The 130809-nt window shown below is 39.5% G+C and overlaps 2 protein-coding genes and 1 long non-coding RNA gene across 3 annotated transcripts; 2 read left to right on the forward strand and 1 right to left on the reverse strand.

Annotated features, from left to right (window-relative positions):
• Positions 1-52166: 52166 nt before the first annotated feature.
• MED4 (mediator complex subunit 4) lies at positions 52167-73090 on the forward strand. The gene is made up of 7 exons (XM_058548171.1): positions 52167-52311; positions 59933-59999; positions 64763-64933; positions 67443-67500; positions 68789-68875; positions 70347-70478; positions 72378-73090. The coding sequence occupies exons 1-7, from the start codon at positions 52187-52189 to the stop codon at positions 72548-72550; spliced, it is 813 nt and encodes a 270-aa protein (XP_058404154.1). The 5' UTR covers positions 52167-52186; the 3' UTR covers positions 72551-73090.
• A 4164-nt stretch (positions 73091-77254) lies between these two features.
• On the reverse strand, positions 77255-90842 carry NUDT15 (nudix hydrolase 15). The gene is made up of 3 exons (XM_058548173.1): positions 90621-90842; positions 86941-87137; positions 77255-81270 (listed from the first exon to the last, which is right to left on the reverse strand). The coding sequence occupies exons 1-3, from the start codon at positions 90776-90778 to the stop codon at positions 81131-81133; spliced, it is 495 nt and encodes a 164-aa protein (XP_058404156.1). The 5' UTR covers positions 90779-90842; the 3' UTR covers positions 77255-81130.
• Positions 90737-98557, forward strand: LOC131410203 (uncharacterized). The gene is made up of 2 exons (XR_009221191.1): positions 90737-96851; positions 97959-98557. It is a non-coding gene; the product is annotated as an uncharacterized LOC131410203 (long non-coding RNA).
• Positions 98558-130809: the final 32252 nt, after the last annotated feature.

The raw sequence follows: 130809 nt of genomic DNA on the forward strand, positions 1-130809 counted from the left end.
TGCTGTGACCAGGGTCTGCTCCCACATCCAGCTGCAGAGCAGTTGCACACCCCTTGGCTCTGGAGACCACCTCATTAGGCCAGTACCCCCCATCATGGGATCGCTGTGTTCAATGTAAACTGGAATCTCTTTCCCATTGGCACTGGGGGAGGGAGGACCTGGGACAGTAGCAATCAGATCATTCTGGGTTAACCTTGATCTGCTCCCAATCTCTATGGCTGCACAAAGGATTCTAAGCCATAAGCTCCCATGAGGAGCACCTGCTGCCTTCGTGTGTTTTCCACTGAATCAGAAGCGCTACAGGTGGGGTCCCGAATTCTGTGTTCTTTAAAACTTCTGGTTTAATTCTGTGTATAGTCAGGTTTGGGAACTACTGGTTTAGACCATAGTTTTTAGTCTAACGAATATATTGCAAGGATTAAAATTTAAACCTTGCTAAAATCAAGATGTGCTAGTAGCATCTATTGCTTTTTTGGAAATGTCAGTTATACAAACATATATAAATTTCTCTCTGATAGAAGGAAATCAGATTAAAAGGATGCTCTATTTAAGAAAATCCAATGGATTGAAACTAGATTTTCAAATATATAGATTTTCAAAAATAATAGTAATAATTAGGGGGTAACAATTCACATTACAAAAAGAATTCACTGTATTTTTTCCTTTAAACAACAAATCCCCCTAGGTCTCTTTAAGTATCAATTTACAAAAATTCAGTTTATGTTTTGCTTTCAGGACCTGAATCCTGAAGGAGTTTGTAGAATTTGATTGGTCTGTAGAGTCTGTTGCCCAAGTCTTCTTCCCCTGGTGTCCCAGCTGCCAGCCTCGCACAGGTGTGCTTTCTCGGCCACAACCTTGTTTCTGTGGTGGAGCCCATGTGGCCCCACCTTTAGGCTCAGCACTACACTCAGCCCTGGGATGAGTTCTGAGGTCACAGGAGTTTCAGGATCCCCAGCTCAGCACTGAGAACAAGCATCAGACAGCCCTGCGGTCCTCACTTCTGATAATCGAGCTCTCAGCTTTCTCCCCGATGTCCTAGCCTACAGCTTGAGCTTCGCGTGGGGTTTCTGTCTTCCTTGGAGCTTTCTTACTGCTCCCTTCAAAGGCAGGCTCTGAGGATGTTTAACTTGAAACCTTAGCCACATGCACACCGTGCTCTTGTCCCTGATGAGACAGGCTCAGACCCATTAACCAGTGGTGCAGAAGTGGCCTTGTTCCTTGATCCTGTGATGGTCCGGCCACCCTTATCCCCTTTACTGTAGGCTGTCCAGAGTGCCCGCGACACCACCGCGCCTAGCGGTGTGCCAGAGATTTCTTCATTTGGGCTCCAGTCCCCCAGATCTGCTTGCAGCCGTGTGTTGGGCCCCCACCTGCTTGTCTGGAGCCTTAACTCTCTGCTTGTTTCTGCGTTTCGTCTCCCTCAAGGATCAGACCCTGCTCCCTATATTCCCAGCTGCTCATTGAGATCCTCCTTCAAATCAAACAGACCCTCTGGATCCATCTTAATGTGAGCAGAGCCTCACCCCAAGATGGGAGCCCCTTAGATCTCAACACTGGCCTAGTGTGAGCCTCAGCCTAGTGTGCCCTCTGGGTGCAGTGGTCTTCTCTGTCATCCATCCCTCGTGAGACCTGCCCTGAGACAGGTCTGGCCCTGTGGTGTTGTGTGGTTATTTGAGTCCCAATTCCGCCACGTAATAGATGTGAGACCCTGGATGGTTTGCTTAACTTGTTTGATCCTTGATAGGTTCGATAGGTTTCTTCACATCTAAATGATCTAATCTACTTCATAAGATAGTTGTGAAATAATGTGTGTAAAATGCCTCGTGCTTGGTGTATGGTAGGGTCATATTACTATCTTTTTTTTCTTACTTGCTCCCCAGTGACTACTGGTCTGAGTGGTTAAGAGTCCCACACGTCTCATGGCCAAACAGGTCCAGAAATCCTTATCTGGATAACTGACCTCATCTCTACTTCATCAGAAGTCAAGAAAGGGCTGAGCCACTTGCGATTTTTGAGGCTCTTAGTATATGAAATAAATGTTAAAAGAACGAAAAAACACAGACACAGACCAAGAGAAAATATTTGCAAAACTCTATCTGATAAAGGACTTGTGTCCAAAATATACAAAAAAATCCTAAAACTCAAAATAAGAAAACAAACAACTCAAAAAGTGGGCAAAAGATTTGAACAGACACTTCATCAAAGAAGATATACATGGCAAACACTCATATGAAAAGATGCTTAACATCATATGTCATTAGGAAATCCCAAATTAAAACAAGATATACTACTACGCACCTATTAGAATGGCTAAAATCCAAAACACTGGCAACACCAAATGCTGGTGAGGATGTGGAGCAACAGGAACTTTCATTCATTGCTGGTGGGGATGCAAAATGGTACAGCCACTGTGGAAGACAGTTTGGTGGTTTCTTACAAAACTAAACATGCTCTTAGCATATGATCCAGCATTTACACTCCTTGATTTTACCTACATGAATTGAAAACTTGTGTTCACACAAAAACCTGCACATGGATGTTTGCAGCAGCTTTGTTTATAACTGCCAAAACTGAGAAGCAACCAAGGTATCCTTCCTTTAGATGAATGGTGAAATAAACTGTGGTACATCCAGACAAGGGAATACTATTCAGTGATAAAAAGAAATGAGCCATCAAGCTACAAAAAGACATGGAGGAACCTTAAATGTGTATTACTAAGTGAAAGAAGCCAATTTGGAAAGGCTACACACTGTGTGATTCCATCTGTATGATATTCTGGGAAACGCAAAACTATGGAGACAGTAAAAAGATCAGTGGTTGTCAAGGGTTCAGGGAGAGGGGTGAGGGGTGAATAGGTAAAACACAGGGGATTTTTAGAGCAACAAAACTAGTCTGTATGATGCTGTAATGGTGGCTGTGTGACCTACGCATTTGTCAAAACCCATAGATCTGTACAACATGGACTTTGTTAATATAATCTAAATTATGAACTTTAGTTAATAATCATGTATCAATATTGATTCATCATTTGTAACAAAATTGCGCAAATACACCACACTAACACAAAATAGGAGAAACTGTGTGTGGGCGTGGGGGAGAGGAAGATATAGGAACTCCACTATCTCTTAAATTTTCCTGTAAATCTAGAACTGTTCTAAAAAGTAAAGTCTATTACTTAAAAAAAAAAATACTAAAACAGGGTTCATTTTAAATGTGTATATTTTAAATATCTCCATTTAAAAACTTGGTGTTTTAAAAACAAACAAAAATATAATGCAATGTAATTGTGCTGCTGGTAAGGTAATTGTGGGATTACAAATATCTTAATTCATAATGCATGACAGATGAATGATGTGGTGGTGGGAGGCTTGTTCCAAGCTGTCTGATGAGAACTGTCTTCCTTCAATCCCCTTAGTGCATCTCTGTAATGTATATGAAACTTCACTTGACAATAACCAGCTCGGAGCCCCTTCATGAACGTCAAGCCTCTGTTAAATGGAGCGCTATGATGGGCCTTACCGGGGCTTAGCTTTGATCTTCCAAGCCCACCTCCGACCTTCACCAGTTTAGCTCTGGAACTTGAGTTGGGTAGCTGCCTGCAGGTAGACATTTCTAATGCTCACTGCCTTTCTACCTAGACTTCGAAGATTCACCTCCTTGCGATGTCCCATTCCTAGCCTCTGCCCACCTAGTGAGCACCCAGGAATCTGCCTAGGCCAGCCACAATCCTGAACAACTACAATGACTGTAGCCATTGTGCTTTGCCTGCTAGACCGGACTTCCTCCTTTATCTGGAGCACAGTGGGTTAGTAGCTCCCAACAGAGAGCGGACTAGAGATTAAAAAAGAAGAAATGGTTTCATCATGAACGAGGCCTTCCTGCAGAGTCACTTCTGTGTCTAGCTGCTCTTGTTGTATTTCCTCTATTCCCAGGGGTGGGCCTAGTTCCAAGACAGATGGACATGAACGCACTTGCTGACTTCACTTTTCTTTCACTTTTTTCAAGTGTTTTCTAATTATGATAGTAGTAAATACTCCTAGAAAATTTGCGAGTCGCAGAAATGCATGAACAAGCACACACACAAAAAATCATCCCACATCCTATATTACCCAGAGGCAACCACTAATGTCATTTTACTTGTGTCATTTTCAGCTCTGTATTTGCTCCTGAATCTCACACAATGGGATTTTGCCTCCATCATTTTTCCTGGGAACTGCTCTCCCATAGGCCAATGTCTGTCAGAGGCAACCCTCCTGGTGTGCTCGGGGTTCTATCTCGTCTTCCTTCTCAAGGACATGACTTCCGCAGTGATTCACCTTTTCCCAAATCATCAGCTTCTCCCTGTTACTGGATCGCTCCCATCAGTCTGCAAACTTGCCTTAATATTGCTCATCTTAAACTCTTCCTTAACCCCATTACCTTCTCTCTGCTTCTCTTCATAGTAAAACATCTCGCAAGAGATATCTATATCTGCCTTCTCCTTTTTCACCTCCGGCGCTCTTCCATTTGCCCCAGTATGGCTTGTCTGCATCACTCTAGTGAAATGACTCCTATCAAGGTCATTAATGACTTTAATTTTGCTAAATCTAATGATCAATTCTCTGTCCTCACCTTCACTTCCCAGTAGGATTTGACATAGTTCACTCCTCCTTCCTTCCAGAAGTAATTTCTACACTTGGCCTCTGTTCACTTCACACTCTCCTGATTTTCTGATTTCACTCTTCCTTTTCAGTCTTCTTTGCTGGTCCCACCTTCTATGTTTGACTTCTAAATGTTGATTGATTCCAGGGCTTCATCTCAGGCCTTCTCCTCTCTACAGTCTCTACTTGGTAATCTCATTGATCCCATTGTTTTAAATACCATCTATATGATATTGACTCTCAAATCTATATCTCCATTTTTAGTCAATAAGATTAGTTTAGGCTGTGTATATCAGAAAACCCCCAAATAATAGTCACTTAAACAAAAGTTTATTTTTATTCAATATATGAGAAATTTGAAGAAAAGCAAACCAGGACTTGAATGGTGGCTTGATAGTCATCAGAGACCCAGGGAACTTCTCTTTATCTGTTTTATTATTCTAGTTCTTGGCTTCTATCCTCAAGGGCACCTCACTTTTTCAAGATGGCTGCTGGAGCTCCAGCCATGTCATCCACATTCCAGACTGCAGATATAAGAAAAGAGGGAGGACAAAAGGGTTCACTTCCCAGCTGAGTCAATTTCCTTTAAGAAACCTTTCTGGTTTCTTCACAAAACTTCCACTTACATCTCATTGTCCAGAACTTAGTCATAAGGCCACACCTAGCTGCAAGGAAGGCTGGGAAATGTAGTCTTTATTTCAGATATCATATACCTAGCTAAGTATCAGGGTTCTGCTACTAAGGAAGAAGAGGAGAGTGGATATCAGGTAGGGATCTACAGTCTCTGCCACACTAGCCGTGAACTTTCCCCTGAGCTGTGGACTTACATATCTCAATGCTCATAATATCTCCATTTGGATGTATAATGGCCATTTCAAATTAAACTTGGACAAACCTCTTGATTCTCCCCACCCTCAAACCTGCTCCTCCCCAACCTTCTCTATTTCAGTAAGTGGCTTCCTCTCATTACTCAGACTAAAAACCTAAAGTCATTTAAAAAAACTTTTGTTATGAAAACTCAAACATACTGAAAAGTAGAGCAAAAAGTCTAATGAACACCGTTAGATCCATCATCTACCATGCTTTTTTCACCTATTTTTTATGCTGAAGTATTTTAAAGTAAAAGTACAGTCATCATGACGTTTAACTCAAATTCTTCGGTTTGTATCTCTAAAACATAAAGGCATTTTGTATCTATTTATGATACTGTTATCACACTTATCAAAATGAACAATTCTTGGCTCCTCTCTTTTCGTCATCCTCCACAGCTAATCAATCAGCAAGTGACGAGGGCTCTCCAACTACTCACGCCAGTGCTACCCCATCCCAGCCACTATCATCCCCATCATTACCTAGACTTCTGCTCTAGATTCTCTCCTCTGTCTATTTTGCACACAGTATCAACCTGGTCCTTTAAAAACTTAAACCATGTTATATCACCTCCTCGATTAAAACCCTCCAGTGATTTTTTTTTTGTGATTAGAATAGAACCCAGACTTCTTTAAGACCTACTTGATCTGACTCTTGCCTAGTTTTCTAAGGTCTTCTCCTTCTCTCTCTCGCTCCTGCCTTATTTTGTTTCTTTGAACAGCAGAGTCATTCCTGCCTGGCTCTTGCACTCGCTGGGCCGTCTACCTGGAGTGCTTCCCCCAGATCTTTGTATGGCTGGTTCCTTCTCATCATCACTCAAGTCTTACCTCAAATATCACCTCCTCAGGGAGGCTTCCTCTGCCCATCCTATCTAGAATGATGACTCCATCCATCTTCAATCAATTCATAGTCTAGTATCTTGTTCTATTTCATGTGCCCTTTATTGTTATTTTAAATTATATTGTTTGTTTGTTTGCCTATTTATGGTACCTCTTCCTCTCGTGAATGTAAGCTCCTTGAGAGTGCCTAGGACAATGCATGGTGCAAAATATACGATCGATAAATAATGTTGGAGAATATATCAATAAACTGATCTCTGGATATTGACAGACTTTGCTTTGAATTTCAGCTTCACTACTTACCAGATATAATGGGTGAGTTACTTAATTTATCTGGATCTCACTTTCTTCAAGATGGCCTTAGAATACCTGTCACAGGACTATTGGAAAAATTAAGGGGGATAATTATGTAAAGCACTTAGTATAGCATTTGATGCATAGTAAGCACTCAAAATACGATAGCTGCTATTAATTATTACATCTTTCTGCTGCGTTTGATCATTGTGAACATTGTCTCCTTAAGTCTCTCTCATCTTCTGGCCTCCTTGATGGCCTATACTTCTAGTTGTGTTAGCCCTGGAATGCCTCAGAGCACCTGCCATGGCACAACCCCTATCTGACAATTCCCTAATCGTTCTTTCCATGCCTGGTACCATATATTTCTTGGCCACAACTGCCTGGACAAGGGATGGGCACCTGATCCAAAGGCAGTATCTATGGGCTGGCCTAGGAGCTACCTGGGTTCAAGGGCTCCAACCAGAAGTTCTCTATGATGGGTGATAACTACCCAAATAAACTAGATTGTTTCTCCTGAGGAGTGTGGACAGAGAGTGAGAGGGAGAGAGGGAGCATGAGAGAGAGATGCTACAGCAGGAGCAGTAGAAGCAGGGGTGGAGGGTGGCTCGATGACTACAAGGACGTCTGTGCTGGGCAGATGAACACGTAGCCTGGTCACAAGAACTGCACTGTATCCTGATGACCTTTCGGGCTCCATGAGTCCTGCTGCTATTTAAGAATATCTTCTGGCTTCCTGTGCAGCTTCTCAGAAACCTCAATATCCGAGGTTGCTTATCTGTTCCTTGCATGGCATGAGAACCTAACCAACCCAACACGTCCCTGAGCAGTTTCACCAGGTTGACTCAACACCCCTTTATCTGCATTTACTATTGGTCATCCCCTCATTCACTCCCATAACCTGAGCTCTCCTCTCTCTGCCGGTAATTCACCAATTGCATTTCCATCCCAACCTGTTTCCTGAGGTACCAGCTCTAACTTCTGGGGCCCCACTGGCACCTCAAAAGAACTACCTTCCAAACAAACTCATGACTTCTCCCCTTGCTCTCCTCTCATGCCCTCTCTGGCACGAATCTGTCCCTTCTTTTGTGTTCTCTGTCTCTGCTAATGACACCGCCTACTCTCAGTCACTTGGGCTAGAGATTAGAGATCTTGGAGTGATCTTTGCCACGTCTGTCTTTATCAGCTTCCACAGCTAATCAGCGTCTGCTGACACATTTGTCCCCTTTGTTCCTTATAATGGCCTTCAAGACTATATGCGACCTGGCCCTCCCCCGTTTCTTCCACTCCCTCACTGCTTTCCCCTCACTCTGCTCCCAGCCACACTGACCTCCTTGCCATTCCTGGAGCAGACTAGACACCATCCTGCCCCAGGGCTTTTGCATCTGCTGTTCCCTTTGCCTGAAATGCTTTTCTCAAGCTCTGTTCCTCATCTTCTTCACATCTTTGCTCAAATATCCTTGTGCATCTTTCCTAATCACCTTATTTAAACTCTAAGAACCTGGCAACTGGCTCTCCTTAACTTCTTCCACTGTTTTATTTTCTCCAGAGCTGTCTAACATGCTCTATAATTTACTTATTCTTTTTATTTATTGTATGCCCCTATCCCCACCTTGCAACCTCATGCTATAGAATGTGTACACCACAGGGGCAGGAATTTTTTCCCTAAAAGCTCACAATGGCCCCTGGACATAGTAAACACTCAATAAGTATGTGTGTAATTAATTAATTAACCACTCCAACTCTCCCTGCCACCATTGTTGTTGCTGGTTTTTTTTTCTTTTTAAACTATTTCAAGATACTTTATTTTTAAAACAGGTCACAACACTAAGCTTTTGGCCCATTCTGCCATTGTATAAGCTACAAATGCTTGCTCAGCGGCTGAGGGACACTGTTTAGTAGCATGTTTGAAAAGTACATAACATTCATGTAAAATAAATATTCAAATAGTTTCCATAGCCTGCCCTTCTTGTAGTCTTGCTGCAATGCTACATCACGGGCTGTTGTTTCCGAGCCATGTGGAAAAATTACAAGTCTGGCCCTTTGGAACTGCCATCTTGCAGGAGCTTTTTCTAATAAGCTGTGTTTTGGCCTTTCTTGGCTGCTAAGAGCTTAGACTTGTCAGATCGGTGGTATTCTCAGCTACCCGAACCGTGTTTTGTCCTTGCCACACAAAACAATATCCTGTACCTTCTGGAAAGGCAGAGTCCTATCTGGTTCCTCCAGGGATATGGTGGAGCCTGAATCTTTCAAGCCTCCATCGTCTTTCTCTTTTAGTTTTCTACTCACACAGAAGCCCTTGTCCCTCCTTCTTTTCTGAGTAAATATCACTTTAGGATGATTAATTTCTGTCTACAAGCCATGTTATATTCTACTTTTATTTTTTAAAGCATTTTTCCATTATAAAAATAACATATGCACACTTTGTTAAAAAATTTTAAATATAGGGAAAAAAATCACCCAAAGATAATCACTTTTCATATTTTGCCATGTTTCTTTCTATGTATATTTTTCACATGAATATATAGTTCTTGCTTTTTTCCAATTGAGATTATAATATAATAATATGTCATGCTAGTACAAAACTCTTCATATATATAATTCTGAATAAATAAGTATTTAAATTAGGTAACTTCATTTTTTTTCTTTTTTTATCATTCTCCTGTATTTGGCAACATATTTCCAATTTCTTGCATTAAACTAAAATTGAGATTAACTTCTTTGTGTGTATAGCTTTCCCGACTTTTGGGATTATTGTCTTAGACTGGGGTTCCAGAGAGAAATTACTGAATCAAAATGTATGAATGATTATAAAGCTTTTAATATCTACAACTTAACTTCTTGTCAGAGGTGTTTTCCTTAAACTCCTTTGGATGCAAGGGATCACTCAGGTTATCTCAGTCATTGGGAAGTTTGTAGGAATGGAAAGTGCAGAAATATTTAGGGTAGGAATCCAGGCCATGAAGCCAGGCCTCATGTAATGTCACAGAATGAACAAAAACTGGCTGAGCCACACAGGCTGCAACTGAAAGTCATTCAGGCTGCAGGAGAGCTCTGTGGACCAGCCTGCCACCTTGTCATCCACTAGCAGTCATAGCCCAGGAAGCTGTGCCCTAGAGACCCATCGTTAACAGCTGGTCTGTTTCCTCTTCTGCTTCTATTACCTCCTCAACTTCTTTTCATATTTTCAGTTCATTATCCCCACAGAAGCAATCTGATTGGCTCAGCTTATTGTTATCATGCCTATTTAGACTGAATTTTTACTTCAGGCTACATCACTGATCACTTGGACAGATTATATTTGGCTGCTCTTGGTTAAGTGCCCATCTCTGTCTCAGTCCTTTGTGGGTTTACAGGGAGCAGAACATGGCCCCCATGTGTTGAACTTATGGAAATCTGCTCATAATTATTCAAAATGTTTAACCACCAATGGCAGAGGCACTAACTAGTCAGTCCCAGCCAATGTGCCATGGTGGAGTGTCCCTGCCAGATACCATCTCTGGATGAGGGCCCAGCAGGCTTGGTGGTCAGCCTGTTCATGCCCAGTTTACATGCCAAGCAGTTTACATGCCCATCAAAAAGATAGGAGATCATAGCAGCACTATTCACAATAGCCAAAACCTGAAAACAACCCAAAGAAAACAACAGATGAATGAATTAATCAAAATATGGCATATCCTTATAGTGGAATAGTATTCTTCCATTAAAAGGAATGGAGTATTGATACAAGAGGGATGAACCTTGAAATTGATACTACTGGTTTCAATTGAAGTATTGATACAATGTAGGTGAACCTTGAAAATATTATGCTAAGTGAAAGAAGCCAGATGCCAAAGAGCATACATTGTGTGATTTCATTTATATGAAACATCTAGAACAGGCAGCAGAGACAGACAGCAGACTGTTGGCTGTTAGAGGTTGGGGGAGGAGAGAATGTGGAGTAACTGCTTAATGGGTATGGCCTTTCTTTTTGGAGCGATGAAAATGTTTTGCAAATAAATAGAGATGGTGGTTGCATGACATTGTGAACATACTAAATGCCACTGAATTGTTCACTTTAAAATGGTTAATTTGATAGTATGTGAATTTCACCTGAAAAAAAAAAAAGATATCTAGTAATCCCACTTCTGGGTATATAGCCAAAAGAATTGAAATCAGGGTGTCAAAAAGATATTTGCACACCCATGTTCATAGCAGTATTATTCACAATAGCCAAGAGGTGGAAGTAACCCAAATATTCATTGATGGAGGAATGGATAAACAAAATGTGGTATATACATACAGAGGAATATTATTCAGTCTTAAAAAGGAAGAAAATCCTGTTACATGCTACAACATGGATGAATCTTGAGGACATTATACTAAGTGAAATAAATCAGCCACAAAAAGACAAATACTATATGATTCCACCTATATGAGGTATCTAAAGTAGTCAAATTCACAGAAACAGAAAATAGAATGGTGGTTGCTAGAGGCTGGGGGGAGGGAGAAATGAGGAGCTGTTTAATGCGTGTAGATTTCCAGTGTTGTAAGATGAAAAATTTCAAGATATGTTGCACAATTATGTGAATATACTTAACACTACTAAACTATATACTTAAAAATGGTTACTTAAGATGGTAAATTTTATGTTATGTGTTTTTTACCACTATTTTTTTTTTAAAGGTAGAAGGGTGCTGCACACCTGCTAATGACAGGTGGACCCTGGCCTTCCTTTTTAATTTTTTACAATTTTAAAAGCTAAATTGGTATCTAGTTGTTCTAAGATCTATATCTTTTATTATTAGCAATGTTCATTCATTTGTTCACCAGATTTTTAAGTGTCATCCCAGTGTCAGTGCTAGGTGCTGGGGATATGGAGGTACACAGGACAGCCCCTGTCCTGATGGAGTCCCTGGGAGAGGCAGTCCCTATCCACTCCCACTTTTCACACAGCGAATTAGAATGATACCTATGATAAGTGCCACGAAGGAGCTGCATGGGTGCTTCATGAATTTGTAATGGGGGTCCTGGCCTCATCTGGGAGGTCTCCCTGAGAAAGTGAGCTTTCAGGTGAGATCTGAAGGGTGAGTAGTAGTTGGCTAGGTCACAGGAGTGGAGGGATGGGTGAGGATGGTCTAAGGGTGGTGGGCGGACAGGACACAGGTGTTTAAAGGCCCTGAAATGGGAAGGAGACTTAAAGGATTTTGATCTTCATCTTATAAGCAATGGAATGTCAGTGAAGGGTCTTAAGGGTGTGTGTATTTGAGATATAATTAGATTAGTCTTCTAAAAGTGATCTCTCTGTGTAGAGAATGCCATGAGGTAGAGCAAGAGTAGGGTAGGGAGGCCACTTAGCCAGTATTGTGCAAGTCTTAACGAGACAAAAAGGTAGCTTGGATTAGGATGATGACAGTGACGATGGCAAAGATACTGAGGAGGCAAAATTGACACCACCTTGCAATATATTGGATTTGGGTTAGGGCAGAGGGTGAAGCTAATGATGACTTCCAAGTTTAATATTTTTATGTGTTTTTTTTCTTTTTTGGCTACCTTATTCATATCCATCGTTATTATTTATTGAGTAGTTTTAAGAGTTTCCCTTTGTTCTGTAAGAATGGGATATTAAAGATAATAAATCCCATTTGTTTGCCTTTATTTCTTTTGAAGAGCAGAAATTTTAAAATTTTCATATAATTAAGTATTTTCATTGGTGTTACACAATTTTTCTTGTACCCTTACATTAAATTCACTCAGGTTATTTTCAAAGTTCTTTTGATTGATTTAATTTTTTTGTGTGTGTGAGGAAGATCAGCCCTGTGCTAACATCTGCCAATCCTCCTCTCTTTTTTTGCTGAGGAAGACTGGCCCTGGGCTAACATCCGTGCCCATCTTCCTCCACTTTATATGGGATGTCACCACAGCATGGCTTGCCAAGCAGTGCGTCGGTGCGGCCTGGGATACAAACTGGCAAACCCTGGGCCGCCGCAGTGGAGCGCGTGCATTTAACCGCTTGCGCCACCAGGCCAGCCCCTGATTGATTTAATTTTAAATTTAACTTTTGAATAGTGAATGTATATCTCTTATATAAAGGTGTACAGTGAACAATCTCATTGCTGCCTGTGTCTGTCCCACTCAATGCTCCCTCCCTGCGATCACTTTTATCCATTTTCAGAACCCATTTATGCAAACATAAATATTAATATATGTTCCTATCCTTCCTGCTTATTTTTAAAATAAAAAATAGTATACTGTACATATTGTTCTTCATCATGATTTATTCACTGAACAATATATTTTGTAGCCCTTTCTGTATTAGAATATAGAGTGTGTCCTCATTTTTTAGAGCTGTATAGTATTCCATTGTGTGACTGTACCCATAATCTGTTCAACCTACTGAGTTCAATCTTTTTCTATTACAATTTGGGACTGAGTAACCTTGTACACACATCATTTCACATATGTGCAAGGACAACTCTAAGGTAAATTCCCATATTTGAGATTTTCTGGGACATTGGGCAATTACAAAGACTGATTCAGGTTGTGTGGGGCCTGAATACTGCAATTTTGTGGGCTTTCATTAAGAAAAATAATACAAAATTATCCAATTCAAAGTAGGTACAAAAATGAATATTTATATGAATATGAAAGGAAGTTACAATAGATTTTGTAATATCATTTTAAAAAGAGAAAGCAGAATGATAATTCAGGCTCCTGTTTAGCATGGTTGATTGAAATTCTTTTTTTTTTTTTGATGGTTGGAATGCATAAAGCATTCACTCTCACACAAACATGCTTGCTATTTGTAGTGCTGCTGTAAGTTTGTGCCCTATAATCCAGAAATTCTGATAAATTCCATTTTACAATTCCCATTTAAAAAAATATTATAAATACATGGTGCGTCTATAATTGCTACATTATCAAGTATATTCTGACAGACGAGAATATCCATTTTGACCAGATATCTGTTAAAAACTAAACATTCTGCTTATAATTTTACATATCTAATTATTAAAATAATTTTCCATGGATTGGGTTCTGGCTCCACATATTTCAGGCCTTGTTTCTTTCCCACTACCTACACAATTCTGGTATCAGGCACCATAAGACATGTTCATATTTCAATATGACTTCTGGCCCTGCAACTTCTAATCAGAAGGGCAGGTGGTTGGCAAGGTGGGTGGTAGGAGTATTTGTGGAAACCATCCTTGCACCAGGACACCCAGCAATAACCTGCCTACAATGGAAGCGACTGCACACCACATAAATATATCCTACTAAATCCACACTAAATGTATCTCCAAGTCAACTTCCTTTGAGCCTGATCCCAAAAGCTCCTGATGCCATTCCAATGCTATACTTCACAAGGGAATGTGTGATGGAGAGGAAGTCTAAGTGGAAAGAGAACAGTGGTCTTAATCAATCGTGATTAAAATACCTTATTTTGCAAAATTTTCAAAAACAACATAATGTGTTGAAAAATTGTTGGGACTCTTCCAAGGGCCTCAAAAGGGGCCTGTGCAAGTGAGGGGCCCTGAAGCTTATGCTTCATTAGCTCTGGGTAAATCTGCCTTGGGCCATGTGCATTTGTAATTTTGATAAGTATTGCCAAATGGCTCTCCACAGAGTTTGCACCAATTTACTCTTCTACCTCTAATGCAAAGGCTTTCCTTCCCAAGGTCTTGACTGCAGAATGTGCCATCAAATTTGTAGATTTTTCCCAATCTGATACGTAGGGCAAAACGACTTGGAATAGTTGTATCTTGCGTTTCTTGAATTATGAATTAAGTTGAGCATCTTTTCTTAGGTTTAAGAGCCATATGTGTTTCTTTTTCTGTGAATTTTCAGTTCATTTTCTTTGCTCTTTTTTCTACAGGATTGTTGGTCCTTTTCTTATTGATTGCTAGGACCTTTTATATACATTGGTAGATTAGCTTTTTATCTCTTTATGAATTGCAAACCTTTTTTATCTGTTTTTTGTTAATCTTTTATTTATTTATTTATTAGTCTCGTAGGCTCTTTATTGTTTTTTATTAAGGTACAATTCACATATAGTATTATATTAGTTTCAAGTGTACAACATAATGATTCACTATTTGTATACATTGTGAAATGATCACCACAATAAGTCTAGTTAACATCTGTCACCATATATAGTTACAAAAATTTTTTTTTCTTGTGATGAGGACTTTTAAGATCTACTCTCCCAGAGACTTTCAAATATGCAATACAGTATTGTTAACTATAGTCACCATGCTGTACATTACATCCCCATGACATTTATTTTATAAATGGAAGTTTGTACCTTTTGACCCTCTTCACCCATTTTTTCTTATTATGTGTGTATGTTTTTGTTGTTCTTGTTACCAGACTGAAATTTTAAATTATTATATTGTTAACTTTATCATGATTTTATTTTTTATATTTGAATCTTTGATCCACGTGGTATGGAAAGTTTTAAAAAAAATGATGGCTCATATGAAGATTCTAGGATCTGTGGAAAATGGAATTCTACACATTCATCAAGGAAAGGGTGCTGATCCTAAGCCTTACTTTGAAAAACTATTCTAATTAAAGCTTAATTGTTAATATGCTTTCTTCATTGAGCTAATACTTACTGAAAACCTACTATGTGTTGAATCATTACATTTCCCTCTGTTGAAAACTGCAACACTGGATATGAAAGAGTTCAAAATAATGACTAGTCTACTCTCAGAAACAGAAATAATGACTAAATATAATGCTCAGTGGCCAGAAATAAAAATTCTTCATGCTTTCCAGATGTCTTAATATTTATAGCATTACAGATGATTCTGTCCTTTCTTTATGGTTGGTGTGATACGCTTCCTGCGGAGGGACTCGTCCTTCTGTGGGGATGAGCAACCTTCCTTTGTAGTGCAGGTACTTATTTTCCAAGAAAAGATCAAATGCTCCTCTCAGCTGGAAACACCCACTCACCACGTTGTTTCAAAGGGTTTCTTACTCCTGCATTCCAGACATGTCCAAACTAAACCCTGGTCAGAAAAAGACCTGGTCCTGATTTCCAGTGCAACTTGTCTTTCACTTTGGAATTTGATCAGGAAAATATGCTCACTCTTCATCCACAATTATAATTTAATAATTATATAATAATTTTACATTAATTAATACTTATTAATATTCATTATTAGCAAAAGCAGTCTTTATTCTTCTCTGGTGTTCAAAGGTGAATCACAAACTGGGTTCATTTAACACTCAGTTCTATGGTTCTTCCTTTGGTACTTAACAGAGCTCTTTGAGGAAATTTAGGGAACTGGAATGTACTTGTTGAAGAAAAGTGCCATCTCTGAAGCATAATCAGAAACAAAAGGACTAAAGTAATGTTAGAACTGAAAGGTGACTCTGAGATCTCTTGGTTCAACTCCCTCATTTTAAAAATAAGGAAGCAGAGATCCAGAGAATTCTGAGCTTAATGACAAGTTACCTATATAAATCTCAAGTCATCAAGCCCATAAATGAGTGACTTAGCCCTCTTTATTTCCATATGATTAATTCATGTAGTTACTATGTTCGTTTTGTTTCTTTTAAAAAATCTGTAAGTATAGAAATGTTGGAGAAAAAAATCATCCCAAATCTCTCTATCTAGGGACAATCACTGTTAAAAGACAGCATGACCATCTCTAAGGGAACGAGCTTTGGAGCTAGAAAGTGCCAGACAGAACCCCATCAGTTAGCCTTCCTGAGCCTTAAAAGAGAGATGATAGTATTCACCACATAGTGAAGGTTAAAGTATATTGACATAGGTCAAGCACTCAGGTCAGTGACTGGCATGGTTGTATTCAACACGTTAGCAATTATTAGTATCACAGCTGAGATAATGCTCTAGAATTTTTGTGTCATGCTTTTTTCACTTATTACAGCATACACATTTTCCAAGGTCATCAAAGAATCTTTGTCAGTAGACATCTTTTATGTCATGGCCATCTTTGTAGGGAAAAAAATGGAGTTATTTTCCATTCCAAAGCCATGGTTGCATATAACTTCTCCCCAGCAGAAGAAAAGCTGAATCAACAGCTACCAGCAAAGGAGAAAGGAAACAAGGGTTAATTAAGAGGAACTATTTTGGAATAAACAGCTGGATTTACAAGGGTGTGCATGAGAACACTTTGATGCATGCATTTTGAGAGTAAAGGATATAGAATAATTGGTAGCTATATTGGCAGATCAAAGTGTCTCAAGGGCATTGCAGGCTGTGGAGTTAAACCCTTTGCAGGTTTCCTGCATTGACTGTGTGTATTTTGTGAGCATGATAATAATTTGTACTCACACAGGACCTTTCATCTGGGGAGGAGCTCAAAGCGCTTTGAAGATGTTAATAAGAAAAAGACCTGCTAATTAAGATTGCTTAAAAATAAACACTCTCCTTTCAGCACCTTTACATGATTGCCGGGAAGGTTCTGACTTAAAGAGGTTTGTTATCACAAGCGAGTTATTTTGTATGTTCTCTTTTTAAAACACACTGTGGGATTTAGTGTACTGACAAAATGTCTTTCTCTGGATGGTCACACCAGATGCAACAAGAATAATTCAACAGTTATGACCTGCTTGATTTGGAGATCACGCCTTTATCCAGAAAATTTTTGGATAGAGCAAAAAGCAGTACCATGTTGAATATTTGTAGTGTGTTTTCCAGTTATCAAAGTTGTAGACCAAACCCAGCAAAACAAGCTTAGAAGAAGGATAAAGCATTCCCAGACCTTGCTGAAATTATATTCGTTAAAGGAGATTCAGAGAGCAAAAATCATAGGGCCCCTTATCCCAGTGCATGGTGAACTGGATGACTTTTAAGAGTACAAGCTTCCACCTCACCTTCCCTACATCAAATGTACTGAAGCAAATCTCTACACAGATGAACTCAATTCATGAAACCTTCCCTAATCTCTGCTGTCAGAATTGGATAGCTCCTTTCTCTCTGCTCCCTGCCCAGGGAATATGTTAGTTGTTTGAATATGTTATTTGTCCAACTACTTAGTATTTAAATCATTTTTTCTTATGTCAGTTAAATGTTTATAGTTCTCCCCCACTAGAAACTAAACTCCAAGAAGGCAAAAAATATATTTTATTCATCTTAATATCCTGTAGAGGGCTTAGCACAGTGCCTGATCCTTGACACGGCATACTCATTAATAACTATTTCTTGGTTTTTTTTTTTTGCAGGGAAAGTTTCACTCTGAGCTAACATCTGTTGCTAATCTTCCTCTTTTTTTTTTTTCCCTCCCCAAAGCCCCAGTGCATAGTTGTATATCCTAGTTGTAAGTCCTTCTAGTTCTTCTATGTGAGCCACTGCCACAGCATGGCAACTGACGGGTGGTGTGGTTCCACAGCTGGGAAATGAACCCGGGCCACCAAAGTGGTGAGAGGGCTGAACTTTAATCACTAGGCCATCAGGGCTGGCTCAATAACTATTTATTTTAATTAAGAATTTTATTATAGCATTTTTGTAATAGAAAAAGAAATTAGAATCAACATGAATGTCCATCAACAGAGCATGGGCTAACTAAAGTCATGGGACATCTGTACAATGGAACACTGTGTCACTGTTAAAAAGAACAAGGAAGACTTGGAAAAATTCAATGATACAGCGAATGAACAGGGCAAATAGAAGAATTTATATTTTAGGATCTCATTTTTTGCAAAAACAAAACCAAACTAAATGGGTGGTTGAGAGATGCATAGGATGAGTAAATGGAGAGCTAGAAAGATAGACTGGTCAATTTTTTAATAATTCATGGAAATTGGAAGCCCTGAAAAATATGAGCAAATTATCAACAGTAAGTATTTCTAGCGAGTGGCGCTGAGAGGAGTGGGCTGGCTGTGAGAGGAAAGTCCTTCACTTTTTGCTTTAACCTCTGTGTTGTTTGAAGTTCTAGCAATGAACAAGTATAATTTTTGGTCATTTTAAAAAAAAAGGGAAACTATTTATTGACTTTAAGTTCGAATTTGTTGAACTTGCCTTCAGTCGGGCAGATGACCTAACATCCCATATTTCCCAACTTCACAGCCTTTCTCCCTGACAGAGCTCCTGGCACTGAGCGAGCCAGAGGGGACAAAGTCTTCCTTTTTCAAGAGTAAGCAGTTGGCCGGATTCAAACTGACTCCCTTGGGCATCTCCCTGGGGCACCCTTCCAGGGCCGTGCTTTCTAAACTTGATATCCGAATGGGCTGGGAGAGATTCCCTGGCTGACTTTGGAAGTTGTCCAAAATCCTTCTGGTAACTTTCCTAGGCTTTCTGGTCTCCAATGAGACATGGACCTTTTTCAGTTGTAAATCAGTTTAGATCAAAATTCAAGCAGGAGGCATTGTTGCCCCTGAAATCCCTTCTGCTCTCTCTTTCTAGCCTCTGCGTTCTCGCTTCCTTAAAACTCCTGCTCCACCGGGGATAATCGAAAATAGCCAACTGGGCTAATTTCCTAAGTGACCATTCTCGTTTTGACTGGCAGGAGAGGCGTAATTTGTTTTCTACAGTTTGTGTAGGTTGGCTTGCGGCCAGCATGAGTCTCTCCACTGAAGGAAACTGAATATTCTCTAAAATGGGAGGGCAAGAGGGAATTTGTGTGAGTATTATAAATTAATCCACTTTGCTGTGATCTGGCCTGGCCCATTTTTAGTTGGGGCTGGTTTGGGTTAGTTTGTGGTTACATAAACTTGCCAGCAATCTGGAAGAGAAAAGAATACCCTCTGGTGGTAAGATCAGATCCCTGCACCATGTACCCTAAATTTCAGCTCCTGGCCGAGTTGCCTTACCTGCACTTGTACCAGGGGACGCACGAGCATTTTTAGTCACAGAAATCTTTACTTAAAGAAATCAACTCCATCTTAATGTTGAGTGATAGCAGGCAGTAATATTCTCGCTTCCCAATTATGCTTTTATTGTCTGAGTTACTGTGTCATACCTTATGCAGATTAAAATTCTTAACTTTGTTATCATTTTATTATGGAAAAAAATCCCCATCATTATACAAACTATAGAGCTCAAATTGATTTTAGTGTGTGCCATTATTAATGATTGTATTGTCATGCTTATTTCAGGCCCATTTTGATTTTCAAATTGTGTCTATTCTGTAGTAACAGGAGATTTTTGGTGCTCAGAATGTATGGCTACATTCTTCCACGTGCTACAACAGTCAGATGTGTTCAGAGTCATAGATTCCAGTTCTCTTGTTAATCTGTCCACTCAGATTGTCACATTTGGGTTGATTACATGGAAACAATATCAAAACAGATGCTCTGGCAATGCGCTGAGCAGGCCTGGCGCGGAATGTTCAGTGTAGGCTGGAGTTCCCGTGGACCCTGGATGTGTGCCTTCCTCTGGCTCTGCCTTTGACTTTCCCTTTGGGAATAATGCCATCGAGGTCACTGTTTCCTGTTCTGAATATTCCTTTTAGTTTCTGTTTTGTGAGAACTCTGTTTAAAGCTTTTTCCCTTGACTGTTTGTCCTCCCAGGCCTGAGATTGCTTCTGCAGTGGAGAGTCAAATAAACCCAGGGTTTCTTCTTGGGAACTGGGCATTAGTACCTGCTCCTCCGCTTGTTGTTGGAAAGTGGAGTGTCCTTGGAGAGGCTTGTGGCACCAAGATTTGAGGTGAGAGAGGAGAAAGAGGATTCAGTCCACTATTTAAAAATTGCATTTGCTTTTTCTTGAAAATGCTCACTGGCCACCTGGTAGGCAACTGCTCATTCCGGTTGGCCTGGGACTAAGGATTGCCCAGGACACAGGACTTTCAGTGTTAAAAACCAGCGAAGTCCCAGGTAAACGGGACCAGGTGGCCACACCAGTATGGGTTTAGGACCGTGTGAATCCATTCTTTACTCCTCTAAGTCTCTTCACTTAATTGTTCTTCCTTTCACCCCAGATCTGCCCAGTGCTGTTCCTTATGCCTCCTAATAAAATCCGTGATGTCTGAAAACAATTACTCAGTAAGGATTTACTGCATTTCAAAAACGTTAACCGTTGAAAATTTTTCATTTGGGTTTAAAAATTACACAAACATGAACTTGAGGCAGGCATGCCTAAGCAACTCTACTGTAATGATACATCATCGTTTACAAGTAGGGAGTGAAGGCTGACTGTTACGTGCAAAGTCCGGTGGGGGAGGTGGGGAGCTGAATGGATAAACAGATAAACGCCAGAGAAATTACCAAGTGCTGGGCGAGTGGTGTAGGAGGCCAAAGAACAAAGTGATTACTGTGGGCTGGGACAACTGGGAGAGGCTTAACACAGGAAGTGGGTTGTGGAGAGGGCTGGAGAGGAATCCAAGAAGGAAAGGTAGACTTTAGATGAGAAGAGACTGTTCCAAGCGGCTAACAGCTGCCTGTGGACCCACGAAGGCCTGGGTGGAAGCGGCACAGGCTAGTTGTCCTGAAGCTGAGTCTCCAATGCGGGATCAGTTTGAAGAGGGTGTAGGACAGTCCCGCATTTCTGTATTGCTGCTTTTACATGTGTTATAGGTGCAGTGAGCACACCTTTACCAAACAGAAGGAGCACTTTCTTCTCCTGTCCCTCTGCCAGCTTTTGTAGATTAGGCTTAGCCTCTCTGAAGAATTACCTGACTGTCTCAGTAAATATTTGGGGTGCAAAGAACTGGAACATTGTCAAGACTCTCTGTGCCTACTCCACCCTTCCTTCTATTGAGTCCAGTGCAGGGTGGGGTAGCCCGCAGAATGTAGGCGAGGAAGCTATCCTTTACTTCTATGGAAACAAGCTTTGGCACAGAGACTTGGAGCACCAGCCCCTACGCCCCAGCTCTCAGCAAATGCAATAAACGTTTCTATGTGAAATGGGACTATTAAATGACTACCAGTCTCCCTTAGGATTTCCTGCTCCATAGTGAGCCTTCAATGACCTTATCATAGATTGGACATAGCAAAATATCACAGCATGATCTTACCTAAACGACCCTTTCCTCACACAAATTCCATTATTCTTTAGTGAAAGGAATCTTTTTCAGTCTGGGCAAAGACAATGTGAAGATGTGTTTGTAAAATAGATAACCACCGTTGTAAATGGGACCAAGGAAGACAGAGGCAAATGCAGAAAGTGCCTTCAGTGAGATTTTGGAGAAGGGACAACAGGAAGGTTCTCATACCTCTTCCGCCAGCCTTCAACCTGAAAATTCCTTCCCATGTAAAGATGAAACTTTAATCTGCAAAGGTTAAATTTTCAGATTAAAATCTTCCCAGTATTTTAAGATTTGGAAAGATTATGCCTTCCCTACTTTCATGCCAGGGAGTCTACATCAGCATTTTCCCTTTGGTGAGGAACAGATAGGGCCTTGAATGCTTAAAGAGAAGAATCTGCAGATATGAGAAAATGCTGCCAAAAAGGAGGCTTAGCATCTTAAAACCAAATCTCTCACATCTAAATTCTCCTGAAATTTGTCATAGCTTTTATTTGAAATTGCTTGAATCACAACAGTGCTCTGAAAAACTGTCTCTCATTTTCCTTGTTTTGGATTTATAGTTCCTTCCTACCGTATGGTCGTGACCATCTACCGCCTGCCTTATGTCATTCGATTTCCTTCCCTCGCTCACAAACTCTTTTTGTAAACTATTTTAATCTGCCCTATTTCTGATTCCAAATTTCCACCTTGGCTCCTACTGGTTGTGTTTATTTATTAGCTCACAATGATTGCTTCCTTTCTCAGATCTGGAGAGGCATGACCACCCCAAAACATGACTCTGTCCCTTAGAAGACCTGAATACAAGGTTAAATCATTGAGTTGATAAATGCGTCTATTAAAAATATTGTGATCACCCTTCTGCTTTCATTTGTTTTATTTGAAGACATAGGTTGGTAACTAATATTTCTATGCTTTAAAAAATGGGAGGAAAATTCCATTAGGCAGTGTGGATTAATCAAACACATTAAAAAAAAAACAAACTTGGCTTCATAGTTCTTTTTGTGTACGTTGGTCCTTAATCATAGCTATAGCCAAGGCTCCTTCTCTCCCCATTCTCTTTGTCTTGGGCGTCTTCTTACCCACATCTCTTTGTAAATCATTATTTTTTTAAAAACTTTGCAATTGATTCTGCCCTTGGTGGTGTCAATTAGATCACTATCATTTGAATTGAATGCTAAGGTATGGTGTTTGCTGTCAGATTAAAAGTTTCCTTGGAGTGGGTCCTGTTCTGTTTATCTTTTTTGATAAGCAATAGCTTTCAAAGTCCTGGCTTGAAGATTCTTATTTAGAATTAGGAATTCTTATCTCTACCTAATTTGAACAATCCCAGACTATATGGGCATCTCCCAGATCTACCAGACAGTCGTACTCCATTAGAGCTACACAGTTTAAGAGTCTAGAGAAGAAATCAGGCAGCCATAGTGGCTGAACCATGAACATTAAAGAAGCTACCAGGAAAATATTCTACCACTCTGTCAATTTAAATACCACTGCCAAGTCATACTGTTCTCTAAAAGTTCAGTTAGTCCTCCAAGCACTTTGCATGTATCAGCCCATTAGCCCTCTGAGTTCTTCTGAATCAGGGAGCTGACAAGTGGCAATAACCCAGTTTCCAAATGTAGACTCAGAGGCACAGAGAGCTTAAATTACTGCAACAGGATCGCTAGTTCAGGCTGCAAAGCAGTACACACATAGACCCAGAAGGTATCAAAATGTTCCACAGGACTGAATGTAATAACCTCTCCAGCACTGATGGCACTTTAAGTAGCAGACACACAATGCTGCAGCAAGATGAGATATCTCTGCATGGGACTCCTTCTAATGCCGAGCACTCAGGAGTACACAGGCTGACTTTAGGCAACATCATCCATGCAGGGAAGTTTTGTGGGCCATCTTCTTTCTGAGCCAATTTTCTTTCAGCTATGGCCAAAAGTATGGACTCTAGGGTCAGAAATGCCAGAATTCAAACCTCGGCCCCACTACTATGACCCTGGACAAGTTACCTAACCTCTCTGTGACTCAGTTTCCGCATCTGTAAAATGGGGATTAGTAATAGTGCCTACCTCAGACAAGATGCTGTGGGGATTGAATGAGTTAATTCATGTAAAGCACTTAGAATAGAACCTGGCACATAGGTACTCAATAAACGTTAGTTGTTTCTGTTGTTATCATTTAATATGCTTCCTTTCCTTCCTTGGGAAGATTTTTCATGCCAGACTCTCCCATTCTCTTACTTCCTCTTCCTATCAAAACAGCAAAGGATACAGTACCAGCCATTAACATTTTAGTGAGAAAGTGTTTCACATTACTTCTGCCAGCTGGTTTGCTTATCAAGCTTTGTCTCTAATTGTGGAATAAAAACTTTACCCCCCGTTTAAGGAATTTTGGGCACTGTAAATGTTTTGAGGGAGTGGGAGAGGGTGGGAGATGAGAACATGAAAAATTTCAATTGCCCTTGAAAACATCCAAAGGAACCTGCTTAAGTGTTTTCAAGGTTCCTCTTCTTCTGAAGAACAGGTCTACCTACCCAACCAGAACCCCCCTCCTTCTTTTTTAAGCCCTTCTGTATCCCCATCCTGTTACTTCCTGTCTCAACACAAACAATTTTCCCATTATTCACCCCTAGTTATTTTTATCTTCTTTCACTCTAAACCAAGACCTCTAAATGCCAGGAAAGCAGGGCCTATTTTCATGTGTCCTCTGCTCTGTCAGCTACTTCTGGCCTAGGTTCTCCTTACCCCAACCCTGCTTTGCCATGATGATGCTGTTGTGTGGACCAAAAGTGAGACAATCTAAGCTGTAAAAGTATAATTTGCATATTTGAAAGTGACACAGGCTACATATATGAGTGCTTATCAATTATGCCTAATTGTCAACCAGCATAATAATATAGAGTCTGTATTATTAAGTATATAATATATTAACTTTATTAGTTTTTATTTGGAAATAGCAAAACTCTGTGCTTGTATGCCGGGCTTTCTTAAATAGTTGCTGTCATGGCATTATCACTTGATTATAGCCTTGTCCGTCATGTTTTTGCTTCCAGGCAAAACACGTAATTCGTGTAATTATTTCATGTAATTAAATACATGAAACTCAGTTCCCAACCCTTTGCTACATGGAGGAGACAAAGGGTAAGGAATGGAGAAGTGAAGGGACCAAAGGGGAGGGTAGATGTGAGAAGAAGAACTCCCAAAGGCCCGAGATTACTTTTCCCCAGGGCCTTTCCCTTAACTTCACCACCCAGAGGGCATATTTTAAAAACACAGGGCTTAAAAATCAGTGATTCTCTTGGGCCGGCCCCATGGCTTAGTGGTCAAGTGCACGCGCTCCGCTACTGGCGGCCTGGGGTTCGGATCCCGGGCGCACACGGACGTACCGCTTCTCCGGTCATGCTGAGGTGGCGTCCCACATACAGCAACTAGAAGGATGTGCAACTATGACGTACAACTATCTGCTGGGGCTTTGGGGAAAAAAAGGAGGAGGATTGGCAATAGATGTTAGCTCAGAGCCGGTCTTCCTCAGCAAAAAGAGGAGGATTAGCATGGATGTTAGCTCAGGGCTGATCTTCCTCACCAAAAAAAAAAAAAAAAAAAATCAATGATTCTCAGATTTAAGCTCTAGACATCATTGAATGACAATCTACCTTTCAAAGGCTTTTTTTTTTTTTGACAAAAATAGAGATTACAGTTCATGTTGTTTTAAATGATGTAAGTAACTTGACTCGATAGAAACACTTGCCAGTTTTTCTTACAGCTCTGTGCAAATGTGACGTGGTTGTTAATCTCTTAGTCTTTGTTTTCTAACCTGCTCATTACTTTATCTTTTTGTGTCCTTTGTTAAAATCTGGTTATTTGTATTTTTTATGTGAAATTCACAGGCACTTAAATTTTTTACTCAGTATCTCACCAACGTTCTATTGTATATGTTTTAAAAGCTTTTGTGTCTATTCATAGTAATGCCGAATAACAGATTTTTGTTTCCTCTAACCTAGTGTCTCCTGTTAACTGTTTTCCTTGACAGTGTCAATCATATACCCTTCAAACAGGATCAGGATCATATCTGTTGGCATAGGCACCAAATGTTAGAAGGAATGTCCTCAATGGCACCAACTTTAAAAGTTACCTATGGTTATTCTAGCATGAGTGGGCCAGATGTAAAGTACCTGGCCTCACTATAACCGGTTTAGGACATATAACTTTTATTTTTAGTCCAATAATGCAATGGTTTCTGAACTATGTTCATAAAAACTTCAGAGGTTCAACAGGGATTTTTGAGGAGCTTAGGAAAAAAAGAATGTATCATAATGAATGGAATTTGTGTCCCAGTTCACCCTCTCTAATCCCCACTCCATAACAAACCACTATCTATGGGCAATTAAGTACGAATCTTGCCTATGTTTGGCCAAACGTGATATGACCCAAATTTTATAATTCAATTCATATTTGATATGTGTGCTAATATTTATTGAGTACTTATTATGTGTCAGCATTTACTGGGATTATTTACATTAGTCTTCTTAACAACTCTGTGACCTAGGCTCTTATTAGCCCCTTGTACAGACAAAGAAGCAGAGACTTAAGAGGTGAAAAGACTTGCTCAAGGTAGCAGAGTTGAAAGAAACTAAGCCTGGATTGAAACCCTAGCATCTAGCTCCTAAGTCCACGCTCTTAAATACCATGCTCTGCTACCTCCTTAAGAGGGGCAACTGTGGTGGAATAATCTTCTACAAAATCCAGCTTTCCTTTTGTACAGTGTGTTTGGCCCCTCCCCTCCAACATACCCACCTTGGCGAATGTATGAATTATAAGCTTGGAATTTCAGGCATCCATGTAAATCATGTACCAGGGGTACCCTTATGCAAGTGAACCCCAGGGCTGTTTTCTATGCGGTTAGTTGAGAGCCTATCTATAGTCCCAAATTACACATTCCAGTAGAACGGCAAAGATGTTCTCTGATGACCATTCTTGTGGCACAACCTCCTCTCAAAGGCCCTTGGGTCAGCATTGCTCAGGGAAGGGAACTGCAGTCTCCTCCATCCCCCCAGCTCTTTCAGTTCCTGGCTGCTCTGCAGGCCAGTGAGCTGCCCCTGGAGGCTGCTCTCTCCTGGCTGCTTACAGTTCTGCCGGGGCTTTCACTAGGGGCCATTTCTCCATTTCTTGGAGGAGTTGATGCATTGCTGTTCTCTTATTACTCCATCTTGTCAGGCTGAGTCTGAGATGCCCTGGGGGCGAAGGATTTATGCTGTGGGTGCCCTACAGCTGCTGACCTGACAAAATCTCTTGCTATCAAATACAGTCCCCCAGAGCTCACCACTCCCACTCTGACGTCTGCAAACAAGTCCATACTGACTCCACTTCCAAAACTCCTCTGCCTTTCACTCCCCCATAGCCCATCCATGATGGGAAGTGACCATTTTGAGGCTGTCACCATGATGACTGTTGAGTGGCCCAAGAAACCCATAACCCAGTCTACTTCAGGCAGATGGAGCCCTTGCCTCTCAGGGTTACTACTCCATGCACAGGAATGAGGTAGACAGACCTTCTGTCCTTCTCAGAAAGTTCTGGAGCTCTTACTTGATCTTGGGCCCCACAAGGTAGCCTTGTTTATCCAATAGCAGCTTTCTCTGCTGGAGGTACAGAGCGGACTCCTAGGAGGAAGGATTAGGAGAAATTATGTTAAAAACCGATGCAAGTTTTCTTCCTCCCAATGGCTCTAAAATTAGATCTCTCCTTAGTGACTTTTTTGGGTCCAAGTCAATTAGTTTATTTTGTCCTCCCTTCACTTGAACACCATTTTCTGTATTGTTATGGCATTTTTTCTTTAAGGCCAGGAACCCAGGATCCATCCGTCCATCTATCCATCCATCCATCCATCCCTCTATTCATTGATCCACTCACTATAAAGCATTTACTGAGCCTCTCCTGTAAGGGGCTTTTCAAGCAGTTGGGATTACATGATTAATAATACACAGTCTCTGCCCTTGAGGAGATTATAGTCTACTGGAAAAGACTGAAAAATAGATAGGCGATTATAGTTATCACACACTCTAACAAGTAGTGTCATTGCCTTTCTGAGCACTGAGGGCCATGTGTAAACGGCCTTGATCGTCCCCTTGTTCTTTGGGTCTCAGGCATATCCCATTCCACTGTGACTTCTGACCAATCTCATTAGACTCTTCAGGGTCTGGGCTAAAGTTCAGCTTAAAAAAGGGAAGTGAAAAATGCCACACCCTTTGATAATGAACCAACTCACTTCAGAAGCTAAAGTAATACTGAGAGAAAACATGTTTTCCAGCTTGAGTCAGCTTTTCTTCCTTTTCTTTTTAATTACTTGGAGCACTGGAAATGTCTTGGAGCTAATGTCTGAATTATCAGGACCCTTATCCAGACAATACAAAATATTTCTTCTGAATTGCAAATTTACTCTCCAGGGTTCAGTGGGTGCATTGCAGTGTTTACAGTTAAAGACGGCTCAGAAGAATAATTATTTTGTCATGCACCTTAACTCTGAACATGTTGATGAAGTTGATGAAGCAAACTACCTTGTAGTTCTTTCTTCATGTTCTAGACCCAGTAGGACATTCATATTTCCAATGGGTCTGAACTTGGAACACCCCTGCTGCTTCCTTGCATCCTCTGCACACCTCCCAGAACAGCCTGGCCTGAGACCTGCTTCCCCTTCCCAAGGGCAACATTTTGCCCTTGATCCTATTGCTTCAAAAATGTATCATTAAATTAAAGGTCTTTTCATTCTTGGATCCCTGATTCGTTCAATTCCTTCCCTGTGCAAGACACCCTGATATTTGTAATAAACTCTCTGAGTGTCTTGGCCCATTGTTGGCCTGTTCCAATAATGGCTCAAATGCCCATCTTGTTCCAGGAAAAAAAATCATCTTGAATAGAAAAACAAATACGATTAGCACCTGATAGATTCTAGACACTATGCTAAGTACTTTCATTTACATTATTTCATTTAATTCTCAAGATAACTCTACAAGGTAGGTAGAACAGTGCCCGACACACAGTAGATGCACATAAAACACTTGTTGAATAAACGAAGAAATTGCAGTTCCCATTCTACAGACTGGAAAACCGCAGATGAAAGAGGTCATGTTGTTTGCTTGAGACCCCTCAGAGGCCAGGCAGGTCCGCCTTTCTCTTCCACGCCCTCTGTATGCCGTGCCTTCAGAGCAGTACATGTGAAATACGCTCTCCGAGAAAGCTTGCGCTGCATCACCATTTGACGCCGTGAGGATTTTCTAAATCACTGTAATCAACACTTACTAAGCCCCCTCAAGTAATCCAAGTCCTTTAATCCTCAAATGTGAAAGCAAAAAGCAAGGCTTTATCTTTGTGTCTGTGTTGGATAAAAATCTCTCCTGAATCTCATTGGTCTTGGATATCAATTATCCAAAGAAGTGTAGAAAAACTCTCAGGAAAATTCACAAGGCAAATTTAATTTTAATGACTTTAATTTACATAAGAGCCCATGAAGTGACTGTAGCTTACTGACACCATCCTTGCCACATGGTCCTTTGTCTCTCCTGTTGAGCACTAACTCCTCTTCAGGCTGCAGCCCGGTCTCCCTCCCTCCTCCTCCCCACACGCCCCTCTGGGTCCTAGGAGCTTATTCCTGTCTGTGGGCCATTGTTTGTGATCCCTCTCAGCACCTAAAAGACATCCGTGTCTTCCCATGACATTAAAAGCAAGGCTGCTCTCCTGGGTTCACCACAGTCCTGTCCCTTTTCCTGATTTACTGTTGCAGTAGTGGACATTTGTGGAACTTATTGTCCCCAGTCTTGTCTTCCCAGCTGGACTGGATGTTTATCGCCCCATCTTAAGCATTCTCCTAAACGTGTCTTAATTGTTCCCAGGTGAACCCTGGGTGTAAGAGGTGGGAGGTGAAAAGTGCTATTAGATACTTTTGATAAGGCACTCCCATTCCCTACTAGGCACCAGATAGAAGAGGAACCCTGACACTCTCTCACCTTTCATGGCCTTAGTTCTGAATTTCTTCTACAAAAAAGGAGTCTTGCTAGTAATGACATTTACACAGTTTTATTTCTCTCTGTAAATTGGACTACAGACTGTGTTCCTCAAACCCAATTAGCCCAAAGTTGAACTCCCCATTTCCCCCAAGACCTGTCACTTCTAGTGTATTCTTCACCTTAGCTAATGACACTGCCTCCACCAAGTCACCATCTAATCTAATCATTTAACTCTTCTCTACCACCCCTCATCTCTATTTCTCTCTCTCCCCTCCTAAATTCAATCAGTGAGCCACTTCTTGTTATCTCATCTACTAAATATTTCTTAAATTGTCTACTGCTTTCATTCCCCACTACTGCTGTTTTGGTTCAGACCCACATCATTGTTTTCTTGGACTGGAGCAGTATCTCCTTAACTCGTTTCCTCCCTCCTGTCTCTCTCGACTCCCCTCCAACCCATTTGCTGCATGGTTGTGTCACTCTTTTACTAAAAAATCTTTCAGTGACTTCTTATAAAACCAAGCCCAATGTTATTGCTGTTTTATAGCTTGAGTCTAATCAGAAACTATATCCTATAAAATCTCTCTTTAGGATATTTTGTTAAGATTTCTTTGTAGCTAAACACGTGATCAACATTAGTTGATGCTCAATCAAAATAGGAAAGAATGTATGTTTTCTCTTTCTAGTTTACGAAGAGAAAAGTCTATATTCACTGTTTATGGTGTCCATATCCTAACATGTTTCTACTAAATTGAGTTTGTTGACTATATTGTTTGTTATTTTTTTAATTTGATATTTGGAATTCAAAAAGCTACTTATCAAGAGTTACATTATAACGTGTTTTGTCAAAGTTTCCTTATACTTATAATTTTTTTTTAGTTGGAAGATACGATGTTTGATGCACAAATTTTTGCAACTAGGGTATACTCTTCATTGAGTAAGACTTTCACCATTATTTATTTAAAAAAATCCAAGATTTTTATTTTGGAAACAAAAATGCCTTTCATGGTATGGCGTCCCTTTAATTCTCCAGCCTTTTCTTTGGCCCATTCCCTACCTCTCACTTTACAGACTAGTAATACAGCCTGCTTCTGGTACTTCAGTGCCTTGCAAATACTCAGCCTTTATATCGCAGCTTAACTGTTATATCTCGAAGCCCCAGACTGATGTAAATGCTCTCTGTAAACTCATAGCACCTGTGCTTACCTGTCTTCTCACCACATTATGTCATCCGTGTATATGTTTGTGTTTCTCACTGGACTGTAAATCCTTAAGAACAGGGACCAGATCTTTGTCTTTTCTCCCCCCAAGCAAAGCCTGAAACATGGTGGTTGCTTAATTTTCTTGTACTATACCTAATCAAACTGAACTTCCAACTGCCACCTCTCTTTGAGCCTTATCCCATTCTACCCTATCCTCCTGATGTCCAACATGGTTGATCACCCTGCATTTCTATCAACCCTTCACTCCCCCCTTGCTGTTTGACCTGACTTCTCCAGAATGCACTGGAGTGCTTCTTAACCAAGAGTCACCTTCTCTCCCTGGTTCTTTCGCCTCTTGTTTCTGTGACTAACTGCCTCTGGGTTTGTGTTCTCTTGCTGCAGAAGTGGTTTTCTGTGATTCAGCACCACCCCCTGGAGAAGGAGTTGGAGAGAAACGGATCCATCAAACATTATGGCCATTCAGTACTTTTTATTCTGAATCTGTGCTCTCCAAGCCACTTTTTGTTCGTGGTGGGGCTTACCATATTGAAAACTAGTTGATTCAAGGACATGGACATCTATGATCACTCAGAAGTTGTATTTCTCATTATAATTGCATAAATTTGCATTCTGTTTTATTTAATTAGTTTCTTGAAGAATTAGTTTGTATAACATAATTACTATTTTATCCAGATTCTTTAAGTTGCAAGAAATGAAACTCAGTCAAGCTGGCTAGTGTACGGAGAGGGAGGGGCTCCTTTATGTGGAGCAATAAGGGAGACAGAGATCATGGGAATCCATGCATAGAACACATGATAAAGCTGAACCTTATGGGAACCGAACCTAGAAAGTTGCCAGGAACTGGGCCTGCCTTAGGGACTGTCAGTGGCTCCCCTCCGTCTTCCATGGACCACATGATCTCTTTCTTCCTAATACCCTTTTCTTTCCCTACACTTTGCATATCTTTCCTCTTCCTCATAGTGTCTATGTATTCTTGGGATTTATGCCTTTATAAATTTGGCTTACACAGCCTACCATGGCCTCTTTAGATTTTCTCTGCATTTTTTGGCTTAATTTCCTTAGAGAGAAAGCTGGCTTCATGTTATCTTTTTAGGCTGTGGAAAGATGTGTCTATAATCAGTCAACTGATTTGCTCCATCTCCATGGCTACTATTTTGGTGAAATTGCTATCATCTCTCACCTGAATTAGCACAATGACTTTTCCTACCACCTTTTTCCCCTATTCCCAATCCATTTTCCATACCCTTCAAAGATTTCCCATTGCCTTCATGATAAAGTACAGATACTTTAACATCCTTATAAGACTCTTCATGATCTAGTCTCATGACCTGGTTCCTAGGTACATCTGTAGCCTCATTTTTCACTTCTCAATCTTGTACTCTGCCTTCCATCATACTGAAATTAAGTTGCTTAAAATAGATCATGTTTTCTCACACCTCTGGTTATATGCTTTTCCTTCCATCTGAAAAACTCTTCCTCTTCTACAATTGGCCTTCTCCTACTTAATCTTCAGCTCTCGGCTTAAACATCACTTCCTCCAGGAAGTCTTCCCTGACCAGGTTACTTGACTATGCTGTTCTATGCTCCCATAGCTCCGCATTCTCCCTATCATAGCAAAACAATGTATGTTTTGCCTATTTAATTGTCAGGTAGAGCGTAAGCTTCATGATAGCAAGGAATGTGTCTGTCTTGCCCACCACTGTATCCCTAGTCCATAACGGTCACTTAATAAGTATTTGATAAAAGAGTAAAGGCCCTACCATAGGTCATTGATGCTATTAGATACTGGGGGTAGGGGCAGTTCATGGCATACGGATGCACCTTAATTCTAATTGATGTATCTTAAGCAGGTCTGTGAGAAGAGAAGTTTTCCTTAGTACGGGCTGTTGTCCTGATAGGCAATATGATTGAAATGTTTAGCACAGTTACCCAAAATCTGATCTCCTTTTGTGACCCTGAATATTAAATAACTATCACCACTATTGGGTGAAGCTCAACCCAAAGCAACCTACTGACTGTCCTCTCTACTCCTATTGTAACAACACTAAAATACCATCTTCTTGCCATGACCTGCAAGATATCACACGATGGGGCCTCTGTCGGACACTCTCAACTCATCTCGTCCACTGTGTCTCACTCATTGTGCTCCAGCCTCCTCAGGTCCTCAAACACCCCAGGTGTTTCCTATCTCAGGGCATTTGCACTTGCTGTTTATTCTGCTTGGAACTCTCTTCCCTAGATCATCGCACACCGAGGTTCTCCTTTTCATCCTTTAGTTCTTAGCTAAAACATCAGCCTCCTCAGAGAGCCCTTCCCTGACCACCCTACGTAAATGGCTCCCACTCCTTCACAACGTTCATCTAAACTAAAATTATCTGATATGTTTATCTGTTAACTCTCTGCCTTCCCATCAGAAGGTAAGCTCTAGGAGGGCAGGGAACTTTTTTGGCTCATCCTCTGCTATATCATCAGAATCTAGAACAGTACTTAGGATCGTAGTTGCTCAATTTATTGATTGAATGAAGACAGTCTAGCCAAATGTACTCCAACTGTCCCTCACAGGGGCCTCTGCTCTCCCCTGCAGGCTCCTCCGGGATCCCTCATCCCTCCTCCATGCTTCCAGCCGACCTTGACCCTTTATCCTGACAGCCCAGGGCTGTCTGGACCTCAGCAGCCTTTCTTTTTCCCTGTTGCCTGGGGCCACCCTTAGCCTACCCAGGTCCCTGGGGTGCACTCCAAACAGAAACCGCATGTATACAAGGAAGAGAGCTAATTAGAGCTTTATAATCCCTGGACTTCTCCCCACCTCGCTGTCCTTGATGCACAGATCTGGGCCAGTCTCTTCACTCGTGTTGGGGACGTAAAGTTGACTGACCAATATCTTTGGATGCAAACAAGCCAAAAAGGCACAGTTTTGCAAAGAGATTTAAATATGCATCTGCCAGAATGGTCACTTGCCAAATGATGTTTGTGTTCCTTAATTCCACTACTTCACGTCTAAATCCAGCATTAAATGCACTGTGCACTTGGTGTCTAAAGACTCAGAGAACCACTGACGCTGCCAAGATCAAATGATTTAAACTCCCTTTGAGGCCTTTGTTGAGGAACGTCACAGTAGTCCTGCCAGAACCTGAGAAATACCTTTGGGGCACTTTGCACAGCACACTGGCCAGGCAGGAGCATTGTGTACACGTCAATCTTGGAAATGGACTGCCTGGTCATCCAACAAATGAGGCATTATGCATTTGTCTGGTTGAGAAGAGATAAAAAACATGGATCAGATGGACTGAAATGTGGCCAACATTTGGCAAGGGCTTCCCAATAAAAATAAAAGGTCTTAACAAAGAGTGGCTTGCAGTTTCAGATCTCCTAGGAGAGAGAATTTGGTGTCTGTAATGAGAAATTTTATATCAGGTGTTAGATTCACAAAATGAGCAGGCAACTTTCTGGAAGCCTGACTGCTGAGGACAGGGAGTCACTGTGCTTATGGCTGGCTTGGGGCTGCCCCAAGGGAATAACTTGTGGGGAGGTTTGAGGACCCGACCTGGCGGACACCCAGCATGTCAAAGAGCAACGAGTTATCCAAGAAGAGGCAAGGGCCAAGCCCCAGAGAATCTGGAAAGACAAAGAAGCCACTGTTCCGCCCAGACCAGTGCCAAGAAACCTCCTTTAACCTCATTGCTTTTACTCAAACATGTAGCAATGAACTCATCCTTATGCCTTTAATGGTAAAAATCTTCTGTTCAGGATCAGAATCAGATAACATGAGTTTGGATGTATTTAAAAGTAAATGGAAAAAATGGGAAATAATGATGATGTAGCTATATCAAGAAGGCTAAGTGGGCTGGGAATTTGGTGGTTTTGAGGTGGATTCAATTCTTCATTTCCTGGCACTTTGATGTTTATCTCTGTGCCTTTGGGGGGATACAGTGACTCATTTGCACACAGGGTCATGCAGTACTTTCTGGATTGTGATAAACATTCAGAGACAAGGTTAAGGCAATTCGAGGCCAATTTTGCCAATTGAACTATATTTTTTAGCTCATAAAGTGTTTTTCTAAATTAAATCACATCAGTAAACATTTATCAAGCATCTGACTGTCATGTGAAAGGCTAACACACAAAAATGAACAGAATTTGAAATCCAAGGAAAGGAAAAACAAACCTGCAGCATGGAGATTATAGTTAATCTTTTCTGAATTGTCTCTGCAGACTTAGAGACAGGAAGTGAACTAACTAACAGCCAAAAAGGAAACTTTTTCTGGGAAATCTCCCTCCATATAGCCAAAACAAATATTTTGATATTTTGAACTTTTTAACAAAAGTTAAAATAAATGTAAAACCGACCTTCACATTAAGATGTTAGGTAAGCCAAACAGCTTCAATAAAGATGCTGAACATTTACTATGTGGTCGGTACTGGTTATACTAAATTAAAAAGGTGTGGCTGACTTGCATGAGAACAAATTTAAACATATATTATTCCGTGCAAAATGAACATTATACTGTGCAAAAAAATGTTCCTTTGTCCTCAAAACTTTTGTTATTGTTGTTTAGGGGTGTTAGATGGAGAAGAATAAAAAATGTATTGTATCTGAAGTTTATTAATTTGGCAAAGTCTAACATGGATTCCTTGTGCATCAAATGAAAGAGTGTGGACTGGGTGATGGTATAGTTAGGTGGATTTGTATTTGGTTAATTGGCCATACCCCAGCAGCACTGATTTATTGATTGATGCCTGCTGCATCCCAGAAAGTTCTCGAAGGTATCAAGGCTATTGAGGCTAACTGAAATATCACATATCTTTGCTTTGGATTAGAATTATATCAACTTCATTCAGCAAACACTAGCTAAGAAAAGCAGGAAAGGACATTCAGAGTGAATGTAATTCATTTACTTTTACAGTTACCTTAAATTCTCTCCTTAAATCAGGTCAGACCACCAGAAGTCCAGGTATATGGTCTTCTGGTGGCTCCTGGACTGCATCAAATTAGTCTCTCACAAAATGGCCTTCATTGGCCCCAGAGGGCTCCGGAAAGCAAGGCTTCCAGAAAAAAGGGGTACAAAAAACTACCTGATATGATGGAACTTCTGGAAAAATAAAAGGAGAATTATCATAAATGTTTGCAAGAAGAAAAAGAAATAGAAACTATCGGCAAAACTAAAAACTGTGTAGGGGAATTATAATCATAATATCTACTTGGTTCTGCCCTGAGCAACAATTACCTAAGTTACAACATTGTAAACGTTGTTGAGCACTTAAACATGGTTTAAGAGTAGTTCATCTGAAAAACATCAAGAATTTTTAAAATAAACTTTTATTTTAGAATAGTTTTAGGTTTACAGAAAAAATTGTTAAGATAGTCGAAAGAATTCTGATATGCTCCACATCAGTTTCCTCTATTATTATCTTACATCAGTATGGCACATTTGTCACAATTAATGTACCAATTTTGATACATTATTATTAACTAAAGCCCATACTTTCTTCAGATTTCCTTAGTTTTTACCTAATGTTCTTTTTCTGTTCCAAGATCCATCCAGGATACCACCTTATATTTAATTGTCATGTCTCCTCAGGCTCCTCTTAACTGTGACATTTTCTCATACTTTCCATGATTTTGATGATCTTGACATTTTTGAGGATTCGGCTGTTTTGTAGAATGTCCCTCAGTTGGGATTTGTCTGATGAGGTTTTGGGTTTGTAGGAAGATCACAGAGGGAAAGTGCCATTCTCATCACATTCTATCAAGGGTACTTGCTATCAACGTGACTCATCACTATTGATGATGACCTTGATGACCTGTAGGTTATGCCCCCCACCCCTTTCCATACTGTACTCTTTGAAAACAAATTTCCATGAGCAGTGGAGTGGGGAGTTATGCACCACATCCTTGAGAGTGGGGTACCTATAAATTACTTGGAATTCTGCGTGAGAGATTTGTCTATTCGCCCCAATTTGTTCATTGATCCAATCATTTATTTATACCAGTAAGGAGTCATGGATATTTATTTTATATTTTAGGTTATAACCCCATACTATGTTACTTATTTTGTTACTCGGATTATTCCAGCTCTCACCACTGGGACTCTTTCAGTTGGCTCCCATGACTCTGACATACCACCCCCCCCCCCCCCGGTGTGGGTTTTTTATTTTATTTTCTTTTTAGCACTTCCTTGCTTTCTGGCACTATGAGAGGCTCTAGGCTCATCTTGTATATATATTTCCTGTCCCAGTGCTAGACTCAGCCGTTTGTCCAAGGAGCCCTAGTTTCTTTTAATGAAGAATGGTATTAAAAACCAAAAAGCAAGATCTAGACCCTAGTGTGCTTGTGGCTACCAGGGGGCAGGAGTTATCTCTTTTAGGCCCTCTGAGCTGACAGACCAAGGAAATATATGTGTGTAGACTAACTAGTGTATACACACACACACACATATTTCTATTTTAACCATCTGTATCTCTATTAAGTAAACATGGGTTCATATTGATGTATCCAACTCTAATCTGTTACCACATAAATCATTGTAGCCTTTTCCCCTTGCTTGTCTGTAACCTCCTAGTCCAACAGTGAGAAACCCGGCTCCCACATCTGCCATCTATTTACTTAATTGTTCAATTCCAGTATATGTGTAGAGTGGCTTCAGAATTGCTAACCTGTACTCCCTTGAGAAACAACGTGATCAGTGTTTACACACCATTATTTTTTGCCTTACCGATGAAAGTTACTTAGATCAGCACCTTTTACACTCACTCCCTTCAGTGAGGTTGTTTTATGATATAGTTAGGTTCTTTTGCCACATTCTGCATTTCATCCTGGCATCTCCCAACCTCCTAAATTATTTTTTAAGTTTGCATACATTAAGGTTCACTGTTTGTAATGTAAATTTCTACAGGTTTTTACAAATGCATAGTGTCATGTATCCACCATTACAATATCATACAGAATAGTTTCACCACCCTAAAAAATCCTCTGTGCTTCATCTTTTTAACCCTTCCGTCTTCCTGAGCCCTTGGCAACCACTGATCTGTTTACAATCTCAATAGTTTTGCCTTTTTCAGAATGTAATATGAATGAAATCATAGTATTTAGCCTTTTCAGACTAGCTTTTTTCACTTAGCAGTATGCATTTAAAATTCTTCCTTGTCACTGCATGGCTTGAGAGCAGTAGGGCAGTTATAATGTTAGTTGCTGTACAACATGGTGTAGTGGTGAAGAACATAGGCTCCGAATTCAGGCTACCTGGGTGCTGCCGCCTCCCAAGATGTGTGAGCTGGGCTAGATTACCTAAACTTCCTGGGTCTCAGTGTCCTTGTTTGTAAACAGGAATAGTAAATGTACCTAGAGCATTAAGCAGTACCTGGCTTGATAGACATTAGCTATTATTATAATTTATTACAATATTTTCACATATAATATAGAAAGCACTTTATAGACATTCTTTTATACCTTCCAACAAACTTTCAAAGGAGTATGATTATCCCCATTTTGTAGATGGAGACCCTGAAATGCAGAGACCATAAATCAATGGAATCAGGACTTGAACCTAGGTCTATCATAGTACAGAGGCTCTGATCTTTTAACTTTACTATAGTGATTCTCGAGAGCATAAGAAAAGTTCCCTTGTATTCAGCCCTAGACAAACTGTATCTGGAACATCATCTTCACTTTGAATTGCCATATTTTATGAAAGACCAACTAGAATGTGTGAAATAGATGATGATCAGGGTGGTGAAAGATCTGGAAAACCTTTTAAATGAGGGGCTACAAAAGAACTAGGGGCTACCTATGGTTGGTATGAAAAACAAAAAATTGGGAAGGAGGGGCTGGCCCTGTGGCCTAGTGGTTAAGTTTGGCGAGCTCCGCTCCGGCAGCCCAGGTTCAGTTCCCAGGTGCAGACCTACAGCACTTGTCAGTGGCCATGCTGTGGCGATGACTCACATACAAAATAGAGGAAGATTGGCACAGATAATAGCTCAGGGCGAATCTTCCTCACCAAAAAAAGTTGTGAAGGAAATACAGCAAAATGTTAACAATGTGTGTCTCTTAATGGTGGGATGACAGACGATTTTCTTTTCTTCTTTATTTTCTGGATTTTTCAAGATGAACATATATTTCCTTTTTGTTGTTTTTGGTTTTGGTTACAAGGTATAATTGACATATAACATTATATTAATTTCAGGTGTGCAACATAGTGATTCAATGTTTGTATATATTGCAAGATGATCACCACTATAAGTCTAGTTAGCATCTGTCACCATACATAGTTACAAAAAAAATTTTGTTTTCTTTGATGAGGACTTTTAAGATCTACTCTCTTAGCAACTTTCAAATATGCAACACAGTAATATTAACTATAGTCACCATGCTGTACTTTATAGCCTAAACTTAATTATTTTATTGCTGGAAGTTTGTACCTTTTGACCACCTTCACCCATTTCTCCCACCCCCTGGCTCTGGCAAACACTAATCTGTTCTCTGTATCTATGAGCTTGACTTGTTGTTGTTGTTTTTTAATTCCACATATAAGTGAGATCATATGGTATTGGTCTTTCTCTGTTTGACCTATTTCATTTAGCACAATGCCCCCAAAGTCCATTCATGTTGTCGCAGATGGCAAGATTTCGTTCTTTTTAATGGCTGAATAATATTCTATTGTGTGTATATACATATACATACATACATATATATATATATATATATATATACACCACATCTTCTTTATCCATTCTTCTGTTGATGGACACTTAAGGTGTTTCTATATCTTGGCTATTGAAAATAATGCTGCAATGAACATGGGGAGGCATATATCTTTTCAAATTGGTGTCTTCATTTTCTTTGGATAAATACCCAGAAGTGGAATTGCTGGATGATATGGTAGCCCTATTTTTATTTTTTTTATAAACTTTTATTTTTTTGCTGAGGAAGATTAGCTCTGAGCTAACATCTGTGCCCATCTTCCTCTATTTTGTATGTGGCATGCCACCACAGCATGGCTTGATGAGCAATGTGTCAGTCTGCACCCGGGATTCGAACCTGTGAACCCTGGGCCACCAAAATGGAGTGCACGATCTTAACAGCTATGCCACCAGGCTGGCCCCAGGTAGTTCTATTTTTAATTTTTTGAGGACTCCATACTGTTTTCCACAGTGGCTGCACCAATTTACATTCCCATCAGTAGTACACAAGGGTTCCCTTTTCTCCACATCTTCGCCAGTACTTGTTATCTCGTCTTTTTGATAACAGCCATTCTAACAGGTGTGAGGTGAGATCTCATTGTAGTTTGACTTGCATTTCCCTGATGATTCATGATGTTGAGAGTCTTTTCATGTACCTGTTGGCCATCTGTATATCTTCTCTGGAAAAAATGTCTATTCAGATCCTCTGCCATTTTTTAATTGGATTGTTTGGTTTTTTTGCTATTGAGTTGTATGAGTTTTTTTTTACATATTTTGAATATTGACCCCTTCTCAGATGGTGTATGATTTGCAAATATTTTCTCCCATTCAGTAGGTTGCCTTTTCATTTTGTTGATGATTTCTTCTGCTGTGTAGAAGTTTTTTAGTTTGATATAGTCCCACTTGCCTATTTTTACTTTTGTCACCTTTGCTTTTGGAGCCAGATCCAAAAACTAATTGCCAAGACCAATGTCAGGAAGCTTACCATCTATGTTTTCTTCTAGGAGTTTTATGGTTTCAGGTCTTACATTCAAGCCTTTAATCTATCTTGAGTGAATTTTTGTGTGTGGTGTAAGATAGTGGTTGAGTTTCATTCTTACACGTGGTTGTCCAGTTTTCCCAACACCATTTATTGAAAAGACTGTCCTTTCCTCACTGTATATTTTTGGCTCCTTTGTCATAAATTAATTGACCATATAGGTGTGGGTTTGTTTCTGGGCTCTCTATTCTGTTCCATTGATCTATTTGTCTGTTTTTATGCCAGCACCATACTGTTTTGATTACTATAGCTTTGTAATATAGTTTGAAATCAGGGAATGTGATGCCTCCAGCTTTGTTATTTTTTCTCAAGATTGCTTTGGCTATTTGGGGTCTTTTGTGATTTACTTTTCTTCTTTAGATTTTTTAGATTTTTAAAGATGAATATACATTTCTTTTGCATGTGTGTGTGTTTTTATAATTACTTTTATAATAAGAAAGAACACTTTAATAAATCATAGTTAAAAGTAAAATTTGAGTTATGGATATTAACTAAACTTGTTATGGTAATCATTTCATAAGATATACATGTATCAAATCAGTATACACCTTAGACTTATACAATGCTATATGTCAATTATATCACAATAAAACTGGAAAAAATAATAGCTATATATAAACATCCAGCACAATACTTAGCCTCTTTTTAAAAAAATAATTATTCAGGTTTTATTTTGAAATCTAAGACTGAGAATTTGATATGTATGTTTGAAAATATAACTGTTTTTTTCCTTGTGAATTCTATAAATACAATTTACATTGAGCACAAAAAAAAGAAAGAAAAACTTGATAGTCTGTCTGTGAAAAACAGATTTAATGTTTTGCTTATGACCTCAGAAGACAGAGTTTAGGCCCAATGTGTGAAAATTATCTACAGGCACATTTGAGCTCAATATAAATGGAACTGGCTGACATGTGAGGAGGCCAACTTCCCTCTACCAGAAAGAGTTTAATCACAGGCTGGGGTCAGGCTAGGCCAGATGACCTCTGAAATCTCTTCCAATTTTTATTCTACAACCTGGCTTCTACTTATGAGCACAAAGTGTTTGCAATTGCTTTAGCTTATGATGTACAAATTGATGCTAATATAAATGCATTTTGTTTATTAATCTATTTAGGCACCTAAGAAACACTTAGTAATTTATGTACTGAGATGAAATGAACCTGTTATTTCCTTAGAATTAAATTTAGAATTGTTACTCATGCAAACTAGACTTCTTCCATCTTGTATTAGTTTCCTAGGGCTGCTGTAATAAATTAGCATAAACTGAGTGGCTAAAAGCCACTAATTCTCTCACAATTCTGGAGGCCAGAAGCCCAAAATCAAGATGTCAGCAGAGCTGTGCTGCCTTGAAGGCCCTAGGGAAGAATTCTTCTTTGGCTGTCCCAGCTTCTGGCGACTGTAGGCATTCTTGGTTTGTGGCTATATAACTCCAATCTATGTCTCTGTCTTCACACGGCTGTCTCCTCTTCTCTGTGTGTCTCTCTTCTATGTGTCTCATATAAGGATACTTGTCATTGGATTTAGGGCCCACCTGGATAATCCAGGATCATCTCATCTCGAGATCCTTAATTAATTCTCCAAAGGCCCTTTCTCCAAATAAGGTCACATTCACAGGTTCTAGGATGTGGACGTATCTTTTTTGAGGTCCACCAATAGTTGGTGAGATATTTTAATTATTCTTTTTCAGACATTGATTCCTTATTCTAGTTCTTCCTTTCTCTATCCCTGTCAATCTCCCTGCCCCATCTCCAACACTTAGCCCAGCCAACTGCTACCTTCTTAGGAGTGTCTCTTTTCGCCTCCTCTAGGAGGTCTTCCCTGATTACCGTTGCCTTGTTCACCCCATAGGCCCAGCATTTAGTGTGGTCTCTGGTACATAAAAAGAGCTTAATAAATATTTGTTGAAAAAATATTAGCAAATCAAATACAGCAATACATTAAAAGGATCATATACCATGATCAACATCATCCTTAACAGTGAAAATCTGAAAGTCATCCCTCTGAGTGCAGGAACAAGACAAGAGTGCCTACTCTCGCCACTCTTATTCAATATATTACTGGAGGTTTTGGCCAGAGAAATTAGGCAAGAAAAAGAAATAAAAGGCATCCAAATTGGAAAGAAAGAAGTAAAACTCACACTGTTTGCGAATGACACAATTCCATATATAGAAAACCCTAAAGAATCCACCAGAAAACTATTAGAAATAATCAAAAACTACAGCAAAGTTGCAGGGTATAAAATCAACTTACAAAAATCTGTTGCATTTCTATACACTAATAATGAACTAGCAGAAAGAGAACTCAAGAATACAATCCCATTTACAATTACAACAAAAAGAATAAAATATCTAGGAATAAATTTAATCAAAGAGTTGAAAGACCTATACACTGAAAACTACAAGACGTTATTGAAAGAAATTGAAGAAGACAGAAAGAAATGGAAAGATATTCCATGCTCATGGATTGGAAGAATAAGCATAGTTAAATTCTCCTTATTACCTAAAGCCATCTGCAGAGTCAATGCAATCCCAATCAGAATCCCAATGACATTCTTCACAGAAATAGAACAAAGAATCCTAAAACTTACATGGAACAACAAAAGACCCCAAATAGCCAAAGCAATCCTGAGAAAAAAGAACAAAGCTGGAGGCATCAAAATCTCTGACTTCAAAATATACTACAAAGCTATTTTAATCAAAACAGCATAGTACTGGTATAAAAACAGACACACAGATCAATGGAACAGAATTGAAAGCTCAGAAATAAAACCACACATCTATGTACAGCTTATCTTCAACAAAGGAGCCAAGAACAAACAACAGAGCAAGGAAAATCTCTTCAATAAATGGTGTTGGGAAAACTGGAGAGTCATGTGCAAAAGAATGAAAGTAGACCATTATCTTTCACCATACACAAAAATTAACTCAAAATGGATTAAAGACTTGAATGTAAGACCTGAAACCATAAAACTCTTAGAAGAAAATATAGGCAGTACACTCATTGACATTGGTCTTAGCAGCATCTTTTTGAATACCATGTCTACTCAGGCAAGGGAAACAAAAGGAAAAATAAACAAATGGAACTACATCAAATAAAAAGCTTCTGCAAGGCAAAGGAAACCATCAATAAAACAAAAAGACAATCCAGCAACTGGGAGAAAATATTTGGAAATCATATATCTGATAAGGGGTTAATTTCCAAAATGTATAAAGAACTCATACAACTCAACAACAACAAAACCAAAGCTGATCAAAAAATGGGCAAAAGATACAGACATTCTTCCAAAGGAGATATACAGATGGCCAACAGGCACATGAAAAGATGTTCAACATCACTATTAGGGAAATGCAAACGAAAACTACAATGAGATATCACCTTACACCCGTCAGAATGGCTACAATTAACAAGACAAGAAATAACAAATGTTGGAGAGGATGTGGAGAAAAGGGAACCCTCATACACTGCTGTTGGGAATGCAAACTGGTGCAGCCACTATGGAAAACAGTATAGAGATTTCTCCAAAAATTAAAAATAGAAATACCATATGATCCAGCTATCCCTATACAGGGTATTGATATGAAGAACATGAAATCAACAATACAAAGAGATCTATGCACCTCTATGTTCACTGCAGCATTATTCACAATAGCTGAGACATGGAAGCAACCCAAGTGCCCATTAATGGATGAATGGATAAAGAAGATGTGGTATATATACACAATGGAATACTACTCAGCTATAAAAAAGAAAAAATAACCCCATTTGCAACAACATGGATGGACCTTGAGGGTATTATGTTAAGTGAAATAAGTTAGACAGAAAAAGACAAACACTATATGATTTCACTCATATGTGGAAGATAAATACACGGATAAGGAGAATAGATTAGTGCTTACCAGAGGGGAAGAGAATGGGGGCGAGTGCAGTGAAAGGGGTAAAGGGGCACATATGTATGGTGACAGATAAAAACTCGACTATTGGGGGTAAGCAAGATGCACTCTGTACAGAAACTGATATATAATAATGAATACCTGAAATTACACAATGTTATAAACCAACATGATCTCAAGAAAGCAATTAAAAAAAAATTAAAAATTTAAAAATTAAAAAAATCCTGTTGAGTAGATTAAACCAAAAAAAAAAAAAAAATGAAAGAGTAAATGAATGTATCAAAGGAAGCCAATGATAATGCCCACCTTTCTTTTGAGTTACTGAGAAGTGGTAAGTTTTTAATGATGCCTGGAGAATTTCAGGGAGAACATGAGACTTTATTTTCAGAAAGTCTGTTAATTCTAGAAAACCTTTCCATTGAAACCACAGCACAAAATTTAAAGAGAATGAGATATTTAATCTGCACTGTTTTTTATTCTCAAGGCACAAGAATGTAGGGAGTTAAAGACAAATGCCACACTTTCCACTTTAATTAACATTGAGTGATTTTGGACAGTGGGAGTTTCTTGCGTGTTGTGTTTTTTGAACAAGGAGAATAGGGCTCTTCTGATGGAGGCATCACAGTGTAACTAGGACAGGATGGTGAAGGAGATAAGCGGCCTTGTTCAGATGGTGAAACTTCTCTTGCTGTAGAACAGCGCCAGCTGTATTTACCAGAGATAACTTGGCTTATCAAAAGCAGTTAAAATGGCACATTTTGAGGTTTCGTAATTGATTTAAAAATTGAAGTTGCCGCCTTAAAGGCCAGCAACTTGCTGGGAACCCACCTCTTCCCCCAAGTAGCTTTTTGAGAGGTGATTCATGGTTTCAGAAACCATAAATGGTGATTGTTGACATCAGAGCTCGATCCTGAATTGAGTGTTATTTTTACCTGGGATTAGGATCTCTGAGGCCCATGCTTTGAGGTATAGTCTCAAGGTTTTTTGCTTCTTGGAGAAGAGAGTTAATGAATGTAGTAGGCCTGTTTGCCTTCTCTCACTGCCTAATTTCTGGGAGAGAAATGCCTGGGTCTGACTTTCCGCTCTACCCTTGGTGGGTTTGACTTTGAACATGAGCCTTCAAACTTACTTTGGGAACTGGCTGGGAAAAGGAGCTTCAGAATAGAAGAGTCTTGGATGAACTAGTGTTTCTTGAGTTGCAAAGTACTCAGGACAGTAAACACCACCATGCTGCAGAATATTCTGTTTTTAGTTGAGGATGTTATAAATATTTGGAGTTGCTTTTGAGAATCCTCAAGGAGAATATGGACAGAAAATATTGAAAATACGGTTTTACCATTTAGAGGCAAAACTACACATAACTACAGTTTGTCTTCAGTGTGTTTGGTGATTTCAGCACTTCAGTCAACAATAAATCCAATAAGGGTTACTGGTGCCCACCCCGTGTCAGACAGTGTTCTGGCAATGAGGCCATATCAGTGAGCAAAAGAGGCAAGAAATTCTGCCTTCATGGAGCTTACATTCTAGTAGAAGAGATAATCAGCAAAACACACATCAACTAAATTATATAGAATGTTAGAAAATGATAAGTGCTATGGAAAAAAAGTGGCGCAGGGTAAAGGTGATGGAATATGGTGGTCAGATTGCAGTAATAAATAGGGTGACCAGGGCAGGCCTCCTTGAGAAAGGGAGATTGTGCAGGAAGAGAGAGGTTAGCCATGTGACTGTCAGGGGCCAGTGGATGAAGACAGGGGGAATGGGCAGTGTGAGGGCCCTAGGACAGAACTGTTCTGGTGAGCCTGAGGACCAGAATGGTGGGGACAGAGGGAAGTAAAGAACCAAAGGTCAGAGAAGTCATGCCAGGTCAGACTACGTCCTGCCTCACAGCTCATGTTTGGATTTTACTCCGACTGGAAAGGGGACTCTCTGCAGAGCTTTGAGCAGAGGAATAACAATATCTAACTTGAGTTTTAAAGAGGATCACTCTGACTGCTGTGTTGGCAATACTCTGCAGATGTCAGGGAGGAGGCAGAGAGAACAGTTAGAGGGCAGTGAGAGATGATGAGAGACGATGGAGATGTGAACCTGCGATTAGATATGGAAAAGTGAGAAGTGGACAAGTTCTGAGCCTGTTTGAAGGCAGAACTATCTTGATTTCCTGATGGATTGGATGTGGTGTACGAGAAACAAGGAGAGGAGTCAAGGATAACCCCACATGTTTTGTTTGAACAATGGAAATGAAGAAGTTGCCATCAACTGAGTTGAGGGAGGCTGCAGGTAGTGTGGTGTGGGTGAGCGGGGGGTGTAGATCAGGAATTTGGTTTTGCTTATATCTTTTAGATGCTCAAGTGGAAGTATTTAGTAGGAGTTGGATTTACAAGTCTGAATTCAGATGACAGGTCTGGGTAGGACATATAAATTTGGGAGTCAGTTTACAGATAGTATTTAAAGCCCCTAAACTTGATGAGATCACCAAAAGTGATTATAGATAGAGGACTAAGAAGTGGCCCTAAAACACTCTCCTGTTCAGAGGTCAGGGTTGAGAGGAGAAATCAGCCAGAGAGATTGAGAGGAGAGACCAGTGAGGAAAGAGAAAAAGGAAGAGAGTCTGGTATCCTAGAAACCAAGTGAAGAAAGTGTCATCCAGGAGAGGAGGTGATTGACGTGTCCAGGGCTGCCGAGAGATCAAACACAGTGAGCGCTAACCACTGCGTTTAGCAGCATGGAGGTCTTTGATGACCTTTCCAAGCTGCATTTTAGTGGGGAAGTGAGGGTGAAAAACCAAATGAAATCGGTATAAGGAAGGAATGGAATTGGAAACAAAATATTTAGATGACTCTTTGGAAGTGTTTTGCTGCATAGGGGAGCAAAGAAGTGGAGCAGTTGCTAGTGAGGAAAGCGGGGTTGAGAGAAGGTTTTAAAATAGGAAAAATAGCAGCAGGTGTGATAATGAGCATGCTGAGCAGAGGATGAAAGACTGACAAGGTGGGAGCTGGGTGAACTGTTGCTTCAGTGCCCTTGAAAGGAATAGCGCTCATGGGAGAATGTATTCTGTCCAGGAGCAGAGGCAGTTCACGTGCAGTAGCTGGTGGGACTGTGGGTACAACGCTGATGGGTGGGCAAACATGGTACCAGCAGTGCCTGGAAGTCCTCTCTTCCGATTTTTCCTCTTCTCAGTGAATTAGAAAGCAACGTCTTAAGTAGAGAGTGGGAAAGGGGAGAAGGAAGTGTTAGAGGTTTGGAGAGAGACAAAACGGTGTGAAATTATGTTGAGGACAGTAGAGAGAGTCTGAACAGGGATGCACAGTCTGATTGCCCAGTAGCATCAAGGGCCCACTGGAGTTTAGGGTTTGGCACCAAGAATTTCAAGTACAACCAGTTGACTAGCTTGTGTGTTTTTCTCCAGCCATTTCAGCTGCATCAGTACAGGCATGCAGTAGGCACGGCTGCATTTAGCCCAGTGTGCGGTCTTGCCAAGGGAGTAAGACAAGTCAAGACACGGGCAAGGAAGTCAAAGGTATATGTAGGTCAATGTTCAGAAATCTCCAGATGCCCACTGGCTTGCAACCTCTCTGTATTAATTTGGTAGGGCTGCCATAACAGAATACCACAGAGTGGATGGCTTAAACAACAGACATTTATTTTCTCACAGTTCTGGAGTTCAAGATCAAAGTGTTAGTTTGGTTTCCCCTGAGGCTTGTCTCCTTGGCTTACAGATGGCCACCTTCTTGCTGTGTCCTCACATGGTCTCTTCTCTGTGCACATGCATCCCTCATCTCTCAGTGTGTTCAAATTTCCTCTTCTTATAAGAATATCAGTCAGATTGGATTAGGGCCCACCCTAATGGCTTCGTTTTAACTTACTCATCTCTTTTAAGGCCCTACCTCCAAGTAGAGTCACACTCTGAGGTATTGGGGGTTAGGTCCTCAACATATGAATTTTGAGGGTGTACAATTTAGCCTATAACACCCTCTATCTGTGCAACGCATCCCAGATAATTATCGCAACACACCACTTTATTTGCACACGTTTGCTTTAATTTTCTGCCCCCTGAATGCAAAAGGTATACAGACTCTCCCTTCAGGGCACTTCAGGTAGAACATGTTTTTCTACTCCTTACTTTCCAACGCTTGCAAACTTTTTCGATCCACAGTAAAAAACATATTTAATCTTTGACCCAGTACACACATACATAAATATGTAACTGAAAAATGTTTCCACAAAGCAGTGCAATGTAATTTGATGCTTTAGAAATTTTCTGCTCTATTCCAATTTTTAAAAATCTCTACAGAGATATCTGTAAGGCATCTCAAACAAATAATAATTACATAGTTACGTGTAAATAATAGTGTAGTAATGTAAGCACTGATGATAGATTTAAAAAAAATTGGATTCTAGCTACATGTAAGAGAGAGAAAATTCTCCATTATAATAGGAAAGCAATAAATTTCTCAAAGGGTTTAATAGAGACATAGAATATATGCATATTATTTAAAAATATGGAAGCAACGCATAGAAGAAACAGTTAAAAATGTTGAGAGTGGTTGCCGCTAGGGAGAGAGGAATGTGACAGGATGTGGGGGTTGGGGAGGTAGTGACTGAGAACTTTTTTTGTTTTTGTTAGCTTTTGAGCACTATTTGACTTTTAAACATTGCTTGATAAAAATAAAAAATAATAATAAAAAAACCACACATAGTGTATACGGCCACCTATTCTGCTGACTCTTAGGGACCGGCCTGGCTGGGTTTCTCGCTGCATGCTCACACCGCCACACGAAAGGTTTGCAGCTGCTTTTTACTCAGAGTTTCAAACTGTGCGTTCGACAGAGCTTGTATTTTAGACTAGCCCTAAGTAACCCTTTTTCAGTACATGAAGGCACCTCTTTCTTTAAAAAGGGAGGCAAGACAACCAGCAGCTAAGAGCACAGACCTTGGAGTCAGACTCTGGGTTCAGATCTCAGCTTTGCCTCTCACCAGCTGTATGACCTTGGGCAAGTCTCTGAATTTCTCTGCCTCCTAACTTCATTATCTGTAACATAGCGATAATAACGGTATATGCCTCTGGGACTCTTATGAGAATTAAAGGAGTTTTCATTTTTTTAAAGAACAGTACCTGGCAGGTTAAATACATAAAATTTCATAGGAAAGTAGCACTTACCCTTTTTGAGTCTGTAGATTGAGAAAATACTTTACACGCAAAGTTACCATGAATTCAATTATTATAATAACTATAAGATATATAAAATATTCATATTCAATTTTAATATATATATTATAAAATAACTCATATTTTGTTTATCACACCTGGATCTGCACAATTTGTGAAAGAGTATATCTGTGGGTAATGCTATTACTTATCAGTCTATAGACAATGTTCAACATGCATAAGAATTTGCAATAAATCTGAGGAGGTCTGGAGTTCACAGCACACATACACTGTCCATCCATTGACTCTCAATGTCTGTAAAGTAGGACTGATAATTGGTCATTTTAAATTGATTAGAATCCTCCCAGAATATTTACGTGGAAGCTACACTAATATAGTTAGTGTTACTGAACTTCTCCCTTCCCCCCCGAGAATTATGGCCCAAGATGAACCTGTGAGAGTTGAGTAAACAAAACCCACAGAGAGTGTAAGAGTTTAGTCCCTTGGAAACTTAACATAAGAGATTACAGACTAGAGCTACTGGGATGCATGCTTAGAATGCAACTGTAATTGAGAAAACATACATCTAATTTATTCCACTGCCTGAGAATTGACTGTATTAATAGAAGGGGTTGGCCAGGAGCAGAAGTGGGGGGTGGTTGGAAAATAAAAGGTGTCTGGTGCCTTTGCACTGTCTAGAGGAGAAGGCACCCTGACCTATGAACACAAATATTCCAATCTCTTTAACACAAATGTCCCTACACTATGGAGATGCAAATCCTGATGATTGTATTAATTGATTTTTTGTCTATCTTCATTTGTTCTGATCCAAGTTTACCAAATGACATTCTGGTGACAATTTGGCTTCTTGTGTAGGTTTGTCTATGAGTAAAATTGTGCTTCGCACTACTACTTTTCATTGTAAGTGAATAAATCAGCATTCTGGATTATATACAGCAGTTGCTATGAATGAATTTATTTAGCATGAGTCCCCGAGGGAATCTTCAACTCTACGTGCCCAGCAGAAGGACAGACCAGAGGACAGGATGCTGGAATAAGGGGATCACAAGTACGCCTGCCTCCTTCCCAGCTGTTGTCTGTAGGCGACAACTCTTCAACTCATTTTTTACAGCCCAACTTGGACCAACATAGAACTCGCCATTTCCAATACTGTTGTAACTTTGGGTTTTCCTGTAGACTGCAAGTCCCCTACTACATTGTTCTCCTCAGGAAAAGTGGGCTAAGGTACATTTTTGGCTTTGACATCCAGTTCTGATTTGGAATATGTGCTACAACAATTTAATTAACTACCACTTACATAGTAAATTGATTCCTTCAATTCAACAGTCGTGTGGAGCATTGAGCAACACATTTTGTTGGGAGTTATGGGATTATAAAGATGGATTATGAAAATGAGGAAGCAACCCAAGTGCCCATCAACAGATGAATGGATAAGCAAAATGTGGTCTACACAAACAAAGGAATATTATTCAGCCTTAAAAAGGAAAGAAATTCTGACACATGGTAAAACATGGGTGAGCCTTGAAGGCATTATGCTAAGTGAAATAAGCCAGTCACAAAAAGACAAGTGCTGTATGATTCCATTTTTATGAGGTACCTAGAGCAGTCAAAACCATACAGACAGAAAGCAGAATGGTGGTTACCAGGGGCTGGGGGAGGCAGGAATGGGGAGTTGTTTAATGGTACAGTTTCAATTTTGCAAGATGAAAAGAGTTACGGAGATAGTGATGGTAGCACAACAATATGAATGTACTTAATGTCACTGAACTATACACTTAAGCATGGTTAACAAGGTACGTTTTTATGTTATGTGTACTTTACCACAATAAAGAAAAACTGAAGATAAAAAAAGATGGATGGGGTGGCCCCACGGCTTAGCGGTTAAGCGCACGCGCTCCACTACTGGCGGCCCGGGGTTCAGATCCCGGGCGCGCACTGACGCACCTCTTCTCCGGCCATACTGAGGCCGCATCCCACATGCAGCAACTAGAAGGATGTGCAACTATGACGTACAACTATCTACTGGGGCTTTGGGGGAAAAAAAAAAGGAGGAGGATTGGCAATAGATGTTAGCTCAGAGCCGGTCTTCCTCAGCAAAAAGAGGAGGATTAGCATGGATGTTAGCTCAGGGCTGATCTTCCTCCCAAAAAAAAAAAAAAAATTTGGATCATGGTTCTGGTCCTAAGGTGCTTACTGCGTTCAAGAGATGCCAAACAGGAGGGTGGGAATAGCGTTAACGGGAATGCAGACTAAAGAGAGGTTAATACTGAGAAGACCCCGGCCCATTTCACGAAGAACTGACACAAGAGGTGGGCCATTATGTAATTCCCTCGAATGTTTAAAATCCGTCGAGCAGAAGCCTCCCATACCTGCTTGAAGACGCGAAGTCGCTGGAAAACCTGACCGCAGGTGCGTCTCCACGTTGTGGGCTTGGCTCTCGCTCCAGGGTGGGACCCGAGAAAGCCCTCGCTGGCCCAGCAGATGGCGCCCGCGCGCGCAATGCACCTCTGGGCGCGCAGGGGGCGCTCCGGCCGGGCCTCTCTTCCCCCGCCTCGGCGGCCCTTCCTTCCGCCTCCCCAGCCCGCCTGTCGTCGCCAGCGCGCAGCTGCGCAGGCGCCGGCTGCTGGTCCGAGCGAAGAATGGCGGCGTCTTCGAGCGGCGAGAAGGAGAAGGAGCGGCCGGCAGGCGGCTCGGGAGCGGCGGGCGGTAACAGCACGCGAGAGCGGCTGCTGTCTGCGCTGGAGGATCTGGAGGTCTTGTCGAGGTAATGCCGTCGGCCTGAGGGCCTGGCTGGGGCTGGGCCGGGCGGACTGACTCCGGACCGCCGGCCCTGCGTTGCCTCTGGTTGCCGGGGCTCGGCGGGGACGGCCGCGCTCGGGGGACTGTGGCGCTCACTCCAAAGACGGGGCACGAGTGTCTGCAACCCTCTGGGACTCCGAGATGGCATGTTCCCCTTAGAGGACATTTTAATAATGACAGTGACTCTGGAACCCCAAGACTGTCAGAACCGCAGCGGACCTTAGAGGGAGAGCCCCGTGTGAGTCTTTTCGTCCACGACACTCAGCAAACATTTAAGGAACACCCCCGGCTTCCGAGCGCTGGGAGACGGTAGTGAGGGGTAGATGGCGACGTGGAGGAGCCAGTGTCAGGGGAAGAGACTGACGTGTAAACAGTGACTGTGGCGCGGAGACTGTTTTTATCAAGACGTGCACTGCGGGCTCCTGGAGCCCCGGGACTAGGCGCCTGTCCCGGTTGTAGTCAGGGCAGGCTTCCTGGAGGAAGGACCATATGGAAAGAACGAGTTCACCAGACTCACTAGGCTGCAGGTGGCTGGAACAGCATGGGCAAAGGCCTGGAAACATGAGCACGCACGACTTGGTGGTGGAATTGCAATTTTGGGATGGCTGGAGTGCAGCGTGTGTGATAGAGGTAGGAGATGAAGTTGGATGTCATTCTCCTTATTCTGTCATCTTTCATGGTAGTCTGTGGAGTTGCAGCCTTTCCTTAACTCCCTCACCTTCAGTTGGATGTTAAAATTGTTTTGGTTCTTTCTCCTAAAATGTTGCTCAGATTTGGCCTCCCGTTCCCATCTGCATGGTCATGACTACTTCTTAATGCAGCCTCTCAACAGTTTTACTTGCCTTAATCCTTCTGCACTTTATCCTTCTATATTGCCAAGGGCAGAGCTAGGCATCTCTTGTCACTTTTCTGCTTTAAAATATTTGGTAGATTCTCATTACTCAATGAAATGAAGTCCAAACTTTAGCTTAGTGTACAATGAGGCCATTCTCCCTCTTGTCTTAATCCATCCTATTATCCTCATTTGCTGCCACACCCCTCCAGCCTCCTGTACCCTTCACTCCAGCCTGGGTGAATGCTCCCCATTCTAGAGCTAGCCATATTTCCTCGTCTTCAATGCCATTTCACTCCACCTCCAACTTGATGAATCATTCATCCTTCAGTATCCGGCTCAAATGTCACCTATTCTGTACCACATTCTTTGACAGCTTTAGAATAAATCTTATATATGGTATTACCTGACCTTCTGATAAATTTTATCTTGGCTGTGAATTTAGTCCTTGCTATAGCAAGCATTGCTTAACCAGATTACTAGGTTAGCACAATATTCAATGACATAATTAAATCCTAAAAACACACAGACACCAGAACTTAAATAGTTTATGTGTTTAATCCACTGTTTGGATAGTATTAGACTCAAATACTGCCTGACGACAAATAGGGCACGTGGAATTTTCAGCCAGCCAGCAGGCAGTACAGTGAACAAGAAACTCACAGGCAAGCTGTCTTAATGTGTTGCCGCTGTGTAAATGTTTACGCAGATTAATGCAGGTGCTATTTCATTTCCTTCTTTGTCTTTGTTGGCTTTGTAGTTTGTGGTGGACAACTTGTCAGTATCCTCTTTAGTTAATCCTATCTAGTGAATACCAGCATGATTTCTTAGTAAAAAGACGCTAGCAAGACAAGAGTTTTCGTGGTATGAATTTTGCAGTTAAATTATTCACATCTCTGCTCTGTTGACACGACTGTCTTCGGGACAGCTAATTGAAGCTTTGTTTAGTTCAGGTTGAGTTGTTATTCTTTGTTAGCTATTAAACACCAAATTAACCTCTTGTAAATAGTTCACTGCTATTCTAAATAGGACCAACTTTCATTTGAAAAACTCAGTGCATTCAACCTAACCAGTAAAATGTTCCTTATTATTTGTTCATTTGGACCAACCATATGGTGTGGATGCTGGTGATTAATTTTTCTGTAAATATGTGGACTTTGTGAAGAAGTGACACCTCCTTTGGGAAGTAGTGTGTGCTGCCTTTTGTTCTAAGTAGGTCTTAGTCTTAAAATTCCAAATCTTTGCCTTAGTATATTCAATGAATTATTATTTCTCACTTGTCTACTCTGGAGCCCAGTAAATTCTATTCTTTTCTGAGGTCTACTTGCTGTAACATGATTTGTTTGTCTGTTTTGCTGAGTAACCCTTGTATATATTTCATATTCAAGTTCAGGAATTGTTTTTCTGAGTCTACCCATCCAGGGTAACAGTCTTGGAGAATTTCTTCTGACATTGGACAACCCAGTGGTCCATCTTGAGATCTTGCCGCTGGATCGTTTGGCTACTGGTTGTGTCTGAGGTGTGTTTTCCTGATGCTGTTGGTACCTGTAGGAGTCCATATACTTGCTGTTGATGTACTCTTCACTTGAGATAGCATAATTAAGTAATCTATGAGTTACGTTAAATTTGAAACTAAATTGAAATTCTCTTGTACCTAGATTGACCCTGTTTATCCTTCTCCATATTTGATTCTTTCCTTGATTACCGAGTATAGCATTTTCTGTTTGATGAAATGTATTTACCCATAAAGTAATGGTGAATCATTTAAATTTTCCTCAAGAGCCTCAAGATTTCTGAAACTGCTTCAGCTTTCCAGCTGTACACGATCAGTTGAGGTGCTGAGTTCTCTTTTGCTTCCTTTGAAAGAAACTGTAGTTCTTCTGTTACCCTTTCTCCAAGAATGCCAAAATGACTTTGATCTCTCATTATTTGTAGTCCTCCTCACTAAATCTATTGATTCCTTCCTTCCTATATGCGTCCTTCTTGAGGCACTCTGCAGCCTGCGGTAACAACCATGGTCTTAGAAGTTCGTTTTTCTTTTCTCTGGTTTTCTCATGACTTATCTGCCACGTCATTTTAATTGTTCATCTCTGAAGAAAGACTGGGTGACAGTTGGAAAGTGAAAATTTATCTGTTTTACCATCCTGGAGGTCGTTGGTGGTGATAGTGGAAGAGATGTCACTTTCTGGTTTGTCACTTAAGACTCACTGAAACGTCACAAAATGAGGCTGCTCCAGTGATAGGCTTTCAGAAAAGTCCCATTATGTGCTCAGACATAGCTGCATGTACTGATTCCATGATCTGTGAAGTTTGTCCCTATCCTGTGAATGAAATTTTTCTCTTGTTTGCATTTTGTATGAAAAATGAAAAGAAAAACTCCTCACTCGTGTAACCTCTTGACTTTAGAAAATAGTGGGTTTGAAATTTGGGATATATTTTTTTACTGTTACCTGATTATATAGCCTTTCAGTATATTTATTACTTTGTAAAGTGTGATAGAATGAGGTAGTCTTTGGAGAAATTTTAAAAATAGAAACATATAGATAGATTGTAGTCTAAAAGTTTTTCTTAACCTGTTGGTAACTCAGAACTCATTGTCCTACAGAAACCATGTTGATAGGAGTCTGGAGGTTTCCACGCCAGCCTATTAATTCTGTTTACCTATAATTTACCTGAAGTGTAGTGCCACTAATAATATAGGATTAACCCCTATGTAAATTGTATTTCTATGGGGAAATGTGGATGGATTCTAATTTGGTATGCCAGGAATACAGCTTCTTCCTCTGTAGTGTGACAGAGCTCTATCTCCCACACCTGTAACCAGAGAGTGGGCACAGGGGTTCTCTCAGAGTTTTCACTTTGTCCTAGACTGTTACAGGACAGCACTGAGTCTTACAGCCTTCTCCCTCCCCGTACTCCAGTGCCTAAGGCAAGCCCTTGTAAGGTTTCCTGTGCCTTTAGGCCAGGAAATCCTGTGCCAGATTTTCAAGAAAGGCAGAAAAAGTCTCATTCCACATCTCCTGCCATAGCCCCAAACCCCTTGCTACCATCCCTTCCCCCCAGAAACCAGCTTTTATTTACACCAGAGGTTCTCAACTGTCTATATCTCATCTGTGGGTACAGAAAGAGGTTAATGTAACATGCTGTTTTCAGAAAATGTCCAATCCATCAGCAAGTTGTGTCAGCTCTACCTCCAAAATACATCCTAAATCTGTCCATGTTTCTCCCATTTCCGTTACTAAATCCTAGTGGCTAGGAGCTAGTCAAAGCCAGCGTCATCTTTTGCCTGGAACACTACAGAAATCACCTAACTTGATTCTCATTTTAGCCCTCACAATCTGCTCTCCAGATCACTCAGCAGTTATTTAAGAACATAAACCAGGTCATGTCATTTCCCTGCTTAAAATGATCCAGTGGCTTGTCATTGCACTCAGAATGAAACAGTGATCTTTTGTCATGACCTACAAGGCCCTACGCCACCATCTGCCCCCCACCCCGCCCCCTTCCTCCCTCCCCTTGTCCTCACTTTGTGTCTGGCTCCCCAGTCCCTGCTGCTCTCTGGTCACACTTACTCACACCCATCTTTGGGCCCCTGAACTAGCTGTGTCTTTTACTGAGTGTTCCTCCCTCCCAGATCCCATGACTGGCTTCTCTCGTTTAATTCATGTCTTACCTCAAAGATATTCCCTTAGAGAAGCCTTCCCTGACCACCCAGTGTGAGTAGCCAGACCACCGCACTGACACTCTCTAATATAACACTCTGCTTTATTTATTTGGAACAACAAAAGACCCCAAATAAGTAAAGGAATCCTGAGAAAAAAGAACAAAGCTGGAGGTATCACACTCCCTGATTTCAAAATATACTACAAAGCTATAGTAACCAAAACAGCATGGTACTGGCACAAAAACAGACACACAGATCAATGGAATAGAATCGAAAGCCCAGAAATAAACCCACACATCTATGGACAGCTAATCTTTGACAAAGGAGCCAAGAACATACAATGGAGAAAAGAAAGTCTCTTCAACAAATGGTGTTGGGAAAACTGGACAGCCACATGCAAAAAAATGAAAGTAGACCCTTACCTTACACCATACACAAAAATTAATTCCAAATGGATTAAAGACTTGAATGTAAGACCTGAAACTGTGAAACTTCTAGAAGAAAACATAGGCAGTATGCTCTTCGACATCGGTCTTAGCAACATATTTTCAAGCACCTTGTCTGACCGGGCAAGAGAAACAATAGAAAAAATAAACAAATGGGACTACATCAAACTAAGAAGCTTCTGCGCAGCAAAGGAAACCATCAACAAAACGAAAAGACAACCTAACAATTGGGAGAAGATATTTGCAAACCATACATCTGATAAGGGCTTAATCTCCAAAATATACAAAGAACTGATGCATCTCAACAACAAAAAAACTAACAACCCAATCAAAAAATGGGCAAAAGACCTGAACAGACATTTCTCCAAAGAAGATATACAGATGGCCAACAGGCACATGAAAAGATGTTCAAAATCATTAACTATCAGGGAAATGCAAATCAAAACTACAATGAGGTATCACCTCACGCCCGTCAGAATGGCTATAATTAACAAGACAGGAAACAACATGTGTTGGAGAGGATGTGGAGAGAAGGGAACTCTCATACACTGCTGGTGGGAGTGCAAACTGGTGCAGCCACTATGGAAAACGGTATGGAGATTCCTCAAAAAATCAAGGATAGAACTACCATATGATCCAGCTATTCCACTGTTGGGTATTTATCCAAAGAACTTGAAAACACCAATGCATAAAGATACATGCACCCCTGTGTTCATTGCAGCGTTATTCACAATAGCCAAGACTTGGAAGCAACCTAAGTGCCCATCAAGGGACGAATGGATAAAGAAGCTGTGGTATATATACACAATGGAATACTACTCAGCCATAAGAAACGATGAAATCCAGGCATTTGTGACAACATGGATGGACATTGAGAGTATTATGCAAAGTGAAATAAGTCAGATGGAGAAGGTCAAATACCGTATGATTTCCTTCATTAAGTAGTAGATAATAACAACAATAAACAAACACATAGAGACAGAGATTGGATTGGTGGTTACCAGAGGGGAAGGGGGGAGGGAGGAGTGTGAAAGGGATAATTCGGCACATGTGTGTGGTGATGGGTTGTAATTAGTATTTGGGTGGTGAACATGATGTAATCTATGCAGAAATAGAAGTATAATGATGTACACCTGAAATTTAGACAATGTTATAAACCAATGTTACTGCAATAAACAAAAAATTAAAAAAAACACTCTGCTTTATTTTCTTTTTATCCCTTATCACTCTGGTTTTATTTATGTATTTTCTTCATTATTCTTGTCTCCCATATTAGAATTTAAGTGCCATTGTTCACTTTTATAGCCCAAGCATCTAGAAAGTGCCTGGCACATAATAGGCACTCAAGAAATATTTGATGAATGAGTGAATGAAGACTTTCCATTCCCATATCCACTTTTTTCATTAATTAGCTAATTAATTCATACATAATGGTGTGGGGAAGTAGTAGTGAGGAAGGTTGGGTCCATTTGGCACCATCCAGAAAAATACTATGAAGCTAGCAGGAAGGAAGGTGGAAAAATGAAGGTAAAAATAGCCTGGCAGCCAGTGAGAAGGTACAAACACTGGGGCTGACTAGTAGTATCAGGGAGCTAATTGTGAAGCTGACCCCTCCTGCATAATTTCTGAAAAGTCTCATCTATCAACAAGTTTGAAACTAATATATATCTATTACCTGATATACATTTTTTCCTGATATTTATACCAATTTTCATATAGGAAAGTTGGCATATCTAGTAAATGACCATTCTAGAAAGAAAGAATTTTATGTGTAAGAATCCCTCTTAGCTGATACCTGTTTGGTTAATTTAAAAATTCAATTAAAGTAGAAAATCCTTAAAAAATGATTCATCCATTCCTTAATTGTTTTATTTTACTTTAAGACATATAAACTTATATTTTCACTAATCTTTTCATATAAGATGGGGGTCAGGAACCCTTTTCCGTAAAGGGCCAGATGGTAAATATTTTTAGTTTTTGCAGGCCCTGAGTTCTCTGCTGCAGCTACTCAGCTCTGCCAGTGTGGTGGGAAAGCAGCTGTAGGCAGTATGTAAATGAAGGGATGAGGCTGTTTTCCAAGAAAACCTTATTTACAGAAACCACAAATGTGCTTTATTTGGCCTGCAGACCCCAAACGTAGGAGTTTTTCTTGCATAAACTACCCATAATGCATTATCTACAATTTGGTTTCTTTAAAGTGAAATGAGAACTTAGACGCTCATCAAGCAGTGAGGGCAGACTCTTGCTGAGTTTTTATGACTTTCCCTTGGTTTTTTTTCAGTGCCCTTTGCAAACCTCTATTGAGTCTTTCCAAGCATTCAGCTTGGTTTCATAGAGACAACTCTTTCTATGCACAATCATATTTTATTGGTATTTATGTAAAGATATTAATTTCTATAATTGTAAAATTGTAAACTTGCATAAATGGGTCTGGTAACAAGCACAGCTGAGGCTTGGAGAGAGTGCAGTGCAGCTGGTGAGAGCTGAAGTCCACGGTCATAGTGGGCTGTGGGGCGGGTGCTGTGAGTCCTCAGTGTGCTGTAGGTGCCCTGAATCTAGCCAGCCAGTCAGGTAGAGGTCAGTTAAGAAAGCCCCAATTGTATTTGCTTTGCAAAGTTTTTTATTTTTTGTTTTTCTTCTTTAGGGAACTTATAGAAATGCTGGCAATTTCAAGAAACCAAAAGTTGTTACAGGCTGGAGAGGAAAACCAGGTAACTGATTTCTTTCTGAATTAAAAACAAAAAGCCCGCATCATCTCTGCAGTTTTTCTATATATATTTACTTTGTGTAAGAACAGGAAGATCGGATCCTATTAAATTATTAATTGCAACTTTTAAATTGATATTTTCTTTGCATCATTTACATAAGATAACAATACAATATTTTTATTTTAGCAGTATTTTATTATTTTCTCTTATAGTTCTAGTTACACATTTATTAATTTTTATCTTTTGAATTGGAGCCTTGTTAAATGGAGATTAGAACAATATTTGGAATCAAAAAAGTTAATGCTGTCATAAACCAGCCCTTTACTGTAGGCTTGGTTCCCCTAATGCAGCTTAAAAATGAGTGGAAATAAAAGGGCATACAACTTTAATAGAGGTTGTTTTGTGGGTTTGAGTTTACAAGTTGTTTTTATTTTCTTTATACCTTTCTGTGCTTTTTAATTTTTCTACAGGGAACAGATTTTTATTTTCTGAAAATTTTTTAAAGAGGTTGAGAGAGTAAATTTTATGTTTTTTTTTTACCACAATTAAAAAAATTTTTTTAAAGAGCAAACAGATGGGAAGGATGAACCTTTTTAAAGATGTGAGACAGAAGAGGAGACAGTCTTAATAGACCTCTTTTCCCTACCTCTGCCCCATCATTAGCTAAGTTTTAGCTAATGATGTGTTTTGAGGGCAGAGAAATTTGATGGACTCTCAATAGAGAAGTGACAGGGAACTTGTTTTCTTCAGGGATTAATCCCCTCAGGAGGAGAGAGGGAATCAGATAAGGCTACAAGTTGAAAATCAGGTTGCTAATTTTAGGGATATTAGGGTTGTTTTTGTTTATTTATTTTTTTTTAGAGAAAGAGAGCCTACAGAGAAATGTGTTAATAGAAGAATCCCAATCTCAGATATTTTATTAATAAATAGCTGTGAGATTAAATAGGAATTTATTACAAAAAGTGAAATGCAAGTTTTGACATTATTTCCTAGGCACTTATTAAACGCTTGCTGTGAGCCAGGCACACAGGTTATTCAGTAGGTCATAACTAAGACCTGTATAATCAGCACTAACCTTTCTTATACTTTCTAAGGACTAGCAATTCTGTCCTTAAAAATAACAGTATCTTATCACACCAGGTTGTTGTGAGGATTTATGGTAACGCATGTTAAGTACACACAGGAAGAGCCCTATAAAGGCTAGTTATCATCGTCACCACCCCACTACAGAATTAAACCTTGTACTTTGTGTGAATTTCTGTATAGTTTTCATTGAAACTGTTAAATATTCGTGGGATGTGCCCATTTGAAAATTTTCTAGCCACCATTTTATTCGAATATTCATATTTTCATATACGTAGAACTTGAGAGTTAGAAAGGACCGTTATGGTCTTCAGTGTAACCTCTTGTGAGATTGGGCTCCAGGGTGCATAAGGGAGCTAAAGGTTACTGGGTGGGTGGGCCTGGAACCGAGACTTCACTCAACAATAAAATCTGAAAAGAATCTCTAGTACTCTCTGGTCCTATACAAAATAGGTCAAACTGTGTAAACTTCTTGAAAGTTGTCATGGAACTAACATGTACTATGCACTTTGGCTAATAACTTTTTAAATATAGCTTTTATAGAAATGGAAAAGTAGCTTTCTCCTCCTGTGACTTGAGAAGAATGGGAATTATAGGTCCATTAAATAGAATACACTTTTATAGAAAAAGCTTTCTATTATTTAAAATAAATACTCTTAGTTCATGGACAGAGGATGCAGCTCAGTCTTTTGTCTATTAAATCAGGAGAAGTCCTGTAAAAAAGAGGAACTTCATATCAAGAAGAGGCATGTCTATGCTTTTTACTTGTGAACCAATTTTTATTAATAGTTTTAAAATTGATTTGAATTTTGACACCATTTTCTTTCTGAAGTATTATTCCCTACTTAGCACAGTATAGTTAGGGTATTTAGGTAAGATTACATCCTAATTCTGCGTGGGATGGGGACGATAGCTAGCCTTTGTTGAGCTCTTCCTGTGTGTACCTAACATGCATCATATCATAAACCCTCACAACAGCCTTATGTGATAAGGTGCTGTTATTATATCCCTAGTAAATGAAGGACTATAGATTTGAACCCAGACTTTCTATTTTATGCTTTTTAACCTTCATAGTTTTTGCCACATCTGCATACCACGTATTTATTTACTATTTTTTGAGATTGCTCTTTTTTAAACCATCTTCATCCTAAAGCAATACTATGCATGAAATCACAGGTTTAATGTGAGTTATATTTTTTCTAAAACATATTAGCACAAATGTGTAAAAGGTTTTTTTAAGCATTGTATAAATATTTATCATAAAAGATAGTATTTCTTAGATCAGTTCAATTCTGAGACAGGCATAATGAAGCATTTACTATAATTGTATTTTGTCAAGTTTCCTTACATTATAGTTTTATTCATTTATTTGCTATCATAGTTGGTTATATACAATTTTGTGGCTTTTAAAAAAAATTGTGCATTTTGTTATAGTAAAATGTCTTTGCATCCTATTTAGTGCTTTGGGTGTTGTTTGTTTTTTTTTTTTCCTGGTTTAATTGAGATATAATTGACATATAACATTGTAGTAGTTTAAGATGTGCAACATAATGATTTGATATATGTATATATTGTGAAATGATTACCACAATGAGTTTAGTTAACATCCATCAGCTCACATAGTTACAAATATTTTTTTTTCTTCTTGTGATAAGAACTTTTAAGGGCCGGCCTGGTGGTTTAGCGGTTTAAGTGCATGTGCTCCGCTACTGGCGGCCCGGGGTTCGGATCCTGGGCGCGCACCGACGCACCGCTTCTCCGGCCATGCTGAGGCTACGTCCCACATACAGTAACTAGAAGGCTGTGCAACTATGACATATAACTATCTACTGGGGCTTTGGGGGAAAAAAAAAAAAAGGAGGAGGATTGGCAATAGATGTTAGCTCAGAGCCGGTCTGCCTCAGCAAAAAGAGGAGGATTAGCACGGATGTTAGCTCAGGGCTGATATCCCTCACAAAAAAAAAAAACAACAACAACAACTTACTCTTAAAAAAAAAAAAAGAACTTTTAAGAAAACGGCAAGGGTGTGGCACCTTTTCATGTACCTTTCGGCAATTTGTGTGTCTTTGGAAAATGTCTATTCAGTTCCTGTGTACATTTTTTAAGGACTTTTTTCAAGTTGCCAGGATTTACTCTCTTAGCATCTTTCAAATATGCGATACAGCATGGCTAACTGTAGTTACCATGCTGTACATTATATCCTCAGAACTTATTTATCTTATAAATAGAAGTTCGTGCCTTTTGACCACTTTCATCCATTTCGCCCACCCCACTCTACCCCCGCCCACACACACTCCCTGCCTCTGGCAACCACCCATCTGATCTCTTTTTCTGAGTTTGGCTTTTTTAGATTTCACATATAAGTGAGATCATATGGTATTTGTCTTTCTCTGACTGACTTATTTCACTTAGCATAATTCCCTCAGGGTTCATCCACCTTGTTGCAAATGGCGAGATTTCCTTCTTTTTTATGACTGAATAATATTCCATTATATTTATGTATATTTATATATAATATATATGTACATATATATAATATATATGTAAAACATATTTTCTTTATTCATCTATCGATGGACACTTAGGTTGCTTCCGTGTCTTGGGTATTGTAGATAATGCTGCAATGAACATGGGGGTGCAGATGTTTTGTCAAGATAGTGGTTTCCTTTCCTTCGGATAAATACCGAGAAGTGGAATTGCTGGATCATATGGTAGTTCTATTTTTAATTTCTTAAGTAACCTCCATATTGTTTTCCAGAGGTGGTTGCACCGCTGTATATTCCCAACAGCAATGCACAGGGTTCCTTTTTCTCCATATCCTCGCCAACATTATCTCTTTGTCTTTTATTTTGTGTGTGTGAGGAAGATTAGCCTTGATCTAACATCCACTGCCAATCCTCCTCTTTTTGCTGAGGAAGACTGGCCCTGGGCTAACATCCATGCCCATCTTCCTCTACTTTATGTGGGACGCTGCCAGAGCATGGCTTGATAAGTGGTGCGTAAGTCTACACCCAGGATCCAAACCCGCAAACCCCAGGCTACTGAAGCGAAGTGCGCGAACTTAACTGCTACGCCACCAGGCTGGCCTCTGTTATCTCCTGTCTTTTTGATGATAGCCATTCTAACAGGTGTGAGGTGATATCCACTTGTGGTTTTGATTTGCATTTCCCCGATGACTAGTGATGTTGAGCATCTTTTCATGTAGCTTTGACCATTTATATATCTTTGGAAAAATGTCTATTTATTTCCTCTGCTCATTTTTAAGTTGGATTTTTTGTAAAAGTTTTTTTAAGTTCTTGGTGCCAACTAAAATTACCTCAAATACCAAATTTTGGGGGAACCTCTATTACATTATATTTTTAGGGATAAACTTGAAAATTTTATCTTCCCTGGGAAATGAATGATCCTGCTCATTTTGGCATATTGCTAGTTCTGAAAGACTTGTTTTGTTTTTTATGAAAGAATAGCATATAATTAGAAAAAGAAGAAAATCTTGATATTAATATGTTTTTCAAAATAATCATAGGTAGGCTATTTTTATTCTTAGCAGTGATTAGAAATAATACTTTAAAGGTGTTAAAATTTTATAGCTTAGCCAATTCACATGTGGATTCTTTGTTTCATTGGAATGTAGCTTTTCAGTATGCTGTTATTATCTGCTTTAATCAACTATTATCTGACAGGTCCTGGAGCTGTTAATTCACAGAGATGGGGAATTTCAAGAACTAATGAAATTGGCACTTAATCAGGGAAAAATCCATCATGAAATGCAAGTTTTAGAAAAAGAAGTAGAGAAGAGAGACAGCGATATTCAGCAACTACAAAAACAGCTAAAGGAAGCAGAACAAATACTGGTAAGTTAACAGGCTGGTTCTTAAGGTAAAAAGAATATTGTTTAATCTATTTCTGAAAATTAAATCTATTATCAGTACAGGTCTTCCTCCACTTACGATGAGGTTACCTCCCGATAAACCCATCATAAGTCAGAAAAAAAACGATGGAGTTACATCCTGATAAACCCATCATAAGTTGAAAATATTGTAAATCAAAAATGCATTTAATACACCTAACCTACCAAACATCATAGTTAGCCCAGCCTACCTTAAACGTGCTCAGAACACCTACATTAGCCTACAGTTGGGCAAAATCATCAACACAAAGCCTATTCTATAATAAAGTGTTGAATGTGTCACGTAATTTATTGAATACTGTACTGAAAATAAAAAACAGGATGGTTGGATGGGTACAGAATGATTGTAAGTGTATCAGTTGTTTATCCTTGTGATCACGGGACTGGCTGGGAGCTGTGGCTCACTGCCACTGCCCAGCAGCATGAAAGAGTATCATACCACATATTGTTAGCCTGGGGCAAGATGAAAATTCAAAATTCGAAATTCAGTTTCTACTGAATGTATATCACTTTCACACCATCATAAAGTCAGAAAATCGTTAAATCGAACCATCGTAAGTTGGGGACTGTCTGTATTTTGAAGTGGCAGAAAACTTGACTTTCCAAGTCTAAAAATGACAACTTGTCAGTTTGGTTAAATGAAAGGCTATTGTCATTCCCTTTGTGACTTACAGTTTTCAAATAGTCTGCATTACTTTTGAACCATATTTTTATTATTTAAAGATTTCACAGGGGTGAATTAATAGAAATGGAAAGTTTTACTTTTATCCTGTCCTGATATGTTTTCAGTTATTAATTGTCTAAATCTTTACTTCAATTTAAAAAATATTTTTTAAATCAGTGCAGATATGTACCAGTTTTATAAACTGATTAAAATTTACATTAATTTATTTAGCATTCCACCCTAAACTAGATGGGATTGTAATATATGTCAAGGACTCTAGTTTTTCCTTTCTTGTTCTTGGCTGCTATTTCAAAGAGCCAATTTATTTGCTATTATTTGCCCAGTTATTTCACTACATACTAACTAATGTGTAATTGTTATATGGTGGCATTGCAGACACAGCTGAGTTTGATTGTCATATGGACCAGACATTGCTGGCATCCTTATCCCTGATGAGTCTCTTCAGAAATGTGTCCAAATGGGCTCCAATAACTAGAAGCCTGAGTGGTTCAGGGTAAATTAACCACTCCTACTGAAGAAATGACCCCAAGTAAATACTTTTTAAAAAATTTATAATAAAATCTGTTTTCTACCAGGAAAGTAATACTTGCTTAGCAAAAGATATTCGGAAAATAAAGAAAAGTAGAAAGAAGAGGAAAAAATTGCCTTTAGTCCCACCGCTGAAAGATTGTCACTATTTACAGTTTGGTGTATTTCCTTTCAGTCTTAGATGTATTCGTTTTTTACTTTGTTGTAATTAGCAGGATACTAACTGACTTTCTATTACTATTTATTAAACCTTACGCATTTTTCATATAATTATATCATCTTTGTTTAGTTTTCCAACTTTCTGTTATAAATAATTTGATGAATATCCTTGCACTAAAGCTGTTTTTCCTTCTGCGTTTTGGATTATGTTCTTTAGATTAGATTTCCAAAAATGTAATCATTGAGTTAAAAACGGTGAACACAGGACCATAAAAAGACTGAAATTTATGATTTAGATAATAGCAACTAACATTTATTGAGCACTTGTGCACCAGGCCCTGTGTTCTGTACTTTATGTGTATTATCTCAGTCTTCTTAACAATTATATGAGGTCAGTACCATTATTCCCTTTTACAGATGAGGAAGCAAAGATTTTAAATGAATGACTACCTTGTCCAAGGAGGGTAAAAAGTAGATAGACAGAATTTAAACCTAGATCTCTCTGGCTCCATACTGGTAACCACTGTGTTATAGTTTAGGATGTGTATACTAGGTTAACTTCATTTTACCCTTTAGTGTACCTTTGTGGGGGTTGGGGGGAGGGTGTTCTCATTATAGCAGTCGCTGAGCATGGAGGTAATGGTAATGTGTAAATGAATAAGACTGTCAATCCCAGAATGTATCTTATAAACTAGAAAAAGATTTTTCGTATTTCATCTTTGAACTAGATACAAAAATAGGATGCTTTGGGGGTGGTGTGTTGTGGTCTGGATCTCTTCTGCATGTTTATGATAGAAGACATAAAGAAAAAGTATTAGTAAACAATCCAGTTTATACTTTGTTTCTAACTAATTTGTGAATGGAGACTGATTCATGAATATAATATTTCTTTCTTTTATTAACTATAACTGATGTAAATGATACCCAAGTGGTGTTTCAGAACATTACAGATAAATTGTGGGGCTTTCCAAATTTTGCGTATTGCTCCTGTGGGATAAATGATTTTGTGAATTAAGCCAAAAACTGCTGGATATAGTTAAGAATAAACCATGTTTCTTTTTTTTAATGTTGTTTAAATTAGGCAACGGCTGTTTACCAAGCAAAAGAAAAGCTCAAATCAATAGAAAAAGCAAGAAAAGGTTAGTACTGTGGGAATACTGAATGAATGACTTTCTGAAAAATTCAAGTTTTGGTTTCAAGAAAATGATGCAAGTATTGTTGGTAAGCGTTTGCTGATGTTGAAAAGGTTCCATTAAATTTTCATTGTGAAGTGTCTGCTGTGTTCTAGCACTGTGCTCGGTATTGTTAGGGAGGTATCATATCCTTATGCAGGTTATAAGAAGCAATGATATAGGCAAGTTATGGCTCTGTACTGGAATGTGCAATAAAGACAGTGAGTTTATAAAATTGTTGGGAGAAGGAAAGAGAATTATAGGCTGGAAGCCAGTGGGATTTGAGTTGGATCTTGAAAGATAGGACAGAGAATGAAAGAGAACGTCCATGGGACAGCTGGAGCGGGACTAGGACGTGAAGTCAGAACTAGACGTGGCTTGGGGATGTGTGCACCGTTAGTGGTGCAGGAGCCCAGCACGCCTTCTTGTCCCGTCCTGCTTCTCTCTTCAGAAGGCTTCCATTTTGGATCTTTTAGTTTGCATACTAAAACTCAGAATTATAACAGAAACTTTGGTTACTTGCTTTTAATGATTTGTAGATACGGTTTACATTTAGTCATCTCTGACTTGTCTAATTTTCCTCTTATTTTCCTGTTTCAGATAACTACTGTTAGTGTTTGTTTGCTGGGTGTCCTTCCAGACATTTTTTAGATCTGTAATACATATATAACAAGAACAATACAAATACGTATATGTATATATATTCTAAAACAAAAACCAGGTCATGCTATACATATTATTTAGCAGCTTACTTTTTTTCACCTAATGAGTATATTGTGGACCTCTTTCTACTTAGGGCTACACATAGCCTTAGGGTCACATTAAGTGAACGGTTGAATGATATAGTGTGAACTGCCCCTCTGATTCAGTAGCTTGGATGTCACTGGGAGAAGAAACACTGTTCTATTTTATTTGTGTTCACTGTTGCATTCAGTAAGAGTATTTAATGGTAGTTAATAATTGAGATTATTGAGCATTATCATGCTAGTGTCCCAGATTTGATGCTTTAATTATGTAAGCTGATTTTTCTGAATGTCTTGTTCTTTAGTTTGGAAATATATATGATTTAAGTTTAACAGTATACATATTATTGGGTATATTAGGGAAGGCAGGTAACTCAGATTATTTTCCTATAGGAATTATAGGAAATTAATTCAATAAATTATCCTATAATTTAAAATTAAGTATGATATCTGCCTTTATAAACTTAAATGTTTACTAGACTAAAATGTTACACTCTCCTCTTGACTCTCAGGTGCTATCTCCTCTGAAGAAATAATTAAGTATGCTCACAGGATTAGTGCGAGTAATGCTGTGTGTGCCCCACTGACCTGGGTTCCAGGTAAAAATACTTCTCTTTGTACTAGATATATGTGGTTTTGAAAATTCTCAGGTGACTGTATACAAAAATAGGAAAAAAGATTAAAATATAGAATGTATTTATCCTTAGAAACATCGGCTATGTATTTCACATCTTTAATGTCTTATGATTAATAATATAGGCCATGGGTTTTATCAGTTTGGTTTTCTACAAAGCTGTTGCCACTAAGGACTGTGTTTCTTTCCTTTTTAAAAAATAATACATAATTTTTAAAGTACAAGATAATATGTGATGATTCTAAAGCTATAGATTTATATGCCTATAAACCCAGCTGCCAGAAGCCAACTTTTAGCACCATTAGGATTGCCACAAGGGTTCCAGCCTGGGAAACAGACAGTCCCAACTGTTAGGTGATGAAGCACTGAGCACCCAACAGCAAACACACAAGGCTGGAAAGAACTGGAGTAGTTAGACACAGCAAAGAGAGTAACAAGCTGCAACATATATTGATAGTGGATAAAACATTTGTAAGACAGACCTGAGGTAAAGCAGCAGTCTTTTGGGAGGAGTGGGGGATAGTTATCTCAGGGTAACAGTTTTGGGAGTACGTAACCTGGTGTTGGTAAGAAATGTTACCAAAAAGTTGGTTCAAATCTGGCCAAGTTTTCATCAACCCAAAAGTAAATAGTATGCTTTCATGATTGGAAATGAACATTATTGGCTCCTAATACTCTACTGAAAAGTTATAGGAATTAGTCTTTAACTGACAAGATCAAAGAGGTTGCTTAGAAAAAGGTTTTAATTTAGACAATCCTTCCAATAAGCATTCTAGTCTTTTCTGTCTTTTTTTTTCTGTGAGGAAGATCAGCCCTGTGCTAACATCTGCCAATCCTCCTCCTTTTTATGCTGAGGAAGACTGGCCCTGGGCGAACATCCGTACCCATCTTCCTCCACTTTGTATGGGACGCCACCACAGCATGGCCTGCCAAGCCGTGCGTAAGTGCGCACCCTGGATCCGAACTGGCGAACCGGGGCCGCCGCAGCGGAGCACGCACACTTAACCGCTTGTGCCACCGGGCTGGCCCCTAGTCTTTTCTGTCTTTTAAAAAAAGTGTGCCATGATCTCTTCTCCCTCAGAATATGTATCATTGTTATTTTCTTACTAGAAAATGTAGGTAAGTTAGAAGAATCAAGATCATTAGAATTTTCTTAATTTGTCATTTGGAATGTTTGCTAAAATGACAAGACTTCTCTCATTTTTTTTCATATAGAGAATAGTATATTATTGTGAAGATTCAGAGAAGAAATAAAAATGCCTGTGTTTTTAAATTTATTATGCTTTGAATAATAATTGATAAGATGACCTTCATATTCTCAAATTGAAAATGTAGCTTGAGTTTTTCAGAGTGAACCAAGGAAAATCAATACTTCAGAGAAGATATTAATGTTTATTTTGTATATGATTGAATTAAAAGCAGTCTTTGTTTTTCAGGGGACCCACGGAGACCATACCCAACTGATTTAGAGATGAGAAGTGGATTATTGGGTCAAATGAACAATCCTTCCACTAACGGTGTGAACGGTCATTTACCAGGAGATGCTCTTGCAGCAGGGAGATTGCCAGGTAACGTTCATCAGAAGAATCCTCTCCAACAGACCAAGGTGTCACAGACATGATGGTGGAATATCTGGCTGTTGAACGATTTTGAGGGTCCCGACCCAACTAATTTTAATAGCCAGGTTCTCTGCCACTTTATCCTGCTCTCTACTTACTCTAGTTTAAAGACTGTTAGATGGAGGTTATGAAATTAGAATAAACGGACTTTTCTCTTTCTCATTTGTTAACATGCCACTTTCAGGCATTAGGCCTCTCTTTTATTATTAAGCTCCAAACATAAATTTTTTAAAATTGTGAAACATACTGTATAAACAATAAGAAATACATATGTTCAGTTTTTAAAAATACAAAGTGCACACTCCTGGAAAACCCCCAGGTTACCAAAATAGATAACAAAGCTCTTTATGGACTTTCTAATAACTAAATAAAATAGCCTTTTTGTGAAACTCAGTTTATTTTGAGCTTCAGCCTTCCTCAAGTTTTACATGTAGGTTTGTGCTATTCTTACATTTATTTTGTGTTCCCTATCTTTTATCTTTTGTAGGTGACTTGTTTTGATTTGGTAGAACATTTAAAAAGTAAAAAAGGCATAAAAAAGGAAAAACATTACCCTTTTTTGAGCAATCTCTTTTAATATTTTACTTATTTCATTTTTTTCGCTATATTTTTTTACATTGTTAAAAACATGCTCTAGAGAATGCTTTTTTTTGCTTAACATTTATTGTAAGGATGTCCCTGTGTTATTAAAAATGCTTTGTAAGTGTCATTTTTGTAACTGTCTAAAGTACAAACTGGGAACTCACTGTGTGTTGGTTTCCCTGGATGTCTCCTCATTTTTCTCATTGTGCTTGTGCCCTGTCATATGCCACTCACGGTCCAGTCAGGAGGCAGAAACCACACCAGCAATGTGAATGAGGAAAATTTAAAGAATTATTGACTAGTAACAAGACACTACTAAAGAGAACTATTTTTTTAAAAATACAGTAGTAACAGATATGCGGAGCAGCTACTGCATCTGTAACCAAGGCGGAGTACCCAAGGAAGGGACTGCCTGAGACGGGGATCCTCCCCTCCCCTTTCCCAAGGCTCATGTTCATATCATGCCGCCCTCGGTGGAGAGGACGTAGCTGTGGCCCACTGGGTGGCAGGCAGAAGAGTTAGATGAGGTGTCACAGGCCAGAGCTGGCAAGCAGGAAATTATCCACTAGGGTTCCAGGGAGATTTGCTGGGAGGCCACCTTTGGGGTAATGGTGCAACTTACTGGGAAACCACCCTCTGGGCTGCCCTTGAAATTTGCTAGGGGGTGAGCACTGCTTGATATCCTAACACCAACCAGACGCCACAGGAGTACCAAGGAAGACACTGGATCCAGGCAGAGAAGCGTGTTCCTCCTGTAGAGTCCTTCCAGTGCCCTCTGCTGACAAAGCTTAACAGTATGGCTGCCGACAAAGAGAATGTTTTTAGGGTCCAGGGAGAAGAAGAGTGGGTTTGAAGCTTAAGAGGCAGTTTAAACTTGTAATACTTAGTGTAGTATATATTAGCTATTTATAATATACATAGAGTAATATATATGACCTAATATATGCATATAATATAGAGAGAGGAAACATTTGATTTGTAATTATCTATGTCTTGCAAAAGAAAATATTATGTCAACTGACTAATATGAATAGTTACTTACAGGAAAGTATGCTTTTTAAAAAACAAAACACAGGTTTTAGTTACTAAAACATCATGCTTTTCCTTGATGAATTTGATCTTCTTTAATTTAGCCAGATGTGTATTTTGATTTCTAGCCTTAAAACAATGTTTACTTCAGATTATTTGCATGAAGGGAAGAGTAATTAAGAAGTAAATTAATTACTGGTAGAAATGTTCTTATATGTGCTTCTTTCTTTTCTCCAGATGTGCTTGCTCCACAGTATCCCTGGCAGTCCAATGATATGTCAATGAATATGTTACCACCAAATCACAGCAATGACTTTTTGTTGGAACCTCCAGGGCATAATAAAGAAAATGAAGATGATGTAGAGGTTATGTCAACAGACTCCTCGAGCAGTAGTAGTGACTCTGATTAAAAAAACATGAAAGATAAAAAGCATACAGAATTGAGTAGTGTAGAATTCTGTTTCTTAAACAATAGCAAACCTGTGAAAATAGCCAGGTAATATTGGCTATAGTGGAATTGTGCAGCCCATTAAAAATCACAGTGGACTTTTCTTTTTAAAGCCAAAAATCATGGTTTCAGTTCTAGACCACTAGGTGAATATTTAGAGAATAATCAAAATTTACTGTTGGAAAAAAAAGATTATTCAGTTCAGTGCCATCTTACCCTGTTCTTTTCCAGGTCTATTGGACTTGTACATAGTTCTGGAAATAAGATTGGAGGGAAATGACCCATGTACATATCACTAATAGGCCTCCTGGAATTATTTAGAAAAGCATTAAAAAAAGGCAGCAGATCACTGAATGTACGTCATATCTCAAAATAACAAAAACCCTCATTTGAAAGTGAAGGCTGTTAGCTTCTGTCATAGGAACAGAAGAAATGGTCTCAATTTGTACTATTTGTAATTATTGTAATTTTTGTAAATAAAGTCACTTTTGTTTGTACTCTCCATGCCTTTTTTTTTTTTAATTTAAATATACCTTCAGTGTAGGTAGGAAATTATTTCTGTAAATCCAGTTGCATTTTACATGTACTTAAGTAGAATTCTGGAGTATGAATGAACATGGTGTAATGCATACATCTGGACTAGTAATCACAAATGAAGTAGGTTTTTTTAATTGAAAAAACTTAGCATAATAATGTATGATCGTAAGAATAGCAAATTGTATGAAAGGTTTTAGAATGGAAAACACCATCTCTTGCCTTCACCTTCCCTCTTATTGTAGTTCCCAGAAGGAATCACTTTTAACTCCTGGTGGTTAACCTCTGTGTTTAAATAACATGCTTATACAGCTACATTAGACAATGCTGTACCTTTTACATTTTTTTTTTCTGATTGCAAAAGTAATACCACATCCACTGTGGAACATTTAGCAAATATAGTAAAGCACAAAGGAGAAAGTAAAATTATTAGCATTCTACCCAGAGATCATATCAGTTAGCATTTTGGTGTAGATTTATCTTTTTTAAAAATCCACATATAGCGGCTGGCCCAGTGGCATAGCAGTTAAGTTTGCGTGCTCTGCTTCGGCAGCCTGGGGTTCGCGGGTTTGGATCCGGGCGCAGACCGAGGCACCGCTTGTCAGGCCATGCTGTGGCGGCGTCCCATATAAAGTAGAGGAAGATGGGCACAGATGTTAGCTCAGGGCCAATCTTCCTCAGCAAAAAGAGGAGGATTGGAACGGATGTTAGCTCACAGCTAATCACACACACACCAAAAAGCTCCACATATATACGTTAAAAAAAAAAATGTGTATTTCCTGAGATACTGCTGTATTTTTTAATTGTTAGTAATCTATATCCCTCCAGTGAACTGAGACTTCAATTTTTCCAACTTTTTGATTATTTAAATGAGACATGATCCCTGTAGAAAAACATTTGTCTTCCAACTTTTGCAATTTCCCAGGAACAAAATTATGTTTAAATTGGTATCTTGAATAATACATGGCACGAAATGTCTATCCTAGTTTGGAATTCTAGAAGTATAAATATTGTATCTCACAGTTCAATTTCTTTGCCTTTGTATTACTCAATGTGAACTTAATGGCATGCTGATATACATAAATTACAGTCATTCTATAGTGTGTATTACACAGTCAATATAATAAAATATTGGCTGGCTAATGAAGAAAAAAAGTAGATAAGACAGCCAAGGAAAAGAAAGGGGCTAGAAATGAGGCAGCTGAAGCAAATAAGGCAAAATCTTGGCACTTGTTGAATCTAGGTGTAGGTATATGGAAGTTCATTGTACTATTTTCTACTTCTGGTATGTTTGAAAATTTTAATGTTAAAAAAAAATTCTTTTGTTTTCAACATTAAAGTATCCCCTCACACCCTGTTTTAAAATGCCAAGGAATGGAACGTTTGGACTAAAGATGGCTTTGATGCTGCCAAAGCTCCAATTCAAAGATGGCAGGCATGGAAAGAGTATGTGGGAACCTATGATAGCAAATGTTTATTGATTCTATTACAGTTCTTTAAGCTGTGAGAGTTAGGCCACTTGTTAGTTTAGCTTGCTAGGGCTGCCATAACAAAGTAATAGACTCATGGCTCAAACAACAGAAGTTTGTTTTCACACAGTTCTGGAGGCCAGATGTCCAAGATCAAGGTGTCAGGAGGTTTGGCAAGTCTCTCTCCTTGGCTTGCCTTCTCCCTGTGTCCTCACGTGACGTTTTCTCTTTGCACCTGCAGCCCTGGTGTGTCTCTGTGTGTCCAAATTTCCTCTTCTCGTAAAGACACCAGGTAGATTGGATTAGGGCTCACCTTAACGGCCTCATTTTAACTTGAATCATCCCTTTAAAGGCCTTATCTCCAAATATAGTCACACTCTGATGTACTGGGGGTTTAGGGTTTCAACATACGGGGTAAACAAGTTCCAATTCAAATGTGGAGGGTAGTTGCGCCCAACAAGTGGTTCTCAAGATACCAGCAGGGTGTCCAAGAACTCAACTCAATTCTGACACTATCCACTCAGAGATAGAATCAGATTCCACAGGTGAAGGGCTTGGTCCCACAAGACCGCCCTCCACATCAGACACCAATCACAAGACCAGGCTGTTACCTGTGCTTCTGACTGAACAGCTACAGATTGGAGTTTCCAATGACCCCCTCCAACTCAGGATGTCCATCACAAGTCCAGGTTGTTACCTGTACTTCTGACTGACTGGCTATAAATCAGAGCTTCCCACGCCCCCCTCCATGGTTTCAATTAATTTGCTAGAATGGCTCACAGAACTCAGGAAACCCATTTACTCACTAGATTACCGATTTATTAGAAAAAGATACAACTCAGGAACATCCAGATGTTAAGAGATGCATAGGGCAAGGTATGAGAAAAGTGTGTGGAGCTTCCATGTCCTCTCCAGGTTTGCCCCTCTCCCCAAATCTCCACTTGTTTACCAGTACGGAAGCTCTCCAAACCCCGTCCTTTTGGGTTTTCAGGGAGGCTTCAGTACATAGGCAGGATTGATTATATCACTGGTTATTGGTGACTGATTCAACCTCCAACCCCTCTCCCCTCCCCAGAGGTCAGAGGATGGGACTGAAAGTTCCAACCCTCTAATCACATGGTTGGCTCCATTGGCAACCAGCCCCCATCCATAGGTGCTTTCCCCAAAATCACCTTATTAACATATCAAAAAACACCTTTATCACTCTCAAAATTAGGAGATTCCAAGGGTTTTGGGAGCTGTGAGCCAGGAGCTGTGGACAAGGACCAAAATATATATGAGAAATATATTTTGGTCATCTGAATGACTAAATATATATTTCTTATAAATCACAATATTGCAGGGAGACACAATTCAGCCCATAACATTACCCAAGAACGTATATAAACTCTATTAACTACATGTTTAATGAATGTTTATCCTAGTGAGATATTTGCTTTTATTTTAGATTTAATTTGGTATATATATTTGCATATTAAGGTCCCTCGTATAACCAATATATATAATACACTTAAGACCATTTTACTAAACTTGGTTAATCAATGTTTCAATTAACAAGTATTTTTGTTGTATCTTCATTTTAACAGTTTTTTCAGCAATTTTTATGAGACCAAATTTTTGGTCATGATATGTCTCCCTAATTATAATGTTTGTATGGGAAAATAATTTTCTTTGTAGCAAATGAATTTACAGCCATTTAAAGGAATTTTGTTGACACAGAGTGGGTACTTATATTCTTTCCTTAAATAAGGCATACTATCCCCTAAATCTTTTGCTGAAACCTCCCTTTTAAATGTCTCAGCTACCTTCCCTCTGATATATAGAATCAAGGAATACTAGCATCAGAGATCATACGGAATAGGTTTCAATTACGAGTCATCTCCCATTGATGAGTGCTGGCTGCTGTGTTGAATAAGCTTCCTAGGCTGATCTGGAGTCAGAGAAAGAATATTTGCTGTTCCCGATGTGGTCTACTGCCCCCATAGCTATCTCCCCTCCCCTTCCTTCTCCTCCCCTGTCCTTTCTTTTCCTTTCCTTCCTTATATGTTTGAGCACCTTCTAGGTGTTGAGGATACAGCAATGAATAAGATACGAAGACATTCATGACAAGACATGAATAAGTCTTGTCTTCCTAGACTTTACGAGGCAGAGGGGCAGGCACATAAACATATGAATAAGACAAATCCAGATAGTGCTAAGTATAAAGAAATAAAATATAAGGAACAGAGTTCCAAATTCAATACTTATTGCCAGACCCTTGCTTCTCAAAAAAAGGTAAAAAATTCCTCCCAAGAGTTGTGGTAGGGACCAGAAGGGTATTCAAAGACAAATAAGTACATATATGAGGGTTAAAGATATTATGATTAAAGATATTATGACAAAAAAAGTTACAGTCAAACACATGGATCTCTCATGAAGTGTAATCCAAAGTTTAAATAAATTTTTAAACCAAAACAAGAAATGGCACGCTTTTGGATTGCTGTTTTTCCCACACTGAAAAGTTTGTTCTTTGATCCTGGAGTACTGAAAGGAAAAGCCTGAGACTCATTTACATTGTGCACTTATTAAAATGAATGTGCCTAACCAGTCTTTGATGCTATTGTGTGCAGCAAATCTGAGAACAGAAAGTCTATCTGAAAGAAAAACAGAAAATGTGTCCAATATTATGGTTCACAAAGTGCCTTTATTTTCTCACAACAAAATTATCCATCAAGTCAACGACCCAACATTACTCATTTCTCTGTCATTGAAAACACAGCTGCAGGTTTGGTAGGAAAACATCTTTAGGCATCACTATTTAGTACTGTAAGAATGAGCTTTTTCAAAATTCCCTCTGCTCATTTTTTTCCTAACCTGGGTAGGCTTTCTGTACACAAAGAGAGTACTGTGTCTCTCTCTATTGTGTAACAATAGGGCTTCATTTTGAGGAAGTATAAACAGTAATGTTGATATTTGGTCAAATTTATTATAATAGGATTCCATTCAAAATGTCCAAAGTTTAAAATTATGTGCTTTAGTAACTTACAGTTGCTTCTAGGAAAAACACACCCATATTAAGAATGTTAGACTTGTGCAAAGCACAATGCCATATTGGTTACACTTCAAACTATCTTGAAAGCAGCATTTCTCCAAGTGTGGCCACAAACCATGAGTATCAAAATCAACAGGGTGGCTGTTAGAAGGCAGATTCGAGAACCTGCTCCGTACCTGCTGAATGGGAATCTGTGTGAGGCCTTCACATCCAAGTTTGAGCACCAGGGCCATAAAGCCTTTAAGGATCCTTCCCAGTCACTGCCATTCACTATCCAAGAATCTTAGCACCTCTTCCCTCTAAGGGGGGGTTTTCACTTATAAATCAACATAGAGGGAGAATATAACAACAAATAAAGCCATACAGAAAAACAGGACTAAGGGATAGATAGATTCCTCTATGGGCACTGATGGGGCAATGAATTGGAAACACAAATAGGAATTTCACATGTACCTCAAAGCAATCAAATTGCTGTGAACATGCTCACTTTGCATTTACATATACAGGTCTATAACCCCTCATCCAAAACTCTTGGGTATAAATGTATTTCAGGATTTGGACTTTTTTTTAATACTCTAGAAAGTTAATAGATTTATATATCATATGTTATATAATACCCCCAGTAAGGTCTGAAGAGGCACCTTATAAATTAAGCACATTAACATTTCTTTAGCAAAGATATGTATACTCTGTGACTCAGGCTCTTCACTCCTAGGTGTATATCCAACAGAAACAAGTACACACGTGCACCGAAGAAAAAGCATGTGCACGTGCTCACAGCAGCTTTATTTGTAACAGCCCCAAACTGGAAACAACCCAATGACCATCAGCATTAGATTAGACAAACTTTGGTATATTTAAACAATGGACTACTACACACAGTGAAAAGTGATGAACCACAGCTACACAACATGATAAATATCTCAAAAACAATGTTGATTGAAAGATGCCAGTCACAAAAATGCATACTGCATGATTCTTCTACTTAGCAAATTCAAAAACAAACTAATCTATGATGAGATGGTGGTCATAGTGGTTACCTTTGGGAGGGGGCACTTTTGGGGTGCTGTGAAATGTTCTTTCTTGATCTAGGTGGTTACATAGGTGTGCTCATTTTGTAATAATTCACTGAGATACTATATAAATACTATACATCTAATTTTAAAAACATGCTATCACTTTAGTTGGCTATCATCTTGTTTCCATAATTTTATCTTTCAAATTGATTCAAATATTAATGGAGCCCTACTAATATGCCAGGTACTATGCTAGACATTAAGGGTACTCAAAAAGCTTCTAATTTAGCACAGCAGGTTGCTTAATAAATACTTATTGGCTCCATTGCTTGCCTGTTTTGATAGATGCCACAAAAGACAAGCTCTTAAGGGGGAGAATTAGCTACTGAGGTAGCGGTGTTTCCACCACGCTTCTAACCACCGGTTCTTAAACTATGGTCCTGGCTGCTACACTTCTAGCCCTTTGGGTCAGTCAGCCAGACTCCCACACACTTCGCCTGGGATGGCCCATGGAAGCAAATCCACGCACAGTAGTAGCTGGGGCGTGAGGGTGACCACTCAGGACCTCACGACACTCCGCTATCCTGACCTACTGACCCAGTCCCATTTCCTTGGTTCCAAACTCCTCACACCATCCCCCACCCCTTTACTCCCTCACTTTGGCCCTCGCCCACTGTGGCGTCTTTTGTTAGTGAGCCTCTTGACCACCTATTCTTTTGCTTCCATTTGAATTCAACTCTTTGATGGTGACGTGGGCAGGGAGCATAATGAAGGCAGTGGGCTGCCATAGGTACTTATAATCACAGCCTATTCAAAAGCCATTAAGAAAAGGAAAACTCTTCCAGCCCAGGATTCCTTCTATGTAGCAATGCTGATAAGACAGACACATGCAGCAATGTGAAGCAACACGTGGTGGAGAGCACTTGGTTTATTTTCATTGGTGGCAACCACAGAAGAGGGAGAAACAAAAGGCAGGTGTGTGCCCAGCAGTTCTCAAACTAGTAGCCTTAATGCATCCCTGTTTTGTGGACAATTCAAGCCCTTCCTCATAATATTCATCATTTTCCTCTGTACAAGTGCCTCCCGAAGTCCACCCAGCTACTCCCTCAGGGCAGGCCTAGCCAGACCACGACTCCCTCTTCTGGCTGTGCTCCTGGCTTACCTCTCTTGGTGTTGCAAGAACATCTTATCTAAACAGCCTCTTTCTCTGCATCACAGTGTCTTGTTGATTGAAACTTCTTACTATGTGAGTTGAGTTTTTCTAATTCTACTGATTTGATACACTTTATTCCTACTAACAAAACATAACTTAAAATTAAGTATTCTTTTGTGAATACTTGTAAAAGTGAAGGATGTTAACTAGATTTACTGTGATCATTTTGCAATATATACAAATGTCAAATCATTACGTTGTACATCTGAAACTAATATAGTGTGACATGTCAATTGTACCTCAATAAAAAAAATAAATAAAAGTAATATAACTAAAAAAAAGTATTCTTAATTATGCACAACTACATAATTATATATCTCTGTAAAGACAGATTGCATTTTAAGGTACATGTCACATACATGTTACGTAGCGAGTTCCCCTCCAACACAACAACTGTCCTCCTCGTTATTCCACACCGTTAGTAAACTGGTATTTGGATTTTGGCTTCTTACCTAGTTTTGGACTTGGTATACATTTTTAGCGAGGGCAACTCCTCTGTTTCTATTTCTGACTCTAGAAATTAAAACTGAGAAATTTTAAGAATTATTTTATTAATTCATTTACAAATAACAAAAATCCATACCGAAAAATACCAGACCACACTTTGAGAACCACTGCCCAAGTCTAATCTTATTTTACATGTAAGGAAGCTGGATCTCACAGAGATTAAGTAAGAAATCCACAAGTACACGGCCTGTTAATGATGGGATACAGACCCTGGATGGTGTGTCTCACTTCTCTTGGTTTAGGTTCTCAATCAAAAACCTAGGAAATATACCCTAATGACCTGTCCTGTTCGCTCTAGTTGCAAGGACTGTCACAATATATTACCAAAAAATTCCTCTTTTAAATAAAACAGAAGAGGAAAACCAACAAACATGATAAATTCTGCAACAGGCAAACTGTGGTAGCATTTGAATTAGGATCTCTATTTGAACAGAAACACTAGGGTAGATTCTCTTGCACTCTGCTCCATGTAAGCTGATAATGATGAACTGCACAGTCAATATCATAGAGAAATATAGAAAGCAGAATTACCACAATACTACTATTTATCACATTTTCTGAGTCTGAAATACAATTCATTACATAATCCTGAAAATTCTTCACAAGTACTGGCTGAAAAGGTGGTGGGTATATTAAGAGACTGCAAATAAACTGACAATCATACGGAACTTTTTAGATAAAACAGAGTTGTTCTGAAATGTAAATATTTTTCATTCTCTAACCGGACCTTATTTTGTCTTTTTAAAAAAATTCAGGGAATCTTCTTGTTCACCTAGAGATGACTCCCTTTGTATCCTACCAGGTGATCCAAATCTTCTTTAAATGGATCATAGCCTTGTTCCTTTAAACAACGCAGTGCCCAGAAAAGCTGGTCCAGGGGAGGAAATTCTTCCCAAGGAACCCACTCCCAACCTAGAAAAGAAAAATACCAAATCAATTTATTTAGCTGAAAGGAAACAAAGGATGTTTATTTTGGCAAGTTAACCTATACTTAGAAAAAATTAATTACGTGTAAAAATGATTTGCTACTAATAAAGTGCAATAGTGATGCTATGCATTAGCTTGGCTACACAAACATAATTTGTGTTTAGAATGAAGATCTTGGGCCGGCCCCATGGCTTAGCGGTTAAGTGCGCGTGCTCCGCTGCTGGCGGCCCGGGGTTCGGATCCGGGCACGCACCGACGCACTGCTTCTCTGGCCATGCTGAGGCCACGTCCCACGTACAGCAACTAGAAGGATGTGCAGCTATGACATACAACTATCTACTGGGGCTTTGGTGGAAAAAAAATAAATAAATTAAAAAAAAAATTATAGAATGAAGATCTTAAGAAGAGAATGGTGATCATTTAAAACATGGTATTATCTGAACAAGAAGCCAAGTTTCCAAGGGCCACATTGTGGTAAAACCCAGATTTAGTACTGTGGGGGATCAGAACTGGCCACCCCAAAATGTCTCTCTTTGGCTTGATTATTTTTAAGAACAAAAGACTCTGAAAGAAACTTTGACCTTCCCCCAATTGCCTAAAAGAATTTAAGATAGAAGGCCTGTCCCCTGGAGAGGCTATCACCATAGATAACTCTGACTGTGAGGGTCCTTGCTAAGCCCATCTTGATCAAAAGATTTCTTTCAGGTCCCATTGTCTATGGAGGCCCACCAAACACTTGTTTAACAAACATTTAATTTCCATTCCTGTGCAAATTGCCTTCCTCCCCTTTGAAGTCCCAAACCATGACCACCAACATCCTCCTTTGTCTTTAGCTGAAGATGTATTTAAGGTGGTGGCTTTGGCCATTCTGTAAGTGACTCAGGTTTCCTGGATTTCTCCCACATATACACGTTATAGAGCTTTGTTTGATTTTCTCCTGTTATTCTGTCTCATGTCAATTTAATTCGTAGACCAGCCAGAAGGACCTAGAGAGTAGAGGAATTGTCTTCTTCCCCTACAGTACCATTCAATTTTCATTTAAATATTTGGCTAAACAAAATGCACAGAACTTTATATACTACAGGTTACACTACATTAAAATAAACCAGTTTTCTCACCTATAAAATTAGGTAGATTACAAAATTTCTAAGCTATCCTCCATCTCTCATAATAGTTATGGAAGCTGTGCAGAGAATAAAAAATATTCTCTGTGCTGTGATATATTTTAGATAGAAAGACAAATACGGAGGGAGCTGATTTTTAAAAAAATCCATTGAAACAGGAAAGATTTGACAGTGTCTATTAGTTGTAAAATACATGAAATCCTATAAAAATATTCTAGGGAATGGTATTTTCTTTGACAATTTAAATGTATATAACACAAAAGCACGGATGCTCATGACAGGTGAATATATAAATATTATATTAAGATGTATACTCCACGTTCTAAACAAGTTTCTTTATGATCACATGTATATACCTATGTGTAAGTACTGTTTCTTCCATTAAATGTTTCTATGCCTATGAAATACAAGTGTGTAGTTTCACTCTGGGAAGGCAGAGGACAAAGAATCCATGAAATTGGAACAAGTTCAGGAAGGGCTGATCAGTAACTGTGGCCAGGCATTAACAGAGAGAGAGAGAAAGAGAGCGAGAGAGAGCGAGCGAGAGAGAGCGTCCAACAGTGTGCTGCAAGATGCTGCATTAACTGAATCTCAAGAGCTGTCTGTCGAGTATATCCCTGTCTCCTAGCATATGAAGCATCGGGATGATCCTCATCATTATAATCAGATGGTGGGAGGAACGATGTAGTAACTAGTAAACTGAAGCCGGCTATACAGATCCAGGACCTGATGAACATGGGACAGAGACTGCATCTCAATATTGTTAGTAAAACAAAGACCCACCGAGCCATTGCACCTTGGCCAGGCTGTAGCTGGTTACTAGCAAGGCCTCTCAACTGGGAAAAAAGTGAAAATAATTCCTGCTATACTGTTACTAAGGGATAGAGAGAGATAAGTGCTTCTGATCAAATCTGATTTGGGGCTTTAACCTCGGGGTTTGTAAAATCACACTGCTTTATTTGAGATTACTAGTATGTCGGAGGGTCAACAAAATGAAGGTGGACAAACAAAAAAAGTTATATAAGTGAATAAAAAAATCACAAAGTATGTAAAAATTACTCAAAACTACTATATTCTAGGAGGAAAAGCACAATACATACAATAATATGGTAACAAAAACTCTAATATAGAACTTCATTAAGAAGAAGAATCTTTTAGAAGTTATTAAAAAGTAGGGTGATTTAGATACCACATTTGAGAACCTCACAGCAAGAGGGTTGCTTGTATATTCATTCCCTGGTTCCTTCCTCCAACATCTTTTGAGCACTGATTATGAGCCAGGCACAGTGTCAGGCATGGAAGACTCAAAGATGAATGAGCCAAAATATCTGCTCTTTACGTATTCAAAGCTCAGTAAAGGAAAGACAGTAAGTATGATTTGAAGCTGAATTGTGGAGCTGAATCTGAGGTGCCTTCTGAACAGTAGGAGGAAGATAACTAGAAATACAGGCCTGTAGCTCAGAAGAGCAAGATGAGACGTCATGAAGTGCACCAGGTTCACCAACTCAAATCCCTCCAGAGGCCAGACAGGGCGGGAGGAGTTCTGAAGAAACAGAAAGAACCGGCTCGGTGAATGAGACTGTTAGATCAAGGCTTTGGTACAGTCGGTGACTTTGCTGTTTTCTCCTCAGCACTTTCTCTACAAATGAATGCTTTCTCTATGTGCTTCTTGTGAAGGATACTAAGTACAAGAAACTTAACTATTTCCTCATGTTTGTCTCATCTTGTCTCAGGTTTTTTTGCCCAGAGAGAAGATAAAAATAAGAAAATGTTCACTCCTTTCAAGTTTAGGGCTCTATTTTAAAATAACAACAATCTGTGCTTATTGCCTGAATAAACTACACCTCAAAACTAAATTTTAAAAATTCAGTTATATGTAATATATTTTGCTTTGTAAAAAAAAAAATAAATTGAATCTTACAAAAAGTATTAAAATAGAAATATGCATATTTAAACTTCAATTTAATATTACAAAGCCAAGTAATCAACTGCTCCTCCCCCCAGCTTCAGAATGTCAAGACTATTATTTTTGTTTCCAGTTATTGTCCGGAGCTCTCCTCTCTCCTATTCCTCACTTTTTCTGGGATAATTAGGGATGTGAGAGATAGGAGAGACTTGTAGAGAACTCTCCCAATGAACCTGGCACAGTTCTTACCTACCTCTCCTGCCTTCCACTTCTTAAGGCATGAATAATTTTAGTTGCACCCTAGGCCAACTGAAGGCCTTTGGATACTTTTTGGGTATCTCTTTGTGTGGTATTGTGATGTAAGAAATACATATTTGGGCTGGCCCCACTGCCTAACAGTTAAGTTCGGCGTGCTCTGCTTTGGCTGCTGGGTTTGTGGATTCAGATCCCAGGCGTGGACCTACACCACTGTCGGTAGCCATGCAGTGATGGCGACCCACATACAAAATAGAGGAAGATTGGCAACAGATGTTAGCTCAAGGTGACTCTTTCTCAGCAGAAAAAAAAATAGAATTGAAAAAAAAAAAAGAAATACATATTTGGTCTTTATCTCTGTTTCCTGGCACAGAGTTCCTAAAATCTTTGTAATTTCCTGAATGATAGAGATGAGAGGAGCATCTTTTGTTATCCATAGTAAGCCCCTTTTAACCATACCTGAGTTTATGTTAATGAGATGACTGGTTGCTGGGGGCCCGTTGATAGCCTCAGGATAGCTTCAGGATAGCTTCAGGGGGCTGGTCACCAGGAAGATCAAGGCACAATTACAGGGTTGGAACTTTCAGGCCCCACCCTGACCCACACACCCACACCCCACCTTAGGGGAGGGGAGAGGGGCTGTAGTTTGAGTAAATCACCAATGGACAATGATTTAATCAATTACAGGTTCCTACGTAATGGAACCTCCATAAAAACCCTACACAACTGGGTTCAGAGAGCTTCAGAGTTGAACACACTGAGGTGCTGGGAGGCTGGGGTGCTTGGAGAAGGCGTGACAGCTCCACATACCTTGCCTTCTGCATCTTTTCCATTTGGCTATTCCTGAGTATCCTTTATAATAAACTGGTAACATAAGCAAAGTGTTTTCCTGAGTTCTATGGGCCATTCTAGCAAATTATCGAACCTGAGGAGGGGGTTGTGGGAACCCCTGATAGCCCGGCGGTCAGAAGTACAGGAGGTCAGGACTTACGATTGGTGTTTGAAATGGAGGCAGTCTTGCGGGACCGAGCTTTCTAACTTTTGGGATCTGACGCTAACTCTGGAAGAACTGAATTGAATTATAAGGCACCACTGATGTCTGGAGAGGTGGAGAATTATTTGGTGTGAGAAAAAACCCACACATTTGGTGTCAGAAGTGTTGTATGTAAAAACAGCTCTGGCTTTGCTAGTTCATTTTAGATGATTCCAAGTAGTCACCTATTTTATAAAAAATCTTCTACGACTCAACAGACCTCCAGGTGAAACATGCCCTTCTATTCATTCAATCAAATCCATCTGTAAACACTTTAGATGTGATTTATTCATTCTAGAAATATCACTTCCTCCAGGCCTCTGCATGTAAGTCCCCTTGTCAGAGGCCCTCCCTGAGCACAGCACCCACGCACCACTATCCTTACCCAGCTTTACTTTTCTTCTTATTCCTTATCATTGCTATTGTAAAATATCTGCTAATTTCTTGCCTTTCTCCCCCCCAAAAATGTAAAGTCTAGGAGGGCAGGGACTTTGTTCCATACACCTGTTTCTTTAGTGCCTAGAACACTGTCTGACACACTGTACTGAATAAGTATTTGCTGAATGAAAAGATTCTTCCATATTAGAGGAGAAATTAAATTTCGAGATGGGAGGCCCAATCCATGAGACCACCTGGATAAGGTTTCATATGGCAAATAATATATTCAATAAGTTTGATATTTTTCTCTTTAGTTCCTTTTCTCATGGAGTTTTATGAAATTTGAAGAGAGATGATACATGCAAAGCCCTTAGAACAATGCTTAGCATGCAGCAAATAATATCAGTTACTGTCATTAAAGCTTTCAGAGCACTCAGTTCAACACAGAAGGTAACAGATCACTGTTTAGTCAGGTTAAGCACTCTATAAAAGGAAGTTATTACCTCTCTTACACAGGTGAGGAAACTGAGGAAGGCTCAGTAAACGTTTTCCTTAAAAATCACAGTTTGAAACAAAACTAAATGCTAACAATAAAACTAACATTTACACTGAGTACTTACTGTGTTCAATGGGTTCTTCATATGTATTAACTCATTTTATCCTTACAACAACCCATCTGAGGTAGTTACTATTACCACACATGAGAAAAGAGGCCCAGCGTTATTAACTAACTTGCCAAAGGTTACAGACCTCTAAGTGGAAGCACCAGGACGTGAACCACGTAGTCTGGCTCCAGAGCCAGTTCTCTCTCTGCTACGTCCTTGTGTCGCCAGGATTTAAGTACATTTACATTTCTATAGGAAGAGATTCGAATTCTCTTCATATGGTGACATAATGTCATACTCTTTCAGACAATATGCTCTCCTCAAAGAATGCATTATTATATATAATTCTCTTACTTTCGTTTTTCTCAGGCTCTACATTCTTTGGTTCTGAATCATGAGTCACATCCACCTCTCCTTTCATTAATATAGTGACATAATGGTAATTCTCTTTCTCAACGAAAGAATTCACAACCGAGGCAAAGCGGACATTTTTCAGGTGAAGAGCTGCTTCTTCCCAGGTTTCCCTTTGAGCACATTCTTCCCAGCTTTCACTGGAAAACAGAAACACACCATCATATTCAATTCCATTTATGTAAATTTTTTTTTGCCATGAAATTCTTGGCTAGAAATTTCTGGTATAAAGTAAAAAGAACTATAACTGGTTCATGTTTTAAAACAATAAATGAACAACTCTGTCTTTGACACTCTGTTTATCCTGTGTCCAGTTATCTGAAGACCAAAAGGACTTCATGTTGAATTAAAAAATGAACATTTGGCCAATTCAGCACTAGTTCACACGCCTGGGAGCAGTATGCGACCAGGAGGCAAGTATATCAGTTAAGAGCACAGGCTTGGGAGTCAACTCAATCTAGGTTTGAGTTCCAAGTTGGGGTTGTTGTAAGTGCATCAAGAAATGGATGATGTCTTTTCCTGTAGTCTCAGAATTTTAGTTTGAGCCCCCAAATTGAGGACAATAGGCAATAAGCCCCTCTAAATTCTAAAGAGTACAGCAAAAGAGCAAACAGATGCCATCTAAACTCACGGGTTTGCTTAAGAAAAGCCAGAGTAGACTTTTGACCCTCATCTACCCAGTCTACAGAAGAAAGACAGGAGATCTTTGGGAGGGAGGAAAGTTGTGAGTTTTCAGCCTAGTAGGAAAGTTTCCCTTCCTCCTGATGAGGGGCCAACTCTGCCCCCAAACCAGGAAAGGAGTGCTCCAAGAGAATTAGTCATAGAGATGAGGTGTGACTTCCACGAAGGAGATACTGGTATGTTTCTCCCCTGCTAAAGACATACTGAGCTGCGAAAACTCACAGGCCTACCCTATGCATCAGAGCAGAAGTGGTAGGAGGGTAAGAGCTCTTGGGTAAGTCTGAAACATTCTCTTGGTGTTTAGGTATGCATGTGAATACAGAGGATGACGCTTATTCCCACTTTGGGAATTTGGAAGGCAGGAGACTGGCTAGAGCAGCCACGATGGTTGAGCAAGGAAAAATGGCAGCAGTGAAAGCTTTATTCCCACTGTGAATTTCCTTTGGGCAGTTGTTATTAAACAAGAGATTGCTGGGGACCCCAAAGAAAAAAAAATGTAGGATGGTGAGCTAAACGCAAGAGCTAGGGGAGGAGGGTCAGTGTCACAGTAAGTCAGTCACCTTTGTCAGAGAACCGTGCAGTGTAGAAAAGCTTGTAGGACTTCCAAACAACGAACAAACATACCCTGAGAAAGAGAGCACATATGTGAACCCCACAACCAGAGGGCACCAACGGATGGATCACAGCAGCACTAGTCATGGAAAAGGTGTGCCCTATCACTCCTTCCCCAACACACTGGAGAAGGAAGGAAACCAGAAACAGTGAGAAGAGGGGGAGGTGGAGAAAGAGCAAAACAATGGCCCACACCTCCTTTCCCCACTACAGGGGAGAGGGAAACGCTTGGAAGTGGACCCTAATGACCACAATGTGACTTATTTTTATAATCGACAGGGAAACGATAGAATTTGCAGGAAATGTCATGGAGCAGCAGAAACCGGAAAGACAAATCATGATTGAAGACAATGGAAGGAGATTATACAAGCCATTTCGTATGTTTCCCATCAAATTTAGCCCACTCAGCATAGCCCGCAAGTAAAAGCATACATGTGAAGAGCTTGGTATAATATCCAGCACTTAGTAAAAAGCTCATTAAAGGGGCCAGCCCGGTGGCGCAGCGGTTAAGTACGCGCGCTCTGCTTCTGTGGCCCGGGGTTCGCAGGTTCAGATGCCAGGCGTGCACCGACGCACCGCTTGTCAAGCCATGCTGTAGTGGCGTCCCATATAAAGTAGAGGAAGATGGGCGTGGATGTCAGCCCAGCGCCAGTCTTCCTCAGCAAAAAGAGGATTGGCAACAGATGTTAGCTCAGGGCTGATCTTCCTCACAAAAAAAAATACTCATTAAAGTTCAATTTATTATCATTTGATATCTGAGTCAAGACTCCATCCTTTCTTATGTTATTGTTAAGATACCTATCTCTAGCTATGGCTCTAGTAATGATACATTCTAACTAGTGCTTAGTTTGTGATCCAAATTTGGCTAATGCCCACCAACAACTGACAAAGTGTAAGACCGTGTGCCTGTCTGGGCAATTTGATTCCTAATCTAGAAATTTTATTATTTATTAACAGGTGGCTTATCTTAATCATCTAAAAATGATAAACTTATTCACGCTTTTTAAAATTCTGAAGACCATTTAAAAAATTCCATGTGTTAAAAAGATCATAAGAATTCCATATCTTATAAAGGACAAAGTCTGATTAAAAGGCACTAGGATCAAGGCTCTACTTCTAACTACCACTTTATAAGAAATAGGTGGATTAGAAGAACAAAGTCAGAAAGTGAGAAATTCTTCAAATGACTCATATTCTTCAACATGGCATGGGAGAAAGGGGAAGGCGTTACTGTTGGATTGAGAGACTTAAAAAATTTATCAACCACATGCAATATGTGCCCTTCCTTTGAGTCCTGATTGGTACAAAAACAGTAAAAAGACATTTTCAAGACAAATGGGGAAAATGGTGCAAACTGGGTATCAGATGCTATTAAAGAATTATTTCGTTAAGATGTGAAAATGGTATTGTGGTTAACGTTTTTTAAACAGCCTATTACAGATACATACTGAACTATCTAGGGGAGGTATAAAAGGACGTCCGAGTTTTCCTTCTAGTCTAGAAAAACAAGGGGTGTGTGCGCAGGCGCGCGCCTGTCGCGGGCGGAGGAGCAGTGAAGATGAAACAAGAACAATCTGAGTAATCGGTACATGTGGATTCACTGACTGTTTTCTCTACCTTGCTGTAAGTTTGAAACTTTCTATACTAAACGGAAAAAAAGAGCTGGGTCTGAACGCTTTAGATGCTGTTTATCCGCTGTTGACTTTACTCTTATTCTTAGTTCAGAACCCACCTTCTAGCACAATCCCAGGCTTTCTTCACCCTTGTGTAGAACTGGCTCTCAACGGCCCAGCTGTCTTTGTGGGTCTGATACATCATCAAATCACAGAATGCCAAAGCACAGAGGGACCTTAAAGAGCACTTCGTCCTACTTCCCCGTTTTAAAGATGGGGAAATTGAGGCCCAGAGAGTTTCATTAGCCCATTTGTTTGGGTGGAGTGCAACTAAACCTACGCCGGCAGGAAACAGTAAATGTGTGTCTACGTTTAAATCACAGACAAACCGTGCAAACGTCTTCACTGACAAAACTGGACTGCTCGAGGGTTATAAACACCCACTTTCCATCTCTTATGTGTAAATACTAAGGGAAAAAACATCTCAGAAACCAACTCGCAGCCTCGGCCAAGCGGGCGCAGAGCCCTCACGACCGAGCACCCGTTTCCAACCTTACACTGCTCAGCGCCCCCTCGCGGCGTAGGGGCCGCAAGGGAGGAAGAGCGACGCGCGAGAAACGACGCAGCGTCGGCGCGCACCCGCGGACGCACGCACGTCGCGAGCTCCTCCTTTCCGTTCATGTTCCGCTTTTCGTAGGTCGCCAGGAGGCTGCTCACCCGAACTCCAAATGACCCCCAGGAAGTTGGAAGCTGCCGGCTCCAAACGACCCTTTCCTCTTGCCCAGGAGGACACAACGAGGATGCCTGCAGCTAGTCACCACGACTCCTACCCCAACTCCGGGCCGCCGGCCCCGCGGCGCCGCGCTGGCTGTCATGGCGCAGAAGGACGCGGGGAGCCGCAGCCGGAAGTGACGTTCGCCCCGCGCCCTGCGCCACCACCAATCTGTCCCTGAGCCGGCGCGGGCGCCCGAAATCAAAGCGGAGTCTATCGGCATCCCCCGGCGTAAGGTTCGTGCTTGGTGTCTCTACTTTTCCTAGAGTTTCAGCGTGTGAGGCGTCGTGTTTCCTCCGAAGGGCTGCGAGTCATGGGGTTTGGTTTAACTAATGCCATTTACTGTTGCGCTTTCAACATTCATTATTTGTCGCTCAGATTCCTCCCAGCTGTGTATTTACCAGCCACCTGCTTTCGTAAACCTCTGTGCCTTTGCACAGCCTGTTCTTTTTGAATGAGCTTCTCCACCATGGTAAACTCATTTTCACTGTAGCTCAAATGAGTGTGGTACCAGGGCAAGGAGAGAGAGTGTAGAAACATTCTAGTATAGATAACACAGTGTTCACAAATCATGGGAAAAAAGGACTAATCAATAAATTGTGGTGCGAGGTAGTTACCTATTCGGGAGGAAAAACAGACACTTTCAGTTGTTTGCACACCGTGCAACAACAAAAACACCCAGGTGAATCAAAGAGTTGTAATTTAAACAAGCTAAAAACAAATACTAGCTTCTGGATGGGGAGGGTTTACTTTTTTTTAAAAATTAAATTAAACTTTACTTATACCGAAGTAATGTTCACGTAGTTTCAAGTGGTACAAAAACTGCAACAGGAACAATCTTACCCTCTAGTGCTGCTTCCAGTCACATTTAATTCTTTGAACTGTTATTTCTATTTGTCTACGTATTTTGAAATAGTATGCTTATTCTGCATGTTATAGTAAGTGAAGATTGATTAAGCTTTTTTATGGCGTCTCTCCTTCCATCCACACACACACCTCGTTCAGTGTATTGTGCACCACAAAGGTATTCTATAATATTTTCCCAAATAAAATTGGCAGCATATAAAAAGGATAATGTATCATGACTGAGTTATTCCCAGAAATACAAGGTTGGCTTAAAATTTGAAAAATCAGTCAGTGTAATTCACCATATTCGCATATGGAAAAGGAAACATGTAATCATCTTAATAAGTGCAGAAAAAATTTGACAAAATTTAATACTCATCCATGATTTTTAAAAAAGTTTAAGCAAACTAGAAATAAAAGAGGATTTTAACAACCTTATATAGGGTATCTACAAAGACATACAGCTAACATCATATTTGATTGTTGTGGGCTGAATTGTTTCCCCCTCGCCCTCCTCAAAAAATCCGTGTGTTAAAGTCCTAACCGCTAATACCTCAGAATGTGACTGTTTTTGTAGATAGGGTCTACAGAGAAGTAATTAACTTAAAATGAGTTCATTAGAGTGGGTCCTAATCCAATATGACTGGTGTCCTTAAAGAAGAGGAGATTAGGACACAGACACAGAGGGAAGATCATGTGAAGACATGGGGAGAAGGCAGGCATCTGCAAGCCAAGAAGGGAGGCCTGAGAAAAAAACCAACCCGCTGACACCTTGATGTTAGACTTCTAGACTCCAGCATTGTGAGAAAATAGATTTCTATTGTTTAAGCCACCTAGTCTGTGGCACTTTGTTATGGCAGCCCTAGCAAACTAATACCATGCTGAAAGACTAAAATTTGAGAGAAGCAAGGATATCCACTCTCAGCACTTTTAGTAATAAAATTGCTGGAGGTTCTATCTAATGCAACCAATAAAATCAAGAAAAATCAGTAAAAGATAGTTAAATTGGAAAGGAAGAAGTAGCTGTCTTTATTCACAGATAATCCTAAGGAATCCACAAAAAAGCTATTAGAACAAATAAGTGAGTTTAGCAAGTTCATAGGATTCAAGGTCAATATACAAAGTCAGTTATATACTAGTATTGAACAATCAGAAATTGAATTTTAAAACAATACCATGAAAAATGGAAAATATAAAATACTTAGGGATAAATTTAGCAAAAGATGTGCAAGACTTGTACACTGAAAACTATTAAATGTTACTGAGGGAAGTTAAAGAAAATTTAAATAAAAGGTGGTGAATACCATGATCATGGATCAGAAGATGCTGTATTGTTAAGATGTCAGTTCTTTTCAAATTGATTTATATAGATTTAATGAAATCCCAATCAAAATACCAGAAGCATTTTTTTTCAGTAGAAATTGACAGACTGATTCTAAAATTTATATGGAAATGCAAAGGACTAGAATAATCAAAACAATTTTTAAAAAGAAAAAATTTGGAGGATTCTTACCACTTGATTTCAAGGCTTAGGATAAAGCCACAGTAATCAAGACAGTGTGATATTGTTAAGAGCATAAACACGTAGGTCAATGAAACAGGATAGAGAAACCAGAAATAGACCTATGTATTTGTGATTAATTAATTTTTGAAAATTTTACAAAGGCAATTCAATGGAGAGGAGATCGTCTTTTTAAACAAATGGTGCTGCAACAATTTGGCATACAAATATATATATATATATAAAAGAGGCTTGATCTATATCTAGCACCGTATATAATAACTCAAAATGGATTGTAGACCTAAATAAAAACATCTAAATGTGTAAATTGTCTAGAAGAAAACATAAGAGAAAATCTTTGTGATCTTGAGTTGGCCATATATTTCTTAGATATGACACCAAAGGCATGGTCCATAAAAGAAAAATTGATAATTTGGACTTCATCAAAATTAAGAACTTACTCTCTTTGACAGATACTGCTATGGAATGAATGGTATCCCCTCCGGAATGAATGGTATCCCCTCCAAAATTTACATGTTGAAGCCCTAACCCCCGGTGTATTTGAAGGTGGGCCTTTGAGAGGTAATTAGATTTAGATGAGGTCATGAAGGTGGGATCCTCATGATGGGATTAGTGCCTTTATTAGAAGAAACCAGAGAGCATGATCTCTCTCTTTCCAACATGTGAGGACATAATTGAGAAGGTGGCCATCTGCATGCCAGGAAGAGGCTCTCATCAGGAACTGAATCTGCTGGCACCTTGATCTTGGACTTTTGGCTTCCAGAACTGGGAGAAATAAATGTCCTGTTGTTTAAGCCACTCTGTCTATGGTATTTTGTTACAGCAGCCCAAACTGGCTAAGACAGAAACTATTTAAGAACATGAAAAGACAAACTACACACTTGGGAGAACATATTTGCAAAACACGTTTCTGATAAAGGACTTGGATCTAGACTATGTAAAGAATCCTCAAAACCCAATAATAAAGCAAACAACTCAATAAATAAATGGGTAAAAAGAATTGAATAGGCAGTTCGCCAAAAAGAAATATTGATGGCAGATAAGCACATGAAAAGATGCTCAACATCATGAGTCATTAGGAAAATGAAAATTTAAGCCACACTGGGGTATTTCACGTCTATTAGAATGAATACGAATTTTTTAAAAACCCACAAAAACTGGCAATACCAAGTGTTGGTGACAATATAGACCAGTTAGAACTCTCATACATTGTTGGTAGGAATGCAAAATGGTACAGCCACTCTGGAAAACAGTTTACTGTTGTGTATAATGTTAAGCATTCACTTATCATACAACCTAGCAGTCCTGTTCTTAGATATTTGCCCAAGATAAGTGGAAACTTATGTTCATTCAAAGACCTGTATGCAAATGTTATAGTGGCTGTGTTCATAATCATGAAAAATGAAAATGACTCAAATGTTCTTCAACTGGTGAATGGATAAATCAACTGTAGTACATTCATACAGTGGAAAACTACTTAGCAATAATAAAGGGACAAACTTCTAATATACTCAACAACATAGATGAATCTCACTTGCATTATGCCAAGTGAGAGAAAGGCTACCTGCTGAATGATTCCATTTAAATGACATTCTGGAACAGGCAAAACTATAGATACAGAAAACAGGTCAGTGTTTGCCTGGGGCTGAGTGTGTGAGGGGGTTGACTACGACAGGACAGGAGGGATTTTTTGGGTGAAGAAACTACTCTACCTCTTGATTGTGGTGGTGGTAACATGACTGTGTGTTTGTGAAAACTCATGGAAGTGTACACTAAAATGGGTGAATTTTACAATACGTGTTTAAAACCTCAATAAATCTGACTTAAAAAAAGCCAAAAAAGAAAAACGCAATGTGGACTTGCAGAAAGGAAAAGTCAAGATGCAATTCAGCAGTGGAGAGGTGCAATACCATGCAGAGCTAAACTGCTCTGCTTAGCAGTGTCAGAAGGTCATCCTTGTGGGTGGAGTTGTTTCTCTGTAGATTATGATATTTCCTGGGAAACTAGCCTTAGGCTGGAGCTAGGGGGAGGCAGGTTCCTCTTCTCACTGGTCCTAGGAGGATTCAGGGAGCCTGAGCTCTGGGGGATGCTGTTCTTGGTCATGGGCATTCCTGTTAAGCAGAGTAAGCTACTTCTAAAATGTGGTAGGAAGTCGGGGGCCAAAAGGAGTGGGTGGGTAAGGACTGCCTGTGATATTCAGGAGGAGTCACATTTACCAGCCAGTTTAAAGTTTTCCTTTATTGCACTGTAATTCCATTTTACTATCCTGAAGCCTTCAATAAACTCTAATTATATGTTTCAGCCTGGTCTTAACTTGCTTTGAAGAGTTGGAATTGGCCTGGGTCTACGCTCGCATAAAGGTGGAAAAAGAGAAGAGCGTCGGCCCAGAGAAGCATGGAGGTCAAGGAGGGTGTCTTTGATCTCGGTGTCCCCTGTGTTCAGAACAGTGACTTGCACTTAAGTGCCCTATAAATGCATACTTGAAGGAAAACTCCTGGAGTCAGTGTAACAAAATAGTTTCGATGTATTTAAGCAAGCTAGGAAACAATTTTTCCCCAAATCTTTATGCTGTATGTGAAAAGATGGCATGATAATACAAATCACTTGAAATACAAATGATTGTGAAAGGAAAAAGGCACCAAGCCGATGTTTATGAATCCTACAAAAGGAATGTAAATTAACCCACTTACTCAAACTAGAGAATTCACGTCAGAATTCTCTTCTGTAGGGTTCCCAACTAGTTGAACAGGGTACACCTGTAGTTATTGCAGCATCAGAACCTGAAAGAGCTTCACATTGCCACATCTCCTTCCTAGTTTATTGATTCCCAGCTGAAGGATAGAGTGCCCAAGCACAGGGGCCCCTCCTCTGCCCAGTTCCAGGACTTTGCCAGGAGACCACCATTCTCCTGCCTCCCATCCACACAGAAATATTGCACGCTCAGCCTGGAGGATGTTGGAATTCCCCCCAAACTGGCTATTTTGTTCAGCTCCAATACATCTTTATTTTATTTTATTTTTTTTATGAGGAAGATCAGCCCTGAGCTAACATCCATGCTAATCCTCCTCTTTTTGCTGAGGAAGACCGGCTCTGAGCTAACATCTGTTGCCAGTCCTCCTTTTTTTTTTCCCCAAAGCCCCAGTAGATAGTTGTATGTCATAGTTGCACAGCCTTCTAGTTGCTGTATGTGGGACGCGGTCCAGCATGGCCGGACAAGCGGTGCGTCGGTGCGCGCCTGGGATCCGAACCCAGGCCGCCAGTAGCGGAGCGCGTGCACTTAACCGCTAAGCCACGGGGCCCGCCCCAATACATCTTTATTTTAATGACAGGTTTAATTTATTTTCCATACCTCTTTTATTTATTTATTATGATTGAGTCAGCTTTTCACCAGAAGGTTATCTGATCTTACTTCACAATTTACACTAAGGCTGAGACTATTCCTAGGAATGAATTATGAAGTAGGCTCCTCTTTATTTTCCTAAAAATTATCTAACTAATACAGTTAGATTATAAGATGAAATGATACAGTTAAGGTAATGCTGTCCAATTCCTCTTTCCTTCACTCATAACTCCTTCTCAGGAGCCTGATTTAGAAGAGAGAGCCCATTATAGCTGAATCCATTCCTTTGCTCACCCTGCCTTGGGCAGCCCCATGCCAGTTGGATGTGCTTGGTTCTTATCCCACACCAAAACTTCTGGTTTGAACTCACTCGGTTTCTTTTTCCTCTTTCCTCCCAGCCTGTCCCTGTGTTTGATATTTGAAGCTGTATATAACTCAAGAATCCACCTTGTGGTTTTATGTGGTATGGTATGTATTGTAGCCAAATCCCAAATTTAACTCACACTACAACTCAGATGTACCAAAACAATGACTTTGTTCCCTTCCTTCCCTCCCTTCCTTCCTCCTCCACCCCCACACAAATTCTTTGTCACTAGTTAGGATATGGGTGTGCAGAATGCATTAAATGTTTAGTCTGACTCAAAACAGTCCAGTCTAATAATTTAATGAGTTTCTTTAAATCATGTTCAGTCTGTCTTGGTTTAAATGACTGGCCTCTTAGTCACCTTTTTCCTCCTTATTTTTACTTAAGATGTCCAGATGTATGAGGTGGATGTGTGTGGCTTGTTCCATATTGGAAGACAATTTCCATGAATCCATGTGAACTCAACATGGCGGTCAGGGATCAGGCAGGCAAGAAATCTGGAGAGTCAACACATAGAAATCAAGGGTGGCTCAGAGCCCCCCTCTGCCTGACCATACCATGTTACCAAGTGTGTTTTGGTTCAGGGGACTCTTCAAGGCAACCTCCTCTCAGAGCCTCCAATGGGGAGTGTGACAAGGGTGGGGCGGGACGAAGAATCCTCCTGGACCTTCAACATTGCCCTCACTTATCTCATGAAGCTTCCTCCTCCAGGCTGAAGATCACAGAGAAGAAAAACGGACATTTCACTCACCTCTTTCCTCTCTATTTACAGCTGCCCTTAAGGGACAGAAAGAGGAAGGTTGCCACCCTCCATTCTTTAAAATCTATAATTTATGGTTTAGCCCCAGTCCTTCATATTCTTCAGGAAGACGTAAAGGTCTGACTTGCAAGCATATTGCCCTGCTTCATAATCCTATTTTGAATGTTAGGAACTGTATATTACATTGGTCTATCTCTTTGCATTCCTTCTATATCAAATGCTAATTTTGTCTCCCCAAAATGAATGTGTCAGACAGATATTAGCATGTTCTATATTAAAGATAATATTAGCCAAATTCTTTGCTCCTCTCTCTATTGAGAAGTGGAGTTTAATTTCCCTTCTTTGAATCTGGACTAGCCTTAGTGACTTTGTAGGCCAATAGAATGTAATAGAAATGATATTTTGTGATTTCCCAGCTAGGTCTTAAGAATCCTTGCTTTTTTCTCCCCAGGCTCTTAGACTACTCACTCTGTAGGAAGCTGGGCACCATGTGAAAAATCTGATTTCCCTTCAGCTGCCATGGTGTGTGGAAGCCCAAGCTAGCCACATAGAGAGGGCACTTAGAGGGAGAGAGATGCTTGGCCATCCCCAGCTTTTCCAGCCATCCCAACTCAGGCAACCAAATATGTGAGTGAAGAAGCCATCTTTGACATTTCAGCCCAAGCAGACACAAGACAGAGAAGAACTGCAGAAGCCAGCTGACAACCAGAACTGAGGGATGGGCTACATCATGTGAGGGACCCAGTGCTAAATGGAAGTGCGGGGCCCCGTGTTCAAAATTGTTCAGAACTTCAAGATGGCGACAACAGAGAATTAAATCAGGCATGAAGACCTTCTGAGCACAGGGCCCTTTTATTACTGAGTCAACATAGGTCTCACACCTGTGATGCCAGACCTGCTCCAGATATATGGCCTGTTTGAAGCTATCCTAGTAATCTCCAGTTTTTTGAGCCACCCTAATCATTTTAAATTGAGATGAATTGTCCTTGCTGTGCCCTGTCCAAATTCCTGATCCACGAAACTTAACATAATAAAATAGTTGTGGTTTTACACCACTAAGATTTGGGGTGGTTTGTTACATAACATTATATTAGATACAATTCCATTACAGAATAATATCTGTCCCAAAATGTTAACCTTTATATGTATTTAATTAATGAAATAAAAAATATTGTGAAACCAGTTGGTCTGGGTGAGTACCAACAACCACGGGCACACAGCAGAGCAGGTGACTGGCGGCATTAAGGCCATCGTGCAATTGGTGAACCAGTGGCAGCCCCAGGCCTGGGTTGTGGTGCTGGGCCTGCTTCCAAGGGGCCAGCATCCTAATCCACTTTATAAGAAAAACTGACTGGTGAATGAGCTGGTACGGGCAGCATTGGTTGGCCATCCGCGGGCCCACTTTCTAGATGCTGACCCTGGCTTTGTGCACTTAGATGGCACCATAAGCCATCATGACGTGCAATTACCTGCATCCAAGCCACTTGGGCTACACGCTTGTCTGTCGGGCCCTACACTCCCTGCTTCTGCATCTGCTGGCCCAAGACCAAGGCCAGGGTCTTCCCTTGCCCGAGGTCACACCCTAAGCATCCACCTTTCCGCAACATTAAATTCTCGTTCCTCAGTCAAAAAAAAAAAATTATGAAACCAGTTTGTAGCAACCATTAAAATGTTAGGCTGTGTTACAACATTGGATGACCCTTGAAAACATTATGCTAAGTGAAAGAAGCTAGACACAAAAAGCCATGTATTGTATGACTCCATTTATATGCAATGTCCATGATAGGCAAATTCATAGAAAACGAAAACAGGCTACTGGTTACTTAGGGTTTGGAGAGGTTGCAGGGGAATGGGGCATGACTGCTAATGGGTACTTACTGATTTTGGGGGTCATGAAAATGTTCTGAAATTGATCATTGCACAACTCTGAATATACTAAACACTATTAAATTGCACTGTTAAAAATAAGTTTATGATACGTGAATTATATCTTAAGAAAGCCATTATTAAAAAAATATCAGGCAGGGGCCAGCCCGGTGGCGCAAGCAGTTAAGTGCGCGTGGTCCGCTCTGGCGGCCTGGGGTTCGCCAGTTTGGATCCCGGGCGTGCACCGACGCACTGCTTGGCAAGCCGTGCTGTGGCGGTGTCCCATATAAAGTGGAGGAAGGTGGGTGTGGATGTTAGCCCATGGCCAGTCTTCCTCAGCAAAAAAAAAGGAGAATTGGCAGATGTTAGCTCAGGGCCGATCTTCCTCACAAAAATAAAAAAAAGAATCAGGCTGAGATGTATGAAGCCTGGGCTAACAGGTGAGAAATGAACATTAATATGTTTGCCGAAGAACTCTACTACTTTCTGTTCAGATCACTTGCTTTCCTTAGCTTATTTGAGTGTCACTCAAGAATCAGCTCTGGTGCACGTACCCTACAAAGCCCTCCTGATCTTACTCTCTCTCAACACCATGATCAAAATATGTTCCCTTTTGTGGATCTGTCGCAATTTGTGTATCCATTCACCATCTGGTGGACACTTGGGATGTCTCCAATGGGAATAAAGCTACTATGAACATTCATATACAAGTCTTTGGGTACTCATATGTTTTCATTTTTTTTGAATGTGTCTAGGGGTGGAACTGCTGGGTCATATGGTGAGTATGTTTTAAGTTTATATAAAACTTCCATACTCATTTCCAAAGTGGCTGGATCACTCTGAGTTCCCATCAGCAATATATGAGAGTTCCAGTTTGCTCTACTTCCTTGTCAACAGTTGGTATCACCAGTTTTTTAAATTTTAGTCATTCTAACAGGTGTGTAAAATCAGCTCAATGTGATTTTAACTTGCATTTCCCTGGTGACTGATGATGATGTTCTTATTTGCCATTCATTTATCCTCTTTGGTGAAGTACCTTTTCAATTCTTCTGTCCATTTTTGCAAACTTTTCTTATTTTGGTGTTCTTTATATATTCTGGAAACAAGTTTTTTATCAGATGTTTATTTTGCAAATATTTTGTCTCAGTGTTTGGTTCACTTTTCATTTTCTTAGTAGTGTCTTTTGAAGAGCAAAAGGCCCAGAAGGTATAAGCAAACTGCTTGAGCAAATAGCTCAGACCTCCAAGTGATGCAGTATCCCTCCATCAGCTCACATCTATGGCTGTATGGGGGTCTTGAATGATCAAATGAAGGAGGAGGAGCAAGCCCGGTCTTGGGTTATGAATGATTTAGGTTGGTGTCGTACAAGCCAAAAATGGGTGGTGGCTGCATTACAGCTTTACTCAGGAGTGGCACTTAAAGACAGTGGGGAGGGAAATCTCAATGGGCAGAGTGTTTGGGATGGTTTACCCAGTCATCCATTTTGTGGAGAAGTGACCTAAAGGTACAGTATACAGCTAGAATATATTTTAAACCTTATGGGCGGTGGTAAATAGCCTACCTCTCTGGTCAGGATTCTAAAAGGAAAAAGACGGGAAGGTTGGAGACAAGGAGATCTGAGGTATGTTGGGAGACAATTGTCCGTGGGTCTCTCACGCTTCTTGTGAGCAGAGACACTCACAGCCCCTGCAAGGATGGAGGCAGCATCCTCCATGACATAGTATATTCATTCAATCATTGACCTTTTGTGACGCTATGTCTTTAGTAGGAAGAATACATGGGTCCAGGAACTAAGGGATCCTCTCACTATCACTCCCAGTGGGGTACTGGAGGACTCTGTTCTTTCTGTCCCTAAAACTCTGGGTCTGTAGGATTAGAGGTCCTGATCCTAAAGTGGGTATACTCTCACCTAGGGACACAGAAAGGGTTGCAGTGAACTACAGCTACCACCTTTGGTGTCCTTGTGTCCAGGGACCAATAGGCAAGAAAATGAGACAGCATCTTGTCACTTGTGTGTGTCTTGTTACTCCTCTGTGCAATTATGATGTGAATGGACAAGTGCAACAACCTCAACTTTAGAAGGGTATGGTTACCAGGTGCTCAGACCCCTGAAGACTGAGGGTTTGGCTCACACTACCAGATACGCCACCAAGAGCACTTGAGGTGATACCTGAAGGCAAAGGGAATTTAAAATGGATACTGAGGAAGAGAGAGGAGGAGAACCAGATGTGGCCCTGAGACCAATGACATTAATGGAGGTCGAAGCTCACTATACTAACCATCTTCTTTTAATGTTTCCCACGGGAAGAGAGACCCACCAGAGTTCTGGATGAACTGTTCCCATACTTGTGCTAAGAAATGGATCCACACAGAACAAAGGGGTAGACTATGGTAGAGATGGAAATCCTCTTCAAGAGAGGATTTATTACAAGGATTCCTGCTTTTGCCACTTCTATTCAACATAGTACTGGAAGTCTCAGCCAGAGCATTAAGGCAAGAAAAAAGAAAAGGCGTTCAAATTAGAAGAGAGAAGTAAAATTACCTCTGTTCACAGATGATGTGACCTTATATGTAGAAAACCCTAAGGATTCTGTAAAAAAAAAAAAAAAAAAAACTATTAGAAAAATAAAGGAATTCAGAAAAGTTGCAGATACAAAATCAACATGCAAAAATCAGTTGCGTGTCTATACACTAAAAATGAACAAGTTGAAAAAGAATTGAGAAAACAATTTCATTTACATTAGCATCAAAAAAGAATAAAATAATTAGGAATAAACTTAACCAAGGAGGCAAAAGACTTGTACACTGAAAACTACAAAATCCTGCTGAAGGAAATTAAGGAAGACACAAGTAAATGGAGGGATACCCCATGTTCATGGGTTGGAAGACTTAATATTGTTAAGATGTCAATATTATCCAAAGTGATCTATAGATTCAACGCAATCTCTATCAAAAATCCCAATGATGTTTTTTGCAGAAACAAAAAATTAAAAAATCTATGCTAAAATTCATATGGAAACTGAAGGGACCCCAAATAGCCAAAACAATCTTGAAAAAGAAGAACAAAAGTTGGAGATCCTACATTTCCTGATGTCAAAACTTATTACAAAGCCACAGTTATCAAAACAGTATGGTATTGGTATAAAAACAGACATATAGACCAATGGAATGTAATAGAAAATCCAGAAAAACCCTTGCACGTAGAGTCAAAAGATTTTCAACAAGGGTGCAAGCCCTTCAATGGGGAAAGAACAGTCTTTTCAACAAATAGTGTTGGGAAAACTGGATATCCACATGCAAAAGAATGAAATTAGACCCTTACCTTATACCATAAACAAAAATTAACTCAAAATGGATCAAAGACCTAAACATAAGAGATAAAACCATTAAACTCTTAGAAGGAAACATAGGTGAAAAGCTTCCTGACATTGGATTTGGCAATGATTCTTTGGATATGACAGCAAAAGCACAGGCAACAAAAGAAAATAAATTAGATAAATTGGATTTCATTAAAATTAAAACTTTTGAGGGGCCTGCCCCGTGGCCCAGTGGTTAGTTCGGCATGCTCTGCTTTGGCTGCCTGGATTTGGTTCTTTGCTGTGGACCTATGCCATTTGTTGGTGGCCATGCTGTGGTGGTGACCTACATACAAAATAGAGGAAGATTGGCAACAGATGTTAGCTCAGGGCAAATCTTCCTTGCAAAAAAAAAAAAAAAATTAAAAAAACTTAAAAAGGAATAAAATTTTGACTTGAGCTACAACATGGATGGACCTTGAGGTCATTATGCTAAGTGAAATAAGCCAGTGACCAAAAGACAAATACTATATGATTCCATTCATATGAGGAACCTAGAGTAGTCAAATTCATAGAAACAGAAAATAGAATGGTAGTTTTTAGAGGCTGGGGGAGGGGATAATGGGGAGTTAGCATTTACTAGGTACAGAATTTAAGTTGGGGGAGATGAAAAATTCAAGAAATGGATGGTGGTGATAGTTGAACAACAATGTGAATGTACTTAATGCCACTGAACTGTGCACTTAAAAATGCTAAATTATGTATATATATATACTTTTAACACATTAAAGAAAGAAAGAAAGGATTCACTGCCCAGTCATTAAGGGGTGTGTTTAGCCAACATTGTCCAGCTGTTAGCCCCTTCAGTGTTTGGATTGAGTTCACACTCTTTTCATGGTGTTCCCTACCAATGAATGTGGTCGTTGTTAGAGTCAGCAGTACAAGCCATTTTTGCCTGATGTAGAATTCGTCTAACAGCCAATCTTTGCTCCAGAGCTCCCTATTGGGCTAGCAGTCTCTGTGGCCTGTGGTCAGGTTATAGTTTGATGGTCCTCCTACCCAATATTTCTCTTTTACTTTTTCTTAACAAGTATTACTCTCCAATAAACCTTTTGCACTCCTAACTCCATCTCATTATCTGTTCCCTGGGGAACCTAACCAGCACAACCTCCTTAGAGAGGCCTTCCGTGCTCCGCTGACAAGTCTACATAAACTAAGGCTCTTGCCCTAGTCCCCTCTTTTTCTCCCATCCTACAAATTTCTACTACATAATTATATTGGTTTTCTTTATATCTCTGATCACAATTAAAAATAATATATTCTTTGTTCATTTATTACTTGTTCCTTCCCCTGTAGCCATGATACTGTAAACTCCTAGATGATAGAGGCTATTTCCTTCTTGTTAAAACAGTGAACCTAAACATAGTATAGTATCTGAGATATGCTAGGCTAGTCACTCAGTAAATATTTGTTAAATGCATGTTGCATGAATGAAGGGAGTACGTGACTTTTCAAGGTCCTTCTCCATCCTAGAGAGAAAGTATAGCTTACTAGAAAGAAAAAGGGCTTTGGAGACAGGCTTGCATTCAAATTCCTTTCCTGTCCTTTCTTTCTGTGTATTAGTTTTTGCTGCATAACAAATCACCCCACAACTTGGTAACTTGAAACAGTATCTATTTATTTAGCTTATGATTTTTAGGCTCAGCAGGATGGTCATCTCAGCTGGTCTCTGCTGAGTTCTCTCATGTATGTGTTTTCAGATGGTCGTTTGTGTGGTGACTAGATGATTTAGAATGGCCTCCCTCACTTGTCTGGTGGTTGCAGGCTGGTGGTTGCAGGCTGGTGGTTGGGACAAAAGGGACAATGGACCACATATTGTTCCTCATCCAGAAAGGTACCCTGGACTTGTTCTCAGAGCAGCATGATTCCAAAAGCAGCAAAAGGGCAAGCCCCAGTGCACTTCTCAAGCCTCTGCTTATCATATTTGTTAATGTCTCATCAGCTAAAGCAAGTCACATGGACAACTCAGATTTAAGAGTGGAGAAATAGTCTCCACTTCTTATGGGAAGATCTGCCATGTTACATTGCGGGGTATGGTTGCAGGGAGAGGAGGAATTTGTGGCCATTTTTACAATCTACCAGAGAGACCTTGGACCAGTTAGCCAACCTCAGTTTTCTCCTAAATAAAATGAGAATGATGAATACCTGTAATACCTTATAGGGTTATCGAAAGGCTTAAATGGAGCACCATAAGTAGAGGATCTCGTGTAGTAAATGCCTCATAGCAGGCATTCTATGACACCTGTCTACTAAGCTCCTAAGGATACAATGTTTTTCATCTTCATTGCATTTTTCCAGTGCTTACCACCATAGTAATTGCTCAGCAAGTGAATTCATTTTGTGATAGATTGTATAATTATTCCCAAATATTCATGGACCCCTTCCATATAAAATGACTGTATATGCCTGCCCATTGCCATGTGACTTGTAGTGTTTCCCTTGGTAGGAGTATAAGTCCCTGCCCTATCATTAGGCTTAGCCATGTCACTTCCTTTGACGATAAAAAGAGAGAGAGAGACAGAGATTACAGTATGCCAGTTCGTAGCAGAAGCTTTAAAAGCCATTACTGTTTCTCGCTAACTCAGTATTTTCCTCTGCCGTGAGAATTTTGTGTCCAGATAGAGACTGTTCCTTCAGGCTGGTTCTTTTTTGTGTGTGTGAGGAAGATCAGCCCTGAGCTAACATCCATGCCAATCCTCCTGTTTTTGCTGAGGAAGACTGGCCCCGGGCTAACATCTGTGCCTATCTTCCTCCACTTTATATGGGACGCCGCCACAGCATGGCCTGACAAGCGGTGCCTCGGTACGTGCCCGGCATCCGAACCCGGACCGCCAGCAGCAGAGCGTTTGCACTTAACCGCTAAGCCATGGGGCCGGGCCCTCAGCCTGGTTCTTAGAATGAGAAGAAATATGGAGCAGAGCTGCAGCCAATCTGCAGTCCCTAATGTGTAACGTGAATAGAAATAAACTCAGTCATGTGCGGCATAACGACGTTTCGGTCAATGACAGACCGCATCTATGATGGTGGTCTCGTAAGATCATAATGGAGCTGAAAAATGTCTATCACCTGGTGACCTCGTACCCATTGTAACATCATAGTGCAAAACATTACTCACGTGTTTGTGGTGATGCTGGTGTAAACAAACCTACTGCACTGCCAGTCATATAAAAGTATAGGACATACCATTACGTACAGTACATAATACTTCATAAGTATTATGATAATAAACTACTATGTTACTGGTTATGTATTTACTACACTATACTTTTTATCATTATTTTAGAGTGTACTCTTTCTATTTCTAAAAGAAAGTTTACTGCAAAACAGTATGCCATGTTACGCTGGTGGCAGCCTCATCTTGTGTTTACCAGGTCTCTTGGTTGCATCCTTTCTCTTGTGCTTGATTTAATCTTGTGTTGTTTTGTTCATTGTGGCCCCTAAGCACACAAAATCCACAGCTAATGTTGCCACTAAGAAGCCATGTCAAGTGATTGACCTGGAAACAAAATTAAAAGTGATTAATTATGAAAGCGGAAAATCAGTCATGGTTATTGCTCCAGTCAAGCATGTCCCATTCCACCACAGCTACAATCTTGAAGAACAAGGACAAATGACGGAAGCCATTAAAGGATCTGCTTCATTGAGGGCAATAAGACTAACAAAAATTTGAAAAGGGCTTCTATCAGATGTGGAGAAACTTCTAATGACCTGGATTAAAGACCAGACCAGAAGTATATCCCTCTCAGCACCAGGACAAACATAGCCAAAGCAAAAAGTTTATTTGCAGTCTTGAAAGAAAAGGCTGGATCCTACTACCATGTTGAATTTCCTGGTAGCTCTGGGTGGTTTAAATGATTCAAGAATTGTTATTCATTACATAAGGTGAAAGTGAGTGGTGAATCTGTGAGTGCTGATGTGAAGGCAGCTGAAAAATTTTTGGAAACTCTAAATAAGCTGATTGTAGGGAAAAATTACTTGCAAGAGTAAATATTCAATACAGATGAGACCTCCCTATTCTGGAAACAGATGCCTGAAAAGACTTTCATCCATAAAGAGGCCAAATCAATGCTAAGTTTCAAGGCTTTTAAGGACAGGATAACAGTCTTGCTTGGGGGCAATGTTACAGGCTATGAACTGAAACACTTTGTGATCTGGCACGGTGAGAACCCCAGGGCCTTCAAGCATATCAATAAGCACACACTGCCAGTGTACCACAGGAGCTATAAAAAGTCATGGATGACGGAGCTGCTCTTCCCAGATGCCCTCCTGCATTGGTATGCGAGCCAAAGGGAGAAGTAGTGTTTGGAGAATAACATACCTTTCAAGATTTTGCTTATTGTTGCTAATGCTCCCCGCCATCCTCCTTTTATTGGTGATCTTCATACCAATATCAAAGGGGTGTTTCTCCCTCCAAACACCACCACTTTGATCCAACCAGTGGTTCAAGGACGTTGTTTTAACCGGGGAAGAAGGGGTCAGATTGGTCAAAGAGATAGCGTCTTTCCTGCCCAAAGGACCACTCAGAGCAAATATCTAATAAATAAGCAATGATTGTTTATTAATAGAGGTATACAAAATTAGGCTGAGACAGCTACAGCGAAAGAAAATCAGTAAAATATGAGAATATAAGAATGGGAAATGAAAGTGACATCAAACCGGGTACTCACAACATCCACATCTTTTAGCCAGGGGAGTCCCAACAGCATGGCCAGGCGGGGAGTGCCGGTTGAGAGAAAAGATCCTGGGCAAGGCATCCCCTCCGCAGGTGAGACTCTTGCCCAGGCAATGCTAAGCAAGAGTTTTTATTTAGGATTTCCTTGAGGGCCCATATGGGAACATCTGGTGTTTCTTTTCTTTAGGTATTAGGTGTTACCTAGTGTGTACGTGCACCGTGACTCCCGGTGATTGCCTGGAGCCGACACCGATGGCCAGTCTGTGCCTGCTCCCGATGTTCCTAGAGTCTTGAGACATGAACAATTGCAGTTTGTATTGTGGGAGAAGGGCCAGTTCCCACCACAAGCCACTGCTTTGTATTTTTTCAGTGCAGATGGTTTCTGAGGGTCATGGAGTGGCCATCATGGCTTCACTCATGTCAATTCAGACTTATAGCAGCTTTTAAGGCCTACTGCTTGGTGAGGACCTTTACCTAGGCTATTGCTGCCACTGAGAAGACACTGATGCAATTCTGGAAGGATTACAACATCTGTGACTGCATCAAGAACCTTGCTTGGGCTTGGGGTGATGTCACCAAGGAGTGTATGAATGGCATCTGGAAGAAGACACTCAAGAGGTTCATCCGTGACTTCACAGGATTTGCCAAGGATGAGGAGGTCGCAAAAATCAACAAGGCTGTGGCTGAGATGGCAAACAACTTTAACCTGGGTGTGGATGAGGATGACATTGAGGAGCTTCTAGAAGTGGTTCCTGAGGAATTGACTATTGAGGAGTTGTTCGAACTGGAACAGGAACACATAGCTAAAGAAGAGGCAAGAGAAAAGGAAATTGCAGAAGAAAAAGAAGAACCTCCAAGAAAATTTACAGTGAAGGGTTTAGCAGAAGTTTTTACAGACCTTACAAGTTCCTTAAAAAGTTTGAAAACATGGACCCCAATACTGAAAGGTTTTCAGTCATAGAGAGGAATGTTCATGGTGCATTATCTGCTTACAAGAAACCTATGATGAAAAAAAAGAAAGAAACCAAGCAAACCATCATGGATGTATTTCTGAAAAGAGTGACACCTCCTCCAGAAGATTCTCAGGCAGGCCCTTCAGAAGGCACTCCAGAAGAAGGCATTGTTATTGTAGGAGATGACAACTCCATGCATGTTATTGCCCCTGAAGACCTTTTAGTGGGACAAGATGTGGAGGTGGAAGACAGTGATATTGATGATTCCGACCCTGTGTAGGCCTAGGCTAATATATGTGTTTGTGTCTCAGTTTTTAACAAAACAAGTTTAAAAAGTAAAAGAAATAAAAAATTTTAAAAATAGAAAAAAACCTTATAGAATAAGGATATAAAGAAAGAAAATATTTTTGTACATCTGTACAATATGTTTGTGTTTTAAGCTGTTATTACAAAAGAGTCAGAAAGTTTAAAAAAGTAAAAAGTTTATAAACAAAAAAGTTACAGTAAGCTCAGGTTAATTTATTATTGGAGAAAGAAAAATATTTTTTTCTAAATTTAGAGTCACCTAAGTGTACAGTGTTTATAAAGACCACAGTAGTGTATAGTAATGTCCTAGGCCTTCACATTCACTCACCACTCACTCACTGACTCACCCATAGCAGCTTCCATCCTGCAAGCTCCATTCATGGTAAGTGCCCTATACAGGTGTGCCAGTTTTTCTCTTTTATACCATATTTTTACTGTACCTTTTCTGTGTTTAGATATCTTTAGATACACATATACTTACCAATGTGTTACAGTTGCCTACATTATTCAGTCCAGTAACATGCTGTACAGGTTTGTAGCCTAGGAGCAATAGGCTGTACCATATAGCCTAGGAGTGTAGTAGGCTATACCATCTATAGTACACCCTATGATGTTGATACAACCACAAAATCACCTAATGATGCATTCCTCAGAATGTATCCCTGTCATTAAACAACGCATGACTATATTGTAATCCACTGAAATTTTGGGGGCTGTTTGTTGTTGTAGCATAATCTAGCTAAAACAGACTAATACACAGTTCAAGTTCTCAGTTGTATTGAAATAAAGGATACATGCTTGTAGATACTTCAGGTAAGGGAATATTCTGTTTAATTTTAAAATTTCCCATCTAGTTTCAAACTAGTATCTCTCTGAGACTATTTGACAATAGCTATTTAGTTATTTCCACTTTAGTAGCTTGTCATGCTGATTTCCTAAAATGTGCGTCCCTCTCCTATTATCGGGCAAGCTTTCTTGCAGCCTTGAATTTTCCTTTAATGAACTGTAGAGGGTGTTTCGTGATATGTATTGACATTAAGTCACACAGCTGGTGGTGTGCGTGTTGTTTGCTTTCCTCACAACTTTCATTTTATTAAATTTACTGTGTATTGATTCTTCACAATTACTGCACCACTGCTGAAATTTCTAGAGATAATTTCTTTTGAAGCCTTATAATCCTTTTAGTTTGCAACTAATTTTGCTAAAAATAGATATTCTTGGCTTGTGAGGAATTTAGAAGAGGCACATTTTTCTAAAAAAATTCAAAGTCACATATAGTCCATACAGAAAATGCAGACATGAAGAAATGTATGAAGAAGAAACAAGTCTACCAGCCAGAGATAGTTACTGTTAACATTATGTTGTATTTCTTTCCAGCCCTTCTCCTAAGACACCACTAGAAAATTAATAAGCATCTTATCTATCTACTACTCCTTCTTCCTTCATGTAAAGCATAGAATAAAATTAACTGGGGCCTGAATTTCCACCTTTGAATTCAGGTGAATACCAGTTATACCTCTTTCTAACAGAAACTCTGTCTCTCTCCCCTCCCTCCATTTTTCCTTCCCTCATTCTCTCTCCCTCCCTCTTTCTTTCCTCTATTTCAGCTACTGTTCAGCCTCTACTGTAGTAATTGAGAACTCACTCCATTTCTGGAACAATGACTTTGGAAGTCAGTGGACAAGGGCACTTTCCAAAGCTTCTCTTGAGGGCATAGACTTTCAGTCTACTTTGTGCTCTCTATCCACCTTTAAAGTGTCTATCACTGGTTTCTTACCCATTTCCCTTCCATACTACAACCCCAGCAAGAGGAAATTTATTCCCACTCTTAATAAATGTATTTCAAGGACTTGCTATCTGCTGGGGCTCTGGGGATACAATGGTCAACCAGACATCTAGTCCCTGCCTTCATGCAGCTTTCAATCTATTGATGAAACACAGCCTTAGAGAGCCACTAATCTCAGTTTTCTCTTAAATTAATGAATATTCATTTACTCTATGGTACCCTTGGCTAATCCGTAATCAGCCCTTCTCTGCCCTCCCTTCATCTCCTCATCTTAAGTGAAATCGGACTCTTTCTGAGGTCAGCACTTTCCCAGCCAAGTTCGCAGCTAGCCCAAAGGGTGCATTCGACAAATTTGAAAGGCATACCTTTGTGGCTGATACAGTCCATTGGGGCACAGCTTAAGGCATGATTCTTCTAATGTGTCCCTTTCTCTAGGTTCAATGTTGGCTGTTTATGCTCTTATATCCACTTACCTCAGAAACCAGCACTAGATTTTGTGACCTTCTTGCTTTCCACTGCGCTTCTTCCAGACCATTACTCCCTCACTCTCTTGCAAAAAATTCTCCTTTACTAAGGGTCATGTCTTTTGACCAGCTGTCCTCTCCCTCTCCACTTCCCTGTCATTTACCCACCTTGTGGTTATACTCCGTCATTCAATAAAGACTTTGATGCTTGGCTCACAGCCTTCTCTATGAAGTGTGCCATCACCCTCCATGGATGACCCTCAAAAACTCTGTGACTTCCTCATCCCTAATGGCCGCCTCTTCACTTCTGCCACCTACTCCCACAGCCACACCCTAGATCTTGTCATCATTTGAAACCATTCATCTCCAAAATAACGAATTTAAGCATTTTGATCTGTAACTGTGTCCTCCCCTCCTCAGAGGCCTAGCTACGTTCCAACACTGGGAAGATGAAACCTGGGAGTGGGTAGGGTGTGGGTTGCCAAATGCCAACCAGGAGCAGTTGCCCAGGGAGTAATGGGTAAGAGAGGGAACAGAATGTGTGCTGGCATGGTGCCACAACCTTTAATTGCAACATACCTTGAGCTGCAAGAATTTCAGTGAGTCTCCAGAGAGACTCTGGGGCGTATGCTAATGACTGATGGAAGAGCGACAACGCTACTAAAAACACACCACCCTTTGACCACGTTATCGCTATCTCTTGACTCTCACTGCCTTGCTTTCATGCTGCTTCCTCTAATATCATTTCGTCATACTTTTAATATCTTGAATATTGTTGAAAAGATTCTATGTTTGAAAAATGTGTTCAGAGGTAGCTCCACCATCCTCCTATCCTCCAGCCATGCTCCTTTCTTTCCTTCCAGCCTCCTGTTGAACCACTCTCACTACAGTTGTTCTTCAGTCTCCTTGGGAACTCTAGTCCACTGACACCTCTCTCTTTTGTGCAATCCATCAGGCTTCTCCTCTTGGATACCTTAATCCTTTATTTCAATAGCACTCTTACCAATTACCCTAAACTCCTTTGACCCACTGGCATGTCCTCATCGCAATTTGGCAAAACCCCAACCCTGAATGAAACCAACTGTGTGCTTTCTCTGTGGTTGCCCCTGAGCCTCCAAGGCTGCTGGAGAAAATCACACAAGAGGCAGATTGCCGTCAGTATATAGTCACCATCAGCAACCTCAGGTGGGTTCTTCTCAACAATCCTGCTACATTCCTCAGCTGACTTGTTTCCTGTACTCTATAATGAAAATTCAGACCCTTTCCAATCTTTTCAAATCTCTGACTCTCTCACTTTTTGCCTTATTTCTAGTAGAGAACTAGAAAATCCAGGCTTTTAGACAGGACCTCATTCAATTTTCTGGTACAAAATCTGCCACCTACCTACTTCTGCATCTACTTTCTTCATTTTCCCCCTTGTAGCCTCAGAGGAGGTGGTCCTTTTCTCACCCAAGGCCAATCCCTCCACAAGGGTTGTAGGATGCTCTCTATCCTCTCCAGAAGTGTGCTTTGTTATGTAATCCTTTTTCTCTCCTGTATATTATTTAACCTCTCCTTCTCACCAGAATTGTTCCCATCAAGTCTAAATAATACTCAGATCTTTTACATCTAAAACCAAATAAATAAACAAACACAAACAGAAAATAAAAAGAATAAACAGTCTAGGTTATGGTCCTTTTTAACTGACGTCATTGAATTGTGCTCCTCATCTGCAAAACACACATTTTAGTTTTAGTTATTTATTCATTAGTATGGGTAGTTGGCTCATGTCTGCTCCCCCAATAGAGTGTAAGCCACTTGAGAGGTGATGCTCTGTTGATTTTTCCTTTCCATTGTATCCCCAGGTGCCTAGACCCACAGGTCCTAGAACGGAGTTGACATTCAATCAATAGTTATATTTTTGTTGAATTCCTTCATCCATTCAACACTTAATTTCCTACCAGCTGCCAGGCACTGAGTTAGCACCCAAGATCAAGAGTATAGCCCTTGTCTTCAGGGAGCTCAAGACCAGTGAGGAAAAGAAATCAAACACTCCCGTGATTTCAATATAATATGGTATGTGCTATGAAAAAGCATACGCAGCACAGCAGCTTCTGCCTCAGCCTGGGTGGGAGTGGGGAGTGATGAAAGGCAGGTAGAGGCAGTTGGGAAAGTGTCCCAAGAATAGTTGCCCATTGCATTGAGTCCTAAAAGCCAACCAGGAGGCAGTTTCTCAGTGAGTGATGGGTAAAGAGGGAACAGCACGTGCACTGGCCCGGTGCCGCAACCTTTAATTGCAACATGCCTTTAACTTCAAGTAGTTCAGTGAGTCTACAGTGCATGTAAGGATGTGGAGCAAGCTGGGAGATGAAGCGATTTTGTATGCCAAGGAACCGCTGAAGGTCTTTATATTTGGAAACACAACTGCACCTCTGAAACTTTGGTAGTGCTGCGTTTACGTTGGTAACTCTGGTCACACTGTGGAGGATGGGCTGAAGGGTGGTGGGAGCCTCTGGGGACAACCCTTTGCGTTCCCCTTTCACTTGAATGTTTCTTTTGCAACCTTGGAGCAATACCCAAGAATTGAGGGAGGAGAGGTCAGACCAGGGGCCCATCTAGGATGACTGCCCTTCTTGTTACTGCCCTGCAGTCTTATAGACACAGCCTTTGTGGAATTTTTACCCCATCTTCACTTGTCTATCTAAGACATGATCTTCCTGTTTCTCTCTTTTATAGAGCAGACTGAAACAGTGTGCTAATGAAAAGCTAGGCATCTCCAGAACAGGAACGAGATGGCCTGTTTAGTCACAGAGTCTACTTAGGGTCTACAAGTCCGGTTGATCCTTAACTGGCAACGTTAGAATAGCTTCTCTCCAGGCCAGACTCTTAAATCTTTAGCTTGCTGTCTTTAAAATTTATTAAAATCTCAAATGAGAGATAAATGATGTTCCAGGTCAACAGATTAAAAGACCTACATTCAATTCACCTGCTAATACAGTTTCCAAAATATATCCCCGCATTTGCCTGGGTACTTGGATTATTTGTGTATTATTCTCACCACCTCCCCCACCTTTGTTTATTTTTCTGTTTTGTAAACTGAATTGACCTTTGAATTGAGAGGTACGAGAAGCAGCTCTATGGGAGTATTAATACTATACTTACTCTAAGGGTATTGTCAAAAATGCTTTTCAATATGTCATGCAGTGTCCTTGTAAAGATCCCTGGAAGAAATTCTTGCCTGATCTTAATATCAAGAATAAAGGTCCTGAGCAATGTCCTGTTTATATATCTAAATATCAAATTATGTGACTAACCACTTGCCTATAAAAAGGCTTAAGGACCTGGTTTGTGGCCATTGTTAGCATGGATGATTATTGCCAACGTACTCTCAGTGCTATTTCTGACTCCATGTTATCGTTCCACTCCTCATTTTTCTGTCTTCTTACATTTCACTTTAAGGTGAGAGAGTAAGTCAGGAAGCATGTGGGAGAAGAATATTCTAGGCAGAAGTAACAGTTGTAAAAAACCTGAGGCAAAACATCCCTGATGTGTTCCAGGAAGAGCACAGAGGCCAGTGTGCTTGAGGTGGAAAAAGTAAGAGAGTAACAGGAGATGAAGTCTTATTGGTTATCAGGTCTAAAGCTATGGCTATGCAGGCCATTTTGAAGAACTTTGGTTCTTACTCCACCCTGATACGATCTAACGTGTTTTCATAGGATCACTGGCTTTTGAGAGCAAGGGTGGAGCTGGGAGGCCAGTTAGGAGGCTGTTGCAATAATGCAGGTGAGAGCTTATTGTGGCTTGGACAACAGTGGCATTAATGGAAGGATTGAGAAGTGGTTTGATTCTAGATATATTTTGAAGTTAGAGTCAACAGAATTTGCGGATGGATTGGATGTACAGGAAAGTATGGGATGTGAGCAATGGAAAAATATAGTTAACATTTACTTTCAGGTTTGGGAAGGAAATTCAGGAGTTAAGTTTTGGACGTGGTAAGTTTGAAATATCTACTATACATGGAAGTGGAGATGCTGAATGGGTGGTGAACAGGTGCTGAATATATGAATTTGAAGTTCCGGGGCAAGAAAGCTGAGTTGGAGAGACAGATGTGGGCATCATGAGCATACTGATTGTATTTAAAACTAGGAGACTGAATGAGATCACCAAGGACATGAGTGCATTTAGAAAAAGGAAATGGTACAAAACCTGAATTTGGGGAGATGTGGAGAAACCAACAAAGGAAACTAAGGAAATGCTAGAAAAATGGGAGGAAAACCAGGAGAGTGTAGTGTTCCAGAAAGCAACTACAGAATGCCTTTCAAAGAGACTGATCAAATACTTCTGGTAGGTCCAGTAAAAACAGTACTGAGAAGTGACCCTTTGATTTAGCAATGTGGAGGTCAAAGGTGATCTTTGTCAATGAAATGTTGAAGGGTTTGAAGGATCCCTTTTGTGAGTATTAAAATCATGAAGAATTATCACAGGATTAGTACTGGGGAGAGGGACAGTGAACCAGGAGCTAAAATCTTGAAGAAATGAGGGCAAAATTAAGCTATTGTAACAATGAAGTGGCTTAAAGAACAAAGAAGTTTGTTTCTTTCTCACATAACAGTCCTGTTGTAAAACATTTAGGTTGGTGGGGTTAGCTCTCATGCTGGGGTCATCTAGGGACACAGGTTGCTTACAAGCAGTTGCTCTGTCACCTCCTGGGGCATCGTCATGGCCTATATAGAACAGCACCGAGCAGTCTGCTGAGATGTCCTCTGCTTACCACGTGCCATCTTCATGGTGGCAATTTTTATGTACTTCCTTCCCTTTGGAGAAAATCTCCAAAAATTTGAACCCCATTCACGGGCCAGTTTCTGCAGTTGCTTATCCTGTCCGTATGTGAAGGTTCCTGTTAAATTCAGCACAACGTGAGGGTTGGTGGTAGGGATCAACAGCGGACAGGCTATAGACATATTAGGGAGGAAAAAGAGAAGCAGATCTCTGTTCCATGTTGGGCAGAGAGGAAATGTGGTATTGCAGGAAAAATTCTGCACTTGGGATCATAAAGTCTTGTTTTGAATACTAACTCCATCACTTAGTAGCTAAGATGCTGAGCTTGTCATTTCAGTCAGCTCAAAGGATATTTCCTTATGCATGTGAAAAATCCTACTATCAGCTTTACCTACCACCTGGAGAGGGCGTTGTGAGGGTCAAATGAGGTAATACATGAGAAATTATGTTGTAAGTTGCTACATAAAAACAAATTCTTATGTTCTTAGTTATCATTTATGGCTTTACTACTTTCTTTCTTTCTCGGTGTTTAGTCTAGCGGTTCTCAAATTTGATCCAAGGGGGTTGCAAGACCCTTTCAGGGGATCCATGAGGCAAAATTATTTTCATAAAAATATAAAGACATTTTTTATTTGTTTGTTTTTACCTTGTATTGATATCTGCACTGATGATCAAAAGCAATGGTGGGTAAAAAATGCTAGAACTTAGCAAGAATCAAGGCCATGGCACCAAACCATAATGAAATCATTGAATTCTTCACCACAATGCACATGCTATAAAAAAAAAAAACACAAGCCAGTTTTACTTAAGAATGTTCTTGGTGAAGCAGCAAAATTATTATTTCATTAAAACGCAACACATGAGTATAGGTCTTAATATTTTGTGTGATGAAATGGGATGTGTTCATGAAGTGCTTTTTGCAGCAATAGAAGGATGATGCTTGTCTTGAGAACAATTGTGTAATTAAGTCGTGAGCTGAACTAGCTGCTTTTTTTCATGGATCACCATTTTTACTTCAAAAAAGGATTGATAGACAAACTGTGGTTTTCAGATGTGGATATTTGGTAGACATTGTCTCAAAAATGAACAAAGTAAGGGGCCAGGCCGGTGGTGCAAGCGGTTAAGTGCGAGCACTCCGCTGCGGTGGCCCGGGGTTCGCTGGTTCGGATCCCGGGTGCGCACCGACGCACACTTGGCAAGCCATGCTGTGGCGGCGTCCCATATAAAGTGGAGGAAGATGGGCATAGATGTTAGCCCAGGGCCACTCTTCCTCAGCAAAAAGAGGAGGATTGGCAGATGTTAGCTCAGGGCCGATCTTCCTCACACAAAAAAAAAATGAATAAAGTGAGCCTGTCACTTCAAGGTAAATAAATGGCACTATTTTTTGCTAAAATGGTACAATTCAAGCTTTCAAGTGAAAATTAGAATTTTGAAAATTTGTTATCTGCCACCCTGAACTGGACAGCTTCCCAGTACTTAAAGGCTTTTTTGGTGAAATAAGTGGTGATATTAACATATGTCATTGTAAAAATACTTCAACAAATTGCTCCAAAGACTATTTCAAGGAATATGTCAACATTTGGAATTGCTGCATAACTCAGTGAACCAATACTTTATTCAAATGATCAATATATGCTGGTAAAAAATCATGCATGGATGAAGATTCATTCAACATTCATAATAGACCAATGGATTTCAAAGTAACAGGATGAACAGTTCATTGATATGGTTTCAGATTCCACACTGCAGCAAATCTTTACCTACCACTGGTTGAGTTTTAGTATAGTATCAAAGACAAATATCCATAATTATCTAAAAAAGCTAATAAAATACTCCCTTCTTTCCCAACTGCGTATCTGTACATATTTTTCTTCATATACTTCAACCAAAACACATATTGCAACAGACTGAATGCAGAAGCAGATATGAGAATCTTGCTGTCTTCTATTAAGCCAGATATTAAAGAGATTTGCAAAAATGTAAAACAATGCCACTCTTCTCACTAACATTTTTTTGTTTTGGAAATAACTATTTTTCATAAATAATTATTATTTATAGTATATTATGCATGTTAATATGTAATAGGTTATGATAGTTATTTTTAATGTAAATAAATAAGTCTAGATTTTCTCAGTTAAATTACAATTAAGATGGTAAATATTGATAAATATAACCACATAAACAAAAGCTCTTTGGGATCCTCAACAACTTTAAGGGTGTAAAAGCAATCTGAGATCGAAAAGTTTGAGAATTGCTGGTTTAGCCTGCTTTGCATATCTAGCCTAGATACTTATAAGGATTGTAACCTTACCTCCTTTGGAATTCTTAATGTTTACCAGGACGCAAGCCAAGGAGTTACAGCTCACACCAGCTGGCACTGTTACTATTCATAGAAGATAGAGTGGAGATTGGAGCCTTTTCCTTCAATTCTGTATCCTTCACTTAAGGTGCTGTGGGCTAAAGAGTACAATGGCCAGTGATCATGGCCTGTAGCCAAAGGGAGCCCATCCTCCACTTTAATGAGATGGATTTCAAATCATAAAACCAGCTGGAACTGTCTTATGGAGCTATTATAGATAAGCTTTCCTAAACAGAGGAAGAATTTAAAGGCTCATTTAGAATTAGGATTTAGGCACAATTTTGATATCCCACACTCCAGTGAGAGTTAAATAAACCTCATTTTGTCCATTTTTTAATTGAGTTATCTTTTCTTTCCTTTTGGTGCATTAATTACCTATAATATTTATAATTACAACATAAAGCACATTTATAGTTTATTATTTAAATGTGTTGGAGTTCTACAGGTCACCCTACAATAAGTAAAATTAAATTTAAAGTCTGAATGGATTTATTTTCAAATGCCTACTCACATAACTGTTCAAGTAACAAATTAATTGATTTATCAAGTCTGATACAACTTCAGAAAGACAACACAGAAGCTGCCCAGTTAATTCAGGCATATACTATCCTCTATAGCTTTGTTATAGAAATGATACTTCTGTTTCATTTGATGCATAAATTCTATGAACAATTCTTCAGCAATATTTAGGATGGCTGCAAATAATTTCCTGAAAATTTTTCACAGTGCTTGGATCACACAATACACTTTGGTTATAATGTGTACACCCAAGGTATGTAATGCCATAATGAAATGTTCTGATATTTATCAGAATAAACTTTATAAAATTCTTGCTCAGATAATAAAAAGACAAGAAATAAAAATGACATTTCCTTTATCAATTAGTTTCAAGATAAAATTTTAAGTGAAAAATTGATATTTACATTCAAATCAACAATCTAAAATTATCTATGTGCCTGGCTAACTTGTTGACTAGCTCTAGATTAATTTCATTAATTAATTCATTGAATTATTCAGTGAACATTTAATGAGTGTCCAAAATATCTAATTGATGGTTAAAGGTCCTGGGGTGATGAAAAAGACAAAATCCTCCTACTTATGTTCTATATTCTAAGCATAATTGTGTAATTCCCAAGTGGCTTATTTATCTGGAGACTTACATCAACTTAAAAGGCAAATTTGCCAGTTATTTTATTCTCAAAATGTTTATTTGGGAATAGCCAAAAGAATTGCAATTCAGGGCATGCACGCTGTGGCAAACCATAGGCAAATTCAGAAAACAAAGGAGGAGAGCTCCTTTTATAGAGAAAAAGGGAGTAGGAAGGGGCTGTTCAAAATGAAAGCCCATTGGGGGAAAGTAACAGTTCAGGGTGGCAGCCACCTCTCATTGGCTGAGCTGTGGCATTTCTCATTGGCTGGGCTGTTGCCGAGTGGGGAGAGAAATCTTCCTTCAGTAGCAAAGTAGTTTTACTTCTAGACAAAGATGCAAGCAGATGTCTCTTCCTGTTTGGTGTACTTGATGGTGTGTGATAGGGCATGGGAGCTCCCACTACAGGCCTTCCCCATTCCGATTTAGTTAAGGTTTCTTTATTAATTTCCACACTTAGTATCTAGCAAATAAGAATAATGACAACAATAAGCAATATTTTGAGAGCTATGTTCTGGGCTCTGTGCTAAATGCTAAATGTTTCTGAACTTATTTGATCCTCACAACAACCCTCTGAAGTAGGTCATTTAGCAATCATCCTCAGTTTGTCAATGAAGACTCTGAGGCACAGAGAAGTTAAGTAATTTGCCTAACATCACATGGATTTTAAATGGGAGAGTTGAGATTGTAGTGCCTGGATTGTAAGTTATCTGGCTTTGTAGCCCATGCTCTTTACTACTACATTACACTACTTTGGTGGGCGTTGAATGAATAAATTAATGAATGAGTGTCTAGTTTAGCCCAAGTGCATAGTCATGAACTGTATACCAAAACCTGGCCAGCAATCTTGCAAATGCATAACTCAACTAATAAGGGCCTCAGTGGCATAGAGATTAGTATCATGGCCAGGGGATGGACAGTATGCTCTATTTTCAGTTGGCACCGTCATGTTTGCATAGCAAAGAGAACACATTTTCTATGTGCAACCACTCCACTTAAATATGCCATTTGTTTAAACTGTCTCCTATCTCCACTCAAATATGCCATTCTCCCCCGGGCAATGTCTCTCAGGAAAGGGACATCTTTCCTCTGCTAGATCACAGGGCAGGCTGGTCAGGAAAAAAAAAGATCAGTTGTAACATGTAATACTTTGGTGTAGCTTTTCTGAATTTATTAAAGAGACAAATGAGAGCTGGAAGGAGTTTGGAGAACCTTGAATTTGAGGAAACAACTTTAGTTTGTCCGATGTGGGTTGTTGGGGGAATAAGGAATAATTTATGGGCCTTTACAGAATGATAGCACATTAGCACTGGAAGGGCCCCAGAGGATCTTGAGTCCATTCTCTCATATTACAGATAAGAATCTGAAGCATAAAGGGGTTATTTGACTCCCTCAGGTTACATTGCTAGGTAGTGGAAAAATTGTTGCTATTACCAGTCCTCCCAACTCCTACATCTTAAAAATTACTTTTTTGTTGTTTGGAGCCCTGGGATAAATTAACAGAAGACAAAGATCAATATAGCAGGTGTCCCTTGGAAGATTTTATTTTCCTGTAGTCAAAGAACCACACAAGGAACAGCCATTCTGGTGAGCTAAGCTGGTTTCAAAAGTGTGCATTTTTGATAAAGACATTCAGCTCACAAGGAACCTCTTCCCCTAACACATCACTGAACACTGTTCTAGTTTCAGCCCCTCCTAAGGGCACGCCCTCATTATATCAGGGTGAGGGATGGAGGAAAGACGGGTACCCTTCATGCTGAGACTTCTACCCTTTACACTGAATGTGTGGGGAAGGGCAGAAGGGTTGTAGAGGAAGGATATTCTCTTTTTATCTTCTTCTTGGGAATTTTTTGCATTGTATGCTCTTCACCACTTACTCACATTTCTGATTTTACTAGTCATCTTGCTCCTTGGATTTCTCTACTACATTGGTGTGAATCCCCAAATTACATTGCTCTTAATATCACCTAGGAGAAGGGCAAAGAGCAGTCAAGACTGGGAGTGGAGTTATTTATAACAAGCAGCTCTGTTTAATGACTAAACATAGAGAAGTATAACATTATTTAATCTTGTCATAGCCTAGTCCCAGTCTTCTCTTATTTCAGGAGAGAAACTAAAATATAATCCATTTTTCAATGGAGACCATCCTAACAGAAATAGATCCAGATTCCAGAACTACTAACTTCTTATTTTTTTCACATTCCTTTACAATTCAGGCTAGCATTTGTTGAGCACTTACTCCAGTCACTGTTTCAAGTACTTTTGCATGTGTTAACTTATTTCATTTGCATAACGACTTAAGGCTGTGATTGATGTACATTTATTTTAAAGGTGACAAGCCCTGGTGGTCTAGTGGTTAAGATTCCTCCCTCGGTTGTCATACTGTGGTGGCTGTGTGTTGCTGTGATGCTGAAAGCTGTGCTACTGGGATTTCAAATTCCGGCAGGGTGAGAGGATGGCGTAAAGAGACCAGACAGGGTTCCGCTCTGCTGTACACAGGGTCACTAGGAGGTGGAATCAGCTTGACGCCACTAACATCAACAATTTTAAAGATTTTATTTATTTATTTATTTTTCCCCCAAAGCCCCAGTAGATAGTTGTATGTCATGGTTGCATATCCTTCTAGTTGCTGTACGTGGGACGCGGCCTCAGCATGGCCGGAGAAGCGGTGCGTCAGTGCGCGCCCGGGATCCAAACCCGGGCCGCCAGCAGCAGAGCGCGCGCACTTAACCGCTAAGCCACGGGGCCGGCCCAACATCAACAATTTTAGAGGTAAAGAAACTGAGGCATGAAAAGTTTAAGAAACTTTGCCAAAGTCATATAGCAATTAAGTGGTAGAGCCAGGATTTGAGTCCAGGCCATCTAGCTCTAGATCCTGCACTCTCATCCACATGCATAATTGTGTCCTTCCATTATATTACGTATGTGTGACTAGTGCACTGATAAAAGGTGCATCTACTAAAAAACAAGGATGTGACTGGTTCCTATTATTATTTTGGTCCATGAAACTTTTAGATTTGGTCAACTTAATTTGTTTCTTCTGAGATAATTTCAAATTTGCAGAAAAGTTGTCAGAATAGTACAAAATACATTTTTATTCTGAACCACTCATGCAAAGAAAGCTATAGTTATGATTCCCCACCACCCCAAATACTTCAGTGCACATTTCCACAATCGAGGACATTCTCTCACACAGCCACAGCTATTACAGGCTGAATTGTTTCCCTTCCATCCCCACCCAATTCATATTTTGAAGTCCCAACCCCCAGAACTTCAGAATGGTATTTAGAGATAAGGTATTTCAAGAAGTGAGTAAGTTAAAATTAGGCTGTTAGGATGGGGCCCTAAGCAAATATGACTGGCATGCTTATTACAAAGGAAGAGACACCAGGGCTGCACCTTCATGGAGGGACAACCAAGTGAAGACAAGCAGCAAGAAGATACCTGGAACAGACTCCTTCCATTGTGCTAGAAGAAACCAACTCTGCCGGCACCTCAATCTTGTACTTCCAGCCTCCAGAACTATGAGAAAATAAGTTTCTGTTGTTTAAGCCACTTGGTGGCATTTTGTTATGGCAGCCTAGTAAATAAATATACCAGCACAACAATCAAAATTAGGAAATTAACATTGACACATTTGCACCATCCAATTTGCAGAATCCATTTAACTTTCCCCAGTTGTCCTAACCATGTCCTTCATAGCAAAAGTATCTGATTCAGTTGTCATGTCTTTCCAGTCTCCTGCAGTCAGAACACTTCCTGTCTTATCCTGACTTCAACTCTTTTGCAGATAACAGGCTGGTTGTTTTGCAGAATATCCCCAATCTAGGTCTGTCTGCTGTTTCCTCATGCCTAGATTCAGGCTATGAATCTTTGGCAGGAATATCACAGAAACGATGCCACACTCTTCCCATTGAATCCTATCAAGTGGCACAGGCTTACTTCTCCTGATACTGGTCATGCTAACCTTGATCACTTAATTAAGGTGGTGTCCACTAGGACACTCCACTGAAGTCACTCCCCTCCCCTTGCATTCAATGAGTAGTTTGTGGGGAGATAACATTGAACCAGATAAACATCCCACTCCCTGTCAAACCACCCAGTAGTTTCAGTATCCGGTGATGCTTCCTGTCCTGATTAATTATTTCTATGTTGGTTGCCAAATTCCACCACTTCTCCTACATTTATTTGTTGGCATCCTGCTGTAAGGAAGGACTTACGCCTTTTGTTTATTCAAGTATTAACAGATTATTATGGGCTTATGGATTTCTATTTTATTAATGGGTTATAGTTCAATATTATCTTTTTTTTAGTTAATTTATTTTTTTTATTTTTTGTGAGGAAGATCAGCCCTGAGCTAACATCCATGCCAATCCTCCTCTTTTTTTTTTTTTTTGCTGAGGAAGACTGGCCCTGAGCTAATATCCGTGCCCATCTTCCTCCACTTTATGTGGGATGCTGCCACAGCATGGCCTGACAAGTGGTGCATCGGTGAGCGCCTGGATCTGAACCCCGGCAGCCAGCAGCAGAGCGCATGCGCTTAACTGCTACGCCACAGGGCCGGCCCTACTATTATTTTTTTTAACTTTTTAAATTAAACTTTTGAGATAAATGTAGGTTTACATGTAGTTGTAAGAAATAATACAGAGAGAAGCCTTATACCCTTTATTCAGTTTCCAACAATAGAAACATCACAAACAGACTATTGATACAATCAAGATATAGAACATTTCCATCACCACAAAGATCCCTCATGTTGCCCCTTTATAGCCACACCCATTTCTCTCCCACCCCACCCTCTCCCCTGGCAACTACTAATCTGTTCTCCATTTCTAGAATTTTGTCATTTCTAGAATGTTATATAAATGGAATCATGCAATACATAACCTTTTGAGATTGGTTTTTTGAACTCAGCATAATTCTGAGTGTATCAATGGTTTGTTGCTTTTTACTGCTGAGTAGTATTTCATAGTATGAATGTACCACAGTTTGTTTAGCCATTCACCCACTGAAGGACATCTGGGTGGTTTCCAGTTTGGGGCTATTATGAATAAAACTACTATAAACATTCATGTACAGGTTTCTGTGTGAACATGTGTCTTCATTTTACTGGGATAAATGCCCAGGAGTGCATTTGCTGGGTAGTATGGTAGTTGCATGCTTAGTGTTTTTTTAAAGAAACTGCCAAACTGTTTCCCAGAATGCTTGTATCATTTTACATTCCCATCAGCAATATATGTTCTTCACATCCTCACCAGCATTTGTATTGCACTATTTTTTATTTTAGCCAATCTGACAAGTGTGTAGTGATATCTCATTGTCGTTTTAATTGTATTTCCCTAGTGACTAATGATGTTGAACATTTTTTTGCATGCTTATTTACCATCTGTATGTCCTCTTTGGTGAAATGTCTGCTCATGTCTTTTGCCTTTTTTCTAATTAGATTGTTTGCTTTTTTACTGTTGCGTCTTGAGAGTACTTTATATATTCTATATATTAGCTCTTTATCGGATATGTGGTTTGCAAATATTTTCTCTTGGTGTATAGCTTGTCTTTTCATCCTCTTAACAGTCTTTTGCAGAGCCAAAGATTTTTAGTTTTGATGAGGTTCAATTTATCAATTTTTCCTTTTATAGATTGTGCTTTTGGTGTCAAGTCTAAGAACTCTTTGTATAACTTTGCCACGTAACTAATTGGCCATAAGGCAATTTTGCCGTAAAAGATTAACATAATGGAAAGTAAAAAAGCGGACATTAAACGGGACATAACAAAATATGAAAAATGAATAAAAAAGGACTTTATTGCGAAATACAAAATATTTGAGTACATTTAAAATATGTGTAGATTCATGGCAACACCGTGTAAATAACTGATTTTATTTTGTGGGTTGTACTTAAGAGCTTGTCTTTGACGTCTTTCATTCATAGTATTATACATTATTTTTTGCTTGTTGATTTGTCTTCTCCTTCGGCATTGCCCTTTTTCTTTTTTGCTAGCATTTCTTCCTTCATTAAGAGAGATATCAGTTTCCAAATACTAGGATGTATATTTGTAACTAAGCTTTGTATTGCATTGTGAAAGCCTTCTACACTGTTGTTTGTTTTTGGCATATTGTCACATGTCCATTGATAGATGTTCCAAGGGTCCATGGGAAATGTGGGTTCAACTCTGCACCACCGTATAGACCATCATAAGGGCTAAGATTTATATAATATAAAACTGGGAGTACTGCATCAATGGAGAAATAAAACCAAACTGTCAACCAGTTGAAACTAAACTGTCAACCAGTTATTTTATCTTTTATGGCAAAATTGCCTTACAGCCAATGAGTTATGTGGGGACAATGTTTGTGGCAAAAACGTTTGCAGCAAAGATGTCTATGACAAAGATGCTTATGGTGAAAGTACCTAGAACCTGCCTTTTAGTTACTTTTCTCACTTATTGCACTGACTAGAACTTCCAGCACTTTGTTGAATAAGAGTGGGAAGAGCAAATATCCTTGCCTTGTCCCCAATCTTAGGGGAAAAGCACTCAGTCTTTCACCATTAAGTATAATGTTAGTTATGAGATTTTTGTAGATACTCTTTATCAAGTCGAGGAAGTTCTATTTCTATTTATCTCAGTTTTTATTGTGACTGTTGAAATTTATAAAATGCTTTTTCTGCTTTGATTGATATGATCAGTGATTTTTCTTCTTTATCCTGTTAATATGGTGGATTACATATTTTCAAATATTAAAACAGCTTTGAATTCCTGGAATAAATCTCACTTGGTCATGGTGTATAATTCTCTGTGTATGTTGCTTAATTGTATTTTGCTAATATTTTGTTACAGATTTTTGCATCTATATTCATGAGAAATATTGGTCTGTATTCTTTTTTTTTTTTTTTTTTTTCTGTGTGTAACATAATACCAAACTGGAATTTATTTTTAGGATACCAAGATAAGATGCCACATAAATTTTTTTTTAAGGTTTTACAGTATTTTAAGTACATCTTTTTTTATAATTCAACAAAACGAATATTATTTTGTACAGTTTAAGCTTTTTTTTTTTAAATTTTTTGTTTATTGCAGTAACATTGGTTTATAACATTGTAAAAATTTCAGGTGTACATCATTGTACTTCTATTTCTGCATAGATTACATCATGTTCACCACCCAAATACTAATTACAACCCATCACCACACACATGTACCGAATTATCCTTTTCACCCTCCTCCCTCCCCCCTTCCCCTCTGGTAACCACCAATCCAATCTCTGTCCCTATGTGTTTGTTTATTGTTGTTATTATCTACTACTTAATGAAGGAAATCATACGGTATTTGACCTTCTCCCTCTGACTTATTTCATTTTGCATTATACCCTCAATGTACAGCCATGTTGTCACAAATGCCTGGATTTCATCGTTTCTTATGGCTGAGTAGTATTCCATTGTGTATATATACCACATCTTCTTTATCCATTCGTCCCTTGATGGGCACTTAGGTTGCTTCCAAGTCTTGGCTATTGTGAATAACGCTGCAATGAACACAGGGGTGCATGTACCTTTACAAATTGGTGTTTTCAAGTTCTTTGGATAAATACCCAACAGTGGAATAGCTGGATCATATGGTAGTTCTATCCTTGATTTTTTGAGGAATCTCCATACTGTTTTCCATAGTGGCTGCACCAGTTTGCACTCCCACCAGCAGTGCATGAGAGTTCCCTTCTCTCCACATCCTCTCCAACACATGTTGTTTCCTGTCTTGTTAATTATAGCCATTCTGATGGGCATGAGGTGATATCTCATTGTAGTTTTGATTTGCATTTCCCTGATAGTTAGTGATTTTGAACATCTTTTCATGTGTCTGTTGGCCATCTGTATATCTTCTTTGGAGAAATGTCTGTTCAGGTCTTTTGCCCATTTTTTAATTGGGTTGGTAGTTTTTTTGTTGTTGAGATGCATGAGTTCTTTATATATTTTGGAGATTAAGCCCTTATCAGAAGTATGGTTTCCAAATATCTTCTCCCAATTGTTAGGTTGTCTTTTCATTTTGTTGATGGTTTCCTTTGCTGTGCAGAAGCTTTTTAGTTTGATGTAGTCCCATTTGTTTATTTTTTCTATTGTTTCTCTTGCCCGGTCAGACGTGGTGTTTGAAAAGATGTTGCTAAGACCGATGTCGAAGAGCGTACTGCCTATGTTTTCTTCTAGAAGTTTCACAGTTTCAGGTCTTACATTCAAGTCTTTAATCCATTTGGAGTTAATTTTTGTGTATGGTGTAAGGTAAGGGTCTACTTTCATTTTTTTGCATATGGCTATCCAGTTTTCCCAACACCATTTGTTGAAGAGACTTTCTTTTCCCCATTGTATGTTCTTGGCTCCTTTGTCAAAGATTAGCTGTCCATAGATGTGTGGGTTTATTTCTGGGCTTTCAATTCTATTCCATTGATCTGTGTGTCTGTTTTTGTGCCAGTACCATGCTGTTTTGGTTACTATAGCTTTGTAGTATATTTTGAAATCAGGGAGTATGATACCTCCAGCTTTGTTCTTTTTTCTCAGGATTTCTTTAGCTATTCGGGGTCTTTTGTTGTTCCATATAAATTTTAGGATTCTTTGTTCTATTTCTGTGAAAAATGTTGTTGGATGTATTCTTTTTTGTTGTTGTTGTTTTGTATTTTTCTGGTTTTGGTATCAGGGTAATTCTAGCTTCATAAAATTAATTGGGAAGTGTTCGACCTTCTATCTTCTGGAAGAGATTGTATAGAATTGGTGTTAAATCTTATTTAAACATGTGTTAGAATTCTTCAATAAAATCCTCGGAGCTTGGAGATTTCTTTTTTTAGTTTTAAAAGTACAAATACAACTTCCTTAACAGTTGTGGGATCTATTCAAATTAAAGATCTTCCTTGACTTATGATGGGGTTATGTCCCTATAAACCTATCAGAAGTTAAAAATATTGTAAGTCAAAAATGAGTTTAATACACCTAACCTACCTAACATAATTGTTTATCCTAGCCTACCTTAAACATGCTTAGAACATTTATATTAGCCTACAGTTGGGCAAAATCATCTAATACAAAGCCTATTTTATAATAAAGTGTTGAATAGCTCTTGTAATTTATTGAATACTGTACTCAAAGTGAAAAAAAAATGGTCATATGGGTCCTGTACTCCAACGAGTATCAGTTGGTTATCCCCATGATTGCATGGCTGACTGGGAGCTGCGGCTCACTGCCGCTGCCCAGCATCATGAGACAGTATCATACAGATTACCGGTAGCCTGGGAAAAGATCAAAATTCAAAACTTACAGTACAGTTTCTACTGAATGTGTATCACCTTTGAACCATCAAGTAGAAAAATCATAAGTCAAACCATTGTAAGATGAGGATCGTCTGTATCATTTTTATATTGAGTGAGTTGTGGTAATTTGTGCTTTTTGAGACTTTGGTCCGTTTCATCAAAGTTGTCAAATTTGTGTGTGTGTGGTATTATTTGTGGCATTTCCTTTTTATCCTTTTGATGTCTGCAAGGTCTGTAATGATAGCCCCTGCTACATTCCTCACATTGGTAGTTTATGTCTTCTCTCATTTTTAATTTATCAATCTTGCTAGAGGTTTGTTAATTTTATTGATCTTTTCAAAGAACCAGCTCCTTGTTTCATTGATTTTTCTCTACTGTTTTACTGTTTTCGATTTCATTTATTCCTGCTCTTATTTTTATTGTTTTCTTCCTTCTGCTTGCTTTGGGTTTACTTTGCTTTTCTTTTTCTAGGTTCTTGAAGTGACATCTTAGATTACTGATTTGAGAATTTTCTTCTTTTCTAAGGTAAGCATTTGTGCTATAAGTTTCCCTTTCAGTTCTGCTTTAGCTGTGTCCCTCAAATTTTGATACATTGTATTTTCACTTTCATTAGTTCAATGTTTAATTTTTTAATTTCCCTTGAGACTTTCTCTTTGATCGAGGATTATTTAGAAGTGTTTGTTTAGTTCCAAGTGTTTGGAGATTCTTCTATTATTCTTGTTACTGATCTCTAGTTTGATTTCACTGTTGTTGGAGAACATACTCTGTATGATTTCAATTTGCTGACATTTGTTTTATGGCCCAGGATATGATCTATCTTGGTATATGTTCCACTTGAAATGAATTTGTATTCTGCTGTTGTTGGGTGGAGTGCTGTGTGAATGTTGATTAGAGCATGTTGGTTGATGATTTGTTGAGTTTTTCATTTCCCTTGCTGGTTTTCTGTCTAGTTTTTCTATCACTTATTAAGGGGGAGGAGTGTTGAAGTCTCCAACTATAATTGTTTGTTTATTTCTCCTTTCACTTCTATAAGTTTTTGCTTCACTTGTTTTATAGTCTGTTGTTTGGTGCCTACACATTTAGGATTCCTATGTCTTGGTGGATTGATTCTTTTATCATTATATAATGGCCCTCTCTGTCTCTGATAATTTTCTTTGCTCTGAAGTACTTTATCTGAGATTAAAATAGTCACTCATGCTTTCTTTTGATTAATATCTCCATGACATATCTTTTTTTATACTTTTACTTTCAGTTTGCCTATTCATTATATTTGAAGTGAGTTTCTTGTAGACAGCATATAGTTCAGTCATGTGTTTTAAATAGCCCTGTCAATCTCTAAATTTTAATTGGTGCCTTTAGACCATTTACATTTAATGTAATTATTGATATGTTAGGGCTTAAGTCTGCCATTTTATTCTTTATTTTCTATTTGTTCTCTGTGTTATTTTTTTCTCTGTTTTCCTTTTCCTGCTTTCTTGAAGGTTACTTGAATATCTTTTAAAATTCAATTTTAATTTATTTATAATGTTTTTGAGTGTATCTCTTTTAGTAGCTTTAAGTTGTTGCTCTAGGTATTACCTTATACATACACCACTTACCACAGAATACTGTTGTTTTTTTTGGTGTGTGAAGTATAGAAAACTTACCTCCCTTTATGTCCCTTTACTCTCTTCTGTTTATAATATATAATTTTAAAAAATATTTTCTCTGTGTACATTTAGATCCATATCTAACACTCTTATAATTTTTGCTTCAACTATCAAACATAATTTAGAAAACTCAGGAGGAAAAAGAACACCTATTCTTTTTACCTATATTTTTGCTTACCATGTTCTTTTTTCCTTACTGGTGTTCCATGGTTTCTTCTTTGATCTTTTTCTCTCTTTTTAGAGAACTTCCTTTAGACTTTCTTTTACAGTGAGTCGTCTGGTGACAAAGTCTCTTAATTTTCCTTCATTTGAAAATGTCTTGATTTCCCCTTCATTCCTGAAGGATATTTTCACTGGGAATAGGATTCTGGGTTGAAAATCCTTTTCTTTCAGCACTTGAAAAATATTGCACTACTTTCTTCTGGCCTCAAAGATCACTGATGGGAAATCTGTTGTCGTTATTGTTTTCCCCAATTTGAATTGTCATTTTTCTCTGGCTGCTATCAAGATTTTTAGTTTGTCTTAGTTTTCAGAAGTTTAATTGTGATGTGTCTTGTGTGGGTTTCTTTGGGTTTTTCCTGTTTGGAGTTTGCTCAGCTTCTTGAATCTGAGGGTTTATGTCTCTTGCCAGATTTGGGCTCAGCCATTATTTCTTCGAGTATTTTTTCAGCCCTGGCCCCTTTCTTCTCTCCTTCTGGGATTC

This window comes from Diceros bicornis, chromosome 9 (genome assembly GCF_020826845.1).
Source record: "Diceros bicornis minor isolate mBicDic1 chromosome 9, mDicBic1.mat.cur, whole genome shotgun sequence".
Taxonomy (NCBI): domain Eukaryota; kingdom Metazoa; phylum Chordata; class Mammalia; order Perissodactyla; family Rhinocerotidae; genus Diceros; species Diceros bicornis.

What these genes read in the sequence shown, in the direction of transcription:
- MED4 (XM_058548171.1), top strand. Translation starts at nt 52,187, where the DNA reads ATGGCGGCGTCTTCGAGCGGCGAGAAGGAGAAGGAGCGGCCGGCAGGC. An exon ending in GATCTGGAGGTCTTGTCGAG is followed by an intron (nt 52,312 to 59,932) that starts GTAATGCCGTCG and finishes TTTCTTCTTTAG; the next exon opens with GGAACTTATAGAAATGCTGG. An exon ending in AATAGAAAAAGCAAGAAAAG is followed by an intron (nt 67,501 to 68,788) that starts GTTAGTACTGTG and finishes CTTGACTCTCAG; the next exon opens with GTGCTATCTCCTCTGAAGAA.
- NUDT15 (XM_058548173.1), bottom strand. Translation starts at nt 90,778, where the DNA reads ATGACAGCCAGCGCGGCGCCGCGGGGCCGGCGGCCCGGAGTTGGGGTA. An exon ending in GGGGGTCATTTGGAGTTCGG is followed by an intron (nt 87,138 to 90,620) that starts GTGAGCAGCCTC and finishes TCTGTTTTCCAG; the next exon opens with TGAAAGCTGGGAAGAATGTG. An exon ending in AGAGCCTGAGAAAAACGAAA is followed by an intron (nt 81,271 to 86,940) that starts GTAAGAGAATTA and finishes TTTCTTTTCTAG; the next exon opens with GTTGGGAGTGGGTTCCTTGG.